At 43.6% G+C, this 111,648-nt stretch overlaps 11 protein-coding genes and 7 non-coding genes across 31 annotated transcripts; 6 read left to right on the top strand and 12 right to left on the bottom strand.

Moving 5' to 3' along the window:
* Positions 1 to 628: 628 nt before the first annotated feature.
* On the bottom strand, positions 629 to 3,307 carry LOC105021028 (zinc finger protein 853-like). Its single transcript, XM_010888464.3, has 4 exons — positions 2,766 to 3,307; positions 2,436 to 2,527; positions 2,254 to 2,353; positions 629 to 2,070 (listed from the first exon to the last, which is right to left on the bottom strand). The coding sequence occupies exons 1-4, from the start codon at positions 3,067 to 3,069 to the stop codon at positions 1,241 to 1,243; spliced, it is 1,326 nt and encodes a 441-aa protein (XP_010886766.1). The 5' UTR covers positions 3,070 to 3,307; the 3' UTR covers positions 629 to 1,240.
* A 213-nt stretch (positions 3,308 to 3,520) lies between these two features.
* On the bottom strand, positions 3,521 to 10,254 carry LOC105021032 (zinc finger protein 480-like). 2 transcript variants are annotated; one of them, XR_001198628.4, is made up of 7 exons: positions 9,890 to 10,254; positions 9,392 to 9,561; positions 7,964 to 8,036; positions 5,377 to 7,842; positions 5,172 to 5,254; positions 4,953 to 5,061; positions 3,521 to 4,863 (listed from the first exon to the last, which is right to left on the bottom strand). XR_001198628.4 is itself a non-coding variant. In XM_010888465.5 (4 exons), exons 1-4 carry the CDS (start codon positions 5,621 to 5,623, stop codon positions 3,689 to 3,691), a joined length of 1,614 nt encoding a protein of 537 aa, XP_010886767.3. In that variant the 5' UTR covers positions 5,624 to 6,268; the 3' UTR covers positions 3,521 to 3,688. The 2 variants fall into 2 exon arrangements, 1 of the variants encoding a protein (XP_010886767.3); XM_010888465.5 differs by lacking the exons at positions 7,964 to 8,036; positions 9,392 to 9,561; positions 9,890 to 10,254 and having other exon boundaries at positions 5,377 to 6,268.
* An 8,238-nt stretch (positions 10,255 to 18,492) lies between these two features.
* On the bottom strand, positions 18,493 to 26,739 carry LOC109615123 (zinc finger protein 665-like). Of its 2 annotated transcripts, none has more exons than XM_020043618.3 (4): positions 25,640 to 26,739; positions 25,203 to 25,360; positions 20,480 to 20,549; positions 18,493 to 20,358 (listed from the first exon to the last, which is right to left on the bottom strand). In XM_020043618.3, the coding sequence occupies exons 1-4, from the start codon at positions 25,872 to 25,874 to the stop codon at positions 19,058 to 19,060; spliced, it is 1,764 nt and encodes a 587-aa protein (XP_019899177.2). In that variant the 5' UTR covers positions 25,875 to 26,739; the 3' UTR covers positions 18,493 to 19,057. The 2 variants fall into 2 exon arrangements, with proteins under 2 accessions (XP_019899177.2, XP_019899176.2); XM_020043617.2 differs by having other exon boundaries at positions 20,480 to 20,552; positions 25,640 to 26,738.
* Positions 26,740 to 27,147: 408 nt separating this feature from the next.
* Positions 27,148 to 39,231, bottom strand: LOC105021033. Of its 6 annotated transcripts, none has more exons than XM_010888469.4 (15): positions 39,128 to 39,231; positions 37,204 to 37,282; positions 32,724 to 32,890; positions 32,533 to 32,596; positions 31,571 to 32,034; positions 31,301 to 31,437; positions 30,894 to 30,987; positions 30,359 to 30,512; positions 30,071 to 30,189; positions 29,798 to 29,934; positions 29,474 to 29,567; positions 29,031 to 29,363; positions 28,724 to 28,892; positions 28,486 to 28,610; positions 27,148 to 27,569 (listed from the first exon to the last, which is right to left on the bottom strand). In XM_010888469.4, exons 2-15 carry the CDS (start codon positions 37,262 to 37,264, stop codon positions 27,243 to 27,245), a joined length of 2,445 nt encoding a protein of 814 aa, XP_010886771.1. In that variant the 5' UTR covers positions 37,265 to 37,282; positions 39,128 to 39,231; the 3' UTR covers positions 27,148 to 27,242. The 6 variants fall into 6 exon arrangements, with proteins under 6 accessions (XP_010886771.1, XP_010886773.1, XP_019899180.1 ...); XM_010888471.5 differs by lacking the exon at positions 39,128 to 39,231 and adding an exon at positions 37,386 to 37,857; XM_020043621.3 differs by lacking the exons at positions 37,204 to 37,282; positions 39,128 to 39,231 and adding an exon at positions 33,079 to 33,411 and having other exon boundaries at positions 32,757 to 32,890.
* Positions 39,232 to 39,960: 729 nt separating this feature from the next.
* On the bottom strand, positions 39,961 to 45,101 carry LOC105021034 (zinc finger protein 768-like). Its single transcript, XM_010888472.4, has 5 exons — positions 44,625 to 45,101; positions 44,241 to 44,374; positions 43,650 to 43,859; positions 41,580 to 41,658; positions 39,961 to 41,499 (listed from the first exon to the last, which is right to left on the bottom strand). Exons 1-5 carry the CDS (start codon positions 44,917 to 44,919, stop codon positions 40,334 to 40,336), a joined length of 1,884 nt encoding a protein of 627 aa, XP_010886774.1. The 5' UTR covers positions 44,920 to 45,101; the 3' UTR covers positions 39,961 to 40,333.
* A 173-nt stretch (positions 45,102 to 45,274) lies between these two features.
* LOC105021036 (zinc finger and SCAN domain-containing protein 22-like) lies at positions 45,275 to 47,745 on the bottom strand. Its single transcript, XM_010888474.4, has 4 exons — positions 47,118 to 47,745; positions 46,961 to 47,034; positions 46,789 to 46,852; positions 45,275 to 46,645 (listed from the first exon to the last, which is right to left on the bottom strand). The coding sequence occupies exons 1-4, from the start codon at positions 47,425 to 47,427 to the stop codon at positions 45,549 to 45,551; spliced, it is 1,545 nt and encodes a 514-aa protein (XP_010886776.2). The 5' UTR covers positions 47,428 to 47,745; the 3' UTR covers positions 45,275 to 45,548.
* Positions 47,215 to 54,573, bottom strand: LOC105021035. Of its 2 annotated transcripts, none has more exons than XM_010888473.3 (8): positions 54,009 to 54,573; positions 53,356 to 53,543; positions 52,977 to 53,148; positions 51,750 to 52,771; positions 51,436 to 51,480; positions 51,080 to 51,223; positions 48,033 to 49,219; positions 47,215 to 47,302 (listed from the first exon to the last, which is right to left on the bottom strand). In XM_010888473.3, exons 1-7 carry the CDS (start codon positions 54,289 to 54,291, stop codon positions 49,193 to 49,195), a joined length of 1,881 nt encoding a protein of 626 aa, XP_010886775.1. In that variant the 5' UTR covers positions 54,292 to 54,573; the 3' UTR covers positions 47,215 to 47,302; positions 48,033 to 49,192. The 2 variants fall into 2 exon arrangements, with proteins under 2 accessions (XP_010886775.1, XP_019899426.2); XM_020043867.3 differs by having other exon boundaries at positions 53,469 to 53,543; positions 54,009 to 54,143.
* An 803-nt stretch (positions 54,574 to 55,376) lies between these two features.
* On the bottom strand, positions 55,377 to 60,108 carry LOC105021037 (struthiocalcin-1-like). Of its 4 annotated transcripts, none has more exons than XM_010888475.5 (8): positions 59,940 to 60,108; positions 57,436 to 57,517; positions 57,197 to 57,244; positions 56,922 to 56,978; positions 56,718 to 56,806; positions 56,429 to 56,554; positions 56,041 to 56,140; positions 55,377 to 55,678 (listed from the first exon to the last, which is right to left on the bottom strand). In XM_010888475.5, exons 1-8 carry the CDS (start codon positions 59,973 to 59,975, stop codon positions 55,605 to 55,607), a joined length of 612 nt encoding a protein of 203 aa, XP_010886777.2. In that variant the 5' UTR covers positions 59,976 to 60,108; the 3' UTR covers positions 55,377 to 55,604. The 4 variants fall into 4 exon arrangements, with proteins under 4 accessions (XP_010886777.2, XP_010886780.2, XP_010886779.2 ...); XM_010888478.5 differs by lacking the exon at positions 59,940 to 60,108 and adding an exon at positions 57,717 to 57,845; XM_010888477.5 differs by lacking the exon at positions 59,940 to 60,108 and adding an exon at positions 57,722 to 57,845.
* Positions 60,109 to 60,355: 247 nt separating this feature from the next.
* LOC105021049 (ladderlectin) lies at positions 60,356 to 63,732 on the top strand. 2 transcript variants are annotated; one of them, XM_029118487.2, is made up of 9 exons: positions 60,356 to 60,460; positions 60,644 to 60,722; positions 60,829 to 60,879; positions 60,997 to 61,050; positions 61,289 to 61,318; positions 61,497 to 61,585; positions 61,767 to 61,892; positions 62,310 to 62,409; positions 62,529 to 63,732. In XM_029118487.2, exons 2-9 carry the CDS (start codon positions 60,665 to 60,667, stop codon positions 62,600 to 62,602), a joined length of 582 nt encoding a protein of 193 aa, XP_028974320.2. In that variant the 5' UTR covers positions 60,356 to 60,460; positions 60,644 to 60,664; the 3' UTR covers positions 62,603 to 63,732. The 2 variants fall into 2 exon arrangements, with proteins under 2 accessions (XP_028974320.2, XP_028974319.2); XM_029118486.2 differs by having other exon boundaries at positions 61,482 to 61,585.
* An 862-nt stretch (positions 63,733 to 64,594) lies between these two features.
* Positions 64,595 to 76,148, bottom strand: LOC114830696 (zinc finger protein 16-like). Of its 2 annotated transcripts, XM_010888481.5 has the most exons (5): positions 75,785 to 76,148; positions 75,488 to 75,654; positions 74,385 to 74,502; positions 73,888 to 74,003; positions 64,595 to 66,096 (listed from the first exon to the last, which is right to left on the bottom strand). In XM_010888481.5, the coding sequence occupies exons 1-5, from the start codon at positions 76,047 to 76,049 to the stop codon at positions 65,425 to 65,427; spliced, it is 1,338 nt and encodes a 445-aa protein (XP_010886783.5). In that variant the 5' UTR covers positions 76,050 to 76,148; the 3' UTR covers positions 64,595 to 65,424. The 2 variants fall into 2 exon arrangements, with proteins under 2 accessions (XP_010886783.5, XP_028974318.2); XM_029118485.2 differs by lacking the exons at positions 73,888 to 74,003; positions 74,385 to 74,502; positions 75,488 to 75,654; positions 75,785 to 76,148 and adding exons at positions 66,582 to 66,699; positions 67,586 to 67,752; positions 67,958 to 68,400 and having other exon boundaries at positions 64,595 to 66,212.
* Positions 68,384 to 68,472, top strand: trnay-gua. Its single transcript is given in 2 exon segments — positions 68,384 to 68,420; positions 68,437 to 68,472. It is a non-coding gene; the product is annotated as a tRNA-Tyr (tRNA).
* Positions 76,149 to 76,217: 69 nt separating the features above from the next.
* On the top strand, positions 76,218 to 76,306 carry trnay-gua. The gene is given in 2 exon segments: positions 76,218 to 76,254; positions 76,271 to 76,306. It is a non-coding gene; the product is annotated as a tRNA-Tyr (tRNA).
* Positions 76,307 to 76,731: 425 nt separating this feature from the next.
* trnae-cuc lies at positions 76,732 to 76,803 on the bottom strand. Its single transcript has one exon. It is a non-coding gene; the product is annotated as a tRNA-Glu (tRNA).
* A 2,979-nt stretch (positions 76,804 to 79,782) lies between these two features.
* On the bottom strand, positions 79,783 to 79,855 carry trnak-cuu. Its single transcript has one exon. It is a non-coding gene; the product is annotated as a tRNA-Lys (tRNA).
* Positions 79,856 to 81,284: 1,429 nt separating this feature from the next.
* LOC105021040 (E3 ubiquitin-protein ligase DTX1) lies at positions 81,285 to 105,176 on the bottom strand. The gene is given in 8 exon segments (XM_010888482.4): positions 81,285 to 83,913; positions 84,041 to 84,427; positions 84,724 to 84,785; positions 85,104 to 85,327; positions 94,546 to 94,854; positions 94,856 to 95,591; positions 104,199 to 104,413; positions 104,686 to 105,176. Coding segments are annotated over 8 exon segments (2,157 nt in total). The 5' UTR covers positions 104,688 to 105,176; the 3' UTR covers positions 81,285 to 83,691.
* Positions 105,177 to 106,800: 1,624 nt separating this feature from the next.
* trnat-ugu lies at positions 106,801 to 106,873 on the top strand. The gene has a single exon. It is a non-coding gene; the product is annotated as a tRNA-Thr (tRNA).
* A 489-nt stretch (positions 106,874 to 107,362) lies between these two features.
* On the top strand, positions 107,363 to 107,435 carry trnak-uuu. Its single transcript has one exon. It is a non-coding gene; the product is annotated as a tRNA-Lys (tRNA).
* A 354-nt stretch (positions 107,436 to 107,789) lies between these two features.
* Positions 107,790 to 107,862, top strand: trnak-uuu. The gene has a single exon. It is a non-coding gene; the product is annotated as a tRNA-Lys (tRNA).
* The last annotated feature ends 3,786 nt before the right edge of the window (positions 107,863 to 111,648 follow it).

Below are 111,648 nucleotides of genomic sequence, written 5' to 3'. Positions count from 1 at the left end.
TCTCAACTTTTGAGAATGTTTGCGGTCAGCGAGGTTTCAGAACCATTAAGCTTTATTGCAACTACTGTTGTTGCCACACTGTCTAGAAGTATTTCCATTTTGTTTTGATGAGTTCTCCATATTTAACTGATCCTTCATAACATTTTCTGTATTAGTGCTTTGTATTTCTCGAGTAATTTCTTGCTTAATTTCCAATGGATGGAGTAGCCATCCTCAAAGAGCTTGCAGATTTCACTTCCAGCAGGTGCAATTTCTCTCAACATCTTCATGATACCGGCTACCTGTGTTGCAAAATGCTTTCTAAAAACGATATCCCGGACGTGGTGCCATCTGAACATCAAATATTTATCAACATTCAAAGAAACAACTTCTGCTATTTAGTAAGTTGTCTTATTTCACAGAAAACCTTACCCGAACCTACATGGTGTTTACCTAGTCGCTCACTGATGACGCAGTCAATGACTAGAACCGGTGTTTTTATTTACTGTACTTTTACTGTACAATTTTGAGTGTTAGTCTAGGGCTCCGTAAAAATAAATGTTTCCCCGCGAGTTAAACGCAGATATGTAAGTGATTGCATGGCTAGGATGGGTGTATACATAAATATGCAAAAAATATAACATAAGGGAACATTTTCAGGAATTTATTTAACACTTCATTGACAGCAAAAACCTGTACTTTCTCTCCAGTATAAACACTTCTCTGAAACACCTCGAAATACCTGAATGTGTCCTGTTCACAGACAGTGTACTTAAATTTTTTCCCTCACTTGTGTGACATCTAAGGTGTATTTTCAAAATGATTGTGTGTAGGCCTTTAAAACATGCAAAAAATAAATAATAAGAATCAGATGCATTGTCTTTGTGATTCAGTCATACAGTGAAATCAGCAATGCCAGAGTTCCGTCCAATCCAAAGTGGTCTCTGCAGAATCCTGCTTTGTCCTTCTGGACTTCTTTAAGTAGGAAGAACAAGGGATAACGCCAGAGGCCTCATTTTCGTACTGTCTTATGACCAAGGTGAGAAATACTGTAGATGTATTGTACTACATACAGTCACATTAAACTAATGACACTGTCATTTTTAGGTAAATATTAATTTGGAGTTAATACCATACATTTCTCGACTATATGGACCTAGCATCCAAGAGACTAAAAGGCTAAATGTTTTGAGCTAAAAATCTATAGCTAGTGTAGATCACTTCAGATACAGCTAACACACATACGACACCTATTCTACGGTCAAGCTGAGAGTTCGTTCTGAGGGCGAGGCGGCTCGCCACACCGCGACTGCTGTCTGTGCCGCCGGACGCTGCAGAGCTGAGTGAACGACTGGCCACACCGAGAGCAGACGTACGGTTTCTCTTGGGTGTGAACGGTCCTGTGTCTTTTGAGGTGACTCGACGAGATGAAACTCTTCCCGCAGATTGAGCAACGGTACCGCCTCTCGCCGCTGTGAATCAGCAGGTGCACCCGGAGGTTGTTGGGCTGCGCAAACGACTTGCCGCAGTGTGGGCAGCTGAACGGCCGCTGTCCTGTGTGGACCCGCTGGTGCACCTCAAGACATGCCTGGCTGCGGAAGATGCGGCCGCAGAAGTTACATCCCATCGGCTCGCTTGCCGCCGCGTCTCTGTGCGGCTGCCTCTGAATCACCGGCGGTGCGGCGGGAGGTGGGGCCGTCATGTCAAACGGGGCGAAGACGCCCATTTCACTCCCGGGAAACTGCCTCGACTGGCTCTCCACATCCGCCTGTGTCTGGTAGGAGCAAGATGGATGCCCGGCGATCTCTGCGTTTGAGGCCGCTGCCTGGGCCAAAGAAAGACCCAGGTGACTCAGAACCCGCTCCTGCATCAGAGCCAGGTCCAATCCCGGGCTGTTCAGTAAATCTGCGCCAAGGTCGGGTCCCGCTGGTAGCTGGGTCCTCTGGTTCACGCCCTCTGCTTCTGTCTCTGACTTGAGGATGGCGCTGGATCCACTAGCTGTCTCTGTAGGGTCCTCTGGAACCACTGTTGGTGAAGTGTGAGTTTCGGCCACGCTCTGTCTCTCAGTGTCGTCTTTGACGGTTTCTGGAACTTAAAGAGCCCCAATAATGTAAAGAAACACTGATGGTCAGACTATTAAAATCATATATAATAGAATGCCTTCTCACAGCACTGATTTTTCAGGGAAGTCCTTGCTGCAGCTAAGGTTAAGGTGGAAGCTTATTTAATATTTCAACACTAAATGTATTATGTAATAGGTGCAGACAAACTTACTTATGGATCTACTCTCTGCACTATTTAGTTCAACTTTTAGGTCAACATCGCAACTGTCCACACGTTCCTGCTTGATTAGGGACAATGCGGCTCGCTCCTCCTGTAAGAAAAGAAAAACACTTTATTTCAGGCACTTTCATGTCCATGTTTATTTCCTGGTTTAAGAGTGGTTGAAAACACACCTGGGGCATGTGATGGAATTGTGAATGGTCCTCGATTGAACCCAGGGGCCCTCGGGTCTGTTCATTGCTCACTGACAGGGCAATTGAAGACACTGAAAGTACAAAACATTTGTCGGAACATCGGAATCCCAGCAATGTGTGACAATCTGAATTGTAAGGCATCCCTTTGGCTGACGAAGGACCAGTTTAGCCGTTAAAATCTTAAGATTAATATGGATATATCCAAGATTTGCACAATGAATCATGTTCCTTAGGATGTTGGTTAAAGTAAATAAATTTATACCACAGTTATACCACATTCTAACCGTGTATTTGACAAGCTGCTGGTACCTTCGGGTGGTCTGAAATGAACTGCTTGAATTTCACTCCGCAAGTCGCGTCGCCGGAGTCTTCGCTCATAGCTCCGCATCTTAACGTCCATTTCGCGTAATTTTCTTCTGAGAACATATTTCTCTTTCTCGCTTTGTTCTCTCTCCTGTTCAAGTTGCCCTCTTTCCTGCTCCATTTGCGAACGCAGAGCAGTGTAACCATCATCAATAATTTTGCATATCTCGACCACAGCAGAATTGGCTAGCACCTCCATTATCGAGGCTATCTGCGATTGAAAGCCAACACAGTCCGCCATTATCGCCATTTTTGCTTTTCATGCACTAAGTAGTCTACAATCGAATTATTAAAGCCAAATTGCGTAATGTTGCTTAGAAATGTCTGTTGAGAATACCAGTTTCAATACGGATGCGAAGCTGTAGTTTGTTATTGCTGAAAAACGATTTTCGTCGGGGCTGGATGGATGCTACTGAGTCGCCTGTTGATGATGTAGGCTTCTTGTGGGACACTGGAATGTAACGTTATAGGAACATTACTGCCACCTTCCGAGCTTGAAAGTGAAAACTAAACTAAAAATAGGATAGTAACACAATTACACTGCCCTGGAGCTTACACCTATTATATTTTAAATACAAATTTCAACATTTTAAATATCCATAACAAATGGAATAGCAATCCTTCTCAACAACAAAAGGTTGGTTATTAAAAGGGACTGAACAGTTTCTAGTTAAAACACATTGCAAAAGCATAACTCCACATTCAGATTTTAGGGTGAGAATGTTTTAATGTTTACGTCACATTAAGAGACATCAGTTCACTTCAAACTGTTACCACAAAACAATGTTTACCATGCATCATGTATAAAACTCATCCATATGTTACCTAAACCATAAAAACAGAACGCATTGCACATTAGTATTCAATACTTAGTCCTGCTTTCTAATGTGAACACTCTGGTGCCTTACAAGATTACCAAACACTGAGAAACTCTTGCCACACTGAGCGCAGCTGAATGGTCTCTCTCCGGTGTGGACACTCTGGTGCACTTTGAGGCTGCAAGATTGTGAAAATCTCTTGCCACATATGCCGCAGCTGAACCGCTTCTCTCCCGTGTGAACACTCATATGTCTCTTGATGTGGCTGGACTGAGAGAAGCGCTTACCGCACTGGGTGCAACTAAATGGTTTCTCCCCAGTGTGTATTCTCTGGTGAGTCTTAAGCTGGTGTAGGTGCAGGAACTGTTTGTCACACTGGGTGCAGCTGAAGAGTCTCTCCCCCATGTGAGATCTTTGGTGCACTGCGAGGTCTCGTGAGTTAGGGAACAATCGCCCACATTCGTCACAGTTTAACAGTCTGTCTGAGAATACGAGGCCACCTTGTGTTGAGTGTGCCGGGCTGCCGAAACTGTCATTGGCAGCATATGGGCAAGAGGCCAGTTCTTCACCCCCACACCCATCATCTCGGTTGTGAGTTGGTATCCCAACCATTTCGGACGGGGAGAAAATATCGTCAAACGACGTATCAAACCCATTTGCATCCGGTTCGCTGGACTTACACCCTTCTGATGACTCACTCTCCCTCAAGTTATTACTCTGAGAACAGAAATTTGTGTCATTCCCCAGCTGAATACTCTCCCTATCCTTGCAAGGGATATCAACTCCATATCGGGCCACTAGGCCTAGTTCCATAACCCTCCCTTTGCTCCAGGGCATTCCCACCTCCACTTTAAGCGTATCTACTCCTGCAGATTCCTGTTTCCAGCCCAGTGAGGCAGAGGAAGCATCGCTTTCACATAAGGTCCCAACCCCATTCTGAGTTAGGTGTGGCTGGGACTCAAATGGTTTACTAGGCTGTGCTTCCACCGAATAAGAACAAGAAGGATCAACCCGGTCTCCGCCTTCCTCTATATGAGAGAGCACAGCAGCTGCATGATGGGATCTTGGATACACCACACAGTCTGACATGTGCACGACTTGGCATGCTACGTCGGGTCCATCTGCAGTCTGCCCGTTGTCGGCGTCGCCTTTTCCCTCAGTGATCTCCGGTACAGTTTGTGCATTCATGGTTTGGTTGTTCACAACATCAGATTGAGACACTGAAACTGAAGACAAGAGAAAACACAACCATGATTACTTTAATACAATTGTGTACTTTCTAGAATGATGTCTGAGTCATTATGGAGTGCAGTACTGTGCCTGCTGGACTGTTGGCGGTGCTTTGAGCCACAGTCTCTTAGATCCTCTTCCAGTTTCTCCTCCTTTACAACCACTAACTCAGGATGCTCTATAGTGTCAATGGTCTGCAAACGAAGAAAGATGTACTGAACTCCAACTTTCCAGTATCCTCAAGTTTATTCAGATATGAACACAGTATGAGTAAATCAGAACTTCGAATTTGCGTTTTACCGACCTCCTCGCCGACAAGCTTCTCACCCAATACTATGGGTCCTCCATTTCTCCTTGCACTAGTTGAAGGCTCCTCTCGGACAAGATCTGAATTGGGGGGGGGGGGGGGGGGGTGTGTGTAAGTGCAGTAATTATAACCTGCAGTGCCCATCATCCAGCTGCTTCCGCAAAACCCTGAAGCGTTGTTTATTTTTGAATTGGTGACTCACCTGTTTCTTTCGCACAGCTCGGTGAGGATGGGATTGGGCTTCTTTTTGCAGACCTTTCCCGAGAACGGACATCCACTAGGCGCAGTTTGCTTTTCAATGCTTGGTTCTCTCTCTGAGTTCTGGATATTTCAAGTCGCAAAACCGCATATCCATCGTCTACAAGCTGGCAGATTTCTGCGACCGCCGCGTTTGCTAGTACCTCCATGATGGAGGCGAGTTGAGACTGAAAATTTACGGAATTCGACATTCTGAATATTATTTAACTCAAATAATAGATCTATTTGGTAACTGGGTAGTTCAAATTTAATAATACTATCGTGTAATTGAAACGCAGTAGCTACATTTCCTTATAAAAAGATTCAGGATATCGTTTATCTAGTGTGCATCTAGCATCAGCCAACTAGCCGTTAGCATTAGCATGTAGGTTTCATTGTTTACTTCCGGATTGCTGCGGTTATGACGGTGGTTCCCTGACAGCAGTATCTCGTAAATATGTGAGGTTAAATGTATAGTTACATCTATCGTGTTAGCATCCCCAACATAACATGCCATGCAACAAGTGTATCACCCCTACAGAACATTCCGATAAATTTGTCTTCTGGTTCTTATTAAAAGTACCTACCTTTGATAGAACGATCTGGCAACCGAACATTTTCACCAGGCTTTTCCCCCTCACTTAGCAGTTGCTCTGATTTTCGTTAGTATTTTATTTTTAATAAAAAAATAAAAATAATGCTTTTAACTTTAACATCTTTCAATTTTCCAACTTAAATACAAAGTAAATGTATACACTTTCAATTCTAGACATTTGGGTGGTATTCAGTAGACAGTCAAAACAAAAAAATTCAAACTGACCACTTTGACATCATTGGCATTAATTACTTATGGAACCTCATTGTCCACCACGGTCACTCATATCAGTGCTTTGATCGCTGCCAACAGAAGCCTGTGTTCCTGGGACTGATGCAGCATAGTTTTGGTCAGAAGGTGGTTGCTCCTCCATTACATGATTCTTTTCAAGCTGGTGTTTTTTAAGATCGTATAGGCTTGTGAAATCCTGGTTGCACTGTAAGCACCTAATTTGAGTGCATGTCTTGTGTACGAGCTGATGCATGTTTAAAGCTCGTTGGCGTCTAAACACCTTGCCACAGACATTGCATACAAAGCGCCTCTTTGTATGTATTGACATGTGCTTAGACATGCCTCCTTCATTCCAACACGTTTCTCCACATACTTCAGAGGTGTATTGTGTAGGTTTACTTTTCACTGGTTCTTCTGAAGCCTCTGCTACCTCAAAATGACGATGTTGGCCCTCAATGTCTATTGACTTAAGTTGCTGGCTGTTAGCCATCTGAACAAGGGACATGGTTGTGTCTGGATCCCGGTGTACCTTTACTTCCCAGTGAGTGAGTTCATGCTTGTTGAGGGATTTGATGTAGATGAACCCCTTTCCACACACAGTGCAACTGTAGGATTTCCCGGTGTTTTGTCTGAAGTGCTGTCGTGCAGGTTCTGGGATCACAGTCTGGTCCACCCTTGGAGGGTGTTTTTCCAGCTGGTGTCGTTTGAGAATGTACTGCTTTTCAAAGTCCTTGCCACACACAGAGCACCTGAAGGATTGCTCTCCCTTGCACTTGTGTGCTTTACGCTGTTGGAGCTCCTTGAACGTCTTGCCACAGTCTGAACAACAGTAGTCTTGTTGAATATGTTTGCGCTCGTGGTTTTCACGTGATTTACGATACACAAACACCATAGGGCACACAGAGCAACTGTAGGGCTTTTCAATTGTCTCCCCGACACTCTGCTGTTTGGCCTGTTGGTCCTGAATGTCCTTTGACTTGGGTTCTGGGTTGTGAGCCTGGTGCATCATAAATGGGTGTTGGTCCATCTGGTGTCGTTTGAGATGGTACTGCCTGTCAAAGTTCTCACTGCACTCCGAGCAGCTGAACAGTTGTTTTCCTGTGAAAACGATGCACTTGTGCGCATCGCGATCCCCGCGTTCCTTGAATGTCTCACCACAGTCTGAGCACCGGTAGTTTTTTCCAGAGTGACTTCGTTCATGATTGTCGCGAAACCCGGCTTTCAGAAAGGTTTTCTCGCACAAGGAACATTTGTAGGTTTTCACTGTGTGTTTTGATTGCTTGTGCCTTATCAAGAACTTCAGTAACATGAATTTCTCACCACAGACATCGCAGCCATACGGCATCCCTGTGTGTGTTATCATGTGACTTGCCAGTTTGTGTTTTTGGGTCTCAATTTTTCCACATATTTCACAAGTGTAACTTGAATGTGACTTCCTTTTTGGTGCCACGGCATCCCCAGTGGACCCGCGGCATGGACTATGTTGTCTTTTCAAGTCTTTAAGTTTGCCAGATCCCCCAAAGGACTGACTTTTATCCGGCTCGTCACTTTCTCCAGGGTTATTCTGGTTGGCCCCATTTGTCCCTGGCATCCATTCACCATAACCTGGGAAGGAATTCACCAATAATGAATTACAAAGACATTTCACAATGACCCACCATCTTGACCAATACAAAAGTTAGTTCATGCAGCGCTGTTTGTACTGTGCATATTCAAAATAACTGACCTTGAAACTCCACGTCATTTTCATCCATTTCCTCCTGTTTGATGACCAGTGGTGCTTGCCATGTCTCGATTACCTTCCAAAAGATAATGTCATTAACTCTACATGATTTAATTGTCAAAAGTTTCCTATTTTATATTACTACACAGATCAAAATACTATAATTGTTAAAATGAGAGATTCCCTTTTCATCTCTGAAAAAAAATGCCAGAAATGTAACCTTCACTGAGCCTCTCGTGGCATGATCAGTGCTAATAAATCAGTTTCCTCAAAATGGCACCAACAAATGGCACCATTTTTATTGTACTCCTACCATCGCTTCATAAGAACTGGAAAAAAAGCTTCTGATGTAGGAAGTAAACATTTGACCCTCTATTGTATCAATTGCGATTACATCTGGATAACCTGGCTGTATTATTATATTTTTTTAATTGCAACTTCTGAATATTTCTAGTCTAGCATTTGATTACAAGGATGGTGCAGCCAAATAATATTTCATAAAAAAAATAGATTTTCTTGATTAAAGATGCCCCACTCATAGAAATAAAAAAATATACATTGAGATTTATGCCTAAATAGACCAGCATGTCTCTCCATTCGAAATAAATATGCGAAGCTCAGAGTTCCTAGAGAAAAAAGGTTTTTATGCAGTAGCATTGGGTTACAGTGAATGGGTCACCCAAAACATATTTAGTTATGAAGCTGAGACTGTACTAATTAAAAGGGTGTGCGACTTAAATCTAAATATAAATTTTGAGATATGGTATGAAGTACACAGGCAGGTCCGCACATCTAGGCCTTTTTCATTGGAGAACAATGGGGCAACGTGTTCAGAAAAGTGTATTGGTATTTCAAAGGCTAACTGTAGTTGACAATGAACTTAAATGAAAAGTGTAAATAGCAGTTCAGTAGATACATATGACATATGTCCTCCTTATACTAGTGGGGCTGTATGCATAGCAGTAGTGGGCTTTTTGTTTTTTGCTTTGATTTAGAACACATTCTGAAGACAATGGTGCCAAAAGGCTCAATTACAATTGACACGAAGAGCCAGGTGAAAAAACGTAGCTTGGATATAAGATCGTATTAATATACTGTACTGGCCTCCATGATGAATGCAATTAACTACATTTCACCTAGAAACATTTCAAAATGTTATGTCCAGGTTAAAAATAACTGGTTTGTTTAATTTTAAATAAGAAATAAAAAATATTGGAAATCAGATAAAGAACCCTTTTGTTATTCTGGGTTTTCATAATATAATCCACTGTCCAAAAGGTACACTGAACTCCTCCAACTGTGTGCTACCTGGCAGCAATTTTATTGGAGTAGAAATAGTTAGTTTGGCAAGTTCATAAGTTTCTAAAAAAATGTGCATGATACACTTAGGCTTCTTACAAATTTAGCAGCCAAACCAGAAGCTTAACTCACCTGATCTGTCGTCTGACCAAGCGGCTGTGATTGCCCTTCTCGATCTAGTATTACTGAGGATGGAACTTCGTCTTCCAGAGAATGATCCCCATCTAGCCAAAGACCATTAGCCTCTTGTTCATTGAGAATTTGCTCAACGACAGGGAAGTTCCTCACACATGGCGGGGAAGCTAGCAGAAGAAAAAATATCCAGAAAAACATGAACAATAAATGGCTAACAACGCTGAAGTGTCATAAACATACATTAAACTGACTGCAGATGACGAGCTAGGGCACAAAACGACTGAACTGGATCAGTGGTGTGTATATAAGTGGCAAAATAGCCTCTACTGTTGGCTATATTAGGCTAACCATTACATTAGCTAGTTAAGGCCGACTGCTAGCTAGCTATGCTACATGTGGGGAATTAATAGCTAGTTACTACAGCTCTTTGTATGGAAGCTTCCACACACAGCCAAGCTAATGTTAACGTCAATGAGTGTAGACATTTAATCTCACCCGTCTTTTCAACGTTGGCCACGCAGGTCGCTGGCTTTTCCGTCCATGTGCCATTCTCCTGCAACTTTAGGTTTGTCCTCGAATTACTTTGGTTTTGTTCATGCTTAATTTCCTCTCGAAGAGCAACACAGGTTTCTTCCATAAGTTGACAGATGTCTTGCAGCGCTTTGGCAGTCAAAGTTTCCATAATGGAAACAACACGAGAACGAAAGAAGACCTCAAACGACATGTCTAAAAACATAGGCCTGATAGTTAACGCGATGTAAAATAATTGGATTCGCTTGTACTTGCGGATATGAGTTCGTGTAGGTCGTTTCGTTTCGGACAGCTGATGAGGCTGCGCCGGCGACATACCGTAAATGCTCGAATCATCTGGTTACTAGTATTTGTGGCATCCAGCCGCAGCTTTCTCTTTGGTTGATGTCTTTCTCAGACCAGTGTACTACCACCTACTGTATACAGGTGCTGGTCATAAAATTAGAATATCATCAAAACGTTTATTTATTTCAGTAATTCCATTCAAAATGTGAAACTTGTATATTATTTTCATTCATTACACACAGACTGATATTTCAAATGCTTATTTCTTTAATTGTGATGATTATAACTGACAACTAATGAAAATCCCAAATTCAGTATCTCAGAAAATATGAATATTACTTAAGATCAATACAAAAAAAAGATTTTTAGAAATGTTGGCCAACTGAAAAGTATGAGTATGTACAGCACTCAATACTTAGTTGGGGCTCCTTTTGCCTGAATTACTGCAGCAATGTGGCATGGCATGGAGTCGATCAGTCTGTGGCACTGCTCAGGTGTTATGAGAGCCCAGGTTGCTCTGATAGTGGCCTTCAGCTCTTCTGCATTGTTGGGTCTGGTGTATCGCATCTTCCTCTTCACAATACCCCATAGCTTTTCTATAGGGTAAGGTCAGGCGAGTTCGCTGGCCAATTAAGAACAGGGATACCATGGTCCTTAAACCAGGTACTGGTAGCTTTGGCACTGTGTGCCTCTCCTCTCTTCCTCCAGACTCTGGGACCTTGATTTCCAAAGGAAATGCTAAATTTACTTTAATCAGAGAACATAACTCAGCAGCAGTCCAGTCCTTTTTGTCTTTAGCCCAGGCGAGACACTTCTGACGCTGTGTCTTGTTCAAGAGTGGCTTGACACAAGGAATGCGACAGCTGAAACTCATGTCTTGCATACGTCTGCGTGGTGGTTCTTGAAGCACTGACTCCAGCTGCAGTCCACTCTTTGTGAATCTCCCCCACATTTTTTTAATGGGTTTTGTTTCACAATCCTCTCCAGGGTCCGGTTATCCCTATTGCTTGTACACTTTTTTCTACCAAATTTTTCCTTCCCTTCGCCTCTCTATTAATGTGCTTGGACACAGCTCTGTGAACAGCCAGCCTCTTTAGCTATGACCTTTTGTGTCTTGCCTTCCTTGTGCAAGGTGTCAATGGTCGTCTCTTGGACAGCTGTCAAGTCAGCAGTCTTCCCCATGATTGTGTTGCCTACAGAACTAGACTGAGAGACCATTTTAAAGGCCTTTGCCTTTTTGGGTTAATTAGCTGATTAGAATGTGGCACCAGGTGTCTACAAAATTCAACCTTTTCACAATATACTAATTTTAATACTGAATTTGGGTTTTTCATTAATTGTCAGTTATAATCATCAAAATTAAAAGAAATAAACACTTGAAATATATCAGTCTGTGTGGAATGAATGTATACATTATACAAGTTTCACTTTTTGAATGGAATTACTGAAATAAATCAAACTTTTTGATGATATTCAAATGTTACGACCAGCACCTGTACATCTCCAAGGAAGTTCAACAGACAATAAAATCTTCAAAGCTTGTAGAAACCAACCAACTATTTCACATTGTTAGTAAATCTCAACTTAAAATTTTAATTTCAACTATGAAGAATACAATTTTGAGTACCGTGACGTCGCCCGGTATGGCGCAGCCGGGGCCCCACCCCGGAGCCAGGCCCGGGGTTGGGGCTCGAATGCGAGCGCCTGGTGGCCGGGCCTTCCCCCATGGGGCCCGGCCGGGCTCAGCCCGAACGGGTGACGTGGGGCCGCCCTCCCGTGGGCTCACCACCCACAGGAGGGACCATAAGGGGCCGGTGCAAAGAGGATCGGGCGGCAGTCGAAGGCAGGGGCCTAGACAACCCGATCTCTGGACACAGAAACTGGCTCTAGGGACGTGGAATGTCACCTCGCTGGCGGGGAAGGAGCCTGAGTTAGTGCGTGAGGTTGAGAGGTTCCGATTAGAGGTAGTCGGGATCACCTCTACGCACGGCTTGGGCTCTGGAACCACACTCCTTGAGAGAGGATGGACTCTTCACCACTCTGGAGTTGCCCATGGTGAGAGGCGGCGGGCTGGTGTGGGTTTGCTCATAGCTCCCCAGCTCTGCCGCCATGTGTTGGAGTTTACCCCGGTGAACGAGAGGGTCGTTTCCCTGCGCCTACGGGTCGGGGATAGGTCTCTCACTGTTGTTTGTGCCTACGGGCCGAACCGCAGTGCAGAGTACCCGACCTTCTTGGAGTCTCTGGGAGGGGTGCTGGAAAGTGCTCCGACTGGGGACTCTATTGTTCTACTGGGGGACTTCAACGCCCACGTGGGCAACGACAGTGACACCTGGAGGGGCGTGATTGGGAGGAACGGCCCCCCTGATCTGAACCCGAGTGGTGTTCAGTTATTGGACTTCTGTGCTAGTCACAGTTTGTCCATAACGAACACCATGTTCAAGCATAAAGGTGTCCATCAGTGCACGTGGCACCAGGACACCCTAGGCCGCAGGTCGATGATCGACTTTGTTGTCGTCTCATCTGACCTGCGGCCGTATGTCTTGGACACTCGGGTGAAGAGAGGGGCGGAGCTGTCAACTGATCACCACCTGGTGGTGAGTTGGATCCGATGGTGGGGGAGGAAGCTGGACAGACTCGGCAGGCCCAAGCGTACTGTAAGGGTCTGCTGGGAACGTCTGGCCGAGTCTCCTGTCAGAGAGATCTTTAACTCCCACCTCCGGCAGAGCTTCGACTGGATCCCGAGGGAGGTTGGAGATATTGAGTCCGAGTGGACCATGTTCTCCACCGCCATTGTCGAAGCGGCCGCTCGGAGCTGTGGCCGTAAGGTCTCCGGTGCCTGTCGAGGCGGCAATCCCCGAACCCGGTGGTGGACACCGGAAGTAAGGGATGCCGTCAAGCTGAAGAAGGAGTCCTATCAGGCCTGGTTGGCTTGTGGGACTCCTGAGGCAGCTGACGGGTACCGACAGGCCAAGCGGGCTGCAGCCCGGGTGGTTGTGGAGGCAAAAACTCGGGCCTGGGAGGAGTTCGGTGAGGCCATGGAGAAGGACTATCGGCTGGCCTCGAAGAGATTCTGGCAAACCATCCGGCGCCTCAGGAGAGGGAAACAGTGCCCTACCAACGCTGTTTACAGTAGAGGTGGGCAGCTGTTGACCTCAACTGAGGATGTCGTCGGGCGGTGGAAGGAGTACTTCGAGGATCTCCTCAATCCCGCTGACATGTCTTCCATTGAGGAAGCAGAGGATGAGGGCTCAGTGGTGGACTCGTCCATCACCCGGGCTGAAGTCACAGAGGTGGTCAAGAAACTCCTCGGTGGCAAGGCACCGGGGGTGGATGAGATCCGCCCTGAGTACCTCAAGTCTCTGGATGTTGTGGGGCTGTCTTGGTTGACACGCCTGTGCAACATCGCGTGGCGGTCGGGGACAGTGCCTCTGGGATGGCAGACCGGGGTGGTGGTCCCTCTTTTTAAGAAGGGGGACCGGAGGGTGTGTTCCAACTATAGGGGGATCACACTTCTCAGCCTCCCCGGGAAAGTCTATGCCAGGGTTCTGGAGAGGAGAATACGGCCGATAGTAGAACCTCGGATTCAGGAGGAACAGTGTGGTTTTCGTCCGGGCCGTGGAACACTGGACCAGCTCTATACCCTCTACGGGGTGTTGGAGGGTTCATGGGAGTTTGCCCAACCAATCCACATGTGTTTTGTGGATTTGGAGAAGGCATTCGACTGTGTCCCTCGCGGCATCTTGTGGAGGGTGCTTGGGGAATATGGGGTCCTGGGTCCTTTGCTAAGGGCTGTCAGGTCCCTATACAACCGAAGCAGGAGCTTGGTCCGCATTGCCGGCAGTAAGTCAGACTTGTTCCCAGTGCATGTTGGACTCCGGCAGGGCTGCCCTTTGTCACCGGTTCTGTTTGTAATTTTTATGGACAGAATTTCTAGGCGCAGCCAGGGGCCGGAGGGTGTCAGGTTTGGGGACCACACGATTTCGTCTCTGCTCTTTGCAGATGATGTTGTCGTGTTGGCCCCTTCTAACCAGGACCTTCAGCATGCACTGGGACGGTTTGCAGCCGAGTGTGAAGAGGTGGGGATGAAAATCAGTACCTCCAAATCCGAGGCCATGGTCCTCAGTCGGAAAAGGGTGGCTTGCCCACTTCAGGTTGGTGGAGAGTGCCTGCCTCAAGTGGAGGAGTTTAAGTATCTAGGGGTCTTGTTCACGAGTGAGGGAAGGATGGAACGGGAGATTGACAGACGGATCGGTGCAGCTTCTGCAGTAATGCAGTCGATGTATCGGTCTGTCGTGGTGAAGAAAGAGCTGAGCCGCAAGGCGAAGCTCTCGATTTACCAGTCAATCTACGTTCCTACTCTCACCTATGGTCATGAGCTTTGGGTCATGACCGAAAGGACAAGATCCCGGATACAGGCGGCCGAAATGAGTTTTCTCCGCAGGGTGGCTGGGCGATCCCTTAGAGATAGGGTGAGAAGCTCGGTCACCCGGGAGGAGCTCAGAGTAGAGCCGTTGCTCCTCCACATCGAGAGGGGTCAGCTGAGGTGGCTTGGGCATCTTTTTCGGATGCCTCCGGAACGCCTTCCTGGGAAGGTGTTCCGGTCCCGTCCCACCGGGAGGAGACCCCGGGGAAGACCTAGGACACGCTGGAGGGACTATGTCTCCCGGCTGGCCTGGGAACGCCTCGGTGTCCCCCCGGAAGAGCTAGAGGAAGTGTCTGGGGAGAGGGAAGTCTGGGCATCCCTGCTTAGACTGCTGCCCCCGCGACCCGGCCCCGGATAAGCGGTAGAAGATGGATGGATGGAATTTCAACTATGACTATATTAATCAATACAATTAGCATTAAATAAGCCTAAAACATTATTCATTCAACCATTGAAACTAGATGCCAAACTGTCATTGTTTCATAAGGTATGTCTATCACAATGTATCATAGTCTTACACAATGTAAAAAAGCTGACAAGCATGTCCTATTTACTTCTGTAAAATATATATTTAGAAGTTTTGGTTGTACATTGACATCAATAGGGGTCCATTGCATATTGTTTTACTTGTGATTACAGGATACTATTCTTAATTAGTATAACTAAGATTCAGATGGGGATTTTGGAGGAAGATGCCAAAGTCCAGCCTGCCTCCTAATGTGGGAATGTTTTCAATACTTTACTCTTACTGTAGTCAATAAGGCTGTGGTAACTTGAATGTTACCTAATGTGATATGTTTTTATTTAGCAATACATATAATTTAGTCTGGCAGTTAGAGAATGTAGGTTAGTTATTATTTAGAGGAACAATAGTAATCTCTTTGGTTCCTGGAGGAAACAGAAATGGTCCCCCGGAAGTGCAACCATGATCATTTTGTGTTTGAGACAGAGATGTTGGCCGAACCATGTCCTGGTGAGAAAGAAATAAGCCTAATATTCAACCCAGTGACAAAAAAGTTGGGATGCTGGGTAAATGCAATGCAGAGACGTGCTAATCATTTAAACCCTATATTCAATAGAAAATTGTACAAAGACAACATTAAATGTTGAAACTGAGAAATTTTGTTTCTTGAAAATGTATAATTGGGTATAAAAAGAGCATCCCAAAGAAGATGCGTCTTTCAGAAGATGGGGAGGGGTTCACCTCTCCGTGAAAGTAGTGCAGCAAATACACTCACCTAAAGGATTATTAGGAACACCATACTAATACTGTGTTTGACCCCCTTTCGCCTTCAGATCTGCCTTAATTCTACGTGGCATTGGTTCAACAAGGTGCTGAAAGCATTCTTTAGAAATGTTGGCCCATATTGATAGGATAGCATCTTGCAGTTGATGGAGATTTGTGGGCTGGTCATCCAGGGCACGAAGCTCCCGTTCCACCACATCCCAAAGATGCTCTATTGGGTTGAGATCTGGTGACTGTGGGGGCCATTTCAGTACAGTGAACTCATTGTCATGTTCAAGAAACCAATTTGAAATTATTCGAGTTTTGTGACATGGTGCATTATCCTGCTGGAAGTAGCCATCAGAGGATGGGTACATGGTGGTCATAAAGGGATGGACACGGTCAGAAACAATGCTCAGGTAGGCCATGGCATTTAAACGATGCCCAATTGGCACTAAGGGGCCTAAAGTGTGCCAAGAAAACATCCCCCACACCACCACCAGCAACCTGCACAGTGGTAACAAGGCATGATGGATCCATGTTCTCATTCTGTTTACGCCAAATTCTGACTCTACCATCTGAATGTCTCAACAGAAATCGAGACTCATCAGGCCAGGCAACATTCTTCCAGTCTTCAACTGTCCAATTTTGGTGAGCTTGTGCAAATTGTAGCCTCTTTTTCCTATTTGTAGTGGAGATGAGTTGTACCCGGTGGGGTCTTCTGCTGTTGTAGCCCATCCGCCTCAAGGTTGTGCGTGTTGTGGCTTCACAAATGCTTTGCTGCATACCTCGGTTGTAGCGAGTGGTTATTTCAGTCAAAGTTGCTCTTCTATCAGCTTGAATCAGTCGGCCCATTCTCCTCTGACCTCTAGCATCAACAAGGCATTTTCGCCCACAGGACTGCCGCATTCTGGATGTTTTTCCCTTTTCACACCATTCTTTGTAAACCCTAGAAATGGTTGTGCGTGAAAATCCCAGTAACTGAGCAGAAATACTCAGGCCGGCCCGTCTGGCACCAACAAACCATGCCACGCTCAAAATTGCTTAAATCACCTTTCTTTCCCATTCTGACATTCAGTTTGGAGTTCAGGAGATTGTCTTGATTAGGACCACACCCATAAATGCATTGAAGCAACTGCCATGTGATTGGTTGATAATTGCATTAACGAGAAATTGAACAGGTGTTCCTAATAATCCTTTAGGTGAGTGTAGTTCAGCAATTTAAGAATGTTTCTCAACGTAAAATTGCAAATAGTTGGAGGATCTCATCATATATGGATTCAGAGAATCCAGAGAAATCTCTGTACGCAATGGACAAGGCCAAAAAACAATATTGGATGGCCGTGATCTTCGTGCTCTGAGTTGGCACTGCATTAAAAAAAAAAAGACAATTCTGTAGTGGAAACAATGCAAAGGATCCACAAACACTGCCGTCTTCTCTGGGCCCAAGCTTGTTTAAGATGGACTGAGGCTAAGTGCAAAACTGTCTGACGAAAATGAAATTATTTTTGGGATCATGGATGGCCATGTCCTCTGGGCTAAAGAGGAGGGAGACCATCCGACTTATCAGAGTACAGTTCAAAAGCCAGCATCTGTGATGGTATGTTGCTTATTTCTACAAGAATGCCAAACCACATTCTGCACGTATTACAGCAGCATGGATCCACAGGAAATGTTTCCATGTGCTAAACTGGCACGCCTGCAGTCCAGACCTGTCACCCATTGAAAACATTTGGCACATTATGAAATGAAAAATACAAAAACGGACACCGTGAACTGTTGAACAACATTTCACTTTGAAAACTACAGCAATTGGTCTCCTCAGTTCACATATGCTTAGTGTGTTAAGAGAGGTGATGCAACACAGTGGTAAACATGCCCGTCACAACTTTTTTGAAACTTGTTGCTGGCATCAAATTCAAAATGAGCATTTTTCCAAAAACAGTAAGAACATTTCTGTTTCAACATTTCATATGTTGTCTTTGTACTATTTTAAAATCGGGGGATTAAATGATTTGCCCATCACTGTATCCTATTCTTATTTGCATTTTATCCAGCATCCCAACCTTTCTGGAAACCGTTACAATTATGTCAGGAGTAGGCCAATTATAACCTTTAATTTCCGTAATAGTAAAGTCAATGCATGTCAGTTAGGATTTGTCATTGTACAACATTATATAAAATTTCAGTAGTTCAAGATTCACTGTCACCTAAATAGAATCAAATAATTGTAACCTTATAAGATTATTTGTGCAGACTGACTGAATTTCAACACCGCAGTTTTTAAAATTTCTAAAAAAGTTAAGGCATTTGAAGATAGGATATCATATACATTTGAATGTTGGTTTGGTGCCTCTTGCTTGAACAGTTGAAACATTACAGTAACTTAAGACCATTTATGCAAATGTGTCATTTCATACATTTTACAGAAGTCAAAGATTTCGGTCATGTCTTGACTTGGACAGTTTAAGAGTAACTGTTTAACTTCCTGTGAGATGTATGCAGTGTGTGGCAGACTAAGGTAAACTGGTCTAAGAGAGTTGCTACTGGACACTCTTATCCTGAGAAAATTTGTAAAATGTGAACATTTATGAATAGCAAGGTAGAGCCACGTAAGTCCTTTACCAGCTGTAATCAAAATGTTGCATGTACAAAGGTTTTATTCAAATGTAACAATATCACATTGACTGACTTTATTCATGAGTCAAATTAACAGAAATTAAATTCTTGCTGCATTACTTTTCAAATGTGTTGTCTAGTTTCATTCTAGTATATTTTATTGACTTGAAAAAGCTAAGTGCAATGTGACCAATGCAATACAATACAACACCAGCTTTAAAAACAAACTAACAAAAACAAAGTCTGCACAACTGCCAGTTCTATAACATTGCCCTTGTCCAACTTGGGTGCTCAAATCTGCACATTAGGTCGCTGCAAATATGACATGAATTCCACCATTAGACGATGCTTTAAGGTGGTACTGAAGTCCTTGCTGCACTGTACGGCTAAGCATTTGAAGAGATGGCCCCATTTTGTGTCTGCATTGAAGTATGCCAAAGGGGGGTTTCAGAGTTAAATAACATGTCCAATAGTCATGCCCCCATATTCCTGCAGGCGATTACACTTATACCGGTTCACGTAGGAGTTTCAGAACTCTCCACTGCCTCAAAAGGAATTTGAGGACCAACAGTCAGTTGAGTCAAGTTCTGGGCTGACAGTCTGGTCCACCATTAGAGGGTTTTTCCAGCTGGTGTCGTTTCAAAAGATACTGCCTTTCAAAGTCCTTGCCACAAACAGAGCACCTGAATGACTGCTCCCCCTTGTAAACAATGCACTCGTGCGCATTGCGTTCCTGCCACTCCTTGAACGTCTTGCCGCAGTCTGAACAACAGTAGTCTTCTCCAATGTGTTTGCGTTCATGGGTGTCACGCGATTTACGATACACAAACACCATAGGGCACACAGAACAACTGTAGGGCTTTTCGATTTTCTCCCCGACACTCTGCTGTTTGCCCTGTTGGTCCTGAAAGTCCTTTGAGTCAAGTTCTGGGCCGACAGTCTGGTCCACCCTTGGAGGGTGTTTTTCCAGCTGGTGTCGTTTGAGAATGTACTGCTTTTCAAAGTCCTTGCCACACACAGAGCACCTGAAGGATTGCTCTCCCTTGCACTTGTGTGCTTTACGCTGTTGGAGCTCCTTGAACGTCTTGCCACAGTCTGAACAACAGTAGTCTTGTTGGATATGTTTGCGCTCGTGGTTTTCACGTGATTTACGATACACAAACACCATAGGGCACACAGAGCAACTGTAGGGCTTTTCAATTGTCTCCCCGACACTCTGCTGTTTGGCCTGTTGGTCCTGAATGTCCTTTGACTTGGGTTCTGGGTTGTGAGCCTGGTGCACCATAAAAGGGTGTTTGTCCATCTGGTGTCGTTTGAGATGGTACTGCCTGTCAAAGTTCTCACTGCACTCCGAGCAGCTGAACAGTTGTTTTCCTGTGAAAACGATGCACTTGTGCGCATCGCGATCCCCGCGTTCCTTGAATGTCTCACCACAGTCTGAGCACCGGTAGTTTTTTTCAGAGTGACTTCGTTCATGATTGTTGCGAGACCCGGCTTTCAGAAAGGTTTTCTCGCACAAGGAACATTTGTAGGTTTTCACTGTGTGTTTTGATTGCTTGTGCCTTATCAAGAACTTCAGTAACATGAATTTCTCACCACAGACATCGCAGCCATACGGCATCCCTGTGTGTGTTATCATGTGACTTGCCAGTTTACGTTTTTGGGTCTCAATTTTTCCACATATTTCACAAGTGTAACTTGAATGTGACTTCCTTTTTGGTGCCACGGCATCCCCAGTTGACCCGCGGCATGGACTATGCTGTCTTTTCAAGTCTTTAAGTTTGCCAGATCCCCCAAAGGACTGACTTTTATCCGGCTCGTCACTTTCTCCAGGGTTATTCTGGTTAGCCCCATATGTCCCTGGCATCCATTCGCCATAACCTGGGAAGGAATTCACCAATAATGAATTACAAAGACATTTCACAATGACCCATCATCTTGGCCAATACAAAAGTTTGTTCATCCAGCGCTGTTTGTACTGTGCATATTCAAAATAACTGACCTTGAAACTCCACATCATTTTCATCCATTTCCTCCTGTTTGATGACCAGAGGTGCTTGCCATGTCTCGATCTCCTTCCAAAAGATAATGCTGTTATTAACTTATCAGTCTTTACTTCAAGATCATAGTGAAGCATTTATACTAAGGCTGCATCAACTTGGATGAAGTAAAAACAATTACAATATTTTTGCCAATTAGGATTTATTATATGCAATTCTCAAACATTGAGGTAAACAGCATAGATAATCTCATTTCAAAATAGAGATCATAGCCTAAAAGATGTGCTATTAATCTGAATTTAAAGACTTTACCGATTTCAAGATGCAGCGTGTGTGTGTGTGTGTGTGTGTGTGTGTGTGTGTGTGTGTGTGTGTGTGTGTGTGTGTGTATTAATATAATGGAATGCTATTATGTTTGTGTCGTTGTCATAGCTAGTTAAGCAAACTCATTATCTTAAAACAGACCTCTTCGCTAGCAGTTGACTGAAATAGCATGTGCCATAATTCCCACCATACCTAAGTAAAACTGTAAAAGCAGGTCTTTGCCTTCTTGCAGCATTCATTTCTTGCATAAGGAATTTTTAGATCCACTTCAAGTAAGGTCTGTGTTTTGTATAAGCTTACCTCAGCATTTTTATAACTAAAAATCAATAGGACAAGTTGAGCTTTATCAATATTGGCTAAATATAAACAAATAGCCTACATTTTTTGTATAGTTAAATGAAGCAACTATGTTGACAAACATCCCCTTGTCTTGATGAGATTTACACAGTTATAAACACACGAGATATGGTGAGCCTAAGGGAAACCGACATTTCTGAAGCAATTTAAAAATAAGTTATGGGATAAATGAATGGTGAAGTGCGACAAGAACCAGTGTCACACATTTTGCCACTAGAGGAAGCTTATTTCAGTCTGAGTTTATTTCAGTCTGTTGACCTGTTAGTGGAGGAAGCTTGAATGTTAGCACTGGCACATTGGGTGTTGGTGTTACTTATTATGTTATGCCACATTGCCTCAACAAGAATCCTGGTATAGCAGCTCTAAATGTTTTATACGTAGCCTAGATTGAGTTTACTTAATCCAAAACATTAATAAGCATGAAAATGTACAACTGCAGGCCTGCTACACAGTCTATGTAACTCTGGCCAGTCATAAAACACTCATGTTCAGCAAAACCTTGGAACTAGTCAGCGCAACTCTGAACCGGCACTAACACTTGGAAGGCAAGCGTTAATGTTATTGTGCGACTGTACTTTTTGTATGACAGATGTTGATTCCATTTAATGCACACAAAAGAGGCATGTCTCCTGACTTCAACCATGGTTAAATCGGTCTTATAACACTGTTTCAGAACTATACTTTATGCATGAACTATTTAATGGGAAAGCGCATCATTTCCGTTATGTTGAGGTTAATTAAACAATTAGTCATGTAGTATAGAGTATAACACAATCTCCAATATCTTTGGTAGCTACATTTTATTAACCATTGTCAATGGTCCAAATCGAACAAACTGATTGGTGTGCTAAAGGTTGAACCTTAATTAAAATACAGCATAATAAACAAAATAACAGCTTATATCGACAGTTTAAGGTTAATGCCACCTGACATATAGTGTGCCCAAGAACTGTCGTCATGTTCCTTAAGGCGGTTTTGACACCTGGCCCAAGAGAACAACACTTTAAGCACAGCTAATAGAACACTAGATAGGCCAAAGCTAATTATATAAATAACCACTGTCATGTGGTTATTTATATATGGACATCTACGGACAGCATAATTGTGTCTGTCAAACAGGTAGGCGTACCACTTACTGTTTGGAATAGGAAGATAAATGCACCAATTATATGCAATTCTATGATTATGCCCATAAAAATTGTTGGGGCAAAAGGGAATTTTACTTTAACCCCTACATGGGAGAGTTACAACATTGCAGTCAACTACCTACAGTAGGAAACCAAATTTATTTTCAATAATATGCCACCTGTTACAAGTGTTACAATAACACAAATAGCCTTATTGTATAACACATTTAACGTATATTTTAATATTCCCGTAGAACTGTTAAAAAAAAAAAAGAAAAAAAAGCTTTAGAAACAAGTGCTTCCATAAATGCATGGGTAGTCTTGTTTCGCTGGAGCAATGTAAAATAAGCTTTATGTCAAGTTTATTTACATATCCAGTTTGATTGGCTTTGATTTTATCTTAACATGATTGTGTTATATTTTGATTGCTTTTAGTAAGTAAACATCTAATGAGTAATGTTAGTATGTTTTCAGAGCTGAACTTTAGTTTCATAGTAGAAATCCCTGATTAATTCATGTTCACTGTAGTGTACATCGAGACTTTGTAGTCATGATTATTTCTCTTTTTTCTGAAGAGTTCTGAGTTGTCCTGCAAGGTTGCCTCAACCTACCTAGGCCAGCAAAGGTCTGTATTGATGAACAGATTGTTCCATTCACCGGCCGGTGTCCAGTTCGTCAATTTGTGCCTGGGAAGCCAAATCCAACAGGATTAAAGGTGTTCGTTCTTGCAAGTCCAGGTGGGTTAGTGCTGGACTTTGAAACCTACATGGGAAAGAACACCTTCACTCAAGTACAACAGATGGGGATAGGTGGAAATTCAGTCTTGCGTTTGACTGAGACAGTTCCTGGAGGAACACTGGTATTTGACCGGTATTTTACCACCATCGGTCTCCTGGACGCTCTACGTGGAAAGGTGCCTGCCTGCTACTGGAACAATTCAAAAGAATCGAATCCCAAAAGAGTGCCACTTCACTGCTGACAACATCCTGAGCAAAAAAACCAAGAGGGTCATCAGAAATGAGCGCAAGGAGACCTGATGAAATAGCAGTCACCAAGTGGATGGACAGCAAGTCTGTTGTCATGGCATCAACCGCCCATGGGATTGAGCCCCAGGATACCTGCATCAGATGGTCAAAGAAAGGAGGCAAGTTGAAGTCCCAAGACCTACAGTGGTTGCAGAATATAACAGCAACATGGGAGGGGTTGACATGTGCGATCGCATGCTCAGCTTCTACAGAATGTCCAGCCGGACGAAGAAGTGGACGGTCCGGCAAGACAGCCAGGTCTTGCAAAGACCTGCAAAGGACACTGCCCAGGACACTGCCCAGTACCTGGAGTTCAAATTCCTCTCGGCTGAGGAACTGATAACCCAGGGACAAGCATGTGCACAAGACCAGAGTGACTCCAGTGATGAAGAATTCACTCCAACACTGAAGAAAAGGAAGCCGCACCCAGAGGAGAGAATCCGAAAATATGGTGCGATCTACTTGCCTGAAATGGTTGCCAGTCCAAGTCCTTCCAGATGCAGAATGCCTGGGTGCACTAGTAGAACCTATGTGAGATGTGTTAAATATGACATGTTCCTATGTGTCTCCAAAAAGTCACTGTGCTTCCTCACATATCACAAATGAATTGGTATTTGTGAACTGGCAAACCTATGGCCAGTGAAAAGTTGAATGAGTTGTATGTGTATTTGACCCTGACGGAGTTGTATCCTATGTTTTTGTGAAGTTTTTATGCAGTTTGTGTGTGTGTTGTGCTGATATCCAGCCAGATTTTAAATGCTGTTAAATGCTTTGGGATGAATTAAGTCCTGTTGTACACTACAGTGCACGTTATAAAACATGAATGAAATTAAGAAATAAATACATCTTTGCAATGTGTTTTTTACCACCAACACTTTTTATATTTAAAAAATATTTTTTCCCCCCGGGTCTCAGGAGGTTATTCTAAGTGCCGTCCTAGGCGGCTGCTTATCTTGCTTAATGGGAGGGCCAGCCCTGGAGGGCAGAAATAAGAGTAGCTAGGCTACTTGTTTTGTGGACAACAGCTCTGCAACATCATCTGCCGATTATAAAGCAATAAAGATATTTGAAAATATTCGCGATAAGTTAATTTAAAAAAAAGTATACATCTTGTTACTTGATTAATGATTGTCAGTTTTTCTAAACCTACTGGGATGTCAGCTTAAAGTAAGTCCCATTTATGCGTTTTTATCATATAATTATGAAACCCTTTTCGTTCCACCTGCTATTAATCTACCAGCGCGAACAACATGCCGTCATTAATCTCTGCCCTCGGCGCAGCCCCACTTTACATCACCATTGGCTAGAAGGTGGTTCGATTACATCCTCATTCGATTAGCTTTCCTGAAGTGCCCGGATGTCTGTCTCGTAAAACTACAATTTTGTTTTAAACTCAATCAACACGATTTCAGTACTATTAAATTATATTTCAAACCAATCCATTACTTTTAAATTCTTCCATTACAAATTAAAAAAATTCATAAAACCTGGTGGCACATATCATTCCATAATCAATGCACTCACTAAACATCAACTTTTAATATTGCCATTGAGTTAAACCAGTGGTTCCCCACTACGGTCCTCAAGTACCCCCAACAGTACACATTTTCATTGTAGCCCCAGTCAAGCACAGCTGATTCAACTTGTCAACTAATTATCAGGCTCTCATTGAGTTGAATTGAGGACTACAAAAAAAATGTTGTACTGTTGGGGTTACTCGAGGACCGGAGTTGGGAACCACTGCGTTAAACTATCCACAATTAATACCGTATACAAATTCTCCATCTTCAGACGTAAATCTGCAAAAACATCGATCCGCTAATTTTGCGTTTCACGAATATGCGGAGTTAAAACTTTTAGACCTGTGCACTAAAATTGGCATCCAAACTCACCTGGTCTCTTGTCTGAGCAAAAGGTTGTGATGGCTCTTCTCGCTCTGGTACTAGTGACCGTGGAACTTCGTTTTCCTCTGAAGGATCGCCTTCTAGCCAGAGACCATTGGCCTCTTGTTGATTGAGAATTTGCTCAACGACTGGGAAGTTTCTCAAACCTGGTGCGGTACCCAATAGAAATACACTTTGTAATTTTCTGGAAAATCCTTAATCAGATAACTGGATAACGAGACAATCAGAGGCTAGCTGAATACGCTGTATTTTTAAAGTAGGGGCTAAAATATACCAAAATATTAACTAGCGACATACAAGTGATAACGACGTAGTTGACGCGTGTTGGGAAGTGAGAGCTATGTTGTTATGTAACGATCATAGCTTTCACAAATAACCTAGTTATCGTAAAATAGGCTTCAAAACGTGTGGATATTTAATCTCACCCGGCTTTTGAATGTTCTCCGTGCAGTTCGCTGGCTTCTCCGTCTCCGTGTTATTCTCCTTCACATGCAACTTCGTCTTTATCCTCGAAGTACTTTGGATATGTTCATGCTTCATTTCCACTCGAAGAGCAGCACAGGTTTCTTCCATAAGTTGACAGATATCTTGCAAGGCTGTTGCTGTTAAAGTTTCCATAATGGAAGCAACACGAGAACGAAAATACACTTCAAAAGACATTGCAACTAACGCACTGGCGTTTACGCGTATGATTACAATAACTGAAATAATGAAATTAGCTACTGTTGTCTTGGCGGGTTAGTGGTCTGGTTTCGGACAAATGATGAGGCTGCACCAGTGACATACCGTAAAGACTCGTTTATCTGCCTCATTGGATTTAACAGCTGCTATCAGTATTTGTTGCTTTGGCAAAATAATAAAACGTAATAAAAGCACATTTTGATGTATTTGGACGTATTCAATTTGAAGTTGACTGAAGAGAAGTCACTGGAATAAAAACATTAAAATCTGAAAAACGTTCAACTAAATGATTGTTACACATTCTAAAACAGTCTGTTCAGATGTATGTTCTAGTATTAACGGTTGCACCTCTCTTTTGCACTCATGGAAATTGTGATATGGTTTGGACATTAGCAGAATAGAAAGCCACTCAACCTCAACTCTGGACCCCGAGACCATTTTCATGTTTTTCATGAGAATGGAATTATGTAGAACATTAAACAATATATTTTGAATAGATTTTTATAGGACAAGATGTTTACGCTTAAAGTAGAATACTTGGGAAACCAGCCTTTAAACATTGTATCCAAGGCAGTTGTTTATGAAGATTATGCATATGTCACTCAAAGCCTTACCGTACCATTTACAATTTAAAAACATGTAGTACATACGTCTAGATTATAAGCTTCCGTGCCAAGCTAGCCAACCGACTTGAAAGTAATTTATAGTTACGTATTTTGCTAATTTTCCCATAACATGAGCAACATTTGAACTCCCATATAAATTGAGAGGTTTCTTTAAATGCTGCTGCTGTCAAAACGTCCATGATGAAGGCAACACGAGCTTCTGTTAAACCTGAAAAACAAACGTGTGAGAATTGTGGAACGTTTATGTTGTCGGTAGCAGTTTGTTTCCGGACAGTTGAAGTTGCTGCTTCGGGAGCATACCGTAAGGACCGATCTATCTGCCTCTTTAAAATGACCAGCTTTCAGATTGTAAATAAGAAATTATTAAATGTGGAGACGTTAATTTCTCTAAAAAAGTTGTAAAATCCAGAAGTCTGACCAAGGTCTGTCAGAAACATGTGTCATGTTGATTTTAAGACACGGTTACCCCAGAGACATGTGACTACAAATGCATTGAATTGTGCATGATCTTTAAGGTATATCAAGGACGGTGGACAGGTTTTGTAAAATGGTCCGGAAGATGGCAATCAAAGCAGTTAAACACCTTATCATTTAATACTTTTTTTAAAATAATTTTTAGAACCATTGCAGCCCAAATTCATTTTTTATTTAAAATCATGAAACTTCTCAATACACAACTACAGTGATATTATGTATAAATAAAAACATTGTTGGATGTCCTTTAAGTGTTTTTATTGAGCAGCCTAACTCTAATCTCCTTGACTCTTGAGGATTCTTTTGCCTTTCCCACATCGATACTGTAAATAGTGGTTTGGATGAATGTGTAGAAGTTGCACAAAGCTTCATGATACGTCACACTGAAGACATAATGTGCCTTAAAGAGCTCATCAAAAGCTGCTAGTGATGTTTCAGCCTGGCATGGGATGGCCTTCTGGTCGACAACTACGTAGAACTTCTGGAGTATGTTCTTCCGTTCACCAACGCAAAGGAGGAAGGGCTGCTGGTCACATCCAACATCCTTTAGAAAGGTCGCCATGTTTGTCCCCGCCTGACCAACAGACAATACAGAATTCAACAGTAAATAGCATCTTCCACAATCCCAAAAAATCCTAAGCAGGTATATGAAGGATTAGCGTTGGAAGACACTCCACGGCATTCTAATTTGTACTCAGTTTGAGCCTCTGTGCATACTGGTTTTCATTTAAGCATCTGTGCATACCACATCATGAGAAGTTGTGTGAACAGTTGCCCGCCAGAAAACTTTACTCTAAATAAACTTGTATAACATAGCTGTATCCATCAGGCTTGCATGTTTTTGCGGACCCAGACTTCATTGTTAGCTCTATGGCTAAGCAGGATGGCTTTCTGAGGCCGGGATGCATACCCAACGGCCCGCTTTATCGCAGCAATTCCCTGCTAAGTTGGGACGGTCAATGTAAACATACAGTATGCATCCTCCCAGGCACATCCGAAACATTCTGGTTCACACTGCTTGCTTAACTACAAAGTCTTGACAGGAATCTTTATGTTCCGGAAGAGAGACACTCAAGCCCTCTACCTTAACTGAGCTCACAGACCCCCAAGGTGCCACAAGGTGTCTTAAGAGCCCAACGAGGCAAGGCAACCATGTGATCAATAACCCCCAAAACCGGATGGTGGCGGCGAATTGCAGCTCCCTCCACGGGACCCCTGGGGCAATCCGCAAGCAGGATTTGGAAACACTTCAACAAAACATTTCAATATTTTTGAAGAAAACGAACTATTCCAAATTAAAAAGGCGCCCCCTGCTGCTCACGCTCTCATAGGTAATATTAACACAGAAAGAAATGTGAGATGTCAATAACTTGGCTAGAGCGCTGATCCCAATGTGAAACAGAAGAAAGTTCTAGGGGGTAACAGGAGTTTCGTACATCTTTAACAAATGCTAGGCAAAAGAATGGCACAGATGACAATGTGAATGTTACCTTTAGAAATCTAACCAGATGGTCAGCAGCTTGAGAGGTACGGATCTTTGCAGTCTTTGGGCCTTTTGAGGTGGGGGGTAAAAGATGCAGGAGCAACAAAATGGATGCAAGGTCACTCTCCCATCCTAATTTTAGTGTGATACAAATAAAATGTTGCTTTAATTAGTTCGACACAGTGTATATTCAAGACAGAAAAATGAATTATGCATTACCAAAGGCAACATGTATGAGCTTATACCATAATCATTCGGTTCCTGTTGTGCAGATGACAGGAGGTGTTCAACCAGTTCACTGGAAGGAAGGGTTTTGCAATCTGCTATCACCCTGGGTTTGAAGAATGTTGGCCACTTTTCCAGGAACGTTCCAGACACAACCTCTCCAAAAAGCATGGTGAAATCTTGATTGATCTGAAACATAAAAAAATATTACGTGCGAAGCTGTGCACATGCAGCTCTTCACCATAGATCAGAGTTGAATACTCTCTCCCGACCGTGGATTTAGACTTTTAATTTTTTTTTTTATTTCACAATATTAACAAATCGTACCAAGCCTGGAGTGTCAAGGAATCTTGGGAAGACATTAAGGACAGTTGAGGGCTTCTCCGGATCATGAATCATCGCCTGTCTATATTGGAACGTCATCTTCATTTTCTCTTTCACCAGTGCCTTGTCATTTGTATGCTTCAGCTGGGATATTGCTTCTACACATTCATCACCTGACAGTTGCCCAACAGGTAAAACAGAACTTCGCAGAACCTTTGGGCCATTTTGATAAGTGGACTTGGTTTTCTTCTTGGTCTTACATGATGTGTTGCGACCCACTGTCTTTATCCTCCAGGTCAGGTAGCCAGACCCACTAGCTGCATCATAATATTTTTCCTGTCAATCATGATGGAAATAAAAAGTACAAAATGCTCAATACTGTAAAATATCCTCCTTGTATATGCCTGGTATAACCGGAAGCAATTCAGTCCCACATATAAACTTACATATCCATGCTCAGAATGTGGATCCCTCAAATAGGGAAATAATGTCACAATCCCCAAGGCGTAGTTGGCGCGGACACTTGATGGGGGCGTCCTCCTTTTACAAAGATGGTACAACATTTACATAAAACATTTACAAAAAATACCACCAGTGACAGATTCCACCCCAAGTTTACATTAACATTTTAATAAATGTAGCAGACACACTTGTCCTGAGTGACCAGGGGTCTACAGTTAGTAGATAATGTGAAACCACACTGACTGGCTGATACAATGTGCATACAGTTGGTCATCATACAGTTTTAACATGTTCAGTTACTCACATACCCGTGATTTTCCATCATATCTGCCACAATAATGTTCACCATCAGTCTCCGCGTGCTTTCCGTAAGACCTTTGGTTTTCATATACTCCTGAAATACCATTTCACCACCTGGTTTTGAGTGAAGGATGGCGCTGATCATCTAGAAATACAGAACACTGTAAGTCTTGTGATCAACAGTGCATCTTTTAAGCCACAATAACGGCTAAAACACAGCTGAATATGTTTTAGAGAGTACTTCCTAATGCACTTGTAGTGTAACACTTTACACTACTCACATCTCTTGCAACATTCCTGTCTGTGGGTTCATCAGCCCGACGCCGTTTCCTTGACCTTGTTTCATCCAGATGTACAGCTGAACCAGAGCAATCGGAGCCCACTGAACTGACCTGTTCATCTGAAAAATAACAAAGGAGTTGTCAAGAACGTTGAGTGAAAACTCACCACACCACTGCCACTACAAATGTATTTATCTGAAAATTATTTACCAAATTTCCACAAGGTGACTTGTTTTTTCAAGTTGGCAACTAACTGATACAATGATGTGATACATCTGAATTAGTTACCCAATAGTGGCTCAACAGCTGATGAGGAATGTCGTTGAGTCTTTGAACCATTCTGATAGGTTTTCTTCTTGGTCTTACATAATTTGTTGCGACCCACTGTCTTTATCCTCCAGGTCAGGTAGCCAGACCCACTAGCTGAATCATAATATTGTTCCTGTCAATCAAAAACAGTAGCCACAAAGTAAAAAAATATTGAAGGTCCTGGAACTCTATGCCTACTATCCCCTAAAACAGTGTTTCACAACCCTGCTCCTTGGCGCCTCCCTGCCCTGTATGTTTTAGATATCTCCCTACCCTAACATCCCTGATGTAGCTCATGAAGGACTTCATAATGATCTGATCATTTGAAGCAGGTGTGAAAGAGCAGGAATAAATCTAAAACATGCGGGGCAGGAGGGGCATCCAGGAGCAGGTTTGAGAAACACTGCCCTAAAAGTCTATTACAGTCTACTGGAAATCAGAGTTGATAGATTTAAGAAAAAAAAAAGTGTGACCATGAATTATTATACCACAATTACTGTAGATTCATACTTACATATCCATGCTCAGAATTTGGATCACTCAAGTAAGGAAATAAAGTCACAATCCCCAAGGCGTAGTTGGTGCGGACACTTGATGGTGGGGTCCTCCTTTAAAAAAGATGAATTTGTATTTTTTTTAATCTATCATTAGTGATACATTTTTCAGCTAAACTGCAGACCCACCGCATGTTTTGGTCTGAAGAGGGGCGGGGCTAGGGACAAAAATAATACTAAATTGATGAATAATAGATTTCAGACCCACAGAAGATTATGTCACAGTACACTATAAACTATGACTTTGAAATATGCCTTCATGTCAATATATTATATACTGTCAATATATTGCAATGAAAAAGGCAGGCCGATCAGCTCAAATCCTCAACTTACAACCTTACACTTCAGTTCCAGCACACTCACTCACCCATGATTTTCCATCATATCGGCCACAATTATGTTCACCATCAGTCTCCGCGTGCTATCTGTTAGACCTTTGGAGTTTGCATATTCCTGGAAGACCTTTTCTCCACCTGGCTTTGAGTGAAGGATGGCACTAATCATCTAAAGCAAGCAAAAACAAAAACAAAATTCAGCTTTGCCTCTTTGAGACACTGGTAACGGACAGAGAAAAGGCTTCAGAATGTTATTACAACGCGCCGGTAGTGCAGCCCAAATCAACACTTTATCAACGCACGTCTCTTGCGGCATTCCCGTCTGTGGGTTCATCTGTCAGATTGATTTTCCTTGCCCTGGTTTCATCCACAGGTACAGCTGAAGAGATCACCTCAGAATGAGAGAGCTCATGAGAGTTCAGGGATTTGATGTAGGTGAAGCCTTTCCCGCACACAGAGCAACAGTAGGCTTTCACCAGGTCATGTTTGTGGCGCCGGTGTCTGGCCAAGCCACTCTGGCCCTGGAATTTCTCATCACAGAGATTGCAGCTAAAATATGTTGATCCAGCGTGTTTTAACATTTGTCTAACGTGTCTCTTTATAGGTGATGCTGTGTCCTCAACAGACTCCAGCAACGGACTCTCTTGAAATTCTCTTTTGAAGTCCTCAAGTCCACTAGATCCACCAAAGACTTGACCTCTGTCTTCTCCGTCGCTTTCTCCTGTGACATTCGGTTCTGCCGACTCTGGTTTCCACTTCCTGTCACCTGAAAAATTTACAGAGTTGGACCTTATGCAGGAAGATGATTTCAAAGTTTAAACATTTTTAATGGAACATTTACATAGCCGCGAGAAGTACGGATGCTGGGTGTCCCCTTGCCTTAGCCCTATCTGACGAGATTCAGATAAGGACAGTTTGAACGAGCGAATTGTTTTTCCCTGCTACAGTCCGGTCGAAATCTGTTCAATACCCTCTCCCCTGCTCAGCCATCATCACCACCTGATCAAAATGTGTCCCTGTGCCTACAAATGTACGTATTAAACAGAGTTTTTAAAAGTGGGTGTGTTGTCAACCCACTTCCTCTCTTTTCACCTCACGTCAAAATAAAAGTCCTGCACATTCCCCATACCTGTACAAAATGCAAGAAATTGCCTGGACTTTTATTTCTCATTTTCAAATGATTGTTAATCAATGCGCTTGCTACAATCTTAAATGTCTTTAAATGCCCCATTAAGGACCAAGCATACAAACAGGTTCAACTGACCTTGTAAGTCCAGATCATCGTCATCTTCCTCCTCCTGTTTTATAAGCCATACTGGCCACGGGACCTTGGGAAAGACAATGTCATTAATAAATTCCCAAACAAAAGCCACAGTAACATTGAAGGCATCAGCACAAACACATCTCTGGTACTTCTGCCTTACGAACTAGCTGACCAAACCATTCTTAACTTACAGTGTCTTCAGTTTGACGGAGGGGCTTTGATACCTCTTGTCTTCCTGTCTCTGGTACCGGAGAGACAAGACCTTCAACAGCACCATCTTCTAACCAAATACAGCTGGCCTCTTGTTCATTGAAGACTTGCCCCACGACTGGAAAGTTTCCCGAAATTATTGGGGGAGCTATTATATAAACAAAAAGAAGAGCTGTGTAAATGAGTGTGCATAGTAGTGTCTTTTAAACGGACAATTATTGTTGATTATAGTGAAGCACTGAGTATATTGCCTGTGTTCTGACAATGCATGTAAACCAAACGTGACGATACCAAGCGAGAGATTGTGTTGTTCACAGCAAAATGTCAACATCTCACCCGGTTTAGAAACGTTATCAAAGACGTTTGCCATCTTCTCCATCACCGTGTCTCTCTTTTTTTGATGCAACACTTCTGCTCTTAGAGCAGCATAGCTTTCTCCCATAAGCTGACAGATTTCCTGCACGACTGTTGTTGTTAAAGCTTCCATAATGGAGGTAACCCGGGAACGAAAAGCCAGTTCGTTAGCCATTGTCAATAATTAGGTTACAACGACCTATAATGTATTCTGAAGAGACGACAGAATAATGCTGAATCTTCTTTGTTATCAGATGTAACATAACCTTATCGCCTCTTCCGGATGTTTTTTTTTTTGTTGATACATTCCGGTCATCTCCTTCATTGCTGATTAACGGCGGTTGGCATCAAACTTTACAGCATTACCGCCACCTACTGTACTGTAGTGTGGGTCCGACCAACAAACCCCGTAGCCCTAGACTACGGTAAACAAAAAATATGCTAAAACTAACATCTACCGCGGGATCCCTAAGCAAGTTAATCACACTAATCTCCTGAATCCCATACTCTCTTAAACTGGCCCTCATACTCACCCTCTTTAACATTAATCTGGTAAAAATCTGAGGAAAAAACCACTCCTCATCACACCTTCCACTAACCATTGCAAAGCTATTGCTGTAATCGTGAACGCCACCAGATGATCAGATAGACGTCTCTTGACCCACCACTGTTCTTTTCACAAACCGACGCACCAGTCCGCCCCATACTTGGCTCTTTGGACCCATGCGTGTATATATGCATATACCCACTACACACTGACTGCAACCTGCATGAAAAGATATGCCCTGCATCTATCCCCTCCCTATCATCATGAACTAAATCCAACAACTGTAGGTCTACATTGTGACATTGTAGCATCCACAGCTGACTCGCTGGCATAGCTGCCATGACCCTGAAGGTTAACCCCATAACACAACATCGGCTGTGGTCTCCTGATCTCTGGAGGTGTCACCCCCATTTCCCTTGCAGCGCTGCGACTGATGATGTCCTAAAAGCCCCACTACACAACCTGAGAGCTTGAACCACAATTCAATGTGGCCCACACTGACCTAGCTGCCAACCAGTACGCAACACTCCCATCAATGGCTGATCTTATCAAGGCCACACACATTGTTATTGAAGAGGAGTGCGGCGTCTTACAATCGCTAGTGCTTGTCACGAATCAGACATTCAAAAATGATGCCTCACCTTCACCGGCCTCACATTCCTAATCACACCCCCCCCCCCCGTCATCATCTGTTCACTCACTGACTGAAAACGGTGAATGAGCAGGTGAGTCAATCTGTCCCCTCTCCTCCCAAGGGGGCTAAGTGCATTAAAATCCCCACACCACATTTCCTTACCTCCTCAAAGACTTTCCTTTAAAACAAACATTTCAAAAGGGTTATAGTAATTCACGAACACTACCACGCCCCCAATCACCCTGACCCCTACCACTACATATTCTAGAACAAGAAGCCACAGGAGAGCACCATCCCCATCATAATGTAACAGTTAATTTCAGTATGTATATTAAAAAGGCTTTTGTACCTTGTATGGATCTGGAATCCATTTAATAATATGTTGTATAATGTATTCACCAAAACCAAAGTTAACATGCTAAAAACACAAACATAGAATGACAAAGTTTAACTATTATTTCCTAAGTAAAGGAATTACATAGACTTCATGAACTGTTATTTTGGAGCTTACCTAACTAAATAACTGGGAATGTCAATCTTACGAGGGGACAGTAGAGGGCGATGAGCGGAGATGTGATCTGCCAGCCCAATCCCAAAGAAGAAGAGCTGGTAGTAGACAAACCGTGGCCAACATGTATTGAACGAATAAATGTGCAGCCATTCAAAAAGTGACATGTTTGTCGAATACAAATATTTTAACAGGTCTTATGAGAACCTTTGAACACATCGATCTGATCCAACATGCATACATGGGGACTTGGGGGGGGGCTGTCCGTGTGGTCTTGATGTCCCATCTCCCTCCACCCTTCTGACTCTCCCCGCGCCGCCCTCTCACATTCTCCCCCTCTGTAGTTGGAGGGAGTGTCCATTGGCCTGGGAAGTTGTGTGGTCAGCGGTACTCTATTCTGGGTAGAGGGGTTCTGCGTGTGGATGGAGTTGGTCTCTGTGGCATGGGGGCTGCTCTAATGGTCCTGTAGGGTGTAGTAGACTAATGTCCTATGGCCACATCCTTTTCATGTCTTTGTGAATGTGGGGGCTAACTCTGTGTGTTCATAGAGGCAGTCCAGGTTTAGGGTAGGATGGTGGGCCAGGTGTACATTTGGTATCAGGGCACTGACTCTGGAGGTGGCTGGGTGGAAGTCTGTTCTCATGAGGAGGGTGGACACCACTATTTTTGTGTTGGGATGCTGGAGGTGGCCACTCTCTTGCTGTGCCCGCAGTTTGTCGGTCCCAGTGTGTATTATAATGTAGTGATCTCAGCTGGGCCTTACTGAGGAGCTCTATTGCACTTGGGGTTTTGGGGCACCACATCCTTTGGTTTTTTGATTAAAAATGTCAGTAGAAATTAGAACAGAATGAAAGCTGTTAATACCAATACAAATAAATACCTATCTTTGAATAATCATGAAAGTTAACATTAAATAACATACCATCTACAACAACTATCACTTCCAATTCCAAACTACCTATGAAATATATTATTATCACAGGTTAATTCTGATGGATTCAGGTGTAGTGAGTGTCCCTCAGGCTATGGCAGGAAAATACAAATATGGCTGCAAGAGGAGCCGTTAGTCCTTTGCCCATTAGTATTTTTTTGGTTTATCCTTTGGCTGTAAAGATCAAAAATACAGAATTCATTTGGTCAATTTTTCAAATATGGAGTTTCTTGAAGAATATTTCTCACCGTAAAGCAAAAGGTGCATCTGTCTATCTCACTTGTCATGCACTGACCACATTCACACACCTGTTTGGGTAGCCATGTTCTTTTTTTGTCTGCCGGTTTCTATTTGCAAGTGGTGGTCACTCAGCCGGTCTGTGTGCAATGCAGTTGGCGGAGTCTCTGGTTTCTTCCCCCAAATTTCTGTTTGTGCCTTTTGCATGGATTTTTAAGACAGGTTTTGCGGTCAGTGTATCAGTTAATGGACTTTGGTTACGAAATCCTTAAGCTTGAGGTGTTTCCCTGTTGGAGTTTTTAGTCAAGGAAGTGCTGCATGCCATTGGTGAATCAAGTAGGCGCTAAACATTCACTCTCTCTAGGACAAACAAAGCAGTAGTTGTGTTCATGGAGGCAAGTTTTGTGGGTATGTTAATTGCTAGTGGGCTTTTTGTTAGGCTAAATCAACAGTAATTTGTCCCTTTCTACTCAATCGATTAGGTTGGTTTTAGCGAATTGTCTCCAGATGAGCAGATGGAAAAAGAGCTTGTGCGGTTTTTCATCAATCAATCAAAATGTATTTATAAAGCGCTTTTTACAACAGCAGTTGTCACAAAGTGCTTTACAGAGACACCCGGCCTTAAACCCCAAGGAGCAAACAACAGCAGTGTTGAATTTCAGTGGCTAGGAAAAACTCCCTAAGAAGGTCGAATTTTAGGAAGAAACCTAGAGAGGACCCAGGCTCAGAGGGGTGACCAGTCCTCTTCTGGCTGTGCCGGGTGAGATATTAAGAGTCCAATTGGAATAATAAATACATTTCTCTTGGCTAAATCCAGAGTATATTCGATTTTAGACTAGGTCAGAAGTATGACCAGGTGGACAAGGACAGGAACAGCAACGGTCCCCCCAAACCAGGTAATCCGCAGGTGTGGACTAGGACCTCATCTCCTTCTAAAATTTAAAATTGGAGGAAACTCATGTCCTGTCAGTATGGTTTTCCCCAGTGAAATATTTTTTTGAAGGTGTTTAGAATTAGACATGGGGATGGTGTGGACATGGGCTTTGCTAGCATGGACAGTCTGTGGTGTTTCACACATCAAAGGAAAGGAACATATGAAGTGCAGCACATTGTTCTAAACTCCCTTTACACCAAGTGTTCCTCATTAACATGATATTCTATTATTTAATGCCCTTTTAGCTCCACACTTGCACAAAGGTCTGGACCTGCTCAGTGGCCTGACACCAGAGGATTGAGGAACATTACTACACCTTGAAAACACCCTGCTGGGAAGACGGTCATCTGTACACAGGTCAGCATGTAGGCTGTCATCCTGGAGGACCATGGTCCCTGTGAAGACCCACAAAAGGTTTGGGGTAAACCTTGATACAGTGGTGAGTTATTAATACACAGGTTTTGTTTTTTTGGTGGAGTTCAGTGCTGGGACTCTTACCTTGTTCAGTGCTGGGACTCTTACCTTGTTACTGTCTTAATACAGAGTAGCATAACATGTGCTTCTCTATAGCTTGTTCTTAGGCTTGATTTCTGAATGACCACTTTATATACACTACTGCTGATATTAAAAAGCTTTATAAAATGCTTTGGATTAGTTGACAGTCTTCTGACACTATTTTTAATTGAATATAAATTTAAAATGAAATATTTTGTATTTGTTCGGTGAATCGTTCCACTGGTCTTCACTCAGTTCTACAACGGGACAATACATGGGGTGCTCCTAATTAACATGGGAGCCTAATTAATGTTGAGGCTAATCACTCAGCAGACATTTAGTTCAACTTGGGGAAGCACCAGTATCCTTCACATGGTTTCCATTCATCACAATATTCTTAAAGGCCAATAAAAACTAGTGTACATAGAAATGATGGGAATTCCATCATGCCTTTTACCATGTCAATATAAATTATGTATATATAGGGGTTGAACAAAATAATGATAACATCACATGGAAAAGGACTTTGAAGTAACTATATCACAATTACAAACACCTGCAGAGGTTACTTTAGGTTGATTACTAATCAGCAGTAAGATGTAACAGCTTTCAAAGAGGTATGAGAAATAGCACTTAGACATTTGAATTTATAACAACGTGAGGCAGTTAACGAAGTTCCCCAGAAGCCAAATAGTCGGTCTCCGGAGAAAAAAAAAAGGTCTTCAATAAAAATAAACTGCCATTCAGAAAAGTATTGTATCCAAGGACCAAAGCATAACTAGTTTTAAAAAGCATAAAACTCGGGCTGCACGATTTGGATAAAATACGATTTTCTTCTCAAAACACTTGATGGTATAATAACCCTGATGGTTTCTTTGAGGTAAACAATACCACCGTCTTAGTTTGAAGTATGGAGGTTTCCGCATGTAATGCAGCTTTTGTGGCTCAGGGCAGTTTCAACTCATGAAATTAGATGCCAATAATACTAATTCCAAGCTAGGCTTGAGAAGAATAATTGATTGTTTGTTTTGAAAAATGACAGGGTAAGCCGAATTTTACCTAAAGATGAGTCTTGGTCGAACTATATGCCATTAAGGCCGTGCAAAAACCTTACTTGTCAAAGGCATGTGTTCTCTGCTGAATCCTAACCCAGCATGGGTTTGAGGGTTTCTCATTATCAGCAAACCTTTTCAAGAACACTTTTCCCAGAGTGCCAATATAAACAACCGGGCGTTCTGGACTTACTGAGAATTTTTTTTGTGTAATATCAGACATTTATTCGATGAACAATGTATAAATTATAACACGGTTTAATTAAATAAATGCATTGTTATTCGGTAACTCACGAGTGAGCGTAGCTTCGAACGCAACTACAGTAGCTATTCAAACGACAAGTTAACGACAAAACGTCCTGAGAGAAGTTAATTAAACCGACACTCATTAACGCTCGGCCAATCACGTTCTCGTGTATATTGGTTTCTACTTCTAATCCTCCGGGTTTGAATTTGATCGTCGCTATCAAATGTTTAAAATATTTTTATTCCATACTTTTTCATGCGCGTTTTATTTTTTAACAGTAATGATGTCCATTAATTGGATAATTCGAGTCAAGTGGGTCCAAAGTTGATGCGTTTTTTAAGATGAGTTCGGCGACTTCTTACGAAATAAACTGTCTAACCTTTTTAGGAGTATTTATTATATTTGTTTAATATCTTCACTATCTGTAAGTAGAAACACTATCTTACCTCAGTTTGCCATGAAATTCCGAGGTGTTTCACATAACTACGTCACGAAAGAGCGTGATCTTATTCTTCTTTTATATAGGATTCTGTTGGCGAATCGCAGTCAACTTTAACGTGCATATAACTCCACTGTTCAGGAGTGTGGGGTCAACCATCTAGACTAGGGGTGTCAAACCGGTTCCACGAAGGGACGAGAGTCTGCAGGTTTTTAGTTTTTCCTTAGAATTGGTTAACAGTTCAGACCTAAACAACCAGATGAGGGTAGAAACTAACCAATTATTTACCTAATTAATCAATATACCATTCAACCCCTGTCTCCGTTTCACCCTCTTTACTCTGTTGAACAATCTCTCTCCACATCACACTCAACAAACTCCCAGTATAACAATACACACTCCACTGTCTCCCCCACCAAACATCACACATCCCATTCCCATGAGTCTCTATCAATTTCAACAAATAATTCAGTCCTATTTAACAATACACACTCCACTGTCTCCCCCACCAAACATCACACATCCCATTCCCATGAGTCTCTATCAATTTCAACAAATAATTCAGTCCTATTTAACATTCTCAACCTTTCCACATCCTCTCTTCTATTCTCAAGCCCAGACATAATTCACTACCTCTGAAATATTCTTTACACTATAATAAAATCTTCCCTTACAAAGAGAATGCTGTTGCATTGTATACTTATTTACCTAGCTAGTCCAGAATCAGACCATTAAGCATTACTGATGATAATGGTGGAGCAATTCCTTTAACAGGGGCTGAACCAATGGACTTCCAGAGATTATTAATCTGAAGCAATAAAATGGGACTCAGTCTTTTCATGTCTTTCTTGAAGAAGAAAGCCCTTCTTTCCATAACTTGTTTTATTTCTCAAAACATCATCACAGAGAACTTATACACAATTATGTTCGCTGTGACAAAATGTTAGTATGGCCTGATTTTCCACACCACATCACACATTGAGTTTTAAACAACATAACATTTTTAATTAATGTAACAGTTTGCAGTCAAACTTTTGGATATTCTAATTATTTACAAATGGTTCTAGAATAAAAATAAAAACAAATAACAGAGGAGAAAAAATAAGAATACAAAAAACAAGTAATACCTGGGCCAGAGCAGTAACACCTTGTTTAATATACAATCAATTCAGATACCACAAATAATTTCAGCACAATCAATACAAAACAGAGCCTATCGTTTTCCGGCATGAACTGCTTGGTGCCTTATCAGATTGCTCAGAAAGGAGAAGTTCTTTCCGCACTGGGCACAGTGGAACCGTTTCTCCCCCGTGTGGACGCTCTGATGCACTTTTAGGTTACTGGAATGGGAGAACTGTTTCCCACACTGCGCGCATCTGAAGGGTTTCTCCCCGGTGTGGACTCTCTGGTGCCTCTTTAAGCTGCACAGCTGGCTGAACTGCTTCCCACACTGGGCGCACTCATATGGTTTCTCTCCCGTGTGGACCCTCTGGTGCATTTTGAGCTGGCACAGGTGAGGGTATTCCTTGCCGCAGAAGGTGCACCTGTAGGTCCTCGCCCCCTCCGCCCCAGCCCCTCTGTCTTGATGAGTACCAGTCGTGTCGCCCAGATGTGCACTCCCCCCCTCAAAATCCGCCCAGGCCGGGTACTGCTGCTCCCCGGTCCCAGCCGCGAACGTAGCAGCCGTGCTGGCTGTGGGGTTCTGAAAGGCGTCGAGTTGGCTGTCGAAAGAGCCGTTTATGTCAATGCCATAGAACAGATTATCAGGCGAGTTCTGTCTAGCTGCTAACTGGACACGTGAGTGAGGATGATGAAGGTATGTGTTACTGGAATGACCTTCAAGAAGCAAGGAATCTGCTTCACTATGTCCTCCTTGGGGACGCCTCTGTTCAATTATGTCACCTGATCTCCACGAAGAGGACTCGCCGCCACCACCATCCTCCTCATCAACTGGACAGGGGTCAATGACTATGAACTCAGACTTCACCTCGGACCCGTCCTGAGAACTTTCTTGTTCACTCCTCACCATCTGAGCAACAGGAGGCTCAGGAATCAACTTTGTAAGAGTCAAGGGGCCTTCCGTGACCGTCTTTGCAGCATAACTTGAACAAGATGGCCGCTCAGTCTCTGTCTCACTGCATTTTCGCTTCCGGGAAGTTCCAGGGAAATCGGCTATACTCTCTGGGTGAAGGTTGCACTGTTGGTCAGCAACAGTTCCTGGTCCTGTGTGTTGAGGCATCCCACTCTCAGGCTCTGGGTTTGACTTGTAGACCGTGTCTAATCTGTATTTGCTTCTGAGCTGCTCAGTAAAGTCTGCTTGATCACTGTCTGCCGAAATCTGTGTGTTTGGAGCTATCATTCTCTGACCACTGTTAGGCCCTGAGGAAACAACAAAATATTTGTAGTCAGAACAATGAAGCAGTTAATTATGTAACTTCTTATTAACGCTGTCCATTCACCATTTCCTGGCATCTCCCCCAGGCCCTCTTTTTTCTTCCATGGTAGGAGGTCTCTCTCGTTTTCTGTAGTGAATTTAACCTGAAAAAGAGGAGGAGGAATTAAGTTCACAGGTTCTGCAAAGCTCTCAAACAAATACAAGTCTATTACGATTAGCTACTACTAGGCTATATTACTGATTGATTCAATATAAATGGTATTGTTGATACCGACTTAAGTAAAGGACAAAGGAAATCAAAGGTTTCTTTGTCATCAAAAAATGTTAAACTAAAATTGGATAGCTAATGTCCATTTTCTTTTCAAGGGAAAAGTTATTTCTTGCTTGGTTTCATGTGGAAGCAAAGTGAGAAAGTATTTGTACAGAACATATTTATACTTAGAATTGATAGGGTCAAGAAGCACCAGGAAGTTCTTTGAAAAATATTATTTATTGATGGAATTATAAGAATTGATAAACAAACAGCAATGGCCATTGGTCAAATCCGTACAAAAGAACTGACAGTTCTTCACTCTCACAGTACAAGTTCATTATCTGCTATAACTTAAGTGTGAGGCACCCAGCATTATTAGATCACAACGACTATCAATCTTAACAGTCAATGTAACTGATACTATTGGTCTTAAAGAATCCATGGAGCAAAAAAGTTCTGTGCTGATAATGTAATTACAGGAAAGAGACCCTAAAACCTTTATGTACTTGTTTCAGCAGTCCATCGTTGATTTAGTCCCAAGATGAGCAGCAACCAGGTTTGTAGAACTTCAAAAAACATCACTGACAACTGCATTTGTGTTTTGAAAGTTCTATACGTTGAAAATTGCTGACATGCAAAAATGTTAGAGACTGTATCAACAGTTGACTAATGAAATAAACACAGAAATAGATTTTGGGGCAAATAGTTTCTCAGCCACTGTAACGTTTTATACCAATAGGAATAACCTGAACACATAGGACAACGTTAGAACAATAACGTTTCAAGTCATGATACTCTAATATCAACTTTTCTTTTTTACACAGCAATCTATTGCATTGGTGTCAGTTATCAATGGTGAAGCTTCTGATGTCTTTTCAGATTGCTGGAGTGGGAAAACCTGCGACCGCACTGAGTACAACTGAATGGCTTCTCTCCAGTGTGAACGTTCTGGTGCATTTGGAGTTGGCTGGCACACACAAAGCTCTTCTCACACAAGGTGCAGGCAAACGCACGCTTTCTGGTATGGATGACCGCGTGCTTCTGCAAGTCACTCTCATGGAAGAACTTCTTATGGCAACTCTGACAGCCGTACAGTCGTTCTACTGTGCCAGGTCTAAGGTGCGTGCCCAGATTACTCGAGTGCGAGGAAGTCGCGGCGCCTTGCCTGAAATGGCCGACAGGAAGTGAGGTATGAGCCGTTTGTTGCGCTATTCTTCCTGGTATTTCAGAGTGCCTATGAAGGCTTGCCAACGGTCGCATTTGACCTTTGTCACCAATGGCGTCACCTGTATTTCCGGTGCCGAGAAGCCTGACCGTGTTTATGTCTGTTGGCCGGAAGCCAGGGGACACAAGCTGCGTGGCGTTGTCTCTCATCGAATCAGGGTGTACGGGGCGCATTGCTGCTGCGTTTATGTCAAACATTCCCACGCTCTGCCTATTCCCAGTCCCGCTGACTGCGATGTTAGATGTGCCTGCTTGACCCCACTGGAAATCTCTGTCTACCTGTTGCCCACTGGATACAGAGTCAATCACTATCGTATGTTCTGACGAGGAACGGAACGACTTAGGGGAAAACCTGTGGCTTTCTAGCCCTACACTTCTCAACTCTACCGCCGCGCTAGGCTGTGTTTCTGGGCCCGCCGACCCACTTCCTAGGTCCATTACCTCAGCGTGGCCAACGGAGGCGCCGTCGTCGGCTGCCACTCCCTCTCTCCACACTTGGTTTAAAGAAGCTCTTAGGAGATTCTGACACCCGTTTGTGTCACTTTTTGTGTCCAGACTCTGTCTCTCTGCTCTGGGTTCAAATCCTGTGTGCTGCTGGGATCCCTGGTTCACATTGCCTGTTTCTGACTGGAGGAGGACGGTGTCAGATCCACTGACCTCCATAGCGGTGTTGCAGTTGTTGTCTCTGGGGCCACCGGGCTGGATGCTGGTGTCTGCCGTGGTCCCTGCAGCCTGTTGGGTGTTTAGCTCTCTGCTGTCCTCTACTGTTCTGGCTGGGTGGCTGGTCCTAGAATTCTGGTCGTCTGCTTCCCCCTCCACCTTGATGATGAGCAGATCTGGTTCCTCTTCAGCTGTGTCTGTTGATTGCTGATGGGTTTAAGTTGGACAGATATGAATATGACAGAGCAGACACGACCCACTGAATAGAATAATCATAGGGAAAGTCACAGTAGTTGCCTTGTTACTGTGTTATAAACAGCTTTGTGGCGGAGGATTAACGCACATAAGCTGAGCCGTTCACCCACCTTTAAAAAAAACAAAAACGTGTTCTAACGTTTCCAAAAAAAAAAAACACCTTGAAAGCATATGGAGCGTTACCTTAAGCAAACGTCAATCACTGTTCACCTACGTTTTCATAACCACTACATCACTGATATATGGTGGCATACGTGACCTCAACCAAATGGAAGAATCTGAGACACATGAGTGTATGACAGTGTGAAATTGGCAATTAAAGCCAGGACTTACTTCATCTCTTGAAGGCTCCATGTGTTTTGAAGAGACATCCTCTTGGTCCACATCGATAGGCTGTATGTCTCTTTGAATACTGTTGTTTCCAAAACTCCTGCTGGAAAGTCTAGCTCTGCTTTGCCAAGTAGGTCCTGGAATGAAAAAGACACTTTTAAGTTATTGAATTCAGTTCGACCCAAACCGAAAAATTTTGTTTTGCAAAATAATATATCACGGCCTTAATGTATCATAATTGCGCTGTATGTACCGCACAGATGTCAGCAAGCTAGGTTATGATACTATATACATAATGTACGTGTAATGATAACTTTGTGGGATGGTGTCAAATTGAAGAGGATCATAAATAAAGCTCTGTGCATTCTGAAATTCACCACCACCAACCTGTCGTTGTTGCCTCTCGATTGTGTCTGTTGAACAGGCGAATTCCATGGAACCGATTGTGGACGGACCCCTCGGAAGACTTTGTTCTCTCAGCTCGTAACCGCGCTAGCTGAAGTTCCATCAATTTGATTTTTCTCCGTAGAAAGTCGTTTTCCTTGTGGCTTTGGGACATTTCCAGCTGAACAACGGCATAACCGTCGTCAACAACTTTGCAAATTTCGGCTACAGCCGCGTTAGCTAGCACCTCCATGATGGATGCTATCTGCGCCTGGAAATCCACTACGGAACTCGACATTTTCCCCCTAATGTTTTTGTCGCCTTTACCGATATGAAAAGTATGTGTTTTCTATATTAAAATAAAATATAGTTGTCTATCTAGCCATTAAAATAAGAACAATAACAGCGAAAACTAAAGGTCGCTAGCTAGCATTGTGAGCTAGTGAGATTATTTTTCCTTCGCCTGATCATCACCCTATATTGTGATTATTTGCTGGCCTGTAGAATTGTATGAATAGCGACACTTACTGGACAGGAGTGCTTGACGAATCCAATGTTGGCGTAGCTATGTGATGAAGTAGTAGCATCAGGCTTTAAGGGAAACTTTGGAAATCTTTTATAAACTAAGCATTTCATAATGAATAAACGACACATTTCATTAATTCATTTTATTTATATTTTTAAAACAGTATGACAGACTACTTAGCTTAATATCAGTCTGATAGTAAATACATATTCAATAGGGTTAAGAGGCAAATGGAAATTAACTGAATCATTTTTAATTACGTTCATTCACAACAGCACCTATACAAATTCATAAGGAAGTTTAAAATCTTTAAGATCTTCAATCTCTGGTCTGGATGTGTGCTGAGGAAAACCGCTCTGGGTATAAAGGTTTCAGTTTTGCCTCTGGATGCTGATTTCATGTCAGTTCTGTATTTCGGGCAGCCCAACATCCTGCGGCCTGCCGCCAGTGTGGACAAGGAGGTGCCTCTTCATGTGTCCGGACTGGGTGAAGCACTTCCCGCAGAAGACGCAGTGGAACGGCTTTTCCCCGGTATGAACCCTCTCGTGCATCTTCAGCTGGTGGCTGTGTGAGAAGCGCTTGGCGCAGTGGCTGCAGCCATATGGCTTCTCGCCCGTGTGCACCCTCATGTGTCTCCGCAGGTACGCCGGCTGGGGGAAGGGCTTTCCGCAGAGGTTGCACCGGAGCTGCCGCTTGGCCGAGCGAGACGTCAGCTGCTGCAGCGGCTTCTCCAGGCCCTTCGACGATGAAGCCAAGGCTCGGTTAAAATTTGGCGTCGGCGCTTGCCCTCTATGGCCAACCTGGTGGACAGTAACTCTTGGGGATGGGAAGCTGTTTCGACTGGACAGTCCGTTGAAATCGGGGAACTTGGTCCTCGATCCTACAGTTCGGCCTTGCTCTGCGGTCTGAGTGTCAGAGGGACCCTTTGTCTGTCCAGAGTTCATTCCCACTCCTCGGCTGTTCAAAAGATGCCGGCCCTCTGAACAGAGTTCTCCAGAGGTTGCGTCTTGCCCAATTATACTCCACCCTGTACTCATGTCTGCCTCTACTTTAATGGGAACCGAGTCCACGAGTACCACATCAGGGACCCAGTCCAGAGAACCCGAAGTGGGTATGCAGACCCCAGGGTCACCTGGCTCCCCTAGCCTCTCTTGGTGTGCAGACGGCTTCAACGAATCTGGCCCAGAATTGTAAGGATCTTTCACAGTTCGGCGGTCACTCTCCTGGCCCCCCGCCCACTGAGACAGGCTGTATGGTAACGGTTGATTATCAGTTTCCCAGTTCACACACTCAGCAACCTGCGGGTCCTGTCTTGCTCTGTACTGTGACGTTTGATGCTGGAATGTCGGGTTTTCGGGTTCTATGCCCAGTGCAGTGTCAGAGGTTTTGCATCCGTTTCCTTGCTGGTCTATAAGCTTGGTGGTTTCAGTTGATGAAGAAGCACCTGGCTCTAACACAATAATGTTATCTGTTCTCTCCTCGACTGGCTGGACAGTCACTGAAATAGGGCAATATGAAGCACAGAATCAGCGTCCTAACAGTGACAAATTATTCTTCCTAGACTTTTTTATGCTACAATAATGACTGAAGGGTTAAATCAACAGTGAAAGTTGCATATATTTGATAAATTGCTCACAATACCTTCTGTTCTGCTAGTGTCCAGCTTCTCTGTTTTGATAAGAGGTGCCTCTTGTACATCTTCCATCTGTGTTTTGTATATATTGGAAACATTTCGTTAGAATACAATAATTCTATTGTAAATTTTAATAATTTGAAATACGCGGGGGGAAATATTAATTCCACCATTACTAACCTGCATTCCCCTATCCTGGTTGGTGACTTCCTGGGTAAAGTGGCCACCTTCACTGTCGGTAAAACGATTCTCCGCTGAATCAGAAAAAAAACCTTATTAAACGTTAACACACTATTCGTTATTTTAAATGTAGTGCAAACAAGAAACAAACACCTACAATATCCATGTCCGCCAGTCGACTTTCCTTCCAGGCTTTCCTTTGCCCTGGCAACATGATCGTTGTCCACGCGCCTGTGAACCGTGCGTCGTAGGGCTCCAAATCTCTCAGCGCTTCGTCGGGAATTCTGGAATTTTGTCAAGAGCAGCTTCCTCCGAAGGTTGTCGATTTCTTTCTGGCTGTTACTGATTTCCAAACGTAACGTAGCATAACCGTCATCTACAAGTTTGCATATTTCTGCAACGGCTGTATTCGCCAAAACCTCAACGATGGAGGCCAACTGAGCATGAAAGGCAACGGTGTTGGACATGTCCTTGGCAATTGAAACTATATGTAATAAACCTATGAATACTAATTTGCATTGCAGTGTTAAGTCAAACTGTTTAGACTTCCCACAAACTGCAGCTAGCTAGCTATTTCTTGTTTTTGTTCTAAAAACAATGTCGCGTACATCCTGAATAGTTTTTCAAAATAAAGGTTGGTTCAACTCGATACGTGTTATTAATAACACTGCCACCTACAGTATTATCTTGTAGTTGCTCTTAAAAAAAAACATCTAAAGATTCTCCTCAGAAAATAATCGCTTTACTGTGTAACGTGTCGTACCTTCAGTTAGAAAATCCACCTGCCTTGTTACATGCTTTCACTATTTTTCGAGCTCTTAACATCTGCATTTGAATAAAACAAATTATATCTCCAGGTAATAAACTGCCCTGTAATTTGACTGACATACCGTAAAAGATAACATCAAGCATCAAATTAGTAACGCACATAAGCTATGTACACACAAGATATTGTACCAATACATGCAAAATGGGCTACATACACATTGGATGGCCAACAGAATAATGTACACCGCATCTTATTTTTCACATTATTTTAATTCCAACACTAATGACAGAAAATAGTACCTACTTTATAGGAGGCTTTTCCGATACTATCTCCTACATCGATTACAAATAACTTCTGCCCACACATCCTAACAGAACCGGTTGCATGTATGACAGCTCGAGCCCACCTCAGCATCATTACAGGATAAAGATCTGGGCTTTGACTCAGGCATTCCATTTGTCTTTGTCTTTATTTCCGTTCTGTCGAAAAATACAAATATTTGCAGCAGGGTAGCATTGTTAAGAGTGCCGAATCCCTAAGCCCGCAAGGTAAAAAATCAGTACCTGAGCATGGCAGTTTACCCTAATTGCTCCTGGGTTGTCATTAAAAATGACTGCTCTCAATCATACTCACCTGGTATAACTTATCTGTTCAGAGCAGATGCCTGTTCAGCACTCAGGGGTTGTCTAACAAACTTCAGTAGTACATTCCTACATGTTTTTGATAGGTTCTTTGTGGCCTTGTCTGCAGGCACTGACATGTAACACAGGTAGTTTCAGTTGGCTCTTGGGTTAAATTAGATTGGACTGTCAGGCTATCCTAGACGGTGATCTAAAATGATCTCCATTTATTAATTATCCTTTGGACAGTGCCATGACGTACCTCCAAGTATTTGGATTTCTTTCACAACAAGGAATGAGCGTTTACATTTATGTTCACTGTATATAATGTTTACAAATGGTTATTTAAGAGAGTAATTTATTCATTAAGATGACCTCTGTCAGCAGTACTGAAATACTGACATCCAAAAAGGTGGGAAAAAAATAGCATAGCGACACAGTAAGTACACTAAAACGGTGACCTGTTTTGGTTGTTGAGCACAACGGTTGTTAATAACATTTGAAGCCACCCATTGTGAGACACTAAAGCATGATGAAATGAAGAATGGATCTCCCCCTTAGCCCCCTTATTGCAAGAACAATGTGCACTGTCCTCTGAAGCCTCTGCTTCACAACTGGTTGTAACCCAACTTGGTTTACAACCAGTGAAGTATTAGACAGTGAATCACAGCAATGACAATGCCACTGAACAAGGTAACAGTCTGAAAAAACATACATTTTCAGATTTTCCTGAGTATTGACCAAACAACTAAAAGCCTTTGTGGTACTTTGTGTCATCTCATAAAATGTTTTGAATCATCGTTCAGTCATCTATAACCAAAATGTACGGTCCTCTCTTTTCAGTTACTGCCGGGATTCAGGATCAGATCTCTGTAAACGAAACACAGGACAGGACTAAATATTTTTAGACACACAACAGAATACATGGAATATAAATTCTATGTGAATAATCTGAAGCATATACACTGAACAAAATTATAAACAAAACACTTTTGTTTTTGCCCCCATTTATCATGAGCTGATCTCAAAGATCTAAGACTTTCTCTATGTACACAAAAGGCCAATTTCTCTCAAATATTTTTCACAAATCTGTCTCAATCTGTGTTAGTGAGCACTTCTTTGCCGAGATAATCCATCCACCTCACAGGTGTGGCATATCAAGATGCTGATTAGACAGCATGATTATTGCACAGGTGTGCCTTAGGCTGGCCACAATAAAAGGCCACTCTAAAATGTGCACTTCCATCACACAGCACAATGCCACAGATGTTGCAAGTTCTGAGGGAGAGTGCAATTGGCATGCTGACTGCATGAATGTCCACCAGAGCTAGTGCCCGTGAACTGAATGTTAATTTCTCTACCATAAGCCGTCTCCAAAGGTGTTTCAGAGAATTTGGCAGTACATCCAACCGGCCTCACAACCGCAGACCACATGTAACCACACCAGCCCAGGACCTCCACATCCAGCATCTTCACCTCCAAGATCGTCTGAGACCAGCCACCCGGACTGCTGCTGCAACAATCGGTTTGCATAACCACAATCTCTGCACATAACTATCAGAAACCGTCTCAGGGAAGCTCATCTGCATGCACGTCGTCCTCATCGGGGTCTCGACCTGACTGCAGTTCGTCATTGTAACCAACTTGAGTAGACAAATGCTCACATTCGATGGCGTCTGGCACTTTGGAGGTGTTCTCTTCACGGATGAATCCCGGTTTTCACTGTACAGGGCAGATGGCAGACAGTGTGTATAGGGTCATGTGGGTGAGTGGTTTGCTGATGTCAACGTTGTGGATCGAGTAGCCCATGGTGGCGGTGGGGTTATGGTATGGGCAGGCGTGTGTTATGGACAACAAACTCAGGTACATTTTATTGATGGCATTTTGAATGCACAGAGATACCGTGACGAGATCCTGAGGCCCATTATTGTGCCTTTCATCCACGATCATCACCTCATGTTGCAGCATGATAATGCACGGCCCCATGTTGCAAGGATCTGTACACAATTCCTGGAAGCTGAAAACATCCCAGTTCTTGCATGGCCAGCATACTCACCGGACATGTCACCCATTGAGCATGTTTGGGATGCTCTGGATCGGCATATATGACAGCGTGTTCCAGGTCCTGCCAATATCCAGCAACTTCGCACAGCCATTGAAGAGGAGTGGACCAACACAGTCCACAATCTGATCAACTCTATATGAAGGAGATGTGTTGCACTGCGTGAGGCAAATGGTGGTCACACCAGATACTGACTGGTTTTCGGATCCCCCCCAATATAGTGAAACTGCACATTTTAGAGTGGCCTTTTATTGTGGCCAGCCTAAGGCACACCTGTGCAAAAATCATGCTGTCTAATCAGCATCTTGATACGCCACACCTGTGAGGTGGATGGATTATCTCGGCAAAGGGAAAGTGCTCACTAACACAGATTTAGACTGATTTGTGAACAATATTGGAGAGAAACAGGCCTTTTGTGTACATAGAGAAAGTCTTAGATCTTTGAGTTCAGCTCATGATAAATGGGGGCAAAAATAAGTTTTGCGTTTGTAATTTTGTTCAGTGTAGAAAACAGACAACATTTGAAAGCACTTGTGAGCAGTGTTGACATACAAGTTGCTTTATCTAGAACAGTTTATGGTACATGGTATGATGTATAAAAATCGGTCTCCCCAAAATATTGCCAGTGTCCCATAGACATTCAGACTTTAGTAGTCGTGTTTTCTAACCTTCCCCGAGGAGTACTTTGTAATGATTTCATTTCTCAAGATGGTGTGAAAGGTCCTACAAACAAGAGACAGGTTCCAGTAGGCTCTCTTTCCATCCACACGCAACACATCCCGGAAGATCCACAGCAGTGACTCTAAAGGCAGCTACAAAGAGAGAATCGATTCAATACTGTTTTAGTTGCCTATTTGGATAGACTGTTTGTCATTGAACAATCTGCTAACTAAGCAGTGGCGTTATTCAAAATACTGAATCATTTTCAGTAGCATCATACACAGAACTAAACATAAAAGACAAACAGGTTTCAAATGCTGCAATTTGGAAAGCTGCGACATGAGAATTGAAGTCCTGTACTGACCTCCAGGAGATGAGGTTTCCCCAGGCCATGGTACCTGTGAGGATTCTGGTAATACAGGAAAGACATTAGCGAGTGGCTCGCGTCAAAAGTACTGGCGCAAGTCCTCAACTGTGTAGACTAGTTAAACCATAGATTCCAATGGACTGAATGAATCATACGGAATACTGATTTAAGGAGTTCTAATTATATTAATTCCACGTAACTGCCATGTGAATAGGCAAGGGTTTTCCTAGGCTACGGGAGATGGAAGGTGTAAAGAATAGTTCAAGAGATTTCAATGAAGCGGTCTGTACACACAAGCTTCAGTGCCCTACCATTCCGACCTGCACGGTCTCGCCTTTGAAGTGCTGCGACACCAGGTCCGTCTCCAAAGACAGGCACGCGCTGGCGTCCGAGAAGCTGATGCCTTGCTCTCCTCCCACACCGATGTCCAGGAACAGGTCGGTGGTGCCCTCCTCTCTGCACCTCTCTCGCCCCCCTGTGACCTGTGTGTCGGCACGAGCGGAGCAGAGCACTGAGCTCTCGACCACCAAGAGGCCTTGCTCCCCGAGGTACCTATCCAGGCTTTCCTGGAAGTCCAATGGCGTCACGTGGACTCTGTGCTTCCGCTTCATGTGCTTCTTGAAGTTCTTTTTGTTCAGCCGGATGCCACAGAGGTCGCACTGGACTCGGGTCGGGCGGCGCCAGGGAGGCACGTCCGTCCTGGTGTTGGCCAGGTACCTCCTCAAGGCCTCCTCGTTCTCTTCGGCGACGTACTCGGCGTGGTGCTTCCGTCTCATGTGCACCTTGAAGTTCTTCCTGTTCAGGATGATGCCGCAATGGTTGCACTGGATCTGCACGGGAACCGGGTCCCTTTGAAGAGGCTTCTGTCCCTTTGTCCGCTCCGTCTCAATCAGCGGGGTCGGCGGGCCGCTGTACACTTCAGGGGACAAGGGTTCGGAGTCCAGGTTTGAGGGACGAGCGACAAGACCGTGATCGGTGGAATTTGTTGTTTTTTCAGTCTGAGTTGGGTCTCTAGTTAGAGTTTCAGGAGCGACTGATGAGCTCTGCGGGTCCAAAGGTCCTGGGCTTGTCCTTTCGGGAACGTCGGATGAGATTGGTTCGACGACTGGCGTGGATGTTGTCGGGGTGAGAGCACTCTGGGCCGGAGAACGCGGTTCCTGGAGTTGCATGGTGGCAGAGGTTTGAGCTTCCACACGGGCAGTCCGGGTGTGCTTTCTGCAAGCTTTTAAGTGTTTTATGAATAAGTCTTTTCTGCTTATTAAATGGTCACAATAAGTGCAGTGGTAATGAGGTCTGTCTCTGCACGTCAGTTTGCAGTTGTATACAACGTACTCTGAAAGGGAAGGATGGACAAGGAAGAACTACAGTATTAGATAGTGACTTTGAAACGTCAAAATCCTTCAATTATAATCGAAAATATATTTATGTTGTCGTGGTCGCTGTTCATACACCTAAACCGAATAATTGAAACAAGGAATTATCGATTAGACAGCTTAAGCCATTTCTGTAATGCTAGGCTTTTCTAAGTTCCCCCTCACCGTCGTTCTGAACAGCACTTCTGAGGTGGCTCTGTATGTGAGGGATGACTCTGTGGAACTCATTGGGTTTGAATGCAGATGGTTGGCAGAAAGGGCAGTGGTAGAGGGAACAGCATGTGGTGCATGGCTTTATCTTGGGAGTTTCCCCAACCCTGAAACTGGTAATATGTCGCTGTACAAAACACACGAAAAAAGAAAGAAGCAAGTAATGAAGAGGCAATGGTCAGTCAATACAGTGAAGCTCAAATTCTCCCACCATACAGAAACACTTATTGCATACATAGAAACAACGATGCTTTACACATTAACATATCAGAAAGCTATGTCTAGCCCAGACAAAATGTTTCTGAAACCTAAAAACCTGAACCATGTTTATTACCTTTCTGGGTTTGTCACAGGAACCGATGGACCCGGTCTTTTCGATGCAGCTGCCAAAGGGGCGAGGAGCAAATGCAGTGGGAGAATATGTCGGTGTGGGGGACCCAGCCTTACCAGTTGGTGCTGTGGACACTGCTCTCCACAGAGAATGCTGATTACCAGAGACACCCTCCACCTTAAAATCCTTCCCTGTAAAAGAGGGGGGGGGGGGTTGAAATAGAGTTCTGTCCAACTCCCCCCTACTCCCTTTAGAACTAGCCCGGAAACATGCCGCCGAGGTTATTTTAGCAATATGTGACACATTCTTGGTGGCTTGGTGTGCCAAATCAAGTGTGCTTGGAAGGCAAATCAAGTGTGCTTGGAAGGCAAATCAAGTGTGCTTGGAAGGCAAATCAAGTGACAGATCAGCTGCCTTGTATTTAGACCCTCTCTAAGTGGACTAAGTCACTGTCCCGAGTCCGACTATGTTGTTTGAGATCAAGTGTTTTGTACTGTATTAAAGAAATTATTTATTTTCAATCAAATTTATTTATAAAGCCCTTTTTACATCAGCAGTTGACACAAAGTGCTTTTACAAAACACATTTTCAACTTTCATATAAAGATACACTCAAAATCTGTAAACAGCCACTTACAAACCAGTTGTTAAGCTTACCATCTTCATCTTCCACGATATCCACAGCATCGGCATTGGTCGCGCGTGAATCGCAAGGACTAGTGAGAGACGTCAGCTGCCGGCCACTCATCGACCTGTTCTTCGACTCTGCAAGGTTGAGTTTCTCCTCCAGCATTTTGATTTGCTCCTTACTTTGAAAGACTTCTACGCGTAACGCTCCATAGCAATCCTCCACTAACTTGCAAATCTCTGTTACTGCAGAGCAGGCTAGCATGTCCATGACTGAGCTGATACGTTCATGCAAAAGACGCGTTTTAGACATGTTAAAATGTATTTTTGTGTAACCTCTCACTAATATTGTCGGTATAGTATTTTAACAACTTTCAATGTTTCCAATACAAGTTTTTGTTATCAACGTATACAAAAAATAGCAACACATATAAGAATAGTTGGTTTTGTGGCTATTAATGTTCCGCCATCTTTCCAAACAGCGTCCACTCGGCGCGTGCGCGTATCCGTTCGGAAAGATACTAAGAAAATTAGGCAGCGCCACCTAAACCATGGAGAAAAATCCTCGAGGGTTATAACAAGTTCAATAGTAACAACGTGGTACGCATTTTATTATAAGTCTTCTTCTTCTTCTGTGGGGTTTAACGGCGGTTGGCATCCAACGCTATTGGTACATTACTGCCACCTACTGTAAAGGAGTGTGTGTCAGCTTCAGGGAGGACCTAAATTCTCCCTGCCAACCCAGTTTCTCTAAGGAACACAAACAGACACCTAACCACTGTAATTGTATTATATGTTCATCTATGATCTGTACTTAAACACATCGCGGAGTGCCTGGACACAGAGTTTTGCTGTGACATATTGGCAATATATAACATACATCTGAGATGCCTAGTTGCTTAAATATAAACCAGTTACCAGTGCAAAAGTAAAAATGATGTCATATCTGTGTTATATGGTCTCTTACAAACATTTTGGTTGGAATCCTAAATGCTGATTGGTTGATTGCCATGGTGTATGAAACCCGATGTGAGCGTATAACAAGGGTATGATATCACAACCGTTGACCTGTAACTGTTTTATACGAGCAATAGGGCATCTCAACGAGTTTGTGATGTACTACCAATACATCATGGCTAAGCACTGTGCTCAGCCACTCCATGGGGAAGTGGGAATTTACCAGCTACGCTGGCAGATCCACATTCTCCTCCCTAATTTTATTGTGAATAAAGAGGAATCTCATGACTTTTCTGTGTCATCTCCAGTCTTTTTTTGCCCCTTTATATGCTGTCAACCAAAAGCACCATATCTTATGTTTTCTTATTGATCCTTTCCTGGCCCAGAGGAGATTGTAGACAATACTGCCAAATTTTAGTAAGTACCAGCCCACACTAGTCATACAATACTTAAACGTTTATTAGATGAAACCATTTAGAAAGCGTACAATAAAGTAAAAGCATGATTGCATTTGAAATGGCAGCACCTCTGCCATTTGAGAAACACATACAGTGAGTAGTAACAGAAATCACTTTTCAAGGCCTTTACAAAACAGGTGTCGAGCAGGTAACATCTTCATGTGGTAAATGGTCTGTGGTTGACTGGATTAACCATAAAATGTCATCTTGACTAACAGCGATAGTTGTTCACACAGATGAATGGAAGTTGTGTGCCACATCCTGAGTTCTTCCAGCCCAGGCCCGCTACAAAAAGAAAAACAAGGGTAAACGTAGACATTTATCTGCCATATTTAACCTTATAACTACCTGTTTGAGGCTTGAATATTTTTTTTAGATAACGTGAATATATTATAAAAAGCAACACATACTAAAACACAATCCCCTTATCACCACCAATTATGTCAATTATTTTGACTAGACTGTCGAAAAAGTATATTGTTTTTATATTTATGTGGTAACATTGACAACATTTGGGCTGATCAAAGGTATTCCTCTGGCGTCAAACTCACATCGGTCAGCAGTCAGAAGGTTAACCAGTCCTTCAGTTCTGTTATCAGGCTATCTGTCTCTACTCTTTTGGTAACATCTGAAGGTTCATGTCTTACCTGTGGACTGCAGGTACATGCAGGAGCTGGCAGTTGGAGAGCTCTGGGTGTGCCAGTTGGTATAGTACATTCCTGAACGGTCAATCCACAGCCAAGATCCCTGAGTTTTAAGAAATAGTAACAGGACTTAGCTACAGCTACACTACTGACCCATACCTCTTACAGATCTGATATCATACCTCACTGTATGTAGACAATATAAGGACAGAAGCTATGTATGCATAGGGCCCAGAACCTTTCCTGGCCATGGGATCTGAAGAGAAAACTATCGGACCCCTCAGGACAACACAGCATAACTATCGGACCCCTCAGGACAACACTGCATATGAAATATCTCTGGTATTGGCTGTGCTGTGATGCACTCTGTGTTCATTGTGATTTCTCTCACCTGCAGGTAGAATCCACCGATCCAGGCAGATGCTTTGTTGGCTGTTCTTGTTATCTGTTGCAGGTAACGGTACTCAGAGGATGAGCCAGTGGAGGCCAGACTGGCCCCAAGTTCATTACAGTGTTTCTGAAAGAGGTGAGGGATGAGACGCGCACACACCCGAATATTGTTATGCCGGCACATGGGGGGGGGGGGGGTCCTTCATAGTGACATTAAGTACACACAGACATTTGCTGTTTAAACACTGAATCTCCATCAAGACTAGAAACAAAAAAAACAGTTGCATTACCTCAGCATCGAACCAGGTCAATGGAGTGTTCACAAATATATAACACTTTGATTGGTAGCTGAACCATCCGTCAGGGCAGAACATGCGCACTTTTATGTAGACAAGGAAGAAAAGGAAAAAATGACTTGATATGGTATTTTATACTGACAGGAATATGAACTTAACTTCTGACATAACATCATTAATGATGAAGAGTCAATATACCACTTCTTGGAGCCAACTCTTCAACATCTTGAGACTGTACTTCCTCCTCTGAAAAACCTAACAATACAGTAGTAACAAAAGTATATCACTATTTTCCCACAGAGAAGTCTCTATGACACACATTTCTAGATATAAAACGTTTATTTTTCATAGCTATAGTATTTAATGGGGGACCGGTAGTGTGACCAATTGACAAAACATATTTATCATTTATCGGGAAAACAGCACATTAGACATTGATGCTGCTTGATTTAAGCCCATAAAGAAGAACTGACCTGTGGTATCACCCAGGTTATTCTCTGGTGCAGGAGTCTCAACAGGATCTTGTGTAGAAACACGGAACAGGGAAAATAATTACTGAATAAACAGAATATTGTTCTCCAGAAATATTAAATAACCATGAACTGCCATGTCCCTTTTGCATGGAACGTTAAAACAGGGGACCCCTCTGTGGTCACTGAAGATTCCACGGCACGGAGGAGGCCTGTTAGCTCAAGTGTCTTGACTATATTACCTGCTGCTTTAGCTTTAGCTGGGAGGGCAACACACATAAGTGCAATGATGGTCAGAACCTTCATGGTTGTGAAGCTGTTTTTCTGGAAAAAAAGCAGAGAATGCAAATCCCTCATTACAGTCATTACAGTTTATAACTAGAGTACGGTATTTCTCTACGTCGATTATAAATAAAGCTAAAGGTTCATTACCTAAGTGACTATTTTAAAAAACTGAAAAAAGAAGACAAAAACAAGCCAAATGAATAGAACTGAAGGTAATGAGAAACACTGTACAACTTACAGTACCTGCAGTAAGGAAAATATCAACAGTTTCTCTTCCTCAGGTTGGCCAAAGAATCAAAGAAGTGATTAGTAGAGATTCCTAGCCTATTTATATGCTGTTCTGTCCTGCATATGTTCACTGACTTATGTGCTACAGTATTAAGTGACGAAATAGCATTGGACTTTGAATCAGTAGGTAAATACTTTAGGTAAACCATCTGGATTATAATTCAAATAAAACATGAATTTCTTCCTTGAAGGTGTGTTCCAGTAAGTAATGGTAAAATTAACGAGATAAGGAAGTGAAGTAATGGATAATCAATAAGGAAATGCATCAAACATTCTCTGCAATATTATTTTACTGTAACAAACAAGATTGCTATGTCCAATCACTACATTTGTATTTGCAATATTTTATTGTCAGACATTTCTTGAAATGTATGACAATAAATGTACATCTACATTGACAATCCACAAGCACTAACAACATGAGGAAAGATAAAAATGGGTCACTCTGTCAACACAATCATAACAGCAGTAAAATCTGACTACACAATACAACAATCTTAGTAAATATATGTATACAATGTAAAGTCAAATATATACAGTGGGGCAAAAAAATATTTAGTCAGCCACCAATTGTGCAAGTTCTCCCACTTAAAAAGATGAGAGAGGCCTGTAATTTTCATCATAGGTACACTTCAACTATGAGCGACAAAATGAGAAAAAAAAAACAGAAAATCACATTGTAGGATATTTTATGAATTTATTGGTAAATTCCTCTGTAAAATTAGTATTTGGTCACCTACAAACAAGCAAGATTTCTGGCTCTCACAGACCTGTAACAACTTCTTTAAGAGGCTCCTCTGTCCTCCACTTGTTACCTGTATTAATGGCACCTGTTTGAACTTGTTATCAGTATAAAAGACACCTGTCCACAACCTCAAACAGTCACACTCCAAACTCCACTATGGCCAAGACCACAGAGCTGTCAAAGGACACCAGAAACAAAATAATATACCTGCACCAGGCTGGGAAGACTGAATCTGCAATAGGTTAGCAGGTGTGAAAAAAAATCAACTGAGGGAGCAATTATAAGAAAATGGAAGAAGCTGGGACCAAAGTAACAAAGGCTACCATCAGTAACACACTACGCCGCCAGGGACTCAAATCCTGCAGTGCCAGATGTGTCCCCCTGCTTAAGCCAGTACATGTCCAGGCCCATCTGAAATTTACTAGAGAGCATTTGGATGGTCCAGAAGAGGATTGGGAGAATGTCAAATGGTCAGATGAAATCAAAATAGAACTTTTGGTAAAAATCCTAACTTGTCGTGTTTGGAGGAGAAAGAATGCTGAGTTGCATCCAAAGAACACCATACCTACTGTGAAGCATGGGGGTGCAAACATCATGCTTTGGGGCTGTTTTTCTGCAAAGGGACCAGGACGACTGATCCGTGTAAAGGAAAGAATGAATGGGGCCATGTATCGTGACATTTTTAGTGAAAACCTCCTTCCATCAGCAAGGGCATTGAAGATGAAACATGGCTGGGTCTTTCAGCATGACAATAATCCCAAACACACCGCCTGGGCAACGAAGGAGTGGCTTCGTAAGAAGCATTTCAAGGTCCTGGAGTGGCCTAGCCAGTCACCAGATCTCAACCCCATAGAAAATCTTTGGAGGGAGTTGAAAGTCTGTGTTGCCCAGCGACAGCCCCAAAACCCTGCTCTAGAGGAGATATGCATGGAGGAATGGGCCAAAATACCAGCAACAGAGTGCGAAAACCTTGTGAAGACTTACAGAAAACGTTTGACCTCTGTCATTGCCAACAAAGGGTATATAACAAAGTATTGAGATTAACTTTTGTTATTGACCAAATACTTATTTTCCACCATAATTTACCAATAAATGTGATTTTCGGGATTTCTTTTTCTCATTTTGTCACTCATAGTTGAAGTGTACCTATAATGAAATTTACAGGTCTCTCATCTTTTTAAGTGGGAGAACTTGCACAATTGGTGGCTGACTAAATACTTTTTTGCCCCACTGTATTTTTTTTATATCTAGGTATATTATATCGAAACACACTCAAAAGCATCCTTAACTCTCATTTTCAGCAGATGAAACCCAATTTATGATCACATTTAAATCTGTCAAATGAGTTGCTGTGTTTGGATGTTTTGGATCAAAGTCTTGCTGCACTGTCCAATGTGTTTGGAGGGATTTGCTTGTTCTTTTCTTTACCTTTATCCAGAACTCCGCAGGCCCTTTTATATCCATTTCAGACAGGTGAATTTGGATTTCCTGTTTTTATTCTGGTTTGCACCTTCCAGTGTCAACTGTAGTTCTGCTGGTTAAGTCTTCTGCAAATGACAAACATACGCAGGTGGTATGTTTGTAGGGACTGTATTCATGTTACAAGAAAGCAGTGTGTGTATCATCAATTAATCAAGGTCAGACAGATGAACACAATAAGGAAAAGGTTAATATTTCACAATCGTTTACCAGAACACAACTTTAAACAGGGTGTGTGACTTTCTGTAAAATTAATACGTGATTCATTTGAATTGATAACCTGTTTTTTTAATTTTATTGAGGGTATTGACGCAAAGTCAAGTGTCAAAGTCCAGTCCTGTGTATAGCATGTGCATCAGTAAAAACATTGCAGCAAGGAACGGTATATAAACAACATGGAAATCTTCACTCATCAGTCAATTTCTGGCCTGCTTGTGTCAACTCTAATTTACCTAATACAAATTTAACAGGTAAAGATCCTACAGCGTTTGTTACCTGGTGTCTACAACTTAACATTTCTTTCAGTGTCTCAGTTCTGAATTACTCTGGCTTTACGTTGGTGATGAACATTAATCTTACATTTCAAGAATAGCTCAGGTTCGGTAAATAACGTGGTCTTGACTGTTCAACGTGTTTTCTTCCCATTCCTCCAGGCATTTCCCGTCACCACCGCCATGAAGGTTCTGCTCATCGTAGCATTACTATGTGTTGCCCACTCTAAGGCGGCAGCAGGTAAGACAACAGCAGACAGACACATGTCCACAGTCAACAACGTTACTAATACGAAACGTGGTCATTCACTGATACCGAACACTGACTTACATTTTTCCGTTTGAAGTTCCTGTGGGGAGTGAGGCTGTGGCAGCAGACGCTCCGAAAGGTGTCCCAGGTTTGTAGACCTGGTTCTGAGACTAATGATACAATACTGAGTGAAACTTCCCCCAGCCGTCATATACTTTAAAGACACCCCGTTTACAATAAATGTTCCTGTTTCGTGTTTCTACAGAAGAGGCTGTAAAGTTTGAGGTTCAAGCTCTAGAGGGGAACCTGAATGACTCAGGTTAGTTCTTCCACACAGGCTTTAACCAAGCTCAAGTGTCTATTTTGTGCTACTTTCTTGACGTTTTACAATTTAGAGAGTATATTTGAGACTTCTGTGAGACATTTGTGCAGAACTACCCTTTACCGATAAAGTAATACCTGGTAAAACATCTATATTGAATCTATATCTCATTCTCTGTGATTTCCTTGTGGTCACTGATATTTGTCTCTATTTATTTATTTTGCTATCTTTTTAGAAGCAGAGATCGAGGATGCAGGACCTCAAGGTAGTGACTCTTTATGATTCATTAATTAAATTCATAAACATCACTTTTACCTCTGCCTCCATCTTGTAACACCTGATTCACAATGAAAGACACGCTTACAGTAGGAGATGGGGCAAAGAAAAAAAGAATGACTAGAATACATTTTCATATTTTATATTATGAGTTGTCTTCACAACAGTACGCATGTTCTGCCCGGACGGATGGTTCAACTATGAGTCCAAGTGTTATATATTTGTGAACACTCCTCTCAGCTGGTTCGAAGCTGAGGTAAAGACTTTTCAATTAAAAAAATCTAAAATGTATTGATATGACAGCAAACTCAGCACTGTCAAAATGTCTGTTTGTGTAAAAACCTAAACAATGTCACTGTTGGGAATCTTTAGTTTTTTTCATGTGCCGGCGTAACAATATTCGGGTGTGTGCGCGTCTCATCCCTCACCTCTTTCAGAAACACTGTAATGAATTTGGGGCCAGTCTGGCCTCCACTGGCTCCTCCTCTGAGTACCGTTACCTGCAACAGATAACAAGAACAGCCAACAGAGCATCTGCCTGGATCGGTGGATTCTACCTGCAGGTGAGAGAAATCACAATGAACACGGAGTGCTTCACAGCACAGCCAATATCAGAGATATTTCTGATGCCGTGTTGTCCTGAGGGGTCCAATAGTTTTCTCTATAGATCCCATGGCCAGGAAAGGTTCTGGGCCCTATGCATACTGTAGATATATTGATTGTATAATATAGTGAACTGTTGTAAGCTGTTGTAAGCAATGAAGCAAAATATTAGGTGTTTGTAACATAAGCTGAAACTGATGGTGCAAGTAGGAGAACAGGAAACCCTGTTCAAGCGGAACAGAAGTGTTGACTTCAACAATACATAGCTTCTGTCCTTATATTGTCTTCATGCAGTGTGGTATGTTATCATATCTGTAAGTTGTATGGGTCAGTAGTGTAGCTGTAGCTAAGTCCTGTTACTGTTTCTTATATCTCAGGGATCTTGGCTGTGGATCGACCGTTCAGGAATGTACTATACCAACTGGCACACCCAGAGCTCTCCAGCCAGCTGCTCCTGCATGTACTTGCAGTCCACGGGTAAGACATGAACCTTCAGAGGTTACCTGAAGAGTAATGACAGAGCCAGGTTCCAGAACTGAAGGACTGGTTAAATGATGGCAGATCTAATTACTACTTTTTGTGTTTTCCTTTCGTAGTGGGCCAAGGCTGGCGAAACGCTGCATGTGGGGCAGGCTACCCATTCATCTGTGTGAAAAATTATCGCTGTTAGTCAAGATTATGTATTGTCTGTCACACACATCAGCCACACATAATTCAGTTAATTAAGATATTTTTCTAATAAATGCACAACGTTTTTCGATATTTATTAAATATATACCATATATTGACTTAGATTATGATCTAAATAAGTAGTACTACAAATATCAGAGGGAAAGTTGGTATGAGTAAAATAATTTTAAACTTTTAAAAGAATTGAAAGCAGTTGGCTCGACACTTCTCACTGTTTTAAATGTTTTTAGTCATTTTAAATAATTACTTGCTTAAGAGCCAAATGTTATTCAGTTTCAAATGTAATTTCCTCTTTGTACTGTAAGTACTATATTAGTTTCTTTGAGATTTTTTTTTTTTTCTTCATTTATTTATTTTTACAAAAAGAAAAAACCAGACAGACCAGGGGGATAAATATTTTTATGAGGTACTTTTATATCTTATTTATCTTTCTGGGCAGTGTCAATGTTGTGCAAGTGTCTGGCCTCACTGGTCAAATGATTACCCCATTGAAATTGCCAAGCTCCTTCAGAAATGTTGCTTTTAAAAAGTAACCACACCCTCATGTTGTTCAAGACCTGTCAAGTTTACCTCAGCAATTACTAGTAGCTATAGTACTTTTGATAACTATAAAAAAAAAAATTCTCCAGTTAAAGATAATTCAGATTTATGTTCTGATTAAGTAATGTCTGTGAGTTTTCACCAGTACTGTACTTCACTCTTCTGCAACTGTGGTTAGCCTACTGTACTGTAGTACTGTAGCTATTATTATTGGCAGTAACCTTGAGTGCTTTCAGTCTTATAATCTTTTTTCAAAATTAGCAATTTTTCTATTTAGAAATGTTGCAATCATTGATGTTAACTTTTCAAACTACAGCAATGTACTTTTGGTTTTTCTAATCTAGCAATTTTCCAATTTAGTAACATAGGTTTGGCTGAAGCTTAATTTAAGGGGTAATCCAGCCCAATCCACCAACATTACAAATAAATGTTTTATTATTATATACAACCAAAGATATATGCTTTGTCAACATTTCTTAGTTAAAAGGAGATCAAGTACAACTCTGTTTCCAGAAAAATTTGGAATGCTGCATAAAATGCAAATAAAAACAGAATGCAATGATGTGCAAATCATTTATCCCGGTATTTAATTGAAAATAGTACAAAGACATCAAATCAAATGTTGAGACTGAGAAATGTTATTGTCTTTGCAAAAGTACATGCCCATTTTAAATTTGATGTCAGCAATATGTTGCAAAAAGGTTGACGGGCATGTTTACCACTGTGTTCACCTTTTCTTTTAACAATAAGCATTTGAACTGAGGAGACCAACTCCTGTAGTTTTGAAAGTGAAATGTATTCCCATTCTTGCTTAAAGTAGAATTTCAGCTGCTCTACAGTTAGGGGTATTTGTTGTCGTATTTTTCATTTCATAACACACCAAATGTTTTCAATGGGTGACAGGTCTGGACTGCAGGCAGGCCAGTTTAGCCCCAAGACTCTTTTACTACAGAGCCATGCTGTTGTAATACGCACTGATGCACAAGTCACCCATGCCATGTGCACTAATGCACCCACATACCTACACGGATCCTGGCTTTTGAACTGGGCGCTGATAACAAGCTGGATGGTCCCTCTCCATTTTAACCTGGAGGATGTGGTGTCCATGATTCCCAAAAATAATTTCCAATTTTGATGTCAGACCACAGTCCTTCCGATAGACCCATCCTCTCAGGAATAATCTTTTAATACCCAATCATGTAACTCACCTGTTGCCAATTGACCTAATTAGTTGTGTGATATTCCACATAGCTGAATATTTTTGCATTACACAACTTTTCCAGCCCCAACTTTTTTGAAGCATGCTGATGGCATCAAATTCAAAGCAGGCATAATTTTTCAAGAAACAATAAAATGTCTCAGTTCTAACATTTGATATGTTGTCTTTGTACTATTTTCTATTGAATATAGGGTTTAAGTAATTTGCACATCATTGCATTCTGTTTTTATTTACATTTTACACAGCGTCCAAACTTTATTGGAAAACAGGGCTATAGCAAATAAATCAATGTATCAATGTACTAAATAAAAAAGGTCCAGAGCAAGAGAACCAAAAGAGGGAGTAATCAACCTGTTAGAAATGTCAACAAAAAATTTAGAAAAGTATGTTGAGGTCAATCTGTGTCACATGTATAAAATTACTTTGGTCTCCTCACCAAAAGCAATCCAAAAACCTTGGTTTAACGTTAAGAATCTCCCCCATGTTTGCCTGGGCACCAGTCCAATGAGCTAACATTCTATGCTAGTCTGACGTTAAAGAAAAAACAGAAACTAGAATTTACAGATGAGAGGACACCTTAAAGCTGAAGCCATATTATCGGCTCTCCTTCTACTGCTGGGAGTGAATAAATGTTGAGTTTGAATAAAGTCCAATTTCTTTGGCACATGGCACAGAGTACAACCACCACCATACTCACTTATATTCTCTAGGTATATCTACAGTCATGTGAAAATGTACACACCTTGGAGTTTTTTTCTTTCTATGAATAATATTTGGACACATGGATATTTGACAATTTTTCCAGGGGTGCACTTCATTTTTCAATTGACTGTACACATACCAAGGATTTTACTTTGTGTAACAGCGCTGCTAATGGTAGATAACATATGAGGTAAATCACAGCTAAACAGACTGGCAACCACACCACAACATTCTAGACAGTATAGAGAGATTGGAATGTCATGCCCATGGAAAATTCTGTGGTCAGAAAAAGGAAGCACAGATGGTTGTTTGCTGCAGTTTCCCTGTCTGTCACTGGCTTCTCAGGCTTTACACAAGTGTTTCTCCAGGACGTGTTTCTGAGTGAAACGCCTGCCACACCGCTCACAGCCAAAGGGCTTCTCTCCCGTGTGAACTCTCTCGTGAGTTTTAAGGTTACAGAGGAAGGCAAAGCTCTTCCCGCAGTAGTTGCAGACAAACGGCCTCTCCCCTGTGTGAGTGAACTGGTGGCTCTTGAGAATCTGCTTCGTACCGAAAGACTTCCCGCATATCTCACATCTGAATGTCCGTTCGTGGGTGCTGGTGTGTGCCAGCAGGGCGTTCTTCGTGTGTAACGTCTTGCCGCACGTCTGGCAGGCCAACCGCTTGAAAAAGCCGTGCACGGACGCCCCATGATTCCTCAAGCTCTGGGCGTGGCGGAACACCTTACCGCACTCCTTGCACTTGTGCTGCCCCTCACCGGCCTTGTGAGACAGCTGGTGTTTCGTGAGGTTGTTGATCTGGGAGAAGCCCTTGCCGCACTGTTTACAGACGAACGGCCTCTCCCTCGTGTGGACCCTCTCGTGTATGATCAGCTGGCTGCGGTAGTTAAAGTGTTTGTTGCAGTACGAGCAGGTGATCTTGTCCCTGCCTGGAAGGTGTTCCACCGCCTGGTTATCCGCGGCGGCGGGGGTTAAGCGGACCGTTTCGCTCGCCGGACCTGACTCGGACTTGACCCAAATACCCGGCTCCCCGTTGGTCTCGTCTTCCTGGGGTTCTGCTGTGGAGCTGTGGTGCGCCTCCGACTGGTGCTCTTCCGGGGTCTGGTGCTTATAACTTGGAGGCAAGACACCTGCAGAGAGAGTCAAGAAGCTACCGTCAAGTGACGTTTATCTTTTCTTTTTTTTAAGACCTTGGTCGGACACGGACAGGAAAGTATCCCAAGAACATGAGTTTTAACATTCAAGTCAGTTCTCATTTGGTGTAATTTACATACGCTATAATTCAAATGGAATATTGCATCAACTTCGACCTTCATTTGAATAAATACTGTGCATTTCTAATAGTTTACTATGCTGTATCTACCAACCAATCCGAATCACGTCTTTGGCACTCAAACTAATTTCCAGAAAAGGCTATCGCTGCTTTCAATAAGACAAACTAGACATCATCAGTACACTTTGCCAACAGGATCACAGTGTTAACAGTCAACTATAACTACCATTGACTTCTCCACTTAGATGCCCTCCTTCCTCCGGTTGGCTAGCCTCTTCGTTCTTCCATGGTTGGACATTACCTTGAGCGTCTGGGTAGAAAATTATCTGTTTTACCTCAGGACACTGCAGAAACAAATAGGAGGATAAACGGAAACACTCAAATGGGGATAGACTGAAAAACACGGGTGACTGAATCTCACTGACTCAAGGAGGAACTTTGTATATTTATGTAAACTTCTGTTGAAGTTCTTTTCCTACTGACACCTGAGGGTTTCTAATATGATCTAGAAAAAACGTATGATGTGCATTTCAAGTAAAGAAAAACAAGAACACAATTTAAATCTCTAGGTCAAATTAGCAAGCAACAGTAATCTGAATGTCCATGAATGTTTTATGCATGTTTCATAAGCTCCCCAAGATCATAGAGTTGGTTCACATTTTGATTTGTGTGTCATAATCAAGTCAGGTGTTGACATATAAAATGAACCTGCGCACAGTTGGTCAAAGTGTTTGGTTGACCTGACCTGTTCAATGTATCCATCATTTTGTGGCTATTTCATATTACCTCATTTGCGTCCTATCCAGGCTATCTCGGTCAGATGCTGTTTGGACAAATTAATGGGACAGTGCCTGTCTCTCATCAGAGGCCGCATTTATTATGGATGCTAGGCGATCATGGGCTTGGAACATGATGCAAAGTTTTATAAAATTGTGTAGCGCCCATTTCACAACGGATAATTCAGCTTTTAAGGAGCCCTGCAATTACACTCCAGTCTGGATTTTCTCGTTCTCAATTGAAACAAATGCCATCAAGCAAAACCAGCATCTCTGGTACAAAATGTATTTTGCAGAGCGGACTACTAGTGGTAACTACTACAGACCGACCCTCGTAGAGGGTCAACTGGTAAGCTCAGGCAGAGATGAATCTTTGACTTAGGTACTCGGGAAGGCCTACAGATGCTTTTAGACTAGTGGAGGGACAAGAACAAACATAACCATGTCAACCAACCTCCTTCTTCACTTTGAAGACCTCCGGTGCATTGGTTTCTCCAGTTTCCATGCGAGTATCCCCTCCGTAATGAATATCACTGACATCCAACTGCTCATCCTGAAACAACTGGCAACTCACCACGTCGTGATTCTCTGCACACGCAACGGTCTCTGCATATTCTAACCCTGTAACACACACACACACACACACACACACACACACACACACACACACACACACACACACACACACACACACACACACACACACACACACACACACACACCAATGAAAGGGTGGTTTATTGGTCTAGCTTTTTTACATAAAGGGTTAGCCTTCATAGTCATGACATTGTAGAACAGAATGTTAAAGTATTAAACGTTGACTTACGGGTCTCGTCGCATAGCTGAACTTCTGAAGATAGATCAACAGATTTGCCGTCCTCGTTTGCCTTTGGTCTTTCGGTCCGGAGCTCGATTTCCATACATTGCAATGCTTTCCGAAGCGCCTCGTTCTCTCCCCGTTGGCGGGATATCTCCGAGAATAGGAGGGCGGAACTGTAATCGACTAGCTTTGTTATCTCTGCAATGGCAGATGTGGTCAGCGTCTCCATAATACAAGTAAGTTGTACATGAAAAGACCCGTTATCAGACATCGCAACAGTTCTTACAAGCGCCAAACAACACGGAAATCTCTACTCACTACCGACGATGGTGAATCTGTATGCTGATCAACATCCGGTTGAAACAAAAAAAAAGTCTATTGTCAACTATCATTTCACCATATATACATATGATTCCATATGTTGTCCACGCCCCTTCGATAGCTCAGTTGGTAGAGCGGAGGACTGTAGAGTGTCAAGTACTGTAATCCTTAGGTCGCTGGTTCAAATCCGGCTCGAAGGAGGAATTTTTGCCTCTTCCTTAGATCCGGGACAATACAGTTGGGAATGTTTGTAGTAGTTTTGATATCATATGAATATTTCTGGGGAGACATGTTAAATAAACATGTTTGCAACAAACTGTTTCTTATTTTAGTTAATGAAGGATAAATGTATAAACACCAAGATCGTTTTTGTTTAATCACAATTAAGAAGAAATGCGTAATGTAGTCTATTCATTTAAGACGCACATCGAAACGTAATTTTAACTAAATTGTGTTGAATCAAATAAGTAGTTGAAGAACATGAATGTGCTAAGTGAGTACTCCAGGATCTCTTAAAAAGTAATTTGACTGGCAGCATGATTTTTAACATCACTCCTGGGTGGTTGAGTTGCAGATTCTCTGCATCAATTACACCAAATTGGCCTAACAGCATGCACGAAAGCAGGTTTAACCATCCCCGATCTGCTAACACTAAATTGAATCTCTTGTTCACCCATTAAGAGGGTCACATTTCAAAACTCAGGGACTGAATTATATATGTAACAATACACTTAATAATACGCACAGAACGGTACTGCACAACACAATTACTTTGTATAACCTTTAAAATGCTGCGAAAACGACGAACCACAGAGACATCGCCATGGTGCAATAAACTGACCTGATATGAGAAGCATGTTTACTTAACATGTCAAATTTAAGTTGAAGTTAAAGCTACCTTTTACCAGCCCGGGAAAAACAAAGTTTAAAAAATTACACTTCACTGGAAAATAAAGACCAAGATGACAGACTGCTTTTGTAATCCCAGCACTTAGGCTATACCCGTTGACCAATACCGATTAATTATTGATAAAGGTTTGGTTGTGGGCGGTGATGTGATTGGTTCATGCTACCAGAAATGCCCTCGAATTGCGGTTCGCAGGGGCCACCTAAAAATATTTCCACAAAGAGGACTAAATTGATTGTAGGTTCTCATAAGGGGTTATAGTCACACATAATAGGATGTGAATTCCATGATCCTTATTAACGAATCACCACAACAATTACATTCTAATGTCACAAATATTAAACCTTATGCACACAACCAGGAGTTATTTGGAAGATGAGCAGTTAAGTGGAAGTTTGTGGTCGCCTTCGATAGCTCAGTTGGTAGAGCGGAGGACTGTAGAGTTGGAATTGTTGTTATCCTTAGGTCGCCTTGGGCAGAAACACTGTAATGAACTTGGAGCCAGTCTTGCCTCCACTGGCTCCTCCTCTGAGTACCGTTACCTGCAACAGATAACAAGAACAGCCAACAGAGCATCTGCCTGGATCGGTGGATTCTACCTGCAGGTGAGAGAAACAGTCACAATGAACACGGAGTGCATCACAGCGCACCCAATACCAGAGATACTTCTGATGCTGTGTTGTCCTGAGGGGTCCGATAGTTATGCTTTGTTGTCCTGAGGGGTCCGATCGTTTTCTCTACAGATCACATGGCCAGAAAAAGTTCTGGGCCCTATGTATACATAGCTTCTGTCCTTATATTGTCTTCATGCAGTGTTGTATGTTATCATATCTGTAAGTGGTATGGGTCAGTAGTGTAGCTAAGTCCTGTTACTGTTTCTTATATCTCAGGGATCTTGGCTGTGGATCGACCGTTCAGGAATGTACTATACCAACTGGGACACCCAGAGCTCTCCAGCCAGCTGCTCCTGCATGTACTTGCAGTCCACGGGTAAGACATGAACCTTCAGAGGTTACCTGAAGAGTAATGACAGAGCCAGGTTCCAGAACTGAAGGACTGGTTAAATGATGGCAGATCTAATTACTACTTTTTGTGTTTTCCTTTCGTAGTGGGCCAAGGCTGGCGAAACGCTGCATGTGGGGCAGGCTACCCATTCATCTGTGTGAAAAATTATCGCTGTTAGTCAAGATTATGTATTGTCTGTCACACACGTCAGCCACACATAAATCAGTTAATGAAGATATTTTTCTAATAAATGCACAACGTTTTTCAATATCTATTAAATATATACCATATATTGACTTAGATTATGACCTAAATAAGTAGTAGTACAAATATCAGAGGGAAAGTTGGTATGAGTAACATCATTTTAAACTTTCAAAAGAAGTGAAAGCAGTTGGCTTGACACTTTTCACTGTTTTAAATGTTTTTAGTCGTTTTAAATAATTACTTGCTTAAGAGCCAAATGTTATTCAGTTTCAAATGTAATTTCCTCTTTGTACTTTAAGTACTATATCAGTTTCTTTGAATTTTTATATTTTTTTACTTCATTTGTTTATTTTGACAAGAAGAAAAAAGGAAAAACCAGGAAGAGCCAAGGGGATAAATATTTTTATGAGGTACTTTTATATCTTATTTATCTTTCTGGGCAGTGTCAATGTTGTGCAAGTGTCTGGCCTCACTGGGCTTTTGAAGTTGAATTCTGGTCACATAATTACCCCATTGAAATTGCCAAGCTCCTTCAGAAATGTTGCTTTAAAAAGTAACCACATGTTATTCAAGACCTGTCAAGTTTACCTCAGCAATTACCAGTAGCTATAGTACTTCTGAATACTATATGTTTTTTTTTACTCCAGTTAAAGATAATTCAGATTTCTGTTCTGATTAGGTCATGTCTGTGAGTTTTCACCAGTACAGTACTTTACTCTTCTGCTACTGTGGTTAGCCTACTGTACTGTAGTACTGTAGCTATTATTATTGGCAGTAACCTTGAGTGCTTTCAGTCTTATAATTTTTTTTCTAAATTAGCCAATTTTCAATTTAGTAACATAGGTTTGGCTAAAGCTTAATTTAAGGCATAATCCAGCCCAATCCACCAACATTACAAAAAAAATATTTTATTATTATATACAACCAAAGATATATGCTTTGTCAACATTTCTTAGTTAAAAGGAGATCAAGTACAACTCTGTTACCAGAAAAATTTTGAACGCTGCATAAAATGCAAATAAAAACAGAATGCAATGATGTGCAAATCATTTATCCCTATATTTCATTGAAAATAGTACAAAGACATCAAATCAAATGTTGAGACTGAGAAATGTTATTGTCTTTGCAAAAATACATTCCCATTTTAAATTTGATGTCAGCAACATGTTGCAAAAAGGTTGACAGGGGCATATTTACCACTGTGTTCATCTTTTTTAACAATACTCTAAGCGTTTGAACTGAGGAGTCCAACTCCTGTAGTTTTGAAAGTGAAATGTATTCCCATTCTTGCTTGAAATAGGATTTCAGCTGCTCAACAGTTAGGGGTATTTTTCATTTCATAACGCACCAAATGTTTTCAATGGGTGACAGGTCTGGACTGCAGGCAGGCCAGTTTAGCACCAATACTCTTTTACTACAGAGCCATGCTGTTGAAATACGTGCAGAATGTGGTTTGGCATTGTCTTGCTGAAGAAGACATCTGGATAACAGCATAAGTTGCTCCCAAACCTGTATATATTGTTTAGCATTAATCGTGTCTTCACAGATGTGCAAGTCACCCATGCCATGTGCACTAATGCACCCACATACCTACACGGATCCTGGCTTTTGAACTGGGCGCTGATAACAAGCTGGATGGTCCCTCTCCATTTTAACCTGGAGGATGTGGTGTCCATGATTCCCAAAATTAATTTCCAATTTTGATGTCAGACCACAGTCCTTCCGATAGACCCATCCTCTCAGGAATAATCTTTTAATACCCAATCATGTAACTCACCTGTTGCCAATTGACCTAATTAGTTGTGTGATATTCCACATAGCTGAATATTTTTGCATTACACAACTTTTCCAGCCCCAACTTTTTTGAAGCATGCTGATGGCATCAAATTCAAAGCGGGCATCATTTTTCAAGAAACAATAAAATGTCTCAGTTCTAACATTTGATATGTTGTCTTTGTACTATTTTCTATTGAATATAGGATTTAAGTAATTTGCACATCATTGCATTCTGTTTTTATTTAAATTTTACACAGCGTCCAAACTTTTTTGGAAAACAAGGCTATAGCAAATACATTTATCAATGAACTAAATTAAAAAGGTCCAGAGCAAGAAAATCAAAAGACGGAGTAATCAACCTTTTAGTAATGTCAACTAAAAAGTTATAAAAGTATGTTGAGGTCAATCTGTGTCACATATATAAAATGACATTTGGTCTCCTCACCAAGAGCGATCCAAAAACCTTGGTTTAACGTTAAGAATTTCCCCCATGTTTGCCTGGGCACCAGTCCAATGAGCTAACATTCTATGCTAGTCTGACGTTAAAGAAAAAACAGAAACTAGAATTTCTGGATGAGAGGACACCTTCTAAAAGCTGAAGCCATATTATCGGCTCTCCTTCTACTGCTGGGAGTGAATAAATGTTGAGTTTGAAGAAAGTCCAATTTCTTTGGCACATGGCACAGAGAACAACCACCACCAGACTCACTTCTCAATTCTCTAGGTATATCTACAGTCGTGTGAAAAAGTACACACCTTGGAATTTTTTTCTTTCTATTAATAATATTTGGACACATGGATATTTGACAATTTTTCCAGGGGTGCACTTCATTTTTCAATTGACTGTACACATACCAAGGATTTTACTTTGTGTAACAGCGCTGCTAATGGTAGATAACATATGAGGTGAATAACAGCTAAACAGACTGGCAACCACACCACAACATTCTAGACAGTATAGAGAGATTGGAATGTCATGCCCATGGAAAATTCTGTGGTTAGAAAAAGGAAGCACAGATGGTTGTTTGCTGCAGTTTCCCTGTCCGTCACTGGCTTCTCAGGCTTTACACAAGTGTTTCTCCAGGACGTGTTTCTGAGTGAAACGCCTGCCACACCGCTCACAGCCAAAGGGCTTCTCTCCCGTGTGAACCCTCTCGTGAGTTTTAAGGTTACAGAGGAAGGCAAAGCTCTTCCCGCAGTAGTTGCAGACAAACGGCCTCTCCCCTGTGTGAGTGAACTGGTGGCTCTTGAGAATCTGCTTCTTACCGAAAGACTTCCCGCATATCTCACATCTGAATGTCCGTTCGTGGGTGCTGGTGTGTGCCAGCAGGGCGTTCTTCGTGTGTAACGTCTTGCCGCGCGTCTGGCAGGCCAACCGCTTGCCGAAGCTGTGCGCGGACGCCCCATGATTCGTCAAACTCTGGGCGTGGCGGAACACCTTACCGCACTCCTTGCACTTGTGCTGCCCCTCACAGGCCTTGTTAGACAGCTGGTGTTTCGTGAGGCTGTTGATCTGGGAGAAGCCCTTGCCGCACTGTTTACAGACGAACGGCCTCTCCCTCGTGTGGACCCTCTCGTGTATGATCAGCTGGCTGCGGTAGTTAAAGTGTTTGTTGCAGTACGAGCAGGTGATCTTGTCCCTGCCTGGAAGGTGTTCCACCGCCTGGTTATCCGCGGCGGCGGGGGTTAAGCGGACCGTTTCGCTCGCCGGACCGGACTTGACCCAAATCCCCGGCTCCCCGTTGGTCTCGTCTTCCTGGGGTTCTGCTGTGGAGCTGTGGTGCGCCTCCGACTGGTGCTCTTCCGGGGTCTGGTGCTTATAACTTGGAGGCAAGACGCCTGCAGAGAGAGTCAAGAAGCTAGCGTCAAGTGACGTTTATCTTTTTTCTTTTTTTTTTTAGCCTTGGTCGGACACGGACAGGAAAGTATCCCAAGAACATGAGTTTTAACATTCAAGTCAGTTCTCATTTGGTGTAATTTACATACGCTATAATTCAAATGGAATACTGCATCAACTTCGACCTTCATTTGAATAAATACTGTGCATTTCTAATAGTTTACTATGCTGTATCTACCAACCAATCCGAATCACGTCTTTGGCACTCAAACTAATTTCCGGAAAAGGCTATCGCTGCATTCCATAAGACAAATTCTGATAACTAGACATCATCAGTACACTTTGCCAACAGGATCACAGTGTTAACAGTCAAATATAACTACCATTGACTTCTCCACTTAGATGCCCTCCTTCCTCCGGTTGGCTAGCCTCTTCGTTCTTCCATGGTTGGACATTACCTTGAGCGTCTGGGTGGAAAATTATCTGTTTTACCTCAGGACACTGCAGAAACAAATAGGAGGATTAACGGAAACACTCAAATGAGAATAGATTGAAAAACACGGGTGACTGAATCTCACTGACTCAAGGAGGAACTTTGTATATTCATGTTAACTTCTGTAGGAGTTTCCTTTTCCTACTGACACCTGAGGGTTTCTAATATGATCTAGAAAAAACGTATGATGTGCATTTCAAGTAAAGAAAAACCATGAATGTTTTATGCATGTTTCATAAGCTCCCCAAGTTCATAGAGTTGGTTCACATTTTGATTTGTGTGTCATAATCAAGCCAGGTGTTGACATATAAAATGAACCTGCGCACAGTTGGTCAAAGTGTTTGGTTGACCTGACCTGTTCAATGTATCCTTCATTTTGTGGCTGTTTCATATAACCTCATTTGCGTCCTATCCAGGCTATCTCGGTCAGATGCTGTTTGGACAAATTAACTGGACGGTGCCTGTCTCTCGTCAGAGACCGCATTTATTATGGATGCTAGGCGACCATGGGCTTGGAACATGATGCAAAGTTTTATAAAATGTGTAGCGTCCATTTCACAACGGAGCAGGGCCGTAGCCAATGCGGGGAAAGGTGGATATGATTCACGGGGCCCATTGCGTGGTAGGGCCCCCTGATTGAATTCATGTCAATGTCATCTTTAAGTGGGGGGACCTAGCCATTCGTCTTTTCAAAGGGCCCCAGGATTCCTGATGACATCCCTGCAACGGATAATTCAGCCCTGTAATTACACTCCAGTCTGGATTTTCTCGTTCTCAATTGAAACAAATGCCATCAAGCAAAACCAGCTTCTCCGGTACAAAATGTATTTTGCAGAGCGGACTACTAGTGGTAACTACTACAGACCGACCCTCGTAGAGGGTCAACTGGTAAGCTCAGGCAGAGATGAATCTTTGACTTAGGTACTCGGGAAGGCCTACAGATGCTTTTAGACTAGTGGAGGGACAAGAACAAACATAACCATGTCAACCAACCTCCTTCTTCACTTTGAAGACCTCCGGTGCATTGGTTTCTCCAGTTTCCATGCGAGTATCCCCTCCGTAATGAATATCACTGACATCCAACTGCTCATCCGGAAACAACTGGCAACTCACCACGTCGTGATTCTCTGCACACGCAACGGTCGCTGCATATTCTAACCCTGTAACACACACACCAATGAAAGGGTGATTTATTGGTCTACTTATTAGATAGCTTTTTTACATAAAGGGTTAGCCTTCATAGTCATGACATGGTAGAACAGAGTGTTAAAGTATTAAACGTTGACTTACGGGTCTCGTCGCATAGCTGAACTTCTGAAGATAGATCAACAGATTTGCCGTCCTCGTTTGCCTTTGGTCTTTCGGTCCGGAGCTCGATTTCCATACATTGCAATGCTTTCCGAAGCGCCTCGTTCTCTCCCCGTTGGCGGGATATCTCCGAGAATAGGAGGGCGGAACTGTAATCGACTAGCTTTGTTATCTCTGCAATGGCAGATGTGGTCAGCGTCTCCATAATACAAGTAAGTTGTACATGAAAAGACCCGTTATCAGACATCGCAACAGTTCTTACAAGCGCCAAACAACACGGAAATCTCTACTCACTACCGACGATGGTGAATCTGTATGCTGATCAACATCCGGTTGAAACAAAAAAAAAAAAAAAAGTCTATTGTCAACTATCATTTCACCATATATACATATGATTCCGTAAGTTGTCCACGCCCCTTCGATAGCTCAGTTGGTAGAGCGGAGGACTGTAGAGTTTCATGTACTGTAATCCTTAGGTCGCTGGTTCAAATCCGGCTCGAAGGAGGAATTTTTGCCTCTTCCTTAGATCCGGGACAATACAATTGGGCATGTTTGTATTCGTTTTGATATCATATGCACATTTCTGGGGAGACATGTTAAATAAACATGTTAGCAACAAATTGTTTCTTATTTTAGTTAATGAAGGATAAATGTATAAACACCAAGATCGTTTTTGTTTAATCACAATTAAGAAGAAATGCGTAATGTAGTCTATTCATTTAAGACGCACATCGAAACGTAATTTTAACTAAATTGTGTTGAATCAAATAAGTAGTTGAAGAACATGAATGTGCTTAGTGAGTACTCCAGGATCTCTTAAAAAGTAATTTGACTGGCAGCATGATTTTTAACATCACGTGTGAATTTGACCAGTTCTTTTCACAATCGCTATTACTTTGCAACAACTCTTCCAATTTGAAAAACAGTATTTCCCTGACCGGGAATCGAACCCGGGCCGCGGCGGTGAGAGCGCCGAATCCTAACCACTAGACCACCAGGGAGGGTTACTGCCGTCAACGCAGGTTTCCAACTTGAAAACGCTGCCGTACTTCATCTTCCGCTGCACAACAACGTTCTCACTCATAGAACCTGAGTAGGAGAGGAGCCCGGCATTAGCATACGCGGACGTTTCACTGACGGCTAGTGAATGTAAACACAGTCGTGCCGGGCAGAACTCTGAGAGCGAACACGCTCAGGACTGGCAGGCAGCGGAATAAGACCGCTAGCCAAACCGCTTATGTCCATTAGAGGTGGCGGGTAGAGAGGGGAGAGTAGTTATACCTATAACTATTCTCAAGTGACTTAACAGGCTAAGACACCGCCTGAGTCTGCAAAAAAGAACCACTACGAGCCCGGCATTTGCATACGTGAACGTTGCACCCTGAGCGGGGACGTGTTGTTAAGGAGACGCCGAGATGTGCAGACGGGAATGAGGAGAACCTAAGGAATTGGTAGCGAGATCCGCTGCATGCTCGCGAAGGCACCTAAGAGGAGCCTGTGTGCATCGCATGCGCCATCCTCCCTTTACAGGTGAGGATGGACAGGCTGGCATACTTTGCTGAGGAGGTCCCTCTCACTGATGTCCTCTCTCTCCTCTCCGAGGAGGACTCCTTTCAGGAGGAGTCCGGGTCAGAGGATGAGGTGAACGGCCCGGCTACAGCTCCGTCCACCTCCAGAACTGTTCTCCCCCTCTCGGCTGAGCGGGTGCGGAGTTGTTCAGACTCTTCCTCTTTGGAGGATGAGGAGGAGGTCGCTCCCCCGAAGGACAGGAGCGTCGACCCCCTGGAGGTAAAGGAGGACTTCTTTGCGGCCATCTCCGCTGCTGCCTGGCGCCTGCGCATTCTGATGCCTGTGCCGGAGGAGGGGGATGATCTTTAGGAGGCTGCCTGCTGGACCCAGGTGCCCCCCCCGACGCCGACTGTGGTGCCGGAGGTCCCTTCTCTGCGCAAGTATGCAGAGGAAGCGTTGGGGGCCCCCTTCATGACCCGAGGCACGGTTAAATCTCATCTCCCCTTCACCACGGTGGAGGGAAGGCTGGAGACGCTGAGCAAGGGCATTCCGCCCCTGGAGGCCACCCTGGCTACTTCCTTGGTCCCGGGCCTGAGCACCTGGAGTAACAAACGCCCGGCCCTGCCGTCTGTGAAGGACCATGTCTATGCCAGCCTGGCAGAAAAGCAGTACGCCCTGTCAGTGCAGTCCTTGGCGGCCTGCAACAACGTGGGCCTCCTGGCGGCGGCTGTGGCCAGGATGACGGAGGGCTGCACCTCGCTGTCTCCGGCAGAGGTGAGTGAGGTGGCAAGGGCTTCGGCGGCCATCCTCAAGCTCACCCAGGCTAACGCTCTCTCGGTCGGCCGGGTGATGGCCACGTGGTGCAGTGGTGCAGGTCAGGCACCTGTGGCTGGCGCTCACCGCTCTGAAGGAGCCGGAGAAGATGCCTTTCCTCAACGCTCCGTTGCAGGATGACACACTCTTTGGCACCACACCCACTGAGGCCCTGGTGCGCCAAAAGGAGAGGGAGGAGTGTATCCAGCTGGGTCCCCTTCTGCAGGTTCCTGCTTCCTCTTCGGCGTCCACTGCCCCCCCTGAGGCTTCGGGTTCACAGAGACCTGGGAGTCGGCTGAGTCGCCATCCTCAACATCGCCGTGCCAGGTCTACAGGCGCAATGGAGCCGGATGGGGCTCGACCGGTGCAGCGTAAGGGGGGACGGCCTCGCCCCCCGAGGCTGTCCCTTCCTCCTTCCTGCCGGCAGAACAAGGGAGGCCAGAAGGTCCCTCTGTTCAAGAGGCGCTGTACCTGACTCTCCCTTGGATGCTTCCTCACCCTGTTTGCGTTTGGTGGGGAGCTCCTCTGTATTGGTAAATAAAGCTATGTGTGCACCTTATTTATCAGTGAGTGAGCCTTCATTGCAGATGGCTGTTGCATGCCCATGTAGGTTTAGTGAGCGGTCTTCCTGCTCTCAGTCTCTGACTGGGGTCGGTGGTCTCTGACTCCATGAGTCTGTGCCTCCCCCTACTGCCGCCGCTGGGGTGGCTGGCGGGTGTGGGAGCCCGGGCAGGGTTCTGTTGGGCGAGGAGGAGTTTTCCGCTCGCTCCACTGAGGTATCAGGCCAGTTGTACTTGGCTGCACCGCCTGCTGGAGCCGCTATCTCCATGGTTACGGCTGTAACTGATGGGGAGATGGAAAGCTCGGCCCAGGTGGCGCATGCGTCTTCCTCTCCCTTTTGGGTTGGCCCCGCCTTTGGGCGGGGTGGCTGTTTACGGATGCCCCCCCTCTCCCCCCCACAACGGTCGGGGCTGCGGAAGCTTATAGTCAATGGCTGGCCACATCTCCCCAGCTGTGTGCTCGTCTGCTCTCTCTGTTTTACTAAGAGTGGCGTCGTCTATGCACACCGCAGGGCTGGTTGGACAAGACACTGAGGAAGGGTTATGTGCTGCAGTTTCACTGCCCGCCTCCCCCATTCTCAAGGGTCGTGGAAAGCTTAATGGTGTGTCCATTGAAGGTTGCAGCCCTGCAGGGGGAGATTGCGGACCTTCTAGGGAAGGAGGCGATGTCTTTAGTTTAATTGGAGAAGGGGCTGCATTCCACTTACTTTCTTGTGCCCAAGAAAACGAGGGGCATGAGGCAGATTCTTGACCTGTGCGTTTTGAACAAATGCATTTCGAAGAGGCCTTTTCGCATGCTCAGGACAAAATGTTTCTTGGAGTGCGTGCACTCCGGGGATATTTGCATCTCTGACTGCTTTTCTGGTGAAGAACGGTAGGTCGAGAGACTGAACAGAGTGTGAGAACCTCTTTTATAGCCATGGGGCAGATGGCCATGAGAGGTGTGATTTGCATATTTAAATTTTCAGTGACTGCCTATTGGCAGAGAGGTAAACCAATAGGAGCAAAGACCCTATGGGCGACGCTCCACTCATAGAACTGGAGTTAAGGAAAGTAACTATCAAACAAGGACACGTGACAAAGAAAATAAAAATGTAGCGCCCAACGTGGGGCTCGAACCCACGACCCTGAGATTAAGAGTCTCATGCTCTACCGACTGAGCTAGCCGGGCTGTTGCCAAGCAACTGCCGCATTATATTTAGCTTTAGCCACCTACGAATAAATGAAGTATTTTACATTTGAGTGTTTCTGAAACAAGAAATCCAACAAGTATAGTACGTACGTGCGTAATAAACTCTGTGCACCAGCGTAGTGACCAACTTCCGCTTTTGTCTAGAAGTCGGTATTGCAGTTTCCGGTTTACTTACTAATACTCATCGGCATTAGTAAACACCTAAACTCACAACAAGATGAGTGATGCTGTTGTACGGAGAAAAAAAAGAAATATAATGTACGTGACTCATTTAAGTTTCAAGGTACAAGTGGGGCATCATTTTAATCAGGAGAATGTCCTCTTTTTAATAAAATATGGCTTGCGCCATTCAATGACTTCAAACGCTAGAGTAGAAATAGTCAGAAAAGGCGATTTTTTATATACTTCCACGTAACGCAGGTTTAAGCGCAATTAATACCATATAGGACCAGATGTTTACTTCCTATGCCAGTTGTTATTTTTCAGTTTTGTTGTGAAATGAGGTTACAGTAGTAAAATAAAAGAGGAGACCTGTTTTGGTGCTTTTTTGAGGCTATGGAATTTTAAGCTTAATTCAGGTTAGAAGAGGCTGAACGAAGGTTTGTTTCAATTCACTTGCTATGGGGACACGCTAGCGTTCCAGCTCAGCCAGCATTCTTTTGCCATTTTTGAGGCTAGGTTGAATTTTTATGCATTCTATTTTCCTGCCTAATACTACACTAAAAAGGAACACGTCGCTAACTAGCTTAGACGATAGCCGGCCGGCACACCACAGTAAACTACTTACCCTCGTAGTTGTGCAGATGACTCGATACGTAGAGTTTGAATCCCTTGTTCCGCTTGATTGTTGGAGCAGGGACCAGGCATCAACAATTCGATGGACATCACTATTGCTTCTTTTATGCAGGTCTTGGAGACATCTACTAAAAACTGACATTTTGTGCGACGCTGGTGATCGCCTTAAGTAAACCGGAAAATGATATGCCAACATCTGGCTAAAGCGGAAGTTTTAGCCTATAAAGGCCAGAATACTTTTATTGCAAAGTAATCAAGTGCCAAACTATGTAAATGGGATGTTTTACCCCACTATCGAGAAACAGATTGTTTGTAACGTTGTCATGTTACTAGTAAATGTTGAATAAATACAAATAGGCTACTAAATCTCATGGCAGCGGGAAGGTCGTCTGAGCAGGGGTGCTGATAATGGTTTATCGCGTGATCGAATTGAACTGATAACGAGCACAGGGGAGGCACCCCTACTTCCAACAGCTATGATTAGTCTTAAATTATCATCAGTAATCATGTATACTACTTGTGTGTGTGAAACGTGGATTCTGTCAGATGAAATCACTGTTGTAAGATTGAGGTTGACAATTGCATAGAAGAGGAAGGCAATACAAACATTTAATTAATGTCTTTATTTCTGTATGCATCATTCTTATTCCAGCAATTGGTTTTCATTTTGTTTTACATATTTTTGTTTTACGTTACACAAATCTCCTCGCTAGGCATATATGAAGCTAAACACGTCTTTCGTTCCCCTCAAACAACCAATTGGAAAAACGACTAAAATGCTGTGCGAGAACTTTACACATCAAAAGACACTTGAGGTTGTAATAGCAGATGAATGACAAGTTCACCTGAACGGGCAAAAGGGAACAGTAGGGGTGGAATATCCCCAGAGATATACTAATTAAGGTTCCCCATCATCAGATGGACAGCAGAAGCCACTGGGGAAGACCATGGCTGGGAAAAAAACCTGCACATGCAGTTGCTGTCTCGAGTCGGTCATCCGTGGGGTTCGTATCAAAGTACGTCACATTATATACACTCTGAAAAAGTCTACTTTGAAATATCTTTTCACAAAGAGCACAGACCTGTAGCTAAACACAGAACGTCTGCACACCATGGATAAAAGAAATGTATTATTTCATAAAATTGATCACGAGATTTGCCAAAAACTATAGACATACAATTGCTTATGTAAAAAATAAAAAAAATAAAAAACTCACTACCATTTGATCAACAAAGTTGTTATAACTAGGATTAGACAAAAAAAATAATCATCAACATATGGGTTAAAAGAACCCAATGAGCTGTTTGGTAGCATAATTGTACCTTACAACATTTCACGTACAGACAATACACATTCAAACGCATCATGTCAAGTATAAAGGCATGCATACACGTTATATGCATGAGCTCACAAACACCCATATGCACGCAGCCACACCCACAAACCTGTCTAGTCAAATCCTTATACATAGGTCATTCATAGACCCAACTTTGAGACTGGACGGACGGCAGGGGGTGGTGAGGGGAGTTTCGATCAGGAAAAAGGCCAAAAGGCACCGTCAGCCGGTAGGAGCTAAATGTGTACCGACGACGCGGTACACAAACGCTTTTACACTGCACTCCCAATCAGACGCACTTAAGACAATCGAAACAATGCCATGGAGTCAGCAGGTAGAACCTGTTTCGTATTTTTAAGAGTGTGGCTATACTACAGGATGTTGTGGATTTAGTCTGACCGACAACGGAACACAGTTTAGCCATTATGTTCCTTCTCCAACCACCTGCTCACCCACCACAACTTGCCCAATCTTTAAGTTCTTGGTTTCCTGCCTGGTTTCAAACACTGGCGGCTCATATCATGGCCCCTTTGTCAAGTGCGGCGTCCCAGGGAATCTCAAATGCTCGTCTCCTTTATAAAAGTCAGCAGCACTCGTTTTTATTGAAAATGCACCCCCCCCCTCCCCCCGTTTCCATACATACAACACGTACATACAGTACAAAACAGAAAGACATTGGTTGGTTCAGTGTCAACATCTATCTGAATAGTTAAAGGAAAGGAGTACCCATCATGGTTGCTTTATAGACACTACCATATTGGCTGGTAAAGAAGTCCTAATAATGTCCGCGCTAACAGCTGTGGTATTGTACTGTAAATGTACAATAACAAAACAACCATGACCACACAGTAGAAAGAAAAAATAAACTTCTAATAATTGGTAAGAGGTATAACACACAGAATGATGTTACATGAAGACAATGAAAATAATACAGTTTTTACCAAAATATAAGTGGAGTAATCATTAAATACATATTCTTATATATATATATATATAAAAAAAATATTTTTGTTCTTTTCTGATCACATTCAGTGTTTTGAATGTTTTTGAATAGATTAGACACTAGGTGGCGTCTGAGTACCAACAAATGGTTATGGTGGCTACAAGTCACTTTATATTTAAATTCAAGCAGGTGGTTTTGGTCACTATAGGCACAGGCTGAATTCCTCCTGCTCTCTCTATTTTTTTTCTTCACAGGCTTTTCCTGTGGCTCTGCTAAAGTAGTACCATTTATAACTTGTCCTACACCTATCCTAAGCTACATTCCTTTGCCATCTCTCGTTTGCTCACGAATTGCTTCCTTCTTTCTGGACTCCTCCTCCCTTCATCCTCTCAATTCATTCTCCTTTCTCACCCTCAATCTCATCTATCCTTTTCCTTCTCAGTTTCATTTAGTACTGTAAATGTATTAGTTAATAATAATTAGTACTCTCATCTTTATATGATTTACTACCAACCTGTACAAGTAAGTGTAATCATCGTTTAGGCCATAGTCAACACCCACCTAAACTAAAACAAAGCCATAACACCCCCCCCCGTTCTGTCACTCATACAGCCTCCCCACTCTGCTGCCCTTGTGCAACTCCCCGAAATCACTGTCAGAAAATCTTCCTCTCCTTCTCAAACCTCCACCCCCATTTAAGTGCCGGTAGGGTCCTAACGAACAAAGCCTCCTGTCTGTGATCATTGCTCCTCCTCCTCGGCGATTCCCTGCGCTTTCAGTTCGTCCAGGACGTTGTCCAGGTGGCCGGGGTCCGGGTAGCCATGGCCTGTGAGGTTGGAGCCGAACTCCGTCTTGTGGTGCACCTCGTTCCAGATGACCGTGTCCGACTCGCCCGTGGTGCTTGATGTGCCCACCGAGAACACCAGGCGCCGGTCCCACGCCGTCAGCAGGAGTCTGAGAACCTAGCGGAGAGGAGGTGCAACCCACCGCATCAGAATCCCCAGAATGCAACAGCTGCTAAACAATGAAGATCTGGGCTTAAGTGTGTTTCTACAAGCTGAGCATCCGACAACGTTTGGGGGCCTTTACCTTGCGTCCTTTCTCGCTGTCCGGGAGGTAGCAGTGGCGGGGGAACCCTCTGGCTGTAAAAGGCTTCCCCGGGTTGGGGTGCTCGGGGCCCTGGATGCCCGGTGGGATGTTGTAGACGATGCGGATGGTCTTGCAGTCGGGGTGGCCGGGCAGCGAGTGGGGGATGACGTGGTACTCCATCTTGCCCGGCGGCTGGTTGCCAGTCTTCACGCCGTAGATGGTCTTGCAGGTGGGGCACTGGAGGCTGCCGTCCTTGTTGCCATTGTTGTACATGGCCACCAGGCACTGGAGGTGGTACTGGTGGCCACACTGGGCTAGGCGACCAACGGATTCTCCCCCCTTGTAGCCCGAAGGCCCCCGAAGGCCCTCCATACATATAGTACAGTCCTGAGGAGAATAATCAAGAGGGGGGTCCTTCATTTTCCTCTATATACATCCTCTTTCAAATATGAAGTAGATCTCTGTCAGATGTGTGGGAATAATTTGGGGACATTTTATAGAAATACCCTACGTTTGTACGAATGCTCGCTAGCAGACAGCAAGCTGAAACAAACTAAAGTGCTAATGACAAGGGAAAAATCTGGATGTTTTTCTTCAACAACATTTAGTTGTCAATGTTAATAAGTTGTCTAAAACTTCACGTGCTATGATCATATAACAGCTATAGAGAGTTTAGGTCTCACCTCCTCTGGGGCAGTCCTGACTTTCTGCAGATACTTCTTCACTACCTCCTCTGTAGTCTTGCCTGGAGAGAGGGTAGAGGGAAGAAAAGAGCAAGGAGGACAGGGAGGGGAGAGGGAAAAGGAGCGAGGAGTAAATAGATAGGAGATAAAGAGAGAGGAGACAGAAGGGGAGAGAAAAAACAGATGCGAGAGGAAAGAGAGAGGAAAAGTTGAGTAGGAGTGGACTTGCCCAAACATCGTACAATTTAAACACGTTTGGCACTAGGGGAATGTGCGTGACTATATATTAGTGTGTGTCTGGACGTGTTTGGTAAACATTTGTGCATTTGTTTACAGAGCCATGTATACTAGTGTTTGTTCTACAGTGTGTCCCGTTCTACCTTTCCGGGTCTGTTTCTTCGTGGTCTTGCGGCAGCTGTGACCCAGGCCGGGGACGGGCTTGACGTCACTCTTGCTGACGGGCGGGGGGTGGAGCACCAGTTTCGGGGGCCGCGTGAGGCACACGGGGAGCCCGGCCGCACTCATCAGGATCCCGGTGATGCCCGCCAGCGCCGGGTGCACCGGACTGTTCCCATTGAGGTTCTTCACCGGGACGGTGGGGACGCTAGAACACAGGAAGACACGCGCCCGCATGCGTTAGTCCCAAATGGTGACGCACTCCCTAGGAAACAAGCGCACTACGTACAGGGCTCTGGGCCAAAGGAGTGGACTACCAAGGGAACGATGGGTGTATATGGTCAGACTGGAGCCTGGCAACCACATGGCACCTCATTGGATACTGGTTCACATGATCTAGTAGGGCCGTGTCTCTCTCTCTTTGTCTCTCATCGTGTGTGTGTGTGTGTGGGGGGGGGGGGGGGGGGGGGGGGCTTGAGGCCAGACTCCAGATCTGGATCACTAACCCATATACCATAGATGGTACTGCCAGATTTCCTCTGTGTTGCCGGTATGTTTCTGAGAACAGTGGGGGCATGTAAAACAGCACCCTGTTCCCTTCATAGTGCACTCTGTTCAAACAGCACCCTGTTCCCTTCATAGTGCACTCTGTTCAAACAGCACCCTGTTCCCTTCATAGTGCACTCTGTTCAAACAGGACCCTGTCCCCTTCATAGTGCACTCTGTTCAAACAGGACCCACATGAACCGCCTAGACCTAAATAAGGCCTTAATGCACCCGTTGTTTATCCACGGACAGATTTCCAGATGATTCCAGCATGTTCCAATGGTTACGTGAACATTCTAGCACTCCAGGTACATGGAAAGTCCTTTAGCATTCCCTGCATCCCCAGAGCATCTTTTAGAACGCTGAAGCCGGAGACAGAAAGGCTTTTGTCCGTCAAAAACAAAACAAAAAAACACACTGTTTCTTAGACCTCGGAGACCAGACACCACGCCCAGATCACGCCTGTTACGTGTGTGGTCTTTGAGGAAGCTCACATAGCTCACATTCTCTATGAATTCAGGCAACAGTTACACACAGAGACACACACACACACACACACACACACACATTTTCCTAGGGATCGATACTCACTTAAAGGACCTGAGGATTGTCATTCTCCCACACAGAGGTTAGTGCCGGCAAAATCAATTAAGTGTTGCCAAGAAGAATGGATAGATAATAAACAAAAGGAAAAACAAATCACAACGGAATCGATTTCCTTTCTCCCCACTCAGGGGACAGATAAACACTTTGCCTGTGTCAAAGACAGGAGTGTTCTGAAACGTACTGCTCTCTCTTGTTCTTTGTCTCTCTCGTTCTCTCTGTCTCGTTCCGTGTTTCTTATCTCTGCCCCTCGTTCTCTCGCTTTCTCCTTCCCTCCCTCTCCACCCGGCAAGCTTCAGTCAGCAGCTTGGTAAATGTATCGGTCTTCCTCAGCTAGACGCTTGTTTGCAGCCTCCACTTCCTTCGTACGCGGTCCTCCCCCTCCTCTTTAGACATGGAGTGTGTGAAGTGGACCGAGCGAGTGGACGTGTTTATGTGTGGCGTCTCGTCGTCCAGAGGTAATCCGCGAGTTTCCATCTGCCGCCCTGTGACCTCAAAGAGAGACGTCACACTCCTGACAGTCAGCTGGGATTACCTGCAACACGTCACCAGCCTGGCCGACTCTGGTATGGTCCTTAATGACCGCTGGCAACTTATTAGAAAAATTTGAAAAACAGACTGATGTTTTTTTTGGTGGGCCACGACCAGAGAAGCCGAGCTCTCGAGACGTTCCTCTTGCTGTGTGTTTGACCAGAGACAGTAGAACTCCAGAGCTCTCAGAGCCTGGCCTAATTGCATGCCAGGAAGCAACAAAATGCATAACAATGCCAGGAGGAACGGCATTAAAACACTCTTTGAAAATGTGTGTGTCTTGAATGGCACCCCATTCCCTACACTTTTACCAGAGCCCAGTGCTTCATGTCGCTCTACGCAAGTCACAGAAATACAACACCTTTTACCCAGGTAGAGGTCCACGTCGCTCTAATGACCAGGTTGTGTGGTGGTCGAGTTTACCAGTGCATTATCGGGTGCTTCCACCTGTTTAGATTCAGTCATTTGGCTAGGTTTCTACTTCAAGCATGAGACATCAGCTGTTCACACTATGCATCAGGGGTTATCTAGTAAAAGGAGATATTGGATTAGAATCAACTGTCATTGAACAAGTGCAAGTACAGTACAGCGAAATGCAGATAGCATCTAACCAGAAGTGCAAAAGGAAGAGGGTAGAAAATGTGCAATTAAGGCAAATAGAGGAGGGAAGAACATTTGCAAGTATTAGGTATAGTATATATTAAAATGTGCAATCGAGGCAAATTGAATGTGCAAGGTGCATGTGCAACTGAAATGCAGGGAGAGCAGTAGCGAGGCTCCCGAGGTAGACACGTACCTTTAACAACTGAAAACTTCCATTATCACATTTTGCAACAAAAGAGTATGAAGCAAGATTCTACAACCCTGTTCCTGGAGAACTTATCGACCAGCTAATGACACTCGTAGGTCTAAAAACCCAGTCAGAAAGCATAAATATGAACAGCTGAGAAGTTGTTGTAAATAAGGCTATATCATGAATGTACCACAGCTGACAACAAGTGAGTTTTTCAGAGTCACACTGGCTGTGAAGTGTTCCACAACAGGGGGTCAAGCCAGTTACGGCCCCGTTAACGACCCCTGCGGTTTGGCTTTTGTTCTATGACTGGTTGTAAAATGGGACTCCTCCAGGGCTGCTCTGCAGAGGTCACCTGACCATTTATGCTCTTTACAAAAAAAGACAGGATGTGTTTTCAAAAGGAACGTAGACTTTTTTTGCATGAGCTGAATCAAAAAGGCCGTTCACATTAATGAGAGTACCGAGATGACATTTTAATTGAAATAACATTAAAATAATGAGTAGATACCATTTCCTATTAGCACTGTTTTGTACACCAAGAGGCAGTATTTCTGAAGTGTGACAGTCATGAAAACTAGCATGGTTCTTCCAACATCAGCCACGCTAGCTAACATCAGCCACGCTGACTTGGTTACTCTGGCAGTTGTAACCAAGTGAGTCAGTCAAACTATTATGAAACCAGGGAATAGAGATGCTTCTGACCAGTGCAGCACACAAAGTAAAATATGTCCCAACAAAAATCTCTGTATCTTTAAAGCTCTAGTCAAGTAAATGGTATGGTTAGTCTTTTTCTTCAGAAAAAATGTACCAAAGGAGTTGAAATAATGTACTGGGGTGTTTTGGAGAGGAGTGTGGTTAACAGTGTTACAAAATTAAGGTAACTTTCCAAACATTCCTAGGTTTTCCTAGGATCCTAGTAATCGCAAGCAAATCAGGTAAATCTGATACCCGTCAGGAGGACATCATAATCACCTGTAGCTTCCGGTCGAAGGTTTTGCCTTAACAAGCTTTGAGTTTGCGTTAATAGAGGCTTAGGAATGACACTCACCATGGATGTCACAGATATTGAGTGAATGACTCACTGAGTGACAGTATGATGTGAAAGGAAAACATGTTTATTTGTGTATATATATATATATATATAACAACATAAAGTTAGGTCCAGAAATAATTGGACACTGACATGTTTTGTTATTCTTACTGTTTAACAAAATATACAAGTTACAGTAAAATAATGAACATGAGCTTTAAGTGTAGTCTCTCAGCTTTCACTTCAGGGTATTCACATCCAAACTGGAAGTAGGGTTTGGAATTACAGCTTTGAATATGTAGCCCCCTCTTTTTCAAAGAACCAAAAATAATTGGACAATTGACTCAAAAGCTGATCATGGACAGGTGTGGGCTATTCATTCGTTATTTCTTAATTAAGCAGGGAAAAGGTCTGGAGATGATTCCAGGTGTGACGTTTGCATTTTGAAGCTGTTACTGTGAACCCACAACATGCCGTCAAAGTTCTCAAAGCAAGTGAAACAGGCCATCCTTAGGCTGCAAATAAAAATCCATCAGAGAGATAGCAGGAACATTGGGAGTGGCCGAATCAACAGTTTGATACATTCAGAGAAAAAAAAAGAACACACTGGTGAGCTCTAAAACACAAAAAGGCCTGTATGTCCACAGAAGACAAACAGTGGTGGATGATCATATGATCCTTTCCATGGTTAAGAAAAACCCCTTCTCAACATCCAGCCAAGTGAAGAACACTCTCCAGGAGGTAGGCATATCATTATCCAAGTCTACCATAAAGAGAAGACTTCACAAGAGCAAATACAGTGGGTTCACCACAAGGTGATAACCACTCATTAGCCTCAAAAATAGAAAGGCCAGATTAGACTTTGCCAAAAAACATCTAAAAAAGCCATCACAGTTCTAGAACAGCATTCTATGGACAGATGAATCTAAGATCAACATGTACCAGAATGATGGAAGAAAAAAGTATGGAGAAGCAAAACATACTGTGAAAGAAACCCAGGAATTTAAGGCAAAGCAATTTTATATTCTGTAACAGCTGAGTCAATCACCTGATCAAGCCGTTCGAGCATGCATTTCATTTGCTCAAGACAAAACTCAAGGCAGAAAGACCTACAAACAACAACTTAAGACAGCTGCTGTAAAGGCCTGGCAAAGCATCACAAAGGAGTAAACCCAGTGTTTGGTGACGTCCATGCGTTCCAGACTTCAAGCAGACATTGCCTGCAAAGGATTCTCGCAAAAGTATTAAAAACAAACATTTTATTCATGAGTGTGTTAATTTGTCCAACTACATTTGAGCCCCTGAAATAAAGGGACTGTGTATGAAAATGATTTCAATTCCTAAATGTTTCTTACAATATTTCTGTTTAACGCCTTGAATTAAAGCTGAAACTCTGCACTTCAATTGCATCTCGGTTGTTTCATTTCAAATCCATTGTGGTGGTGTACAGATATTTCCGAACCTAACTGTGTGTATACGACTATATACACAATCAAATGTAAAGCAGAATCAGATTTACAGAAACACAGTAAAAGCAAGCAGTGCAGAGGCAGAGAATCTAGGGAAACCAGGCTCAGAGGAGTTGCCAGTAGTCTTCCGATGGAGGATATATTTACATACACATTGACAGCATAGAGCCTGACCTCAAGCCAGTGTTGTTGACCACTGGACACACCTACGGGGGTAATGTTAAGTGCCCCACTGTCTGTTAGGCCTATTATGAGGCTACGCTTAATGGGGATGGAGACAGTAGTAGCTGGTTAATGAGTTTATTAATATTGCAGTAAGCAGTAAGAGGCTGCTAGCCTTGCAACGTGCAGGTTATTATGAGTCAGATAGAAAACGTTTAGTCACGTTTCATCGGCAGCTAATCTCCAGTACACGGCTTTAACATAACTGGACCATTGTTCCACTGATGGACAGACACCTGACCAGACATGTGTGCTTATTTCACTTGCTTTTGGCAGTGTTACCACATTTCCCCTGAAATGAAGACTACGCAACACAAAATAGAAACCAAAAGAGACCATTGGAGGAAGAGAGTGTGGGACGCAACCATGTCTTAAACAGAATGCCGGACCACAACGATTCACCCAAAGTAAAGAAAGATACCTGACACGAGCACGTGTGCACGAGACAGCCAGCATGGCCCTGCTTTAGAGAGACCGCCTTAGGGGGAGTCCCCTGCCAAATGTATGACCACATCAGAGAGACATATTTCCATGAGATCACACAGACCCACAAGGAATGTAAATTACAATCAAAAGGGAAACACAGCAGTGTACAAACACTGTTCACAGGAACTATTTGCATAGAAATGGTGCAGTCGGCCAATGTTAATGTTCACTAGGAATAGCCCCAACAATCCATTTGGATTTTTTCCACACAAGTCTGAAGCTGGAAGTGGCAAAGAGATTTCTACTAATGTAATTAACATTACATCCTTAATTTACCTTTGGTTGTGGATTGGCAATTTGTTTTCCAAAATACACTAGAAATATTGCAGTAGACCATACCCACACAACCCTGTTAGTGTTTGTGCAGAATACATATTGGTTAGCTTCAAAACCAGTATACGGCTTCCTGAAACGCCTCGCAGTACAAATGCGTCGTTGCAGCCGGTTGCGGCATACCGACAGCGCACGCAAACTGGGTCAGGACTGTCTGAGGTGGACGGAACGTCAGGCCGGGTTGCCTCGTCTCGCCGCGCTCTAGCGACTCCTTGTGGCAAGACGGGCACTTGCACACACACTCACCGGTGTAGGGCTGAAGAATGCCTGACCTCCACCCATCCACCCCAGCAAAGCGCTGAGCCACATGCTGGATCCCCTGGGCATTTTGCCGGGAATGATGCCTTCAGGATTTAAAACCCTGGCCGGGATGACACAGCTGTAACTGCTAGGCAGTCTCTCAGGGGAGCTGTGAAAACGGTCTGGTTAAGACAAAGTGTGCATTTGTCATTTCACTTATAGACGTACTTGTATGTGGCCATAATGCATAATCCTCTCCCAGCCTTCAGGCGTTTCAAGTTTCACCTGCTGCACACCACTGCTGTAGTGTCTTTATTTTTTTGCAGCCTTTGTCAGTTTGAACGGGTCCGGCTCTTCTGACCTCTCTCACGTATAAGGGGACTTTCCTAAAAGAACAGTCGGTCACTGGATGCTTTGCTTTATATATTCAGTTGGAGCCACCTGACACAGTGGCCGGGGAGTGTGTATTACAGAGTGTGCAGCTCCGCCTGCAGCTTGTTGACGCGTGTTCCGAAGAGCCCGGTCATTACGGAACAATTTGAAATGTTCCGCAACGGAGAAAACGCTACTTTGATGTCCGCGGTTTAAGCGAGGAGGATCCCTGCACATGTTCTCTCAGATACAATGTTTATAGAAAACTTACAAGACTATAGCTCTCCGGGAACAGGGTTGGGCAGCCTTGATGTAGAAGGACATGGAGTTTGTGAAATCAATCTGAACAACATATGTGTGGTGAATAAACTCATTGAGGAAGGCCTGAGGGGTGTATCACTTAAAATGTCAAAGATACATACATTTTAAAATTAAGTTGGCCTATCTACTGTTACCACACAGTGGCTCATCTACATATCTCCCTGTACATTCATAGACCATAACATCAGTCAGTGGTGATGAGTAATCAAGCAGTTTTTTCTGCACATTGGTAGCGAACTGGATAATACATCCTCGCTATTTGTTTTAGCAGCACCAGGCTAATAATGGAGGCAGCAGCAATCTAAAAGGTCAGATTGAAATTAGTGAGGAACAAGCTATCACCCGAATATGAACGCATTAGAACGCAGAACGTTCAGCTCAACATACAGCCTGTACAGACAGGCAAATGAGCCAGGCGAGTTTAGACCACTGGGCAGCGAATCTTAGTGCAAGATACTGGGCACCTCTGGATCTCAGTTTATTAAAGAAATACTCAGACCATACAGCTACAAAAACACTAAAAACCACAAGTTACGATGCTTGTTAGGATCCATATCAGACTAGCTTCATTACCAATAGTGAACCACGACCCTTAATCTGGACCAGGCGGTCTACCTCAAACAACCATGTATTTTCTGAAACGTGTTCCTGACGCTACAACAAAGGCCCAAGCGGCCACATCAGACGTTCAGTTGATGTTTGAATCAAAGTCAATTTTTACAACACAAGTGAATGTGAATGTTCCAGTGCACGGTCCAGTTATTATCCGGAAGGGTTTGTTTGTGTATCAGCGGAGAGAGGAGGCGCTTGACCCCCAGCGACCCCAACCCCCACTCCGTCGCACAAACTCCTCCCCTCCTTTGTCATCTCTCCACCTCTCACACTCTCATCCATCCTCCTCTCCTCCGTGTCCCCAGATGGTCATGGGGAACGGGTGATTTAGCTACGGGAGCATAACAACTCCCACACATTCTCACACACTTGTGTGTGTGTGTGTGTGTATGCAAGCACATACCCATAGACAAACACACTCACATAGGTGACATGTGAGCCTGTGTGCGCGCACGCACGCACACACACGCGCACTAAACCTTGAAAAGAACAGTTTCACATTCCATCATTTAGATACACTTCAAGAATTTACATAATACAAAAAAAGTTGCCATTACAGCTCAGCTATGGTATATACAACAGAGATCCCCCTTAAAGGCCAAATTAAAAATATATACTGAGATCTCCCTTAAAGGCACAATGCAGTGTACACAGAGGAAAGACCTGTTGCATTTTTTTAAATATTCTTTCAATGTTTCTATTGACCTCAAGTGCTCTCTCTTCCCCTACTTTTCTCTGTCTCTCTTCCTCGCTCGCTCTCTCACTTCCTATCCTCTGTTTTTAATCCTCTGAAACCCTCCCTCCCCTCTTTCTGTTTTCACTCCATAGTCTTTCACACACTCCCCCATAAGAGAGAGAGAGAAAAAAAAAGAGCACATTCTTTCCTGCAGCTTTGTAAGGACCGTCAATATTGACTTTCTGTGTCTGTGTGCGTGCGCCCGTCCCTTGGTCTGAAACACTTCCACATGCAGTTCCCCACAACAATCTAACTACCGCGATGCCTATCGATTTCACCCCTCCCTCTTTATCTCGCTCTCTCTCTTCAGCTGCAGCCTGATTTCTTGCATCCAAGCGATGATCAATCTTTGGAAGTTGCTGAGTTGATCCTTTGTTCCTCCCCCCGCCCCTCCTCCGTGACAGTGTCTGTCTGGCTGGGTTGCTCTCCCCCGCGGCCCCCGGACCCACAAAAACCCAAAACCTCCTGACAAATGCCTTAAGACAGACCGAGGCGAAGCATTACAATGATGTCGGCGACCCCCCTCCCCCCAAGCACACTGTAATCCTCCCCTCCTCCACCCTGGGTCCCAACTAAACCCCACCCCGCCATGCCCAAACCCCCCTCCCCCCCCCCCGGCCTGGCTGATGCAGAGCCCCGGGCATTGTGTTGCAAATGCCTACTAGGCCCGGGCCTGGCGACAAAGGTTGCCGTGGAAACGCTCCACGGGGGCACAATGGGCCCTCGGCCCCCAGAATACAGGGAGCCCCGGGAGGGGAGGAGCCGCCTGTCCTCACACCCTCTGGGCTGCAGAGGGACGAGTCATCCTCTGCTCTCTCCTGCTCCCTATGCCCTCTCCGCCTTCTCCCACTCCTTTATAACCGGCCTCCAGATGGCGAGCAGAGGACGGGGGTCCTGCTCCCACACCACTCGCTCCGAAACCCCCGGATGGTCCAAGTACACGTACATTTCAATGCGTTCAGAAAACTTTGCCAAGTTTGACAGAATGACCAACTGGCCGAGGTTTGAATTCCTTTAGTTGTTACATTGCGACCATAATAGCTTCTTTACAGAAAGACAAACTTAAAATGAACAATGAATACAGAGGGCCCAATTAACCTGTGTGTGTGTTTTAGATACCATCACTTACCCGGAGGCGATGAGGGCCCGTGACTGAGCCATGGCGATCCGCTGCAGGGCCGGTCGGCTGAGCCCGACTAGGCTGGAGCGCTGGGGCAGAGGGGCGGAGCACGCCGCTAACCGCTGGGGCGCCATTGGCCGTGGGGACGGCGACGGCACGGGCGAAGGCGGCGAAGTCACGGTGGCTGACGGCGTGACGAGCGTGGCGGTGGGCACCGACTGGCCGGTGGCGGACGTCAGGCCTATGGGCGGGGCTGACGGGCGGCGGCCCAGATTGGAGGAGGGCGGCTGGGGTGGCGGGAGAGAGGGAGGGGGGGGGGCGGCTGGAGACGGAGAGGTTGCCAGTTTGGGCGCTGAGAAGGGAGAGGGAGCGGGCAAACAGGGCGGCATTCCGTCGGGGCGAGGACTGGTTCCGGGATATGGACAGACCGTGGGGTAAGGTTTTGGAGTAGGAGGGGGAGGAGTTCGATTTGCCTGGGGGGCTCCTGGCCTGGCCCCTCCCCAGGGTGGCCGACTTGGGGCTGGGGGGTTTGCTTGACGGTTTAGCCGGCCGGCAACCAGACGTGTGCGCCGCCGACACCCCGGCGTTCTGCTTCACGCTCAACACCAGCATGCACTGCTGACAGGAACACGACTGCCCGCCGAGGGACTGCACGGAGGCCGGACCGCTGCTGGGGTAGACCACGCCCCCGTTGACTCCCGACACCCCCACCCCTAACAGCGCTCCCGTTGGTCCGCCTCCGCCTGCCCCTCCGTTCCTGGGCACGGGTCCGGACACAAGCGGGTAGGCCACGTCGGACCGCCGCTGTATCTTGCGCCGCCTCTGGGTCTGTCTGTTGACCTGGGTCATGCTCTGCAGGTCCACCAGGTAGCAGAAGCCCAGCGGGGCCAGGTCCAGCCAGGGCTGCTGGCGGTCGCGGGCTGCCTGGATGGCGATGGCCACCTCTGTGTCGTACTGAGTCCACGAGCCGGCGTCGTTCTCCCACTCCCACAACCAGCCCTGACCCGGCGCCGACGTGGGGTCGTAGAAGCTGCGGCGCACCGGCCGAATGGTGCCTGCACGGGGAAACGGTGGGGGTCAGTTTGTTTTACAGTAACACCGTGTGAACCCCAAACAGAAGCAGAAGAACAGTGACCACAAAAAAAAAGGCAGAAGGAAGAAACCTAAAGCAGAACAATTCTCAAAGGGGAGGCCCATAATCCTTTGGCACGACTGCGTTGCGAAGCGGATATAGATGGATGATTTAACTGGGTGTCAACAGGGTGGAGAACAACTGGGAGTGCCTAAGAACAGCTCTTAGTTAAGCTATACACCACACCCTCTAGAGCACTATTGCCTAAATATACCATCGTTTTCTTCTTTATTCTTTTAAATGCTTTTAAATTTAGAAAATCTGAAATAGGACTTCCAGTGTACATTCTAAACTTAAATGGATTAAAATGGAACTGACAATCTTGAAGCATATGGCACAAATGGTCCAGTTTCAACAAGCAAATATTGAAGCAGAAACAAAGATGTGAGAACTCTTTCATAGGACTTTGATGAACAAATTAAACAAAAGTCTCTCCACAGAAAGGGATGTGAAAGGTCATTAGTTTGTGAAACATGTACATTTGCACACACCTCGTACTACATCAGTCAACCAAATAATATCTCAAAAGGACCCAAACTTCAATAAAAGCATTTCCAAATGCAAAGACACCCACAAAACAGACTGTAGCATAGAGGTGCAAATCTTTAGCAATAGTCATTCACTCTGGTTTAAAGTGCCCAAACCAGTAGACCTGGCATGACAACAAAACGCTGCCAGACTGAGGAGGGTTGGAAACCGGCCAATCAGAGATGCGCTGTGCTGCAGCCGTCCGGCCAATGCCAAGGTAGAGAGACGTGAGACCCGAACTGGCCACAGGGAGAGGAACTGGGGCACAAAGACATCAAAAGGTGCCTAAATGTAACCAGCTACGCTGGCGTGTTTAATGTGTGTCTGTTTAAATGCACATCTCCGAAGTCTGCTGTGTGTGTTAAGCAGGATGAAAGCAGGTGACTAAAATCACAGGTTGTTGTGAAAGTAAACTCCTAGCGGCTACTTCAACACCTCCTGATAGATTTTTCTTACCCCCTGAGCTTTCTAATTTCCCAAATGTCACTTTTTGATAGCCGGTTGTGATGTTCCCCTTACATTACTCCAATACATTAAGGTTACCCAGAGTTCACAAATGAACAGATTCATCCCAACAACAAACTGTTTCTGTCTATGGTCAGGTAGTTTGATCTTTGATCTCTAGCTCCACCTCTTCCGTTAACTACACAATCCCTGCTTTAAAGCAATTTAATGTGAAGCCCTGCCTTACATGACACCTTCTGAGCAGTCCTCTCAGAGAAGGGCAAGGTAGGCGAAATACAGATTGCAATGTGAAAATTGTAATGGAACTAGATCTTTTCAAATAATTTCCCATTTTCTGGCCCGCGACATTAAAATCAATTGGACTGTTTAGAAACCTAGGCTGCCCTTCATAACAACTTGAAAATCCTGAGTGTGACCCTCAAGTCCAAATGACTGGGGAAGAAGGGAGGCAGTGTGCATGGGGGTAATAATGACCGGGTCTCCTTAAACACCATTAACCTCCACTTCAACCGCCACTTACCAGACAACGCGTGTTCAAATGACTGGCTAGCCTATGAGCTAAAGGACAGGCAAGGTACAGTAAGTAGATCCTATTAAAATAAATGGGGGTGGGGGGTGAGACAACTGACAGGTACCTGATCAAATCCCAGAGCATATCGGAAGGGGGGGTGGGGTCTGTTCTGTCCTTGATCAATGCTGATAGCTCTAAGTGCTTCACAAACCACCAGTCAAAAACTCACAAAAACCAGCTGCCTCCACCCTGATTTTCAGTAACAGTCACTCTTGATTTGGGGCGGTAGGTTTTCAGCTTTACGAAACAAGCCAAGAAAGGCATTTGTTTCAGAGTTTAGAGTTACGAAGCAGTGTAGGGAGGGCCATCCGTCCTGGGACGAAGCTGAACCGTCGACAGCTGCAAATTGACACCCTTAGTTACAGGTTATACAACAAGTCAGATGGTTGAAGTGTGAAGTCACTATGAGACGGTGCGTTTCCTGTGTGGTTGATATAGAAACTGGCAACGAGGCAAACCCACTGCGGTCAAGACGGCCCAATATAAATGGAGTCTCATTTGGATCTAGTCACTCATAGGCTACTTACAGCTGTATGTGTTTGTTGCGCAACACTCCCACCTCAGTGTGGGTTTAGTCAGAACTAGGATGGTAAGCCGAAAATTCACATTAAAGTCTTCACAAATAACCTTGATTACGTTGTTCAATTCAATGACTAATTCCGAATGTCGTGCGTGTAACAACACCACACCAGATATGCATGTAACAACGCCAAACTAAATATTTCAATTGCATTTTCATTTTATTTTGCTTATTGTAAGAAATAGGTCTAAATCTTCTTACTAAAAATCTAGACATGCCACTTCATGATGCTAAACAAAAAGCAACTGGCAAACATGTGTCAAAGGGATCCTCCATTAGAAAAGTCGATCCCAGAAACCAAAGTCACCTAATGCTGAGTTGCTAATCTGAATGCACAGCTGCATGGGTTTTAGCACATTTCTAGACGGTTAATAGATTTTAAGAGATCCAGCTGGCAAACACTCGGTTATGATTCCATATTGTGAACCACCTGCTATTCAACAGCCAGTAACTCATAAGGCACGGGTCTCTTGCTGTGACTGGGGAGCCACCGGTAAACGTCACAATGAATATTAAATAAAACATAGTGACAACGTGAAACGCTTTCTCTCCTAACCCACAGTAAGTTCACTGGGAATATACAGGTAGGTTAGGGTTATGTACAAATATTCAAATAAACTAAACAGCGTCAACAGTCCTGATACTATTGACATACAGCTCCGTAAAAAACTGAGAGACCATAGTGCATTTTTCCACCTTTCCTTTACAAAAAAGTTGAAAACGGTTTTGAGTGAGGAACAGGAGCGGTCAATTTGCTGTGGTCTCTTTATTTTAACCCTTCTGTTCCTCAGTGTGTGTGTGTGTGTGTGTGTGTGTGTGGGAGGGTCAAGCAGGAGGGAACAATAGGGACCAGATGGACATTCCCTTCCCCAGCCTGTCCACCTGCCCCTGGGCTTTGTCCTGCTTCTCAGGGGCCCGGGAGATACAGGCCTCCACGTTACTGCAAGATCCACACAGGCACACTGACCTTTACATGCTGGCCGGGGGGCTGACACGCACGGCTGTGAGGAACGAGTCCCACGGCTATTCTCAAAACGGGTGGTCAGCCAAACGCTTCACACCGCCCGTTGTCTCGGGCTCAACCCTTCCTCTTGGACGTCAATTCCTGTGAAGCCGCCGACAACCAGTCGACACAAACGCACACGCACGGCGCAGAGGGTTGCATCACGAGCGAGAAGGCAAGAGACAGGAAAGAGGGTTGGAAAGTGACTAACATTTCGGATAGAAGAAGAGTGAGTGAGAAGGTGTGTCCTTTTGGGGTTAAAAGATCAGACTCACTGGCTATTTTTTTGTGTGTATGAATGAGGGAAAGTGGTCTGATAGATAACATGAGGAGGTATGGTTACAAATGGCAGTGACGAGGGTAAGATACCATCTCACTGGCTCTTCCCCCGTTTCATTCCTTTTTCTTTAACTAGCATGGTTGACTTCAGACAGTCTTCTACAAAGAAGCCTCTTTCTCTCGTTTTCTCAATTGGCTTTACCGTTTCACACACATTTACATGTTCCGTATGTACTTTCTCAATCCATTTGTTATCTCGAAAATAATCAGAGAAGTCCATAACATGACTCAGAGAAAAGAGATAGCAAGACCGAGGACGAGGAGAGAGAACAAGAGTTGAGGTCACCAAAAATGTAAACACCATTTTTCAAGGCCTTCACCCGAGCAATTACACTACCAAATCAGCACAGGAGTTCACAAAATGGTGGGCCCGAGAAGCACGAAAACAAGATTCTGACCCCGTTTCCCTCTCTTTCCCTCTTCACAGCCCTCCAGCAATAACCCTCTTAACCCAATCACGAGTCATCCAATAGAAACACAATCCAGTGTGTGTGTGTGTGTGTGTGTGTGCAGGCAGGCAGTGTGAGTCATAGCATATGACTGTGTGTGTGTGTGTGTGCATGCATTCATTCATGCATGACTGTGTGTGTGTATGTGTGTGTGTGTGTGTATGTGTAAGGCCTTTCCTTCTTCGTAATCTGTGGTCCGGGCTCTGAAACACAGTGTCTGACGTCACTTAGGGGTGGTGGGTCCGGGGAGCTGAAGTAACCCGACACAGGGTGTTGCACAACAACCAACCGGGCTGAACTGGAGAGGATGGGTGGTGGAAGTGGGGGGCGTTTGAGACTTTCTGTTCTATCCTTACCCCCTCCACTCTGTCTCCCCGCCTATCACACAACAACCTACTGGGCCGGGAGAAAACTTCTGTTCTCACCGCCAGCCCCTGACAAGCACAGTCTATTTCATTTCAGTTTAAAAAAGGGCTTTATTGGCATGGGGAACATTTATTTAAGTTGTCAAAGCCAGTGGAAAATAAGATCAAATAACAACGAAAGGATAAAGGCACGTCAAGTGCAACATTATTACCCGTTCGTGGTGCTGTAAGGACATAATAGGGAGAAATGTTGGTTCTTTACAGTATTGCGTGTTACAGTCTGTGTTCTCACGGCCCGCGGGTCCCAAACCTTTGCTACAGAAATTGCACATCGCAATGTGCTGCCCATCTCCCTCCCCTCCACCCATTTTGTTTCTTTTCAATCTTTCTCCTCTAGTTCACACCCTCCCTCCTTCCCTTCTCTGTTTTGCAACCCCCCCCCCCCTTCTTTCTCTCCCCCCCAGTTTCCCTTTTGTTAGGCCTGGTTCTACTTGGAAGTGGCCTCTCCCTGGGGTCCTAAATAGCCAAGCTCCTTTCACAGCAGCCCCTTGCCTTCACGAGAGAGAGGTTTTCAGGTTCGGGTTTTGCCCAGCCTCACCCCCCCACCCCCACTGTCCCAGGCTGAACCAGCCCCCCACCCCCCGACCCCAGGCGTTGTGGGTGTCTGGGAAATGTGGCCCCCTTCAGCTGGACCAGCCCCACCCCCGCCAAGCGTTGTGGGTGCCTGGGAAACGAGGCCCCTTCAGCTGGATGAGAAACCAGGTCTCAGAGCCTCAGACATGCATTTCTGTTTGTGTGTGTATGTGTATGTGTGTGTGTTTTCTTGAGTCAGTGATTCACTCATTGGTCAGGGATTGTGACCTTTAAAAGAAGTCTGTCCGTTGCTGATGGACAGTCCCAAATAGCCCAAAGTCTCAGTTATTACTTCACTGCACTTGGTTGACAATAGCACTTGTAATGCTGGGCAAGTGGGATCCATTGCTTGGGCGGGACCACCCGTACCTACAATGTACGCAAATGCAACTGGATTTTTCTGGAGTTAAACACATCGGCCTAATAACATTGTTTTGGTAAAATTCCCAACCCACACAATTGGCTGATAACGAACCCTTTTAAAAGTTGTCAAACAGCGTTCATCTTTTCTTATGGTGTCTCATGATCCATCATCGCTTAGTCACTTCTTATGTTGCCGGCATTGACCAAACCTCATCACACCTGCTTCTCTTGAGAGAGGGTGGAGTCGTAAAACAGTTGCTCCTGTTCTCTTTCGCTGGTCCCTGTGGATTTGGCTTGTGAGCAGCCCCGCGCGTTCACCTGTTTGTACAACGGCACGCGTCGTGGCTGGGCTAGAGACGCAGGACGTTCGCAGGGGAGGACTTAACGGAAGGCAAAGAGGCAACTGCGCATCAAGTGTCCGCCACTCTCAGACGAACGTAACGTCACACTTTCCCTCTCGTTTGGTGGGTCTTTTGCTCAGGTAGTGATATGAAGATTGCAAGCCACTCTACAGATTCAAGAGCCATGTTTTTTCCCCCTCGAGTGACTATTTCATTTCAGTTGTGTTTGACCTACTAGTCAATTAATTCTACAACAGGACACCTACTTTTTAAAATGTTGATGTACATTTAGTGCAATTGGAGGTTCCTTTATCATATTAATCCTTGTTATTTCTCTACTACTTTTCCCTAATGGTATTTTGATTTATTTTTCTAAGCGGAGCGTGGGTTGAGGGAGCCTCAGACTGGAATCTGCCTCGGCACGCCAAATTACTGTCTGTCCATGAACACACGGTTAATCTGAAAATCCTTGACCCCTGAAAAAACATTCAAGATTCTTAGAGAGCACAACAAATTGCAGTAAAGTAAATTCAGTAAAGTGGGTGGCTAGCTAGATTGAGGGCTCTGGCTGCTTTTAGACTAGAAGCAGCTAACGTTTAAACTGAGCGTAACATCAGTGGGTGGGATTTTACAAAATCGAAACAGCTATTATCGTAACACAAGATAGATTACAAAACATGTTCATAATCAGATAACTTCCCTGTACAGAGAGCAGAGAGGCAGGCTGGAATAATGCAGGCAAGAGATGGAGTGGAGTTAGTAGAGTAGATACAGGTAGTGTGGAGTCTCATGGAAGAGAGAGACAAACTACATGCATCTTCATTGTAGAACAGGGGACATGTACACACTTAGAACATGCTTCCTGTCATGGTCTGGTTTGGTTTCTATACAACAAACCAAACGTCACACCATTGTCACAATCAATGTTGATATGAGTACTAAACATGGAATACACTCTAATAACTAGAAACTAGTACTTATAGCAGTTGTTAGTCTTATCTTGACCACCCACTACAGTTTAGACGTCACCCACGTTTACTGTAACCACAACACTCGTCTGGATGCTAAACGCTTTCTGCAATCAAAGTGGCTTTAGAGTCGTATCTTCACACAGGGCTACTCCCGAAATGACCCACCCCTTCCTATGCATTCAGTGACAGTCGTATACTCTGCAGGGTTTTCGGGTGGCTTCTCCGGCTCACTATTAGCCAGACGAAGAGCTAGCATGCTGGCTTCCAAATGACGCCACAATGTGAGTTACGTGGAGGGAATTTACACTGGGGTTAATAAAAGAACAAGAAAAGTGGTGGAACAAACAAACAAACAAACAAAAAAAACTTGGTCACGTGTGTATTTTCCTCGTGTGGAGAACAGGATGGGTGTCACAGACATGTATAGACATTAGCACAACCCAGTCGTCCAAACAACAGTAACTACAAGCTGAAGGGCTCGTTGTTCTCTGGGTCTTGCTCTCTCCACCTTCATTCCTCCAGCCCTTTTGTTGTCTTCATCTTACACTTCGGCAAACTAATAATTGCTCATATGCCCTCCGTCCTGTCTCCAGACTGTGAGCCTGGGCTATGCTCCTACAACTTTCTCCCACACACTCTTCTATGTCTGAGTGTACGTGGTGTGTGTGTCTGTGTCTGTGCGTGCCTGCATTAATGTCTACGCCACAATAGAGAAGCCAACATCTGTTCCTCCAACCTCAACAAAGAGAGAGCAAGAGAAAGAGACGGGCTTCCTAATTATCATCCACATTCTCCCTCCCTCCATCCACCAGACTCCCTCTCTCTTTTCATCCCTTCTTCCGCTCTCCCCCAGATCCCAAGGTTCTTGATGCCAGTCCCTAGAGATCTGGCCGATCAACAAAACTACAGACATCAACCGGGGACACAGGGCCCTGAGATTATAGATGGGTTTTTTTTTGTGTTTGCGTGTGTGCTGCGGTGTTCCTGTTTCACTAACAAAAATGGAAAAACAAGGACATCTGGCTGGTCCTCACTTAAGAAACTTTATCCGCCTTGGGATTAAGTTTGGGATTAGAATTAGGGTTAGGTTAACTTTAGGCAAGGTTAGGTAAAATAGGTTTTATTAAATGGCCCTCATCGTCTGTATGTTTGTGTGGTTGTGGTGGTGTGGAGGGATTTTCAATCTCCACTGATTAAGCCTTGTAATATCACAGTCTCCCTACTTTCCCCTTTCCTCTGGACCTAGTCCAAATCCCACCATTATACAGTGCACTACTTCTGAGTAGTAGTAGTACTTCCGGGCCAGTGGGACTCTTGTTGAAAGAAGGGCACCAGGCAGGGAATAGGGTGAATTTGGGGCGCAGACCTTTGCCAATTTCCATCCCCGCACGACAGCTGCGTGGGTTAGATTCAGCAGAGTATGAGGGGGAAAGAATGTAATTTGCAAGACAGGCAAAGGCTCTGAGGTACAGCTGTTGTATGTCATCACACTTCTACACTGTTCTATCCGACAGGAAGCACAGGGTTAAAGATGGGGATCCACCCTTGTCTCCGAAATTCATTGGAATTTCTTGATTGTCATTCTATGATGGGATGGAGGCCAACAGTGGAGCTTGAGCTCCAGTTCTACACTTCTATCTGTGGCATTGCAGCTACCTATTCATACAACCACATCCAAAAAAATTTAAATAAAAACTGAGTTCAACTGTAAGAACTTGAAGGCAATACAATAAACCAACGACTGACTCGGGACAGAAATGTCCAAACATCCTACGTTAAATGCCATTCTGACGTTGAATTCATTCCAGACATACACAGACATCCAACAGTGAAAGTGAACAACATGGGCAACACCAGCCTAACATGAAAACACCACCTACAACAGACATGCCCTCCTCTCAGCTTCGGTTTTATTTTTTTACCTGTGTCCTGCCTGAACTGGTGCATCGACTGCAGGTCTAGGATGTAGGGCGAGAGACGGCTGTCGACTTGGCCTAGCACGACACTCCCAACCCGGGGATCGTTCCGTATCACCGCCTCGATGTGGTGGGAGACGGACGGGCTGTAGGGCCGCCACCGCCCGTGCTCGTTGAGCCATTCCCACACGACCACGGCGGACGCAAGAAGCATGGTGGCCCTAGATAGAGAAGGGAGAAAATTATTTCTTTGTTGACGACCATACTGGGGTTCGATGTATACAGAAATGCGCGTCGGTGTCTACATCCGGAACCCGGCTAGACTTAGTTAATTGTTATTTGGTTACAAAGTATTACTGTCCATAAAAACGCTCCAGCATCGCTGTCTCATCAGAGATTCCATCATCACTTACTTCGCCGTAGTTAAGTTATATTAGCCACGTTTATCGACATGCAAGTACAGTTTCCCTAAAAAGACAAAGAGGAGTCTTACATCCAGTCAGCCGGCTGCGAGCTAATACGAAAAAGCGCAGCATATGGACACAAATAACCGTGCTCTTTTCATGGTCGAAAACGGGGGGAAAAACTGTTTCTTCGCCCGTTTGTTTGCTGTAATGAACTGAGCAGAAACAGAACCCGAGACAAAAAACGAAGTGTCCGTGTAAATGTTACCAGCCTGAATTTTCTGTCATGTTGTAAGATATAGAAACAAACAACCTAATCACTTTGTCAGTTAATGTAGCGCGAGTCGTTTACTCAAACCAAGCTAGACTTCTGGAAAGAGTGAGAGAAAAAATAGAAGCAAACTGTGTTGTTGATAACGCAATCTGAGCTCCTTTCCAGTCGTTGGGGCGTAGCGTGTAAAAAGGTTCCGAATTGACACCCAACACCACTCCGCAATAGAAATACGCATGACTCCGTAAGCATTCACAAATCTTAAAAACAGGTTGGACAGGTACGGCCTATCTGGCGCGAGGGAAAGAATAGGGTGTTCACTGTCAGTACAGTGCCACTGCCAATTGGGTGAAGGATGGCACAGCTTGATACTTTGCTCTTTGTTGATAGGCCAATAACCAACTAATTGCCTAATCGTTGAATCATTTTCTCGTAGAACAAAACAGTGGGTCTATTAAAGATGTTTACTACACCACTTTAGCTACGTTTCTTAGGCTATTCGGAGATACTTCAGGCTAAATTAACGGATTGTGTGAATTGGATTGGCACGAGTACATCAAAGTAAACCACTACCATCATAAGCAATTTAATAAGTACTGGCCATTACTATTACTACTTATAGCCAAAGCAGTATAAACAATGTAATACTTTTGCAGTTATTTCCAATGGGTTATTGTGTGCATTTGTTGACATTTGTTTAAAAATTCGCCAGAGGGGAAAAACACCACGAGACACCATGAGGATGGAACAGTTAAGACACTTTTACGCAGTGGTTTTAATGTCCAAAAACATTAAAACACACATTCAACAGGTTATACGCCAGCAAAATGAAAACGAATTACGATTGTTAGACGACTTACTTATTATTAGGCTTACTTGCTTCGGGAGGCTCGGTTTACGGAACCGGTTCACAACCAACACAGAAAGTACAGATTTCTCACAAAGCATCTGTAATTGTCCGTCCGAAACGCATGATTCTCCTTAATCCTCACGAGGTGACGCAAAAAGTATCCCTTTTCATAAATCCATCAAAGGCAATTACATTCCTCGGTGTATTTTGTCGTCTCCCGAATAAGACTTTCATAGTGGAATGATATTTCACGCCCACTGGCTAACCCAGAAAACCCACCTCTGCATCCCTAAATTGAAGAAGACCTATTCCGGAGGATGGGACCTCTGTTCCATGCTATACCACGCCCAAGACCATAGGATGCTGTTGAGGAAACCAATCATGGGCACTGATCTCTAAAAGTAGGCTTGTACTTTGCCACCCGTGCAGACTGACTCCCAAATTGCAAAACCAACTATAAACCGAAAATAATAAATATAGGAAATGTTTTTGCAATATTCCTTTGGATTGCTAATTATGTTATTAGCGACGCTAATAACCATATTTAGAGTGCTTTGGTTTTGGGTGTGTGAAGAAGCATTCGATTTTTAGGATAGTTAAATGTTGCAACAGAAAGGTTTATCTGCATGCGAAATAACTGTTCCAAAGGAATAAAAGGGTAAATCTACTTTTGGTCCCACACAACAAGTGTGAACGTGTTTTTGATAAAATCCTCACATTCTTCGCCATCTTGTGGCTGTAGGTGAGACGTGCAGACCGGTCAATGCAGGATGTTTGTCTTTGGTGTTTTATTACTGACATAATATGTTTATACTATTACGTTAAAATCAAAGCGACTTGATCTTGCTTAGCAAGACGAAGACCATATTTCGGCAAGAAAGTTACTTTATAGCTTCAATCCAGAAAACGTATTTTAAAGCAATTCGGATATGTACTCAAAACGTCTGGCTTTTATTAATGGATTCTGAGTTTTTACGTTGCTGGATGTATGTTCTATATTTCAACTAACAATAGCAATATAAATGTAAAACTTGTGTAAGCCTATCCTTCATATGCTCCTAAAGACCATCCTCACCAGAACAGGGCTCCATAGCTCAGGGGTTAGAGCACTGGTCTTGTAAACCAGGGGTCGCGAGTTCAAATCTCGCTGGGGCCTGTACACTTTTTTTTTTCTTCTTCTCTCGTCCTTCTAATGATGACGATTAACGTCTTTAGCCCAAATACAATTTGTGTCCTTTTGTTCACATTAATGCTGTAGTCGAGCATTTTAATAGACTTATAGAATGTGAGATGAATGGAGATGTAAGATGTAGGTTACTTTCCATGTGTATATTTAAGCGCTCAACCATAAAGCTAGTGTAATATATGGTTAAACTACTACCGTTTAAGTTATGTTTTTGAGCTGGACACAACCAACATCGTTGGTAAAGTATACTATACTGGCAAAGGTGCTACCCACCCCCCGGGACATTTTTCAAACGACACACATAGTTAACATTCTTTTTTATAATAACCGAAGTACAACATTACAGCTAAGAAGTAATATCGTTAACAACATGTATTGGAGTAATCCTTAAAAAGGTACTGATAAATACTACATTTTATGGCAAACCTCAATTTTGGTCAATAAAGGGCACCCAACAGAGCCCGGATAGCTCAGTCGGTAGAGCATCAGACTTTTAATCTGAGGGTCCAGGGTTCAAGTCCCTGTTCGGGCGGTATTAGTTTTGTTTCTACTGGTCTCATTTTCAAGCACATTTTCTCGCTTTCTGTAGTATGTTGGATAAGATCACTGGGGCTTATTAGACACGTTTTTGCGCTCACAAATGAGCAGCGACAGTTAACTTTTAGCTAAATAAAACTGAAAGTAACAAAGCTGTACAGTACTTAACTTTCGATAGTTGTATTGTTGGGTGGCTGCAAACTATTTAAGACTTTATCGTCCCAGTATATTAATAATTACATTAGCGTGTGTCAAACAAAGGTACTGGCTGTTTATTCATCCTCAATATGTTTTATCAAAAACGTAAATAATACGCACGAGAACATACCAAAAAAATTGTACCCACAGAGCCCGGATAGCTCAGTCGGTAGAGCATCAGACTTTTAATCTGAGGGTCCAGGGTTCAAGTCCCTGTTCGGGCGATAGTTCTTTTGTCTCTATCGTGGTTTAATGTTCGCGTAAATCATGGTGCACAATGCATTGCTACTTACTTGACGTATTACATTTAACTAACTTGACAAATGCTACAAAAACAGCAGTTAAAACTAACCTGTTAACACACAACACAATAAGGGGTATAGTTTACAATTAGTAGAGTAATACAAATTTAAAAAATGCCAATGTCCAAGACCTGTTCAGCCTAAACCAAAACCGTTCAGGTTTTGACATATTTGCTAAACTAGCTACAGCTACCTAGCTAGCTAACACATTGCTCTAAATTAGCTTGCAAAGTTGAAGAAATCCTTCCGTAAATGCCAGAGTGTAAGTCAAAAGCCATGTATTTTAGGTGCTTGGGCCAATTAACAGAATAAGCACATTATTTTCTGTGAAAAAAACCTAATCACAGTTGACGTTACAGATATGTGTGTCACCTTGCTAACTTGCTTATCAGTTTGCAGAAGATAAAACATATTTAGAGCAATCAACAAACGTGTGCTATGATCAGATGAAACAAAAACAGAGCTCTTTGTTCACACACACCAGGGATGTGTTTGGCTCCTAAAGAAAAATGGGTATGCAGAAAAGGACCTCATACCTACTTTTTTGGCTAATCATTATTTAGGGAATAAATACTTCTGGATGTGACAGTATTTTCACAGCCCTATTTTTTAGGTTTATATCATTGGATTGATGTGTTAGTTTATGCATAGTCTACTCTTGAATATTCAATGGCTATTCGGGTACGGAGATAATAGTAATGAAGAACATAGTTTTTTATGTAGCTGATTGTAAAATAACAATAGTGTCTGACTTAAATCGCCTGTGGTAGTCGTCCAAATTGGTTTAATATCATGATGGGCCTATTAAGATTAACAATAGGCTATTTAATATCAGTCTTATGTAATATTGTGCTTTGTCATGACACTATTCACACATGGGTGTGGTCTAAACAAGTATGCCCATACATACCATATTTTTGCTGGTTTGGCAATCTGGAGGGCAAGAAAACCCATTTTAAACAGCTGAAGTATGTAGGTGCATATAATGACCATTAGGTGGTAGTATTGTATCATTCCTGAAAACCAGGGAGGCCCTCAGAGCTATGGTCACAATAGCTTTCTTTGGACCTTAAGGATGCATACTTTAGTTCATTAACACATTTGATTTAACCAATCACGGCTTTCCTGATAAGCTGGGCCTAGTTGTGCTGTCTTTGTATATTCATAACTGGGTTTGAACGACCTCTGGACTAGGTGACTCTTTGAATCTGCAAAGTCCTTCTGTGTTGCTACAACCTTGTCAGACTTAACGACTAAGAGCTTAAATTGGCATGACCTTTATTATATTAAACTTTTTTTTAACTTCTAACTAGTTTTTTCTCTCCAAAGCAGCCGCAGGGAGTTGCTGGAGTGCTGCGAGGCAAGTCAACCACATTTGAAAACTAAACCCTCCAAACCTGGAGGGGGCTGGCCGATGGCAACGCCATATACGGGACCCCTGGGACAATCCGTGAGCAGAACACTGGTCTTGCAATGATTCCGCTAACTGCGGGACAGTGATTTCACTGCTGCGTCATTCAGGGACCCTGGGACTTTTCCATTTTGGCCGCCTCTGTGACTAAGCGTTTACAGTGGACCTACCATGGTTCAGAGTAAACTGTTTCATGTTGAACGCATTTTTTGATTATAGTGAATTTCCGTTTGCCTGTGACTCAAGTCTCTGTGGCCGAAGAGAAGCCATTCAGAGAAGTCACTCCAGACTGTCCGTGACATCATCAGTGTGTCTGGTCGCCCAGGGGAGATCTGGGCGAGAACAGTCAAGGCCGTGGGGGCTGTGTCTGTGACCCAAAGTCATTGGTATGTGTCTGTCTGCGTGTGTGTATATATGTGCGTGTGTGAGTACTTGCATGGGTATGTGTGCGTTGGTTGTGTGTCTGCTGCATTTTGAGCAATAGACTGCCTTTAAAAACGATTATATTCATATGTGGTGTATAAAAGGTACAGCATAACATAACATTTTGCTGTTCTATTTGCGATTGTGACCAGTTTATAATATCAATGAGGCATCTGAGGGATGGCTGTCTCTGCAATGCTTTGTTGGTCAAAAGCAGCACTTAAGTGGACATTACAACACGGACTTGGGCCTTATTCTTTCTACATAATATTTATTACAATATCTCTATTCAAGCCTTTTGTGGGGGGAGAAAACAAAGTTGATACATATATCATCACAGATAACCTCTTTTGCAACCACTCTACACATTCCCCATGTGTTCCTAATAAGCCATACTTCACACAAAGAGCTGGTGGGACTGTGGGCCAAATAGCACCCTACTAACCTATGGGCTCTGGTCAAAAGTGATGCAATACAGCGGATAAGGGGCCATTTGAGACCTACGACTCTAAGGTCCCATCAACCATCTGGCAGGTATATCTACAGCTGATCAAACAGGATCAACAACTCAACACCAGAGTTACGGGGAGGAAATCAATAGGTTTTAGAACACAAGCTAACTGAAACTGATAAGGTTGAAGCTTCTAGAACTTGGTTCTAGAAGCATCTAACTGTAACCTAATATAATGACGCAGATGGAGGTTGGACAGAGGCACAGGGAGAACAGAAGAATATAATATAAGAACTAAAGCGCAACAGAACATTAACACAGAACAACATACAAAGGAACAGAAGCCAATCAATGACTGACAAAACACAAGGGAAGAAGGAACTTAAATAGGATTGGTGATCAGGAACACAGGTGTGGGCAATCTTAATGAATGAACAGGTGTCCATGCTCCAAATGAGGGATCTGTTGTGCCAGTTAGACGCAACTGGCACAACTGGCCAGCTAAGTTAGAAGCCTCTCTGATTTCTAGAACACCACCTAACTGTCACTGTTGAAGAAGCTTTAGATGCAGTAGGTTCTAGAACACCACCTAACTGTCACTGTTGAAGAAGCTTTAGATGCAGTAGGTTCTAGAACACCACCTAACTGTCACTGTTGAAGAAGCTTTAGATGCAGTAGGTTCTAGAACACCACCTAACTGTCACTGTTGAAGAAGCTTTAGATGCAGTAGGTTCTAGAACACCACCTAACTGTCACTGTTGAAGAAGCTTTAGATGCAGTAGGTCCTAGAACACCACCTAACTGTCACTGCTGAAGAAGCTTTAGATGCAGTAGGTTCTAGAACACCACCTAACTGTCACTGCTGAAGAAGCTTTAGATGCAGTAGGTTCTAGAACACCACCTAACTGTCACTGTTGAAGAAGCTTTAGATGCAGTAGGTCCTAGAACACCACCTAACTGTCACTGTTCAGGAACACCTGCTAACTGTCACCGTTAAGGATGAAGCTTCAGATAAAGGAAACGAGCAACCTGCTGCATTTATTTGGAACCAAGTTATAATCGTAACATAGATCTCCGAATCATCATCTTAAATCCTCCATTCACCCTAAATTAAGAGCAAATGTATCTAATGTCTGTTAAGGAGGGTTCGACATTACATCACATTTTTTATTCAAATTTGATACAACTGTACACTACAAAAGAATAACAAATCAGCTATGTGAACTCTGTCTACAGTTCCGTTTGCGGCATTTTATATAGCGGAACATTCACAACACAGCATGAGGCTAAACCAGAGGAATCCCAGTGTTGTTGTATCCCCATTATCTACCGCAGGCTCATGTACCCTGTCATCCTCTTCCCCCGCCCCCCCCCCACCCCCCCACTCGTTTATCAATGTGGGAACCCTCCTCCGCGGCACTCC

The sequence above is a fragment of the Esox lucius genome, chromosome 25, assembly GCF_011004845.1.
Source record: "Esox lucius isolate fEsoLuc1 chromosome 25, fEsoLuc1.pri, whole genome shotgun sequence".
Classification (NCBI taxonomy): domain Eukaryota; kingdom Metazoa; phylum Chordata; class Actinopteri; order Esociformes; family Esocidae; genus Esox; species Esox lucius.
Note: the sequence above shows the minus strand (reverse complement) of the source record. Positions and strands in the feature narration are given on the sequence as shown.

What these genes read in the sequence shown, in the direction of transcription:
- LOC105021028 (XM_010888464.3), bottom strand. Translation starts at nt 3,069, where the DNA reads ATGGCGATAATGGCGGACTGTGTTGGCTTTCAATCGCAGATAGCCTCG. An exon ending in TCATTTCAGACCACCCGAAG is followed by an intron (nt 2,528 to 2,765) that starts GTACCAGCAGCT and finishes TTGTACTTTCAG; the next exon opens with TGTCTTCAATTGCCCTGTCA. An exon ending in AATTCCATCACATGCCCCAG is followed by an intron (nt 2,354 to 2,435) that starts GTGTGTTTTCAA and finishes CTTTTCTTACAG; the next exon opens with GAGGAGCGAGCCGCATTGTC.
- LOC105021033 (XM_010888468.5), bottom strand. Translation starts at nt 33,271, where the DNA reads ATGGCTAACGAACTGGCTTTTCGTTCCCGGGTTACCTCCATTATGGAA. An exon ending in GATATGATGGAAAATCACGG is followed by an intron (nt 29,568 to 29,797) that starts GTATGTGAGTAA and finishes TCTTTGTAAAAG; the next exon opens with GAGGACGCCCCCATCAAGTG. An exon ending in TCCTTGACACTCCAGGCTTG is followed by an intron (nt 28,893 to 29,030) that starts GTACGATTTGTT and finishes TTTATGTTTCAG; the next exon opens with ATCAATCAAGATTTCACCAT.
- LOC109615123 (XM_020043617.2), bottom strand. Translation starts at nt 25,874, where the DNA reads ATGTCTTTTGAAGTGTATTTTCGTTCTCGTGTTGCTTCCATTATGGAA. An exon ending in TTGCTCAGACAAGAGACCAG is followed by an intron (nt 20,553 to 25,202) that starts GTGAGTTTGGAT and finishes ATCTTTTGGAAG; the next exon opens with GAGATCGAGACATGGCAAGC. An exon ending in AAATGATGTGGAGTTTCAAG is followed by an intron (nt 20,359 to 20,479) that starts GTCAGTTATTTT and finishes ATTCCTTCCCAG; the next exon opens with GTTATGGCGAATGGATGCCA.
- LOC105021032 (XM_010888465.5), bottom strand. Translation starts at nt 5,623, where the DNA reads ATGTCGAATTCCGTAAATTTTCAGTCTCAACTCGCCTCCATCATGGAG. An exon ending in GAGCTGTGCGAAAGAAACAG is followed by an intron (nt 5,255 to 5,376) that starts GTGAGTCACCAA and finishes CCCCCAATTCAG; the next exon opens with ATCTTGTCCGAGAGGAGCCT. An exon ending in CCAACAGTCCAGCAGGCACA is followed by an intron (nt 4,864 to 4,952) that starts GTACTGCACTCC and finishes TCTTGTCTTCAG; the next exon opens with TTTCAGTGTCTCAATCTGAT.
- LOC105021034 (XM_010888472.4), bottom strand. Translation starts at nt 44,919, where the DNA reads ATGTCGAGTTCCGTAGTGGATTTCCAGGCGCAGATAGCATCCATCATG. An exon ending in TCGAGAGGCAACAACGACAG is followed by an intron (nt 44,375 to 44,624) that starts GTTGGTGGTGGT and finishes TTTTCATTCCAG; the next exon opens with GACCTACTTGGCAAAGCAGA. An exon ending in TGGAGCCTTCAAGAGATGAA is followed by an intron (nt 43,860 to 44,240) that starts GTAAGTCCTGGC and finishes TAAACCCATCAG; the next exon opens with CAATCAACAGACACAGCTGA.
- LOC105021035 (XM_010888473.3), bottom strand. Translation starts at nt 54,291, where the DNA reads ATGTCTAAAACGCGTCTTTTGCATGAACGTATCAGCTCAGTCATGGAC. An exon ending in TATCGTGGAAGATGAAGATG is followed by an intron (nt 53,544 to 54,008) that starts GTAAGCTTAACA and finishes CCTCTTTTACAG; the next exon opens with GGAAGGATTTTAAGGTGGAG. An exon ending in GGAAACCTCATCTCCTGGAG is followed by an intron (nt 51,224 to 51,435) that starts GTCAGTACAGGA and finishes CTCTCTTTGTAG; the next exon opens with CTGCCTTTAGAGTCACTGCT.
- LOC114830696 (XM_010888481.5), bottom strand. Translation starts at nt 76,049, where the DNA reads ATGTCTGATAACGGGTCTTTTCATGTACAACTTACTTGTATTATGGAG. An exon ending in TCAGCTATGCGACGAGACCC is followed by an intron (nt 75,655 to 75,784) that starts GTAAGTCAACGT and finishes TGTGTGTTACAG; the next exon opens with GGTTAGAATATGCAGCGACC. An exon ending in TCTTCAAAGTGAAGAAGGAG is followed by an intron (nt 74,503 to 75,487) that starts GTTGGTTGACAT and finishes TTGTTTCTGCAG; the next exon opens with TGTCCTGAGGTAAAACAGAT.
- LOC105021049 (XM_029118486.2), top strand. Translation starts at nt 60,665, where the DNA reads ATGAAGGTTCTGCTCATCGTAGCATTACTATGTGTTGCCCACTCTAAG. An exon ending in GGGGAACCTGAATGACTCAG is followed by an intron (nt 61,051 to 61,288) that starts GTTAGTTCTTCC and finishes CTATCTTTTTAG; the next exon opens with AAGCAGAGATCGAGGATGCA. An exon ending in CGAGGATGCAGGACCTCAAG is followed by an intron (nt 61,319 to 61,481) that starts GTAGTGACTCTT and finishes TTATATTATGAG; the next exon opens with TTGTCTTCACAACAGTACGC.
- LOC105021037 (XM_010888475.5), bottom strand. Translation starts at nt 59,975, where the DNA reads ATGGATATAAAAGGGCCTGCGGAGTTCTGGATAAAG. An exon ending in AGAGTTGGCTCCAAGAAGTG is followed by an intron (nt 56,807 to 56,921) that starts GTATATTGACTC and finishes TCTACATAAAAG; the next exon opens with TGCGCATGTTCTGCCCTGAC. An exon ending in CATGTACCTGCAGTCCACAG is followed by an intron (nt 55,679 to 56,040) that starts GTAAGACATGAA and finishes TTCTTTTTGTAG; the next exon opens with CGGGCCTGGGCTGGAAGAAC.
- LOC105021036 (XM_010888474.4), bottom strand. Translation starts at nt 47,427, where the DNA reads ATGTCCAACACCGTTGCCTTTCATGCTCAGTTGGCCTCCATCGTTGAG. An exon ending in ACCAGGATAGGGGAATGCAG is followed by an intron (nt 46,853 to 46,960) that starts GTTAGTAATGGT and finishes TACAAAACACAG; the next exon opens with ATGGAAGATGTACAAGAGGC. An exon ending in GGACACTAGCAGAACAGAAG is followed by an intron (nt 46,646 to 46,788) that starts GTATTGTGAGCA and finishes GCCCTATTTCAG; the next exon opens with TGACTGTCCAGCCAGTCGAG.